Source organism: Sturnus vulgaris, chromosome 9, assembly GCF_052056855.1.
Source record: "Sturnus vulgaris isolate bStuVul1 chromosome 9, bStuVul1.hap1, whole genome shotgun sequence".
Lineage (NCBI taxonomy): Eukaryota > Metazoa > Chordata > Aves > Passeriformes > Sturnidae > Sturnus > Sturnus vulgaris.
Window position 1 is genome coordinate 27,103,544 of NC_142251.1, and position 126,294 is coordinate 27,229,837.

A 126,294-nucleotide genomic window follows, 5' to 3' on the forward strand; every position below is an offset into this window, starting at 1 on the left:
ATGTAAATATAAGAGAAAATAAAAAAAATATCTCAGGAAAACCAGCAGGCCCTCACTCCGTGGCCACCAAACCCACCCCCAGATCAGCAAGGAGTACACATTGATCTAATTATGAGCATCCTGTAGGAGCAAATCGCTAATGAAATCAAGGTGAGGGAAAAAAGAGCTTGTGTAAAATGGAGCTGACCGGGCTTTATACAAATGACATCCTTCCCAACAGCAGTGTCACTCCCTGAGCTCATGGGGATGTTGTGTCCCTTCTGGGTGGCCAGGGACCTGAGCATGAGGGACCTCAGCCCCCTGGTGCTCACAGGGCAGCACCAGTTAGCCCCACATGCCAGTGATGCTGTTTTGGTTTGACCCTTTCTTCCTTTTATTTGTTCTCTGTACCCTTCACACACAAACCTGTAGCTTTATAGCCTCATATTGCAGCCTAGTTTCAACACTTTCCTAGGCAGGAAGACAAACCCAAATTCCAGAATCCCTGTGCTCTCCTGGTTCTCCTTAGACACCAAGGCTGGAACCAGCTTTCTGAGCCAGGCTTTTGTGAACAGGGCCTGGATCTCATCCTAAGAGGGGAGAATCTAGAAGGGCAGAGAAAAAGGCATCAGCAGAGGTGATGTCTGGAGGGCACAGCCCTTGCCAAGGCTGAGTGCCCCAGCCCCTAAAAGCCACGAGCAGGGACAGAAGGGGGGTCTGTCCTGGCACTCAGCCCCCAGGCATCACCCAGGGGTGCCAGCATCTCCCCTGGGGTGGGCTGTGCTGGCCCAACTCATTAAACTCTGATTTCTCTGGGTATTTCAGGTCTCTCTGCAGCCCCAAGCCACACCTCAGTGAGGATTAGCAGAGCCACTGCTGTGCCACTTTCCCTGCAGGATCAGTTCTCTGCATCCCCCACAGACCCCAGCAAATGAGAGGCACTGTCCACAGGGAAAGGGAGAGCAAAGCCTTTCCCAGGGAGCTGGCCTTAACTGCACACTAAATTTGGGTTAATTATGAACGCACGCTCCAAGATAAAACTTGAAGGAAGAGCTGAGCATCAAATACACAATGAATCCAATTAACGTGAACACAGCTAATTAGATTTGAATTAGATTTGTTCTCGGTATTGCATGTGTGCTCCAAAATGCTGGTTTTATGGGAGTAATTAAAAAAAGTTAAGTAGGGTTGGATTCACAAATTCAGCAGCCCCAGCGATTTCTTTTCAGGCATGTGGTTTTCCCATATATTGTTGTTTTGTTTTATTTCTTGAAGAAACTGTTGCCTGTGGATCATTTGTTCTCTTAGAATTTGACAGATTTGGGTTCCCAGAGGTTCTGCTTGGGTGTGGGGATCTGCAGGATGTGATCCTGCACATGCACTGAGGGGGGGAAAAGCCCCTCAGTGGAGCCCCTCTGGGCTGAGCCCCCAGGGGAGGATGCTCCTGGAGAAGGGCTGTGTGGGACAGCCAGTAAATTCCACTAGTCCAGCCCAAAGGCCAGCACATCTCCTGGGGTCCCTGGCATTGTGCTGCTGGTGATGGAGAGGGTCTCAGGATGTCATGGAAGTGCAGGTGTTTAATGAGATGTACCACAGGTCTCAGAAAGGCTTAGCCCCAGAGTGAAATGAGTCCTTACAGCTGTTTCTTTCACAGTTTTTTTTCTGTTTTTTTTACATAGGTTCTAAAGGTGAGACTTATTTAAAGGAATTGTGCTTTTGGTCTGTGTTTTATGCTTCTAACTCCTGCTGCTGCTTTTCACTGTCACATAAAGACTGCTGTGGTTAAGGCTCCACTGAGTCTCTTTATAGCTGGAAATCCAGTTCTGCTGATGCTGTGGGTTAAAGGCTGCCCCTGTGAGCTCGTCCTCTGATCAGTGGATCCAGCCTAGACCAAAGCCCTGCACAAACTCTGCACAGCCCCTGATCTGCAGTTCATGGCCCATTCCTGCTGCCTCAGGACCTCCTGCCTGCTGCTGGGGCCGGGTTTTGTTGTGTCGTACCTGAGAGAAAAATCGGATTTTTGTTCAAGCTCAGTGTTTACAAAGCGGAGGAAATGAACAGGGAGGGGGAGAATCAATGGAAACTTGCCTGGGAATTTTGGGCACTGGCACATGCAGCAGAGGCAGTTGGCTTCACTTAATTCAAATGATGGTTGTGCTGAGATACCTAATTAGATTCAGGCACCTGTAGCCAGACAAGCACAGCACTGTGCCTTGGCTCTGGTGGCAGTGCTGCTGCTGCTCTCCCTCCTGGCACCGTGTCAGATGGAAATTCTGCTTCACTGGGCTCCTGCACGTGCTGGGCCCTTCTCGGGGACAGCCCTGCAGAGCAATTTTCCAGCACGGAAATAAAAAATTAACTTGACCTTTTTTGTTCACCTTTCAGCCAGAATGCTCAAGAGTTGAGTTGGTCAGGAAAGATCTTCAGTGACCACCCTGGTAACAAACACTCAGTGGCCACTGAGACAGTCCCATGGCTTTCAGGGTGATCCTAAAGAGGCTCCCTGGAACAGAGACTGGACAGAGTTAAAGGAATAAAGCAGGAATTTATTAAAAAACCCTTCAAAGGATTCACCTTGGGCAGTACAAGAGCCTGGCTGTGGTTACACCCAAGATGGACTCCATCCCATTTCCATCTTGGGGTTCATTGTCCAATCCCAGCTCCAGGTTCTGCAGTCCCATCCTCCCAGATTCTCTCCTCAATTCGCTGTTGTTTGCACTTTTTGGGGCTGAAGCTGCAGCGGTGTCCTTGGTTGTGGGGCTGGCAAAGGATTGTTTTGTGTGCCTGAGCTGTGAGGAGAACTTGTAACACTTTGTATGAAGTGCAGAGTCACACCCCAATGCGGTGCAGAATCTGGAAAAGATGAAAGCTAAAACTTCAGGCATCAAGGGAAGTTAGGGTTTTAAAACCCCTAGCCCTGAGGTCAGAGGTTGAAATGTTGGATTCATGGGATATGTGGCTTGTTGGGAATACTCAGCTCATACAAACATCTCCAGGGCTGCAAGGAGCTGGGGCAGGCAGGGTGTGTGATTTGGGACAGTCATTCCTGGTCCTGGGGATGGACACACCCTGGGGTTTGTGTCCCTGGTGCAGAGCATCCTTCTGCTTTTGGTAGCAGATCCCAGCACCTGTGAGCTGCCTGTGCAGCCTGGCATTGCACACAGACCCCGAGAGCCCCTGCACACCCTGCACACCCCTCCCAGGCTGGGACAGGCTCTCAGCCAGCTCTGTCAGGCCATGTGTGTGGGAGCTGGCTGGGCTCAGGACCAGGAGATTGCCAGGTGCTGACGTGCAGCTTTATCTTAGGATTGATCCGGGGGCAGAGGGAGCTGGGAGTTAATGGAGCTGGCTGTGGGTTCAGACAGGTGAGGATTGCTTGTGTTCCCTTGATGAGCATGAATCACCAGTGATGGCTTCCCAGATCCTTGCTGCTGCAATGCAAAGGTGCTGCAAGGAATGCAATGCTGCTCCTGCAGCCCCACCAGCCCCCATGAATTGGTCACAACGCAGCTTTTGGGCCAGGCAGCTGCTGCAAGGGGGACACCCCACAATTTTTTTGGGTGCTGGGATGGGGAGTGGCACCCTTGAGCTGCTGGAACAATTCCTTGAGTCAGCACATCCTGAGCTTCTCCCCAGCCCACCCACCTGCCGTGGCTTGGCTGCAAGGCAGAGCCGTGAATGAGAGCTCTTCCCACACAGAGCAGAGCAGAGAACAGAGCAGGAACAGACAGGCATCCGCCTTCCCTGCCTTCCCAAAGTGGAGGTTTTGATTACCACGGAGCACAGTGACTGACAGGCTCCTTGTGGGGTAATTATTGTTGTGAAAGTCAAACCTTGGCACGCGCTGCGAGCGCTGCTCTGGCAGCACCAGGAGCACTCCCAAGGGGGAGGGATGGATGGATGGAGGGATGGATGGATGGATGGATGGATGGATGGATGATGGATGGATGGATGGATGATGGATGGATGGATGGATGGATGATGGATGGATGATGGATGATGGATGGATGATGGATGGATGGATGATGGATGGATGGATGATGGATGGATGATGGATGGATGGATGATGGATGATGGATGGATGGATGGATGGATGGATGGATGATGGATGATGGATGGATGGATGGATGGATGGATGGATGGATGGATGATGGATGATGGATGATGGATGATGGATGGATGGATGGATGGATGGATGGATGGATGGATGGATGGATGATGGATGGATGATGGATGATGGATGGATGGATGGATGGATGGATGGATGGATGGATGATGGATGGATGATGGATGATGGATGGATGATGGATGATGGATGATGGATGATGGATGATGGATGGATGATGGATGATGGATGGATGATGGATGGATGGATGGATGATGGATGGAGGATGGATGGATGATGGATGGATGGATGATGGATGATGGATGATGGATGATGGATGGATGATGGATGATGGATGGATGATGGATGGATGGATGATGGATGGATGGAGGATGGATGGATGATGGATGGATGGATGATGGATGATGGATGGATGGATGGATGGATGGATGGATGGATGGATGGATGGATGATGGATGGATGATGGATGGATGATGGATGGATGATGGATGATGGATGGATGGATGGATGATGGATGGATGGATGGATGGATGGATGGATGGATGGATGGATGATGGATGGATGGATGGATGGATGGATGGATGGATGATGGATGATGGATGGATGATGGATGGATGGATGGATGGATGATGGATGATGGATGGATGGAGGGATGGATGGATGGATGATGGATGGATGGATGGATGGATGATGGATGGATGATGGATGGATGGATGGATGGATGGATGGATGGATGGATGGATGATGGATGATGGATGATGGATGATGGATGGATGATGGATGGATGGATGGATGGATGGATGGATGATGGATGGATGGATGATGGATGATGGATGGATGGATGGATGGATGGATGGATGGATGGATGGATGTCTGCACACAACAGTGCCTTTGGGGAGCTAAGAGCAGCACCCCAATTCAGTGGCATTAGTGGCTGTCTTCTTTTTTCTCCTGCCTTCACTCAGAGTCAGGATAGAAGCACAAGAGATGGATTTTCTTGTTCCGACTCAGTTGTTTATTAATTCTTACCTATGGTACAGAAATTTCTGCAGCACTTCCAGCCACCAAGCTAAAAGTGAGCAAAATGTCCATGTATCCAGATAGTTACAAGGTCTTTTAAAGCCTAACTATCCAATTAAAAGGTAACACCTGTATTATTTATACTTTTGACCCAATGATCAAACACCTGTGACCTGCTGTGCAGCACCAACTATCCAACCAAAAATTACTGCCTGAAATCATGAAGAAGGAAGAAGAGTCACCACCCAAGAATCTTCATCTTGTCCCATACCTATTACTATATTCTAAAAACCCCAAATTCCAAACCCTTCACTATGTGATATTATACACTTCTATTCAAACTTCACACCAGTGATTCTAACTCTATCACTCAAATTTGGAAGCTGTTGGAATCCTGAAACCTGGGAGTTTTGAGCTTTCTGTGCTTTCTGGCACTGACCCCCAGGAGAACACTGCTTTTGACCTGAGGCCTTGGAGAAAGCTTCCAAAATTGAGTGATGGAGTTAACATCACTCGTGTGCAGTTAAAACAAAAGTGTGTGATTTCACATGGTGAAGGGTTTTGAATTTGGGGTTTTTATAATATAGTAATAGGTATGGGACAAGATGAAGGATTTGGGTGTTGTCTCTTTTCTGTCTTCTTCTTCTACATGGTTTCAGGCAGTAGATTCTGGTTAGACAGTTACTGCTGCACCGTGGGTCACAGGAGTTTGGTTATTGGGTCAGAAGTATAAATAATATAGGTGTTAGTTCTTTATTGGACTGTTTAGCTTTAAAAGACCTTGTAACCAGCTGGATTCAGCTCCATTTTGCTCACTTTTAGCTGGTAGCTAGAAGTGTTACAGAACTCTCTGTATTTTAGATAAGATTTAATAAACAGCCAGGCCCAAACACGAGAAAATTCATCTCCTTTGTGTTTTTAATCCTGACTCTGAGTAAAGAGAAAAGAAAAAGAAAACAAGTCACCAATTAAGTAATACAGTTACCACCTTTACCCCCTTCACCATGTGAAAACACACACTTCTATTCAAGAGAGAGTCTCTCCCCAATGCACAGATTCTTATACCCAAATTACCCAATAAGCTAAAAACACAAACCAAACCATTTCTTCTTAGCTTATTAAGATTCTAGTTTTTTAGCACGCCAGCTTACATGTAAACTACTCATATGGTCTGTCTTGTTCTGTTTAAAAAATGTAAGCAATATTCTTACTATAATTTTATTGTATCTAAAACTATGTTCTTGGAGCCTTCACAGAAACTTGTTTTCTGCTCTGGTATTTAGGACTATGTTTTTCAGCCTTCACTAGAACTTGTTCTTCTACACTGGTATCTAAGACCTTTCTCTTTAAAGCACTTAAAACATATTCTTACTTGCTTAAACTTACTTACTAAAACTTAAACTTACACCTCTACTTCATGTATGAGTGGCTTGATAAACTTCAATCCACCCAAAGGTTTTGATTCAATCCCTGCACTCTGATTTCTCTCTGAAAAATTCAGATTTAGAGCCTCCAACACCACCTCCCTGCTGGAATCCCTGTGCCAGCCCTGGCACCAGGAGGCTGCAGGAGATGGGAGTGTGGTTTGCTCCTCGTGCCCAGCCCTCTCCCTCCTGTCAGAGGCACAAATTGGAATTATTGCCACGGTGTTTCCCAGTCTTCTCGGAGCCAGAAGCACATCACTACTTATTTTGTTTAATTTGCACTTCGGAGCTTCTCGCAGTTCTATCCCCAAAAATACATTCAGAGGAAAAGGTCAGCTCTTCAGGGCCCAGCACTCTATAAAGCCCACAGTCAGGGAATATAATAGAGCAGATAGAGCAAAATTGGTTTCTCTGTTACTGAAAGCCCCTCAGGTCACTGGCTTGTTTGCCAGGCTCTGAGTAAATCATTTCTCTCCGTTTCCCAAAGTGCTTCCCCAGGGTGCCCAGCACCTCCACTGCCCAGCTCGGAGCTGCAGGGTGCAGAAGCCTTGCTCCCAAGCCTGGCAGGAGGACAGAACTGCCTTTGGAAATTGCATTTGACCCTCCTTGCTCACAAAGGCTTTGCTAGTGGCAAAGTGATGTTTCTGTGGGGGAGAACACCCTCCTCATTACTTGGTGAGCAGCTCACTCACTCACTGCTACTGCCTGGGTTCTACCAGGCAATTTTGGAGCCAGTTCTTGTCCAAAGTCCATTGCATTTCAGAGCAAATCAAACTCCTGCTGTTTTCTACCAATTGTGTTTCTGGCATGTGAGGAGCAGAGGCATTTCCAAACAGAGATTTTTTCCCCTTCAATTCTTATGAATACTGGGTTTTACAGAGACCTTCCCAGAAGCTTCAACATACTGGGACTTCTTAAAAGGGGTGGGGGACAGATTATTCTTTTCCTCTCCTAGTTTAGGCATCCTTTTGCAACCAGCAGTGGGGAGGATGGCTCCCAACTCCCTGATTCTGCACATCCTTCTGGGACACCCAAGGGAACCTTGCCTTTCCCAGGAAAAAGATGCTGGTCCCTCCTCCAGTGGCTGCCAGGCTGGGGAGGGAGGTGCAGGGAAGCTGACAGGAGCCTGGGTTCTTGGGGGAAAAGCTGCTTGTCAGGCTGAGTTCTGTCTCCTGAGAGTCTGGGAAAAACCTTGAACTTGTATGCAGGAAGCATCCAAACACGGATGTGTTATCAGCCAGCCTCCCTCCCTAAACTCATTTGCAGAAATTAATTTCAAGAAGCAGTCTGGGAAAAAAAAAAAATAAAAAAGAAATTCTTACTGTTTCAGTGACCAGAGATGTGTTTAAAAAAATCAAATCCTTATTTCACATTGAATGGAGCACTTGATTCAACTCATAAGCAAACAACGTTGGTAAGTGCTGCAGAACAAACCCATTCTCATTTAAATTTAGCTTCATTTCTAAATGAAACATTTCTAATAGATCACTGGAGCCTTTCAGGATTGTTTCTATTTAACATTATGACTTAGCAACTACTACATTTGCTGAAAGGAAAAACACTTTGCCAAATGTACAGTCATTTAGGGGAGCCTGAAATGGTGATCAGCTCTGAACAGATGGCCCTGTTTTCTGAGCCTTGTTTGGGCCCCACTGACACTGAGGCTGAGCTGCTGTCCTGGATGTTTCTCCCAAGCATGGAGAAAGCCCCAGGTCTTTCTCTCCATCCATGAGAGGCTGCCTGATGTTTGGCAGGCAGGGGATCAGCATGGGGAGGGCTTTGAAACCTCTTCCCCATTTCTCCCCCTGCCTCCCACACCCATAAATTATTCACTCCGTTGCAGGGATCTCATGAATTATTGATCTCAAATTTGGTGTCTCCTAGCAACATGTTTGCTTATTCCATTGGCATCCTTGGCCATCTCCTGGACACGGGGGGTGCCTCTGGCCCCTCTCCCAGGTGTCACAGCGTGACTGAGCCCCTCTCCTGCCTCTGGGGGGGACATTGGGAGGGTTTGCTCAAAGATCTGAAGTTAAACTCTCTTGTAAGGGCAAAACCCATGGGCTTTGTGCCATCCCAGGGAGGGTCAGAGCTCCACAGGGGATGCTCCTGCCTGTCTTGATCTGGATCTGCTGCTCCAAAGCTGCTCCCAGAGCCCAGGAGTGTTCCAGTCTGGAAGCTGCCTCTAGGGGTTTCCTGCCTCTTGAAAAACAGGGAAAACAGGATCATGGAAAACAAACCAGCAGGGCTAAAGCTTTTCAAATAGTGTAGCTGGAAGGGAAAAAACACCCCAAAATCACCTCTGTCTTGTAGCAAACTCTTTTGTTTGGTCATTTCCCTGGGAAATGCAGATGAGAAGGAGCTTGGCAGCATCTCCCAGCCACAGACTCCCCCAGTATCCCCATCCCTGCAGCCTGCATGGCCACTGATGCCTGGAGAGGCTCCCTGCAACAGAGACTGGACAGAGTTTAAGGAATAAAGCAGGGATTTATTAAAAGCCCTTCAAAGGATTCACCTTGGGCACTACAAGAGCCTGGCTGTGGCTACACCCAAGATGGACTCAGAGTCCCAAGTTCTCACACTTTTATAAGTTTTGGTCCATTTCCATCTTGGGGTTCATTGTCCAATCCCAGCTCCAGGTTCTGCAGTCCCATCCTCCCAGATTCTCTCCTCAATTCGCTGTTGTTTGCACTTTTTGGGGCTGAAGCTGCAGCGGTGTCCTTGGTTGTGGGGCTGGCAAAGGATTGTTTTGTGTGCCTGAGCTGTGAGGAGAACTTGTAACACTTTATATGAAGTTCAGAGTCACACCCCAATGCAGTGCAGAATCCGGAAAAGATAAAAACTAAAATTTCAGGCATCAGCCCTGCTGAGAACCTGCCTGCAGCTGGGTGGGTGTGCAGGTGGGCAGCAGCTGGACCCACCCCTGGCAGCTCCTGGGAGCTGAGCTCTCCTGACCCAGCTGTGGATCCCCCAAGGATGCAGGATGGTGCCAGGCTTCCCTGCTGAGTGCTGCTTCCAGCCATGCCTGGTTAGGCAGCTCCTCGGCATAGTTTTCTGCCTGCATGCTCAGGTGAGTGGGATCCGAGTTTGTTGGGACTGTCCCTGTGCCCGCTGAGCAAAGGGAGCCTTCCATCCCCATCCACTGATCCTTTCTAGCTGCCCTCTGAGCTCCCCTGTGCTGGAAGCTGAGCTTGTTTTTGGGGCTGGCATGGTTCTGGAGGGTGGACTTGCAGCAAACCTTTCCTTCCCCCTCTGCAGGTACCTGCCTGCTCCCCATGCCTGTGCCAGGAAGGGGCTGATGCAGCCCCATGCTCCAGCCTCCTCTAAAATGTCACCTTCTCCCATGCATAATTCAGAGGTTCCTCTAAAAATAAAGTTCCTCAGGCAGGCTCTGAAGCCTGGGTGATTTGTGTCCCTGCTCAGGGGCGAGGGGCAGAGCTCTGCTGTCCCTTGGGGCTGCTTTGCTCCAGGTCTGGCCGAGCTCCCAGCCCTGCACTGGCTGTGGAGCAGAGCCCTGGCACAGGGCAGGATCACAGAGCCATTGCTGAGCTCTGCAGGGACAGAACAGCATCCACTGACCCTTTTTATTGCTTCCCTTGCTGTGCCCTGCAGTGACAGGGACACAGGGCACCGTGTCATGCAGAGCAGGAGCAGCACAGGCTGTTTGCTAACAAGACAACAATGACTGTATTGACCTGCTCCTTGTCCACTTACACACACAAATGCCTGCTGCCAAGGTAGAACACAGGACACCTGCCCCTGGGAAAGTGTTTGGAGTGTGCCACATCACCCCATCACAATGTTCTGAGTGTGCCACATCACCCATCACATCATTAAACACAAGGTTTAATGGCCCTGGATCAGTTTGGATAAAAAAGGAAATCCCAGCCTTCCTCCAATGCCTCCAGCTCCTCTGAGATATTTTGATGGTGCTCTACTTTACTAACCCAGCTATGTACCTAGGTCCTAATATAATATCCTAATATGCAACTAGTGGTCACCATTATTCATATTTAGTGACACTCAGTATAACATTTGAAAGACCAAACATATCTTTATAACATTTAAAAGACAATTTAAAAGCTCCCTCTTGTTTAGTTGGGTTTTTTGGTTTTTTTTAATCATGCTGGAAACCCAGAGGTTACTGCTAGAAATCCTTTTCTGATCAATGGGCTGATAAAGACTTTCCTTATGCTGTCAGCTATGCCAATTCTGTTTTGCTCTGCCTAGGAAGAGATCCCTGCCAGTTTTTTCCTGCAAATCTGCAGCAGTGGCAGGTATTTCTGTGAGTGGGAGTGAGAGGTGGGCAGCAGAGAGGATGCCAGCTCTTCCTTTGGTTCATGGCATGGCCAGGAAAGCAGAGCATGACCAAAGCAGCCCAGCAGTGCTGCTCCTTGGCCCTGGCTTGTAAAGTGCCTGGTCTGTAGGGGTTTTTTTTGTCTTTACTCAGAGTCAGGATTAAAAACACAAAGGAGATGAATTTTCTCCTGTTTGGGCTTGGCTGTTTATTAAATCTTATTTAAAGTACAGAGAGTTCTGTAACACTTCTAGCTACCAGCTAAAAGCGAGCAAAATAGAGCTGAATCTAACTAGTTACAAGGTCTTTTAAAGTTAAACAGTCCAATAGAGAATTAACACCTATATTATTTATACTCCTGACCCAATAACCAAACTCCTGTGAGTCACAGCACAGCACTAACTGTCCAACCAGAATCTACTACCTGAAATCATGGAGAAGAAGACAGAAAGGAGACAACACCCAAAAGCTTCCATTTTGTCCCATACCTATTACTGTATTATAAAAACCCCAAATTCAAAACCCTTCACTGTGTGAAATCACACACTTTTGTTTTAACTACACACCAGTGATTTTAACTCCATCACTCAAATTTGGAAGTTTTCTCCAAGGCCTCAGGTCAAAAGCAGTGTTCTCCTGGGGGTCAGTGCCAGAAAGCACAGAAAGCTCAAAAATCCCAGGTTTCTGGCATCCAGCATGGCTCTTTGCACCCTGAGCAGCCAAGAATGGGTGGATTCAGGGTGGGTTTCAGGAACAGGAAAATGATGGGCAGCAGACACGAGCCCCTTTGCATTTTCTGCTGTTAGTCACTTCCTGATTTCCCAAAATAGAAAGAGCCCTTTTGCACTGGTATGACAATAATAGATAGGTGTGATAATAATAAATCTGGAGTGACTCTGTGCTCTGCTCAGGCAGAGCTTTATCCTCCGGATAAAACATTCTACTGCATGTCCCAGTGTGGTCCCAAGGGCCAGCCCAGGGCTCTGTGCTGGGGAGGGAGGGAAGGGCAGGACAAATCCCTGCCTGTTGGACATTCTGACCCTTTCCCCATGGCAAGGACTGCAGCAGTGGAGCCAGCAGCACAGGGTGCACTGAGTGCTGAGCATCTGCATGGGCTGGAAATGTTCCTGAGCAGGTAATTGAACAGAACCCTGTCCCAGACACTCACACAGCCCCTCTGGATCCTCCATCTGCAGGACCCCGGGACAGGCAGGGTGTAGGGGATGGCTCTTGCAGACCAACAGAGCAGGGGACTGCAGATGTGGATGAGAAAGCAGCTGGGGACTATGTGGACAATGACTCTTAATTTAAAATATCGTTTCCAGACTGTGGTTGTTGGTGTGGGACTTCTCCTCCTGACACTTTTGAAGCTGACCTCATCTCATTTTTCCTGTTTGGCTCTGATCTAACTCCCTGGGAGACAGTGGGGTGAGCCAGGGGTCTCCTTGCTCAGCCTGAGCAGGGGTCACAGCCCCAGAGTGTGGCTTCAGGGAGCCTGGGAAGTGGCTGAGATATATCTCACTGGACAGGAAATCAATACCTGGTTTTAAGATACTTTTCTATTGCTGTTGATTGCTTTATATTATATTAAGAGCCCTTCAGGGCTCTGTCTTGGAAGCAGAGCTCTTTAATGTCTTTATCAATGGCAGAGACAGTGAGATGGGGGCACCTCAGTGAGTTTGCAGATGACACAAAGCCAAGCAGTTCATGACTCAACAAAAGGAAGGAATGCCATCCAGAGGTGATGTCTTAAGTTTCAGCTTTCATCTTTTCCAGATTCTGCACTGCATTGGGGTGTGACTCTGCACTTCATACAAAGTGTTACAAGTTCTCCTCACAGCTCAGGCACACAAAACAATCCTTTGCCAGCCCCACAACCAAGGACACCGCTGCAGCTTCAGCCCCAAAAAGTGCAAACAACAGGGAATTGAGGAGAGAATCTGGGAGGATGGGACTGCAGAACCTGGAGCTGGGATTGGACAATGAACCCCAAGATGGAAATGCACCAAAACTTATAAAAGTGTGAAAATTTGTGACTCTGAGTTCATCTTGGGTGTAGCCATGGCCGGGTTCTTGTACTGCCCAAGGTGAATCCTTTGAAGGGTTTTTTAATAAATCCCTGCTTTAGTCCTTTATTCCTTTCCTGCCTGGGTAGCCTCTTTAGGCTTTGGACAATCTTGAGAAGAGGGACAGGAGACAGTGAGAGTGCCCAGCAAATGGCAATAAGTCTGGGGAAGGGTCTGGAACATAACTCTGAGGAGAAACTCTGAGGTGTTTTTTGGCCTGGAGAAAAGGAGGCTCAGGGGGAAACTTACCACTCTACAAATCCTTGAAAGGAGGTTGTAGGCAGGTGAGGGTCAGGCTATTCTCTCAGGTAATAAGTGACAGGACAAAAGGAAGTGGCCTCAAGTTGTGCCACAGGAGGCTGAGGCTGGACACGACGAAAAATTTCTTCCCTAGTTGTCAGGCATTGAAAACAGGAATTCTTCCTCATCCCCTGACCTTCTCTGCTAGCCAAAATAATGCTTCTTGCTTTGCAGCAGCTGGTTCCAGCATGGAAAACATGTGTAATGGAATTGGAGACAGCTGCTGGGATTTGCAGAGAGCCTGGAAGAGTCACTGCAGGATACCCACAGCTGGCAGCACCCCCATCACTTCCATTGGGATGTCCACAGAAGAAGAGATGAGACAGCAGAGCTGTATCACAGGAAAAGGAAGGGGGTGAGGAGATGTGCAAGTTCAGCTGCACCATCTGGGAGATGAAGATATTGAAGAAATATCCCTGGGTCCTTGGATGGTGCCAGCGTGAGCAGTTCTCCAACTTCTCTCTCCCCAGAGCCACAAAGCACAAACCTTGTGCATGGATTGAAGGGGCTGAAAACCAGAGAAGTTCCCAGCGTTTCCTACACCAGATAAGGAGGCAAACCCCTTGGCTGCAGGGTGAAGAGACAAAATCCCCGGTGCTTGGAGTGCTGGGACACGAGGAGCTGTTTTTCCCTTTTTAACCTGAGCTAAGCAGGCACCTGATGGGGATGGCAGAGCTCGAGTGCCTGGCTCAGGTACCAGGGGGCTGTGCAAGCAGGAACATGCAGGACCCTTGAGGACTCTTTTATCCCAGGAACAGCAGGATTTTTGCTGTATCTTTCCACAGAATGGCTGAGCCCTGTCAGGATCCCTCCCACAGGCAGCAGGGAGGGCAGCAGCTCTGTCTGCACCTTTGGTGGATGGGCAGCAAGGGTTAAATGTGAGAGCCCTGGGCCGAGGGAGGAAACAGCAGGATCAGGGAAACAGGGGAAGGCAAATTGTGGCTCACACAAGCCCTGGGCTGCACCTCTGCCCTCCTCCAGCACGGCACACCATGGGCAGCACCTGACAGGGTTTATTCACAGGTTTTATTTCCTGTCAAAGAGATGGAAAACAGGAAATTCTGGGGGCACAGACAGCCCCTCCCCATCTCTGTGCTGGGTGAGAAGGAGGTGGCACCTGCACTCCTGGGGGGCTGGGTCAGACCCCAGCTGGCTGGCAACTCAACACAGTTGTTTGGCCACCACTGAGGGTCTCTGGGAGCATGTCCTGCCTTGCCAGTGACAGAGATGCTGCAGCATTCCCAGATCTGTCCCTTTGCAGCACTTTCATAAATTCACCTTGGGAATCTCTGTTTTAACAGCATGACCCATTTAGCACGTTCTAATGCCTCCTGCTGAAGTGACAGGTTTAACATTTCCCTTTAGCCAGTACAGATTGTGCCACCTCTGGGTAATGTGTGAACAAATCACATTGTTAGCACGCTGCAATAAACCACTTTTATCTCGTGCTGGGACAAGCCACCGAGGTCTCACTGACACCACAGTGGCTTTGAGAGCTGGGGGGGCAGAGCTGAACCCAAATATTAGCACTGTGCACAGAGGCTGAGCCCCCAGGAGAGAGGTGATGCTGCCTGAAAGGTGTCGCAGCTCCCAGGGGTGCTCTGAGTGACACAGAAATCACCTTGGCATCACCTGAGAGGGGTTGGTGGCCCAGCCCTAGGCAGGTTGGTGGCCCAGCAGGCACAGGTTGGTGGCCCAGCCGCCTGGACTGTGCTGTCCCTGCCAGACCCCTCCAAGGGCACTCTGGCCCCTGTCCCTGCAGAGCCTGGAGCTCCTGGCTTGGCTGGGGGCTCTGGGGAGCTCAGGGCTGTTCTGTTCTCAGCCCAGCAAGGGCTCAGCTGTGTCCCTGCCCACAAGGACAGGACACTGCTTCCAGCTCTGCTGCCTGAGTGATCTTTTGCTCATTAATAAAAGAGAGGAGGGACTGGTGCACTGTAATGATTTTCCTCTCCTGACGTTTGGCTGCTCACTGACACTGGCTCAAACACAAGGAGCACACCAATAAGGAGCAGCAGGCTCTCAGGAAAGCTTTTCATCTCCAAACCAGGCCTGCAGGGCTCAGAGAGAAGCAGTTCTGTCCTGGACACACAGGGAAAAGGAGCAGAACAAGGTGGATGTGGACATACTGGAGCCAGCAAGATTTTGAGCACGGGTGAGGAGAGGCCAAGACCACCAGAAGGTTTGGGGGATGCTGCTGCTGGCTGCAACTACAAAATGGGAGGGTTATTGAGGGAACAGATGAATGCCACACTGAGAAATTCAGAGTAAAGCTTCCCCAGGAACAGACCCAAAGGAAATGCTTCCATCACCTCCACATCTCTGTGCTCCCTCCCTCCTGCCCCTCCTGAGCTGGCAGAGCATCCCACAGGGTTTTTTTTGTTTCTATCCCTCCTGGTGCCATCTCTTTGTCTTTAAACAGCACTGCCAGCAGCCAGCAGTGGGAAGGTGAGTTATGTTATACCATCAGTCTTGTGCCTGACCCCTCTCCCAGCCATGGCTTGGCTACAACTTCTCTACTGCAAAAAAACCTTCAAAAGGTAGAGGCAGCTCTTTGTCCTGGTCAGGAACAAGAAGCTCACAGCTTCCAGCTGCTGCTTGGGTGTTGGACCTCTGGAAACTGAGAATTTTAGACTTTCTGTGCTGACAGGTGAGCACAGGTTAGCCCCAAGCCCCTCTTAGAGGCTTATCCCTCTAAAAACACCCCACTCATGATCCAACAGAGCACTGATCATGCAGGATTTTATTAATGATGGAGGGCTGTGCTGATGAGCCAGCAGGTAGCAAATGCAGTGTAATTCTTCTAAAGTGCTGTGAGGCTGTGGGTGAAGGCACTGTCAGGGCACCCAGGAATTATGAGTGCTCGTGAGGAGTTTAATGCTGTGCACAAATGGACTGCTGAGACCTTTGGATGAATAAAAAGGAAAAAGCTGAGGGGAGATGTGGCTGCTATTGGCATTTACTGATCTGCCTACACATCTAAAAACACTTGTAGGAAAACCCAGAGAGCTCAAGGAAGGGTCATTTCTAAAAGCCACTTTACAGGGAGAAACCTAAATGGTATCAGCCCATTTAGTTTGTCCTGAAGATTGAGATGGTTTGAACAGAGTTTTGTACAAATCTGTGTGAGGAGATTATGCTTCCAAGTCTATTTATTTAAAGGCTTGTTTATATACAGGGCTTTTAAAGCAGGCAAAGCCATAAAAAAGATTAAGGACAGGATGCCCTAATGTTTTTTATGCAGTGAGTGTAATTGACCCTCAGATGTTCCACCACAACTCCAATCAGGCTGTTTCATCATGTGCCATTTCAAAGACACATTTTGATGACTCTCCAAAGAGCCGGAGTGGAACAAAATGTCTGGAACAAGCTGGAGATGATGCTCCGGGGTCCTGGGGGGTCTCTTGGGGCATTGCTCTGTGCACAGGACCAGGTGGGTGGCAAGGGAATGTCCCCACACCCTGCTCAGGATGGCACAGCAGCCTCCAGGGGAGGACAGGGGGTTGTTGGGAAGGATAAGGATTTGACAGGAAGGTCTCAGACATGTGTCTGTATAACAGAAAGGTCTTTAAATGTAGAATCTGAAGAAGGAATAGAAATGATAGCAAGTTTTGATATAGAAGAAAAGAATTGCTGAGCCAGTCTTACTGGATAACTAAGAAGCCAAAGAGTAAAATGAGTTAGAAGAAGTTTTTATGACTCTGAGCAAAGGATAAACCCACCTCAAACAAAAGATGTTTTTACCAAGCAAAAAGATTTTCACAGGCAAACAAGAAAGCCAATGTTGCAAGTAGAAAGAAAGATCTCAAAATTTTCCACTGCAAGAAAACTGGAAAACAACTTCAGGCTTCAACTGGAACACACTAACTTTTTGTGATTGGGAAATAGTGCCATGAATATGGTGCTGTTAGTAGTTATGATAGGATATAGGTAATAGTAAAGGTGTGGATTGGTTGGCATGTTTTCTCTGCAATGAATTTATAGAATGCATTGTAACCAGAACTAGAGGGGCTTCACACAAACCCACAGCTGAGGCTGACACCTGTGGGCTTGGCTTTTGTCACCCATGACCTGTGAATTGCTGTATCAGCTGGATACAATAAACAGCATTTTAAATAATAAATAAATTGCTGTATCACTTAAATACAATAAACAGCACTTAAAGAGCCTCCTAAAGCCCCTCATCTCTCGTTTTGGCTCTTACAGGTGGTGCTGGTGGCCCAGGAGAGGCAGCAGCTCAGGACACCCCCCTGGCACCTGAGCCCAGAAGGGACATGGGGACAGCAGAGGGGAGGACAGAACACAGGCTCTGCTGCTGTCCCCTCCCCTCCTGCTCCCTCTGCTTTTGTTGCTGGGTAACTCTGTTTGCCCAGCATGGAAGGACTCTGTTTTCAGAAGAATCCAAAGCCTTTCTTCTTCAAACATCAGAAATGATTAATCAGAAACTTTGCTTGGTTTTTAGGTTGAGATTTTTTTTTTTTTAATGCAACTACAGGCAGCAGGAAAAAAAAAAAACCACTAAACCAAAGAAGGAATCAGCTTTAAAACTTCTCAGTGCAAGCCTGAACAGATCTGTTTGCTGCTCTTGGCTAACCTCATCTTAAAATTAAACCCAGCTTTGAGGTTTCAAGGCTGTCACTGGTGTGGTAGCACTTGAGACAAGCAGAGAGTGAACCCCTGGTGTGGCACACAAGGGGAGAGCCCTGGGCAAGCAGGGGCTCTTGCCTTGTTTTCAGACCATGGGCTGATTTTTAGTTCTTCTGCTGCTCCTCCTGCATCATTTGCAACCTCCCAGAGGTTGTCTCTGTTCAGTGAAGAAGTCCCACACAAAGTGAGGAAGTTATGAAGTCCTACAGAAAAGCTTCCATTTCTCTCTCCTTCTACAGCCTGCTCGTGGGTCTTAGAGCAGGCTAAAAGTCAGCTTGAAAATTGTCCATCAAGTCAGACCTGCCAGTGCTTTCTGAGGGACCAGGGCTGCCCCTGGAAGGTTTTTCTTTCCCCAGTGCAGATCAGATGAAACTGTAATCTCCATTTAAAACGCCAGGATTTCTCTTCTGCCTGCCACAGCCCCCTCTGTCAGATGCAGATCTCACAACACAGCCTGTGAAACTCTAATCAGACACCTGATGGGAAATGTTTGTAACAATGAGCTGAGAAAAGCCATGACACTCATTCCCTGAAGGATAGAAAGCTGGAGGGAGGAGACTTTGGAGTTAACTGTGGTCAGGAAAGTGTATTTCTCAAAAAGAGAGATGGGAAGCAACCCATAGCCCATCTTCTGTTGCTTAGCAGGCACTAAATCAGATAAAAGAGCAAATATTAACATGAATGATACATGTATAATGCTGGAAAAGTCTGCTGTATGAATATATCTTCTTTTAGTTCTGCTATTAACAATACTTAGAAATAGTAGTGTGATAAATACATATTTTTCTTGGACTGTAACATGGTGATATAAAAAGCTTTTGTTCGTGTAGCTAACTCAGAGAATGGTAAAAAAGATAATCAGGAAACTTTTCATATTCTTGGATTATCCTGTCTGGATGAAGATCAGGTTGACAATTAACAGAACTCCAGGGAAAGAATTTATTGATCTCTGTTATGAAGAATGAGCCACAGGGAAAAAAATTTAAAAAATAAAAAAATGTTGATTTACAGGTTGGGGGGGATGATTTTGGATAATGCATGAAGGTCTATGGATATGCAACAGGTTGATGCATTTAAAGAAGTGTTTTCTGAGTTAAGGTGTGCTCTTGGCCATTGTAACCTTTTGCTTTATTGCCTCTTATTGTCTTCTATTAAACTTTTTTAAACCTACCAGGAAACTGAACCTCGTTTTTCCCAATCCCGATGTCCAGGTGGCCTCCCTGAGCTTTGGGGCACACCCTGCTCCTCATGCTGTGTCCCCGAGGAGGAGCTGCTTCCTGGCAGCCCCAGCAGCAGGCAGGATGCTCATCCAAGAGCCAGCCCCTGCTGAGGGATGCAGCGCCTTCATCTCCTGCACACAGGTGAGGAAAACATCATGCATGGCTCTAGGCAGAGCTGCTTCTCCCCCAGGACCTTTCAAAGCCTCTCTGTGGCTGGCTGGGGCCTTGGGCTGCCTCAGGCATGGCTGGGTAAGTGTTATTTTCCTTGATTTTCATAGGAGTCCTTGCTTTTTCCCACCCACTTGATGCTCAGGCTTCGTCTTCTGCCTCCAAGGCCAAGCAGAGCAGGACTGCTTGTGGAAATGTGTGTGATTTATTGCACCTCCCTGCAGGGAGGGAAGCACCACCGGGAAGTGTGATTGACACTGGTGTACAGAGCTCACAAAATCTTTTCATCTTGGTGCTAGATGCCAAATGCATGGCCAACACCTGGCTAAAAGGAGAGGCAGCTCTTTTCTCAGAATGCTTCAGGGGGCTGGGTTTGATCCCAGCCAGAGGGGAAGGACAGGGCCCAGGTGAGCCAGCATTCCCCCTCCATCCTCCCTGCTCTCCTGGCCACACAGGGATTTCAACCCCTCCTTCCCTTGGGATCTCTGCTCCTCTGAGCAGCTGCCCTGGCTTTTTGCTGCTGCACAATCATGCCTGATTAGTTCCTGGAAATACAGAGCATTATTTCCATTGCAATTGATTACAGCCACTGGGACGTGAACTCAGGAGGGAGAATACTTCAGGCGAAGGTTTCCAGAAAAAAAAAGGCAGGAAAATGAAACCCTGGCCATCTAATAGCTCAGAAAAGCTCATTGTGAGGGAGTGCTGTGGAGGAGCCCTGCAAGGACACTGCTGGGATGGGATGGGATGGGATGGGATGGGATGGGATGGGATGGGATGGGATGGGATGGGATGGGATGGGATGGGATGGGATGGGATGGGATGGGATGGGATGGGATGGGATGGCAGAAAGGGGGGTCAGAACCAGCAGGGCACAGCAGTGGGGCCGAAGGGCTGGCAGGAGGAGAGGAGCTGACTGCACCTGGCCTGGGTTCAGCTGCTGCCTCAGCTCCCGTGGGATGCTCTGCCCTTTGGAGAGAGGAAATGTACTGCTGAATAGAGAAAAATCAATGCTGGTGTTTAGGGAATTCCTGCCAGGTGCCAGGTGCCAGCTGTGTGTGACAAAATGGAGCAAAGTGTGGAAAATAAAAGAGTGGCAGCTTGCTGTGGCAGCCCCAGGGTGCCCCTCTGGGACCCTGTGCCTGTCCCACCTTGGCAGCATCGTTTTTGTCACTGCAGGGATGCCTGCTGGAGCTGCAGGAGCAATCCTTCAGTGGGAGGAGGAGGCACTTCACTGGCACTTGGTAAAATCCAAACTGAAACCAGCCTGTGGGTGGTGGCTTGAATCCTTGCCAGTGGGAAAGAAGGTGGAAAAAAAATAAAATTATTGCTTTGCAAATGACCTTTTCCTCTTGGGTTTGTCTAGATTCTCAATGCTGCTCTTGATCAGCCAGAAAAAGACAAAATGAAGGGAAAATTCGTTTAATTAAAACAAGTCTGAAAAGAAAATGTAATGATAGTGCAAATGTCCAACACAAGGCATTTTGCAAAGCCAGGAGGTGAATGGTCTCTCTGTGAAAACTCCAGAAATGGAGAGACACCTGAATGAGGGAATCCCAGGAACAGATTGAGCCTGTTTTGGCGTGCTCTGAGAGTGAGTCATGTCTGTGTGAGAGAGAAAAGCTGCTCAGGACACCATGGGAACCTTGTGGCTGTGCATTTGGGGGCCAGACAAGCATTTCCCTGCTCCAAACCCATTTTCTCCACAGGGTCCAGCCAGGCAGGACAAGGGCTGGAGAGTGTTGATTGCTTCGTGCCAACAGATTTATGCAGCAAGAAAACCACAGGGGTTTTGCTCAATAATGAGCACACAGGGGGAAGGAAAAAAAAAATAAAAAAAAGCTATGAATTGGAAATTATTTGTTATTGAAGCACTGAGCTCCTTCTGGCATGCTGGATCTTTGGGCAGGCACGGTGCCTTGCTCCTTCAGCAGCAGCAGAGGCCAGGATGGATGAGGAGTCCTGCAGCAGGGATGTGTTTGTGAGCAGCTCCCAACCCCAGGGCACAACCTCAGCCCATCAGGTTTAAGCACAGAGCTCTGTGCTGAGAACTCCCAGCCACAAAATGCAGGAAAGGGCAGAGGAATGGGAGGGTGAGCACTGCAAGCAGCAAGAACAGCTCTGCAGGGCTGCCACAGGTCCTGGAAGGGTTGGGGTCAAAGATGGGGTGGGAGATGCTGAGGGCTGGCTGGGAATGAGCCACGTGGCAACCAAGCAGCCTGGGGGATGTGAGAGTCCTGGAACATCACACTTCCCGTGCCACAGAGAGCTGTGGGGAAAAATGACCAAGGAAACAGAGCCAGGGAGGAGGGAGAGGGAAGGAGCCAGAAAGTGCTCCCAATATTCCCCAAATTTGGCTCAGCTAGAAGTGAAGCAGGAAATGTGATGAGGATGGAGATGCCTCGCTCAGGTGGCCACCAAGGTGTGTCAGTGACACATCTTCAGTGTCTCTGTGGCCTGACCCAGCCCTGGGTGCCAGGAGCCTGGACCAGAGGCTCAGCCTGCACAGAAAGGCTGAGAAAAAAAGGGAGAAAATTCAGGTGGGGCCAGGGCTGTGTGCCCTGCTGCTGGGCACAGTGCCCCCTGCAAGGGAACTCAGTCAGGGCTGGGAGGGGGGAATTACCCATGGCCTGGGGCTCAGGGCTCTTTGTGGAGGCAGAAATCTCCTGAGCCATCTCTCTGAAGGGTGAGGGCAGAGGATTTGGGCAGCCAGAGCCTGCCATGACAGCAGGGTTGGCATTTTGGGGTGGGTGGTGAATTTAACTGTGCTCCAGCCCCAGGGGAGAAGCTGCTCTGCCTCAAGAAGATGAGCCTTGGCACGGGGCAGGCAAAACAGCACAGCCAGAAATGCAACCAGAAATGCAACCAGAGCTGGTGCTGCTGCTCTCAGGGGCTCAGCAAGCCCAGGGGAAGGTGGCCAAGGCCAGGCTGTGGGCAGGGTGGTGGCTGGCACCATCACCCACCAGCCCCCAGCACGATGCTGCCCTGGTTTGGAGCCTGGCAGGACAGATGGCTCCGTGGCCACGGCCAAAACTCATTTATTGTGGAAGCTGAGCTCAGAGCCGCTGTGCACAGCCCAGGCTGCAGATAACATCTCCAGCCCTGCAAAGGGCCCAGGCTGATTTACATGCTCCCTTATAAATTTAGTAACTTGGAGTTAACAAGAGCAAACAGGCTCCAACCATAAACACCAGCATTCAGATGACAGCTCCCTCCTCCCTCTGCAGAAGCAGAAGCCTCCTGTGGTTGAAATACTGCCTGAAATGAGATTTTCTGTGGCTGAAGGGATTTGCATTTGGGGAAGCAGCTCAGAGCTGCCCAGGCTGCCCCTCTGGCCCTTGGGGAGCTGATGGGGAGGGGGTTTTGCTGCCAGGGGATGCCCCATGGGGGCTCAGAGGTGCTCTCTGCCAAGTAACGGGGCCCTGGAGTTAAGAACACGCCAAATAATTCATAGGAAGAAATGAATTATTAAATAACTTCTCATTATTGCCATCCTAATTAGAGGTCGTTAATTTCGTACCTAAAAGGTGCTGCAGTGCTCCTGCTGAATCATACCTCGATGGTCTCACATCTCAGGGTTTCAGAATTGTTGGAAGGTAAAAGCAAACCTGGGGGAGCCAGGGCAGGAACCTCGGGGGCAATCTCACCACTCACTCTGCAGTAAAACAAAGGATTTAGAAAATGCCTTTTCCCCAAACCCCAATTGGAATTGTTGGGCAATTTCCAACACCTCAAATCACCTTGCTGTACACAATATATCGTACCAGAAGGAGCAGTTTGGAAGCCAGGGGGTCAGTCTGCAGGACATGGGAAGCCAAAGTTTGTCCAGAGGCTCTTGGGTAGCCCTGGGAGCATCCAGGCTGCCTCCCCATCCCTGGGGGATGTGTGTGCCAGCCGTGCTGACACTCTGGGACCTGTCCCGTGGTGGGCTGTGTGCTTTGGCAGCTCCCCCAGCATCTCCTAGGAGTGCTGCTAATGGGCTCCACGTGGGTCCCTGCTGCTGAGAGTAAAAAAAAAAAAAAAAGGAATTATTCTGGAGAAATGGCAGCTTGGCCTGATTTGTGTGAGTTTCCCTGTGCTTTTATGGCAGCCCATAAAATGGATCATCTGTCTTTAAGGAGATGGGCAGGTAACCAGCAGCTCAGCTGAGCTCTGCCTGGCCCCTGGGGCAGCTCTGGGAGCCTGGCAGCGCCCAGGGGATGCTCCACATCCTGGGCTCCACCTGGGCCATGTCACTGCTGTGTTTGTCACCAGCAGGCTGAGCGATCTGGGGGATTTTTGGGGAAAAACTCCTTTCTCCTTAGCAGAGCAGGAGACAGCCACAACTCTATTTTCAGCAGAGGTTTCCAAGGCACTTGTTTACCAGCACTGCCAAGGGAAGCTGTTATCACATTGGCACTGCTGACAGCTCTGTCTGCAGCTGATTTTCCAGGGGAAGCACCTCAAAAGCACTGGAGGCAGCTGCACTTGAAACCCGTGTGTCAGCACCTGAGCCAAGGGACACTGCTCTCCTTATCCTTGCTGGACAAAACTTGTCCCTGCTGAGCAGTGCCAGGGGCTCAGGGGGTCCAAAGGGTCTGGGGTACCCTTGGGAGCATCCTGCCAGCTCTGGGAGCAGTGCCTGGCAGCTGGATCCTCCCAGCCATCAGCAGCGGGAGGTGTCAGTGCCACCATGGTCCCCACTGAGCATCACCTGTCACGTCAGTAGATCCTGCACCCTGGAAAGGCTGAGCTGGAACAGAGACCAGGCAGAGCAAAAGGGATAAAATAGGAATTTATTGAAAGGATTCACCTTGGGCAGTGCAAGAGCCTGGCTGGCGTTACACCCAAATCAAATCCAAGATGGATCCTGGTCACGAGTTTTTACACTTTTATAAGTTTTGGTTTATTTACATATTGCTCTGGTGGAGCAGACAGCAGCAGCCACCTTCTCTGTGCCCTTTTGCAGGGTAGTGCTGTGGAGGAGCACTGTCCTTCCTTGCCCTGTCCTGTCCTTCCCTGTCCTGTCCTGTCCTGTCCTGTCCTTCTCTGTCCTGTCCTGTCCTTCTCTGTCCTGTCCTTCCCTGTCTTGTCCTGTCCTGTCCTGTCCTGTCCTGCCCTGTCCTGTCCTGTCTTTCCCTGTCCTGTCCTTCTCTGTCCTGTCCTGCCCTGTCCTGTCCTGTCCATCCCTGTCCTGTCCTGTCCTGTCCTGTCCTCTCCTGTCCTGTCCTGCCCTGTCCTGTCCTCTTCTGCTGCCAGCTCCCCATCCTGTGCCTGCTGCCACATCAGGACACGAAGGGGAGCTGGTGTGGGGCACCCAGCCCTGCTCTGGCGGGGTCCCCAACCCTGCACAGCACCCTTGGGCACCCAGGGGAGCAAGGGGATGCTGTCCTGCAGAAAGGGACGTGCAGTGCAGGGATCCCAGGCCATACCTGGGCTCTGCAGTCCCACCCAGCCTTGTTCCAGCAGCCCAGGGAGCATCCTGTGAAGATTCCAGCCTTATGTCAGTCTCCCATCAATTTCCTGGGGTAATGAAGAGGTAATTAAATCTTGCAGTGGAAGGGAAGCTTCTCCAGTGGCGAGAGCATATTGTAGCTGCCGAGCTCATCAGGGGAAATGCTGGGCTCCAAATTAAATGCATTTACTATTTCATGTACCCTCACTTACAATCCTTGTAATGAATCTGGGAATTAATTGTTTGCCCATTTAAAACAAGTCCCCTCTTGCACTGCGCCGCTCTCCCCTCCTCCCAGCTCCCCGTAATTTGATATTTCAGTTAGAAAACAAATTGACATTCATTGGAAAATCAATCTTCTCATTGTTTAACTCTCATTTCTCCGGGGAACGTGTGGGAGTGGAATTGCATCCTCTGCCAGGAGCCCTTCCTGAATGCCTGATTGGGGCTGGGGGGAGCAGGGAGGCTGCTCCTGTGTCCCCAGGAGCCAGCAGGACCCGGCTCTGGCAGCATCCCTGCTCCAGAACACGAGCAGGTTGCCTGGGTAATGAGGCCAATAATAGAGCCTGTCATTTATTAGCTGGGATGAAATGGGAAGGGCTCCTTGTGCTGGGGGAGACAGCAACGAAGAGTGTGAAGAACAGCCCGGGGACACACTGCCTTGTATTTCTGCGGGCTGGGGAGGGCAGGGACAAACAGAATATGGAATTTTGGGTGCCCAGGGGTGGCAGGACAGAGCCGTGCCCCCTTTTCCTCCCTTTCTGAGCCCCCCCATGCAGCTGGCCTGGCAGGGATCCCTCTGCTTCCCTCGCTGCTGGAATGAACTGCTATTTTTATGGGTAACATTGGTCGTCTTTTACAACTCACTGCCGGAAAATGAATAGCCACTTTTATGCAAAAAAGGTTTTACTGTGGTATCACAAAGTGCTAATGAATACACAGAACCAAATTATGTGGTTACCCCGTGAGCCAAAACGCCCGGACAGAGATTTACAGCAAAACGAGTGGCAGGCAAAGATAAAAGCCTGCAACCAAAGTGGGTCATATAATTAATGTTGGGGACAATAAATTCCTGAAAAACTGAGCTGTCAGCCCCTTCCACCCCGACTCCCAGCTCCATTTCAAAGCTCAATAAGTTGTAGTCCCAAGGAGTTAATGCAGCAGATAAAGCCCCACAGCTAAAGCAGTGTAGTGGTTTTGGTTTACTAATTTGAATTTTTTTTGTTGTGAGATAGGATTAGGAGGGAGGTAAAGCAGCTTTAACTTGAAATGGTACAAAGAGAATCTTTATTATTAGGAATTATAAGAAAAAAAAATAGAATAAAACTTTAGATTACTTTTTTTTTTCGTAGTGTTCTGTGTTTATAAGTGATGAGGTTTCCCTTCTCAGAGCTTCATGTCCTGCAGGGCACAGGCAGCAAAAGGGGTCCCTGACCTGCCAGAGCCTGGAGGGGACTGCAGCACCACAAATGCCACAATTTGTGACAAGAAGCCAAAGAGGGGCTCCCCACCAGGCTCTGTAGCTGTGGGATGAGCAGTAAAGGGTTGAAAACCAGGGAAAATTTAGGTGAAATATAAGGAAAAACTTCTTGTCTGTGGGGGTGGTGAGGCACTGGAAAAGGTTGCCCTGAGAAGTTGTGGATGTCCCATCCCTGCAAGTGCTCAGGAGCAGCCTGGGATGGGGGAAGGTGTCCCTGCCACGGCAGGGGGGCTGGAATGAGGCTGGAATGAGATCCTTCCCAACCCACATTTTGCCATGAGTCTGTTCCTATTGCCTGGGAGCCACCCCAGGGCACCCAGTGGGGGCTCAGGGTGGGACCAGCCCATACCCAGCTCCTCCTAAAGGTCCTGGCAGGACAAGAGGGAAACCCAAATGTTGGAACTCCGAATTCTGAGGATTTTTGAGCTTTCTGTGCTTTCTGGCACTGACCCCCAGGAGAACACTGCTTTTGATATGAGGCCTTGGAGAAGCTTCCAAATTTGAGTGATGGAGTTAAAATCACTGGTGTGTAGTTAAAAGTGTGTGATTTCACACGGTGAAGGGTTTGGAATTCGAAAGTTTTATAATATATTAATAGGCATGGGACAAGATGAAAAATTTTTATTGTAGTCTCTTTCTGTCTTCTTCTTCTTCCCTCTTCTTCATGATTTTGGGTAGTACTTTTTGGTTGGGTAGTTAGACTTGCACTACAAGTCACAAAAGCTTGATTATTAAGTCAAAAGTATAAATAATATAGGTATTATTTCTCCATTAGACAGTTTAGCTTTAAAAGACCTTGTAACTAGCTAGGTCCACCTCCATTTTGCTCACTTTTAGCTGGTAGCTAGAAGTGTTACAAAAGTCTCTGTACTTTAAATAAGCATTTATTTAAATAAATAAATAGGAATAGGAATGGGAATAGGAATAGGAATGGGAATGGGAATGGGAATGGGAATGGGAATAGAAATAGGAATAGGAATGGGAATGGGAATGGGAATGGGAATGGGAATGGGAATAGGAATAGGAATAGGAATAGGAATAGGAATAGGAATAGGAATAGGAATGGGAATGGGAATGGGAATAGGAATAGGAATAGGAATAGGAATAGGAATAGGAATGGGAATGGGAATGGGAATAGGAATAGGAATAGGAATAGGAATAGGAATAGGAATAGGAATGGGAATAGGAATAGGAATGGGAATGGGAATGGGAATAGGAATAGGAATAGGAATAGTAGTAGTAGTAATAATAATAATAAATATATAATAAACAACCAAGCCCAAACATGAGAAAATTCATCTAATTCATGTTTTTAATCCTAAGTCTTAGTAAAAAAAAAAAAATTAAATTAAATTAAATTAAATTACATTAAAACTAACCAGTACTTAAGGTGCCCATGTTTCAGGTGCAGTCCTGCTGCTGTCCCCGTGCTGTGGCAGGCTCAGTGTCACTCTGCAGCCCCATCCTCACCTCCCCTCCCTTTTCTCCCATTCTCACTTAGCAGCACCACATGAGCATCTTTGGCAGCTGCATGTGAGGAACCATTCGTCATAAAAAATTAAGGGCTGTGAAAATCAAGTGACCTCTCCAGGGCTTCAATTACCCTGCAAGGTAATTGTGTCTTCCCCAGGCTCCATCAGGCTCTTTGGGAGTTTTCAGCAACAATTTATGTATTTATTACAGTTTAAGCACCCTTAGCCCTCAGCTCTCCCCAGTAATGAAAATATATAGTGCAGAAGGCAGCAAATACAGGCTGAGGCATGTGGAAAATGTGATGGCAATGGCCTTGGGGAGAAGTGGCTGAAAGGAACAGCAGCCAAAATAACCCCACAGGCAGCAGGACAGGAGCAGCCACAGCAATGGGGCAGGGCTGAAACCAGCCCGGGACTGGAACCAGGGTGAGGCACAAAGCCATTCCCAGGGAAAAAAATACAGATTTATTATTGCTCCTGGCACTAAAGGTAGCTTGGAATTGCGGCAAAAAGGCAAAGCAGGCTTTATTTTATTTTATATTATTTTATTTTATTTTATATTATTTTATTTTATTTTATTTTATTTTATTTTATTTTATTTTATTTTATTTTATTTTATTTTATTTTATATTATTTTATTTTATTTTATTTTATTTTATTATATTATATTATACTTTTATTTTTTATTTTCATATTTTATTATTTTCTAGTTAATTTTATTTTTATTTTATCTTTTGTATTTTTTATTTTTTATCTTTTTAAAATTTTTGTTATATTATATTATATTATATTATATCATATTATATTATATTATATTATATTATATTATATTATATTATATTATATTATATTATATTATATTATATTATATTATATTATATTATATTATATTATATTATATTATATTATATTATATTATATTATATTTTTATTCTTTCTTTTTATATTGTATTATATTTTATTTTATATTATATATTTTTTGTTTTATTTTATTTAAATGTCTTTTAGGTTTTAATTTTTATTTTTAATTTTATAGGGTTTTTTATTTTATATTCTATTATATTTTATTTTTCTTATATTACATTATATCATACTGTATAATATCATATCATATCATATATCTTTTTATTTTATGTTTTATTTTCTTTTATTTCCTTTTATTTCATATTTTATTTTCATTAGGTTTCTTTCAGCAAAGCCTTTTTTGGCAGGGAAGGAGCAGGGAGCAGCTGCAGAGTCAGGTTCCCACGTGTGAAAAACGAGATTCAGTTTCCTGGTAGATTTTTAAAAGTTTAATAAAAGACAATAAGAGGCAATAAAGCAAAAGGTTACAATGGCCAAGAGCACACCTTAACTCAGAAAACACTTCTTTAAATGTATCAACCTGTTGCATATTCATAGATCTTCATGCATTATCCAAAATCATCCCCCCAACCTGTAAATCAACATTTTTAAACTTTTTTTATTTATTTCCTTCTTGATAACAGAGCTCAATAAATTCTTTCCCTGGGGTTCTGGTGTTGTCACCTCGATCTTCATCCAGACAGGATAATCCAAGAATGTGAAAAATTTTCTAATTATCTTTTTACCATTCTCTGAGTTAGCCACATGAACAAAAGCTTTTTACATCACCATGCTATAGTCTGAGAAAAAAAAAATATATTTATCACACTGCTATTTCTAAGTTTTGTTAATGCAGAACTAAAATAAGTTATATTCATACAGCAGAGTTTTCCAGCTTTATACATACAGCATTCATTTTAATATTTGTGAATAGCCCATGATAATAATAATAATAATAATAATAATAATAATAATAATAATAATATTAATAAATACTTAGGATGCTGCTGGGTCTGGCCACCACTGCTCCCTCCCTACCTGGCACAGACACTATGGAAGGAGAGGAGATGCTGTGAAAAATAAAATTATTTAGGTCCTCCCCTGCCAATTGCCAGCCCTGGAGGGATCTGAGGATGCTGGCAGCAAAAGGACACGAATTTTCTTTCCCCTTCGCTCTGAGGAGCAGCTCTCCCTGGACCTGCACAGCCAAAATCTGTGCTGAAGATACTACAGAAAAAATAAATAAATAAATTTTAAAAGCCTTCTAAGACATCACTAGAAAAAGCAAGACAAAAAAGCGAATTTTTTTTTTTTTTTTTTGTCACAAAGACACCGAGTCCTACACCTTGGGTGAGAAAGAGATGATTTAACAAGAAAACGATGTCACAAAATCCCCGGGCTATAAATCACTCTTCTTACAGCCTTGCAACCAAAAAAAAAACCAAAAAAAAAAAAAAAACCAACCACTTAACAGGGTTTCTGTGCAGCAGGGGCACAGGAGCCGTGTGGGGATTGTATCTGATCCAGGATAAACGGGCCCAGCCACTTGTTTTATGCTTGTAGCAGAATTACACAGCACCTGGGAAATATGGAATATTTCCTGCTCCTGCCGAGCTGCAGGCTAATGGCACCGAGACGATGCAATGGATGTGCCTGGAAAATCCTGTGGAATGGGGGCACTGGGAGGAGGGGGCTGCAATAAAAAAAAAAAACCTTTCTGATCATTCAGGCAGGTGGCTTCATCCGGCAGTTCTCAATTTATTTGATTTTTTAAAATTTTTTTTTTTTTTTTTTTTTTTTTTTTTTTTTTTTTTTTTTTTGGCAAGTGAAAAAGAAAGAAGGGAGGGAAAATCTGCTGCGTTAAAGGAGAAAATTGGTGCCAGCAGCCTCCCACCCGCAGGGGTGGGATGATGTGGGGAAAGCTCCAGTGGGGATGTGTGGGACCAGGGTGAATTTCCAGATGGACAAAACCTGCTACAGAAAGCATTAATCCAGAGGATGCTGCATCGATTTAATTGCTAAAGAAGAGGTAATTGCTTGGGGAGTAGTGCCTGTGATCTGCTTATAGTCAGTAGGAGCACAGGGCAGCCCCAGCCAGCAACAGAGCCTCTCACTGCTCCAAAAATGCTGAAATAAATCAGGGGAAATTACCAGCGAAACTGACTGGCTGGAAAAAAAGCCAATAACTAAATGGCTGTGAATGGGAAGGGAAAGAGCTCTTTAGGAAGTGCTGTAGAAACAGCGAAGGGAACAATTTAGCCAGAAGTTAGCCTGGCAGCTGTTAGAAATCAGAAAACAATCGCTGGGGAACGAGAAAAGGGAAAGGTGTCTGAAGAAGATGCCATGAGAAGCACAGGAAATTGGGATGAGAAGCAAAAAAAATTCTCCTCCTGTTCCAAGGAGGAGAATTTAAACCGAGTGAGGAAGGAGGCAGAGGATGCTCTTGTGGGCAGGAAAGGCTGGCACTGTGGAAGAGGCAGGCAGGTGTGACTGAAAGAAGGAGGGCATGCATTTGTACCAGTGAAGGTGATGGATGCTCTCTCTGCTGTTCTCACCAAAGAAGCAGGTTTCCAACCGGCTGGCATAATGTAAAAATAGCTATAATAGATATAAAATACATATTATATAATAATATGAAATAGCTAGCTGCCTCTCTGGAGCCTGCAGCGCTGCCCAGGTCACTCCTGCCCGACGTTTCTTTCCTAAATTCGGCTGGAGCTGCCTTCCCCTGCCTGGAGCACAGGGAAAGGGATGGAAACTGAGGGGTTGGAGGGGATGGCAGTGAGTTCTGTGCCCAAACCATGGTGATGCCACCCTGCTGAGGATGACACTGACTACTGTGCCCAAGCCTTGGTGATCCCTCTGCCCTGATTTTCAGGTTCCTGTTGATGCCCTAAGTTTTATCTTTCATCTTTTCCAGATTCTGCACTGCATTGAGGTGTGACTCTGCACTTCATACAAAGTGTTACAAGTTCTCCTCACAGCTCAGGCACACAAAACAATCCTTTGCCAGCCCCACAACCAAGGACACCGCTGCAGCTTCAGCCCCAAAAAGTGCAAACAACAGCGAATTGAGGAGAGAATCTGGGAGGATGGGACTGCAGAACCTGGAGCTGGGATTGGACAATGAACCCCAAGATGGAAATGCACCAAAACTTATAAAAGTGTGAAAATTTGTGACTCTGAGTTCATCTTGGGTGTAGCCACAGCCAGGCTCTTGTACTGCCCAAGGTGAATCCTTTGAAGGGCTTTTAATAAATCCCTGCTTTATTCCTTTAACACAGCAGTGAAGGTGGAATTATTGAGAGCTGGACATTAACCTCCATATGAGCCTGGTCTCGCTGCTTTTCACTCCTTTGGTTTTATTGATCCTTTTTTCTTACCTCGTTCTTGCTTCCTCTTTTTTATAAAGACTTAGAAATGAATGGGCAGCTCAGAGGGAGCAGTGCTGCTGTAATGAAAAAAGAGAGCAGTTCAGTGCTGTGACTTTTTGGCTGTTCTCTGGGGCCCTCGTTTCGTTTGTTTCCACCCCAACACCATTTCTGTACAACAGCTCCAAACAATATTGTGTTAGCCTCAATTCTGACCTGGCTACAATTTCTACCCAAAAGTTGTTTCAGCTCGGAAATGGGCAGATTTTGCTCTTCAGGCCAATGAAAACAAGTCTGCAAGGTTGAAAAGAAGATGTCAAAATCAGGCACTAAAGATGACTTAAAATGATAACAGTTGTACTCGAGGCCAAAAATTACATTCAGAGCTTTCATCCTGCAATTTTCACCCTCAGACAGCAAAGTGCTTTACAACAGAGTTCACTGCCAGCAGCCCTGTTTGTAAAGGTGAGCAGAAATGTGACTTTTGCTTGCTTTGCTCTGTTCCTCTACCCCAAACCAGCTTGTCAAGCAAATCCAAGGGCTGTCCTGCTCCTCAGTGCCCACCTGAGCAAAGATATTCCCATTGCACCACAGGGTCTGGCACTGGGGCCAAGGAATGGTCTGTTCCTGCCTGCATGGCTGAATCCTCCTTTTTTCCTTTGGTCTTCCCACTGAACAGAGAGAGTTGGCTTTCTATACATATTTCTTTATATATTTCACTATATATATTTATATACATATTTCTATATATATATTTCTATATTTATTTCCATATATGTTTCTATATATATTACTATATATTATATATTTATATATTGCTATCTATTTCTATATATACTGCTATATACATTTCTATATATATTTCTATGTATATTTCTATATATATTTCTCTAGATATTGTTATATATATTTCTATATATGTTTCTATATCTAGTTCTATATATGTTTCTATATATATTCTATGTATATTTCTATGTATATTGCTATATATTGTTATATATATTTCTATAAATATTTCTATACATGTTTCTATATATATTTCTATGTATATTTCTATATATATCTATATATATTTCTCTCTATATTTCTATATATATTTTTATATTGCTATATATAGTTCTATATATTTTTCTATGTATATTTCTATACATGTTTCTATATATATTTCTATGTATATTTCTATATATATCTATATATTCTATATATATTTCTATACATATTTCTATATATATTTCTTTCTGTAGGGAGAGCTGAGAGGGGGTAATGCAGCTGCTTGGTTTCTGTGCCCTTGGCTCATCCTCGTGCTGCAGAGGTGGCAGAGGAGCCACCAGAAGGTCCTGCATGCCCAGGTGCTCAGCTGTGTGGCCACCAGGCCCTTTTCCCCTGAAAAGGGGAAAGTTTCTGAGCTGAACCTCGTGCTCATTTCGATGGAGAGGGATTCCTCAGCTGCTGGAAGTGGGTGGATTCTTCCCCCTGGCAGCTGCCCACTGGTTTTCCTCATCCCTCCTTGCTCCTGCAGAGCATCTGGTGCCCCAGGAATGCTGCTGGAATAGCTGCAGAGGGAGTTTTGTTTAACCCTGAGAGGCTGCACCTTGGGCTGGGCTCACCCTCTTCCCCTCCTGTGTGCTGGAGTAAAGCTCAGCAAGGAAAGCACTCCTGCAGGAAGTTTAATTGCAGCCATTAAGGCTTTAATGCAGCTGTGGTGTGCATCTCTAAATGGTGACAGCAGCCCTGAAGTGCAGGCACACAGCCACACTCCTGCTCAGTGCTTCCTCTGCCCCCTGCTCACAGCTATTTTTAGTGACCCAGAAGCAGGTAGCTCCACACTTGGCTGGAAAATTAAATTTTAAAAGATAAATAAATCACACACAGAGAGAGACACAGGAGCAAACCTACCTGTCCTTGGAAAATCTCCCTGCCCTGTCCCAGCTGTTGGCAGCTGGCAGTGCCTGGGGGTTTCTGCTGCTGAGCCCCCCACCCTGCAGGCTCAGCCCCCTCCCCTGGTGCCCCCAGCACACCCAGGGCTGCTCCCACTCATCCCAGAGCTCAGGATGGAAACGTGCCCCAGACCCTCATGGCAAAGTGATGTGCTAAAAGAGGAGGAGAAACCTGGGGTGCAAGAGCTAAAATGAGGGATGAGGGCTCCAGGTGGCTCTTTAAGATGCTGTTTATTTTATCCAGAGGATACAGCAATTTATTTATTATTTAAAATGCTCTTTATTGTATTTAAATGATACAATTCACAGGTCGTGGGTGACAAAAGCCAAGCCCACAGTATTTTCAGCCTCAGCTGTGGGTTTGTCTGAAGCCAACTCTAGTTCTGGTTACAATTCATTATATAAATTCATTTCAGAGCATCTTAAAACATGGCACCAATCCATACCTTTACTATTACCTATATCCTATCATAACTACTAACAGCACCATATTCATGGCACTATTTCCCAATTACAAAAAGTTAGTGTGTTCCAGTTTAAACCTGAAGTTGTTTTTCAGTTTTCTTGCAGTGGAAAATTTCGAGATCTTTCTTTCTACTTCCAACATTGGCTTTCTTGTTCGTCTGTGAAAATCTTTTTGCTTGGTAAAAACATCTTTTGTTTGAGGTGGGTTTATCCTTTGCTCAGAGTCATAAAAACTTCTTCTAACTCATTTTACTCTTTGGCTTCTTAGTTATCCACTAAGACTGGCTCAGCAATTCTTTTCTTCTATATCAAAACTTGCTATCATTTCTATTCCTTCTTCAGATTCTACATTTAAAGATTTAAACATTCTGTTATACAGGACCCTCCTCTGGGAGGTGAAAAACTCTGATTTCTGTCCAGCCACACCTCAGTGAGCTGCCCTGTGAGAAAACAGGCACTCCAAACTTTTAGACAAACACAAAGTGGGATATCCCCCAAAAGGCTGCTTGAAATGAAACAGAGATTTCATTTCGTCTGGATGTCTTATTGCAGTAAAATCTCATCTGCAAGTTTCAGGGCTGCCTGGGAAATCTTGCTGCCTCACCAGGGAAAAGGATATTTAAAAAGGATTAAATCTGACAGTCTTACACTAAAAGCGGATTTTTAAGACATAAGCAAAGACTCGAGATGGAAAGGTTAGTGGGCTGTTGAAAATGCATCTGCATTTAAGCTAATAAAACTTAATTTCTGGTTGGTTATGAACAGACTGGGTGTGATGGGCTGTGCTGGGTGCTGGAGCACAGGCAGGTGCTGGGGCAGTGATGGGAAGAGAAGGGATCAGAGCTCCCCCTTGTCAGGAAAAATAATCCACAAACAGCAGAGGTTTATGTCCAAAAATGAGACAGAGGAGTCCTGTAACTTTATTGGAATAAAGGGAGAGGCCATGGAGCATTCCCCTGGGATGTCTCAGATTTTTGGAGAATGCAGCCTCCTTTTTTATCCCAAGTTTCCTGGCTGCATTTCCCTCTCTCTTTCCCTGAGAAAGAGAGGCTGAGGTACTTGAGAGGTCCGGACTTGCCAGAACCCCTGATACCTGAGCACATTACAGCAGCAGGCTGGTGAAGGCAGCCCCTGAGGAAGTGTTGGTTGGAAAGTTTTGACCCAAATCAAAAGCATATTACATCCACTTCCCCTCCCAGATGGGAGATCCCATCACCCTTCCCCTCACCCCACAGCAGAAACAACATCAATTAGTGCTTGGCTCACCCTACAGCTGTGAAGCAATTCAAATCAATCAAACACATCCTCTCCTTGGCCATTAAGCCTTGCTCCAATTAGCTCCAGCTTTAAAACACAGCAAGTGGGATATAAATTCTGTTTCACAAAGCTCCCACCTACATTTCTCTCCAAATGTTGAAATGACATTTCTGCCCACTGGAAAAAAAAAAAGACCTTGGAAAAGACTCTCTGGATAGTTCATTTGCTGGAAAATAGAATTGACAGCCCAATTAATCTCACAGCCTGTGACTTTTAAGCCAGGGCTGTCAGTGTAGGTGCTCTGGGATGAGAGCAGGAGAGGCTGGATAAATATCACACGATGTTGCTGTCCCAGAGGTCTCCAGCCTCTCCCTGTGATGTCTTAAGTTTTATCTTTCATATTTTCTGGATTCTGCACTGCATTGGGGTGTGGCTCTGCACTTCATACAAAGTGTTACAAGTTCTCCTCACAGCTCAGGCACACAAAACAATCCTTTGCCAGCCCCACAACCAAGGACACCGCTGCAGCTTCAGCCCCAAAAAGTGCAAACAACAGGAAATTGAGGAGAGAATCTGGGAGGATGGGACTGCAGAACCTGGAGCTGGGATTGGACAATGAACCCCAAGATGGAAATGCACCAAAACTTATAAAAGTGTGAAAACTTGGGACTCTGAGTCCATCTTGGGTGTAGCCACAGCCGGGCTCTTGTACTGCCCAAGGTGAATCCTTTGAAGGGTTTTAGAGTTTTAATAAACCCCAACTTTGTTCTGGCTGCTGTCTCCTGATACACCACACTGCCCCCTCCCAGCCCTGATCCCGAGACAGGATCAGTGGGATTCAATTCCAGATTTCCTCATAACCTTTCTTCCAAGAGCTGACTGCAAGAACACACTGTGATGTCCCCAAGCATCCCTGCTGCCCCCTGGCAGCAGATTCCAGGCTGGAAGTTGTCTCAGGAGGGCAGGATGGTCCAAAACCCGACAGCACCAAGGCTGCTGAGGTGTGGCTGTTGTGACCCAGGCTGTGACAAATGCCACTGAGAGCCTGGAAATTGCTGGGAGCTGCCTCTTGTCCCCTGTCCCTGTTTCTAAACTCAACGGGAAAGGAAGCAGCTCATTCCAATTCCAAAAATTCCCATTTTCAGCAGGCTGAAAATTCCCAGTGTGGCCCCCAAACGAGTGAGCCCTCTGCTCTGCCCCCAGCACACAGAAAAATTGCATCTCTAACAAAAAAAATTAAAAAAAAATAAAATAAAAATTCCCAGCTCTAACAAAGATCAGCCATGCATCACTCACACTTGTTTTGTGTTGGAACCATTGAAATTGGGTTTTAAAAATCAGGTTTATGAAATTGGGTTTCCAGAACCAAAACTGAGGGTTTTGGGCTTTCTGTGCTAACAGACACAGACCCCCTGAAAGAAAACACCACTTTTGACCTGAGGCCTTAGAAAAGGCTTCCAAAATTGAGTGATGGAACTGGAATCACTGGTATGTAACCAGTGGATACTGGATCCATTTAGTTTATTTATTTTTTCATATATTAGTGGATATATTTAGTTTATTTAGATTTCCCATAGTGGAAAAACTGGAATTTGGAGTTTTAGAATATAGCACTATATGGAAGGCAAAGTGGAGGTTTTAGGGCTTTTATTTTCACCTTCTTCTTCTTAGGTTTAAGTAGTGCTTTTGTAATTAGATAAAAAAATCTGCATTGCAAGTCACAAGTGATTAGTTATTAGGTTAAAAGTGAAAATAATTTAAGTAGCTTTTCTTAATTGGAGAAACCGGCTCTCCCAGGTTTCCCAAAGTGCTGATGCAGGCTGGAGGGGAGGGCCAGGAGCCACCCAGGATGGACAGAGATCCTCACCCAGCCTCACCAAGGGTTAATTTGGGGAAGAGAGAGACCAGGCATGTTGGAACCCAGAAACCTTGGGAGTTTTGAGCTTTCTGTGCTTTCTGGCACTGACCCCCAGGAGAACACTGCTTTTGACCTGAGGCCTTGGAGAAGGCTCCAAATTTGAGTGATGGAGTTAAAATCACTGGTTTGTAGTGAAATAGAAGTGTGTGCTTTCACATGGTGAAGGGTTTGGAATTTGGGGTTTTTAGAATATAGTAATAGGTATGGGACAAGATGGAGGAGTTTGGGTGGTGTCTCTCCTTTTTGTTCCTTCTTCTTAATGATTTCAGGTTGTAATTTTTGGTTGGACAGTTAGTGCTGCACTGCAGGTCACAGGGGTTTGGTTATTGGATCAAAAGTATAAATAATATAGGTGTTAGTTCTTTATTGGACTGTTTAGCTTTAAAAGACCTTGTAACTAGCTAGATCCATCTCCATTTTATCACTTTTGGCTTGATAGCTAGAAGTGCTCTGCTCTTTAGATAAGATTTAATAAACAACCAAATCCAAACGAGAAATCCTTCTCTTGAGCATTCTATCCTGACTCTAATGAAGGCAGAAGAAAAAGAAAAAGCCACTAATTAATTAGGTGGTGCAGCTAACCCCTGTCACAGGCAGACTTCCTCTGCCAAGCAGGGGTGCAGCCACACTCCTTTCCTCAATCTCAGCTCCTCTCCAGGGCTTTGGGTGCTGCTCCTGTGTCCTGAGCTCAGCCTGGGATGCTCCTGATGTCCTGAAGCTCTGGGGTGCTCAACCCATCCCTGAGGTTTCCCAGGGCACACCTGGAGGCAGACACCAGGGTGGCACTTTGGTGCTGCAGCATTTGGGGGAAAGAGCAGGGTAAATGTTCTTACAGAGCTGAAATATGACACAAGGCAGGCCATAACTCACCTGGCCTTGCTTTCCACATAATTTCAGGTGGCATTTGTCATTAATAAGTAGGCTGTCACTTCCCTGGGCTCTGGGGCTGCTGCTGCAGGTATTTACCTTGGGGAGATGTTCCCTCCTGCCGTCATTTTTCTATTCCATTCCCAAGGGACTGGAACCCCTCTGCTTTGGGATGGGCTGGGAAAGGTCTGGGCTGTTCCCTGCACACCCAGGGATCACACCCAGGGATCACACCCAGCTCCCTGTGCACACTCACACACTCACACACTCCTGTCTGCTCGGGAATCTGCCCATTGCCATGGAAACCGTGCTGACATCAGCCTCTGCTAACGTTATTCCAATGACTAATTGCTTTAGGAGCGCTGAGCCAAATTACTGAGACAATTCCCAGGCCCCAGAGATTCGTATTGAACAGCCAGGCACATGCCAAAAAAGTGTCCCTCACCTGCAGGGATGCTGTGGGAGGACAGCTGGGGACTCCTGCCCAGGCTTGGATGCGTGGCAGAGAGGGGCTGTTAAATTCTAATTTTCTGTGCTTCTTGAGAGCTGTTTTGTACCTATTTAAGCTGCCAAGACTCCAGTTCAGGGGTACTCCTGTTTTTCCAGCTCACAGGGGCCTGTGGTACCTGCTGCTGCTGACAGCAGTCTGTTTCCTCTCTTGTTTTCCTCCTTCCATGCCTTCTTCCTTCTCTGTGGCTCTTTGGAGTTGAAGGCTCACGGGATGAGGATCCCCCCATCCCAGAAAGTGCAGCTTTCCAGCACTGCTGCCCCTGTGGCCATTTCTGCACCGCTGGAAGCTGCACACACGGCAAGTGCCTCCTTGTCCCTGTCCTTCACTGGAGCTGCTCCTCATCCTCCTGCTCCAGAGCCCTTCCCTGCTGTGCCCAGCACCCCTCCAGGCAGGGCAGCTGTGGCTCTGCAGCTCAGAGAGGGAACAACAACCCCTCAGTGCACTCCAGGGCTTGCACCCATAAGCCCCAAAGAGGAAGAAGAGACAGCTCAGTTCCAACAGAAAGCTGATGCATCGCTTGCCTGCCCACTCGTGATGCTCAAGGATGGTGCCAGAACCAATCCTGCCTCTGGCAGAATCAGAGAATGATGGCAGGGACACCTCCCACTGTCCCAGGCTGCTCCAAGCCCAGTGTCCAACCTGGCCTGGGACACTTCCAGGGATCCAGGGGCAGCCACAGCTTCTCTGGGTACCTGTGCCAGGGCCTCCCTGCCACCCTCCCAGGGAACAATTCCTTCCTAACATCCAGTCTAAACCCGCTCTCTTGCAGTTTGAAGCCACTCCCTCATCAAATGTCCCTCTCCCTCTTTTTTATAAGCACTGGAAGGATGCTGTAAATTCAGGTACTGGAAGGATGCTGCCAGCCAGTGTCTGGGATGTGTTATCCCAGCAGTACAGGATTCCAGAGCATCCATCAGACTTCAGAACAAGGCAGAACTCCAGGGAGAAGGTGCTTTGCCACCAGAGCTGACCTGAGAGGCATTCAGGGTTGGCCTTTCAATTACTTAGTTTTGAAATAACAAACACCATAAAAAATCCCCAGTCAGAGGTAACTCACAGGTCAGGACAGTGGAGCTCCTGCTCTTGGCAGCCAGCTGTGGGTGCAGGGCTCACAGCTGGTGGGCTGCTTTTCTCTGAATCTGCTGCATTCAGAGCCAACCTGAGGAAAAAAAACACCAAAAAAAACCAAAAACCCCCCTCTAAAAAACCACCAAAACCCAACTAGGCGAGCTCTGTATGTTTATTCACTGAAATATTTCAAACCCCTTCCTTAAGGATGCGTGATAGCTCATTGCATCAGCAATTTATAACTCCTGCCTCCCGCCAGCATCCTAAGTGTTTATGGCTCTGTGTTATTTACTGCCTGACACCCAAACAAGGAACACTGGGAACATTTGTCCAGGAGTTATTTGGGAGCCCCAGAGGTGCCCAGCCTGCAGCAGCCATGCATCCCTCCCTGCATCCCAGCATCTCTGCGTCCCTCCCTGCATCCCTGCATCCCTTCCTGCATCTCTGCATCCCTCCCTGTATCCCTTCCTGCATCTCTGCATCCCTCCCTGCATCCCTTCCTGCATCCCTTCCTGCATCCTCCTCCAAGCCCTCAGGATGCTGGAGCGGGCTGAGCACTGATGCCTTGGGTTTTAGCTTTTTAAAATATTTTCTATTCTAAAATATAAAATAAAATTTTATATATATATCTATTTAGAATCTCTGCTGCCTGGTGTGCAACTCTGAAACTTTATGTTAGTAAGTTCTCTTCACAGGGGAGTTGGACAAAACAATTCCTGGAGTCTGGGTCTGTGTGACATGGTGGGACAGTGAAATCCAACAAACCAAGTGAAGAAAACCATTCCAAGTCCTGCTGACCACCCTCCCTGCAGTCCAAGTTACTGACAAAGGACCCTCAATCCACTACTCCAAAATTCAGAAAGCTTCTGCTCCTGAAAAAACTGAAAAACCAGAGACTGATGCAGCCAAAAACATGCTTTAAATAATTCCTCTTCTGTGCCTAAAGAACTATTCATGATAATAATTATTTTCTTTGCATAATACCCGACTGTACAAGACACTACTACTGTTATTTATTCCTGTTCATGATTGTATATTGTTAGTTAATTACTGTTAGATATTTATCTATTATTAGACATTTACTGTTAGATATGTGCTGTCATTACTTATCCAGCGTTAGATATTTATTGACTATCAGATATTACATGTTGTTAGTTACTTACAATTGTTAGATACTTATCTGTTATTAAATACCTATTATTAAATACCCATTATTAGTAGATATTGAGAATAGAGACTTGACAAGGTAAAGGCCTGAAAAAGAGGGAAATGATGCCTTGGGTTTCAGCTTTTCTATTTTTCAGAATCTCTGCTGCTCAGTGTGTAATTCTGAAATTTCATTATTAAGTTTTAGTAATTTCTCTTCACAGGGTAATTAGACAAAACAATTCCTTTCTGGCTGGAGAATCAAGACAACTGGTACCCAAAAAACATGGGAGATGGTATTTTTTTATTTGGACTAAGGTATTTATTAATTTTTATTTTGATTGCAGTGAGTTTTAGACTACTTTAAGTTAAAAACTTTAAAATGGAGACATATTTTATTTTTATAAGTTTTTTTTAAGGCTAAACTTGTCTAATTAATAATGGACACAAGTTATTTTTACTTTTAGCTTAATAATTAATTATTTGTGGTTTGCGATGGGGATTTTTAAATTTAATTATATAAAATTATTTAAACTCCTGAAGAAGGAGGTGAAGAAGAAAGACAAAACTTTTATTTTAAAACTTCCATTTTGTCTTTTATATATTACTATATTCTAAAACTAAAAAAAAATTAAGTTTTCCACTATGTGATATAGCACACTTCTATTTAAACTACACACTCGAGATCCCAGTTTTATATTGTTTAATTTTGGAAGCTTTCTCTATGGCCTTGGGTTAAAAGCCGTGTTTTTCTGGGGGTCAGTGCCTGTCAGGACAGAAATCCCAAAGCCCTCATTTTTAAGGGTTCCAACAGACTGGCCTTTTTCTTTTTCACTCTCAGACAAAATATTATATCATATATATTATATATATATATATATATATACACACTGATATATAAATATATATAATTATACATATATATTTAAATATCAATTTATTAAAATCAAAATTATTTCATTATTAAAAATTCGAAATAATTAACTAATTATTAATTCTATATTAGATATTAAATATATTATTGTATCTAATATAATATAATATATATTATACATATCATATGTTATTATTATTATTTATATTATGTTATATAAAAATAATAAATATATATTTATAAATATATATATAAATAATAATAAATATATATTTATTAAAATTAAGTAACTATTAAAATTTAATGTTACTATATAAGTAAATATATATTAAATTAATTCTCTATTATATATTAAATATATTATATTTAATAATATCCAGTAATATATGATAATCCATAATAATATATCAGATTATATAGAATTATATCTTATATCTTATATATTATATAATAATACAATATATAACATAATCTATAATCTGTCATCTATAATCTATAATAATGTATAATAATATATTATATATAATATATAATATATATTATATAATATATGATGTAATATATGATGTAATATATGATATATGATGTAATATATATGATTCATGATATATATTATATTATTATTGTTATATAACAGATAAAATACTATTTTAAAAAATATTTCTCCTTTTTTTCCCCTCCTAGACACTGCAGTGCAGCGTCCCGTGCTGGACGGACACACGGCTTTCCCCGCCGGGGGCTCTGCCTCATCCCTCGCTCATTAAGGGCTCATTAATGGCTCATTAAGGGTTTATTAGGGGCTCATTAAGGGGCGTCCCATTCCCACACCCGCGGGTTGCCGGAGGTGAGGCTGTGCCATGAAAATCCTGCTCCATTTCAGCCGCCCGTGCCGTCGGACACTCGGAGGTGCTGGCCAGCGCACAAAGAATCCTTTTTATTGCAGCCACAATTCCCCTTTATCCTCTCTGGGATTGTTTCGGGAGCTGAGGGGCGCCAGGGATGTGCGGCTCCAGGGATTTTCCCGCATTGGGAACGTGTCAGCACACACACTGTAAGGATGGGAGGGATCAGGGCCGCAGCAATATCCAAAAATAAAGGAAAAAAAACCTTCAACCAACTAAAAACCAGGCTACCTGATTGATTGATTACATATTACCAGACTGTATTTTGGGCATGGTATCTAGATGACCCTCCACCGAATATTTTGGAGACTGAAACGATTAAAAACTTCAGGTCCGTCTGAAATAATTCCGAATTTCTCTCTCGATTTGAATGTCAGGGAGGCAGGATGAGGAGTGAAACACGGATTATCCAGGAGGCTGGAGGAGCAGAGAGCTGAACCTGTGTCAGGCAGAGAGGCACAGTTCCCAAATCTCTGCACAGACCCCAAAACAAAGGAACATGAACGTGATGCTGCCTGGGAGCTCTGCACGACCGCGGGGGTTTTGTGTGTCAGGAAAGGTCCTGAGTTATCAGATCAGCAGCTCTTGGTTATCGAATAACCATCCCTAAATGTATGTACCTCCCACACAGAAACACACTTGGAACTGCGTTAAAACTTTGTACTATTAAAGAAATATTTCATGAAACAATAACTTTGTGGATGTGATGTTCATGTCGAGGAGTGGATTGTGGAGCTCTCCAGAATCACTGGAATGTCCCCGGGGAGCATGGCTGGAATGTCCCAAGTGCAGGATAAGCAGCTCCTACTGAGAGCAGCCCTCTGCCTGCACCTCCAGGCATGCACTGGCACCAAAACCAGGCTGGTGCCACCCAGGCTGGCTGCCAGCTCCTCTCTGGCTGGGCACAAAGCAGGTTAATGCACCCTGGGGGTCCCTGTGCCATCCTCCCCAGCAGGACACACCTCAGTCCCATCCCCAAGGATATGGGAGGGGACAGGAGGAGCCTGGTGACATCCCCTGGCTTGTTTCATCTTGAGATGGGAGAGCAGGGACAGATCCCTTTCCATCCTGAGATGGATGAAAGGGACAGATCCCTTTCCATCCTGAGATGGGAGAGCAGGGACAGACGCCATCCCCACAGCCAGAGGTGACAATGGAAGGGTTGAGTGGCAGCCACAGCATCTTTCACAGCAGGACTCTTAGGGGGACGCAGCCCCTTTGGATCATTTCTTAGCACGCAGAGTCCCTGCAGCCAAAACAGCAAAATCCCCGTGCCTTGCTCTGTTCTAACCCACTTTTTAAAGAAAATTTCTGAGTAATTGATGGGGGGGAAAAAACAACTTTAAAAAGCATCTTTACTCTTAGAAATGCAAAGCCATCTGCTCCCTGAGCATTGCCCAGGGCATTCACCTCCCCCTGAGCAGCCAGGGGATGGAAGCTGGCTCCCACCCGTGCCCACCCCCGGCCTGCCACAGGCACTGCCGTGCTCTGCAGGGTCCCTGGCACAAAAACAGAGCTCAGAGCCTGCTGCCACATTCCTGGGCTTGAGAAAATGGTGCTGAGAGAGAGGAGAATGCACAGCACTGCTGGTGAGCAGGGAGCTGCTCCAGACCCAGCAGTGCTGCCCTTGGCCAGTGCAGATCAGCCAGGGCTCCCATGGGATGCAGGCAGCAGTGCTGAGTGCAGCTGGCACAGGGGGAATGTCCCCACGAGCTCCCCAGGGCAGGTTCAGTATTTAATGCTCACATTATGTACTCACAGCTTCTGTCAGCACCGGGAAACTTCAGGGTTCTCTCCTGAAGTGGATGGGAGAGAGCTGGGTTTAACAAAGCACCATCAAATCCACACCAAATGGGGCACAGGTGAGCGAGAAATCCCTGCTCTGGGACTCCAAATCTCTGCCACCCCATCCCTGCTGTGGGACACCAAATCAGTGCCACCAGGGGCTGGAGCATGGCCGTGGCTGGTGGGCAGCCGAGTGTTCCTGCACAAAACATGTTCTCCAACCCCCTTGGGGTGGGATCTCCTCCCTGGGAAGCTCCCCAGCCTGGGTAGAGCCTGTCCCTGTCCCCATGGCAGGTCCCAGGGGAGCAGCAGGGCAGCACATCCCTGGCTGGTTCACAGGGATTGCACCTTGGGGTGACACTGTCCCTCCCCATCCTGCACCCCCCTTTCCCCACAGCCCTTACAGCCCAAACCGTGGCGTTTGCCTTCCCAGCAGGACACAATCTGTGTCCATCCCCTGCCATCCCCATTCCCAGCCTGGGAGCTGGAGACCCCAAGCATGTCAATGAAAAGCTCTTCTTGACTCAGCAATATGAATTACAGCATGATAAAAAGGCCTATTAGAGGCTGATTTCTAGAACAAATGCTGCCCCCGTGGCTAATCAGCAGAATATTTCCTTCATTGAGAGACAAAATTAATACTGCTGTTTGGCAGATGCAATGATGCCAAGCAAATAACTTACAGAGGAGCTTTATTGCTATGATGCCTTTGGTAGCTGGCCTTGGCCTCGAGAGGGTAGCAGCAAAAATGGGGGAATACAAATGGAAATCTCTACAATAAATAAATGCATGCCCTGAGAGTGCAGAGAGCCAGGCTTTAATAGGAGACGGCATCATGCACAGCACAGGCTGTGGTGGCACCCAGCAGGCAAGAGGACAGGCACACAACCTTGGCCAGGACATCTGCCCCATAAAACCTCTCACTGGGGGCTTTATTTTCATTTTTAAAAGAGGTTTGGAAGGCAAGGAGGCACTGTGTCAACACCATGAGTGCTGGCATTAATCAAGGACGAGAGCGCCGTCTCCTTGCCAGTGGTTAGCATCAAAAAACACATATTAGCATTTTTAATATTAATCAGTGTAAACAAGAAAGATACTTCTATAAAAATTAATTAGGAGGCTCCTTTGCTTAGAGGACACTAATGAATTAATATCACATCTTGGGGCTGTGAAGAATTCCTACAGAGTGAAACCCCTCAGGCTCGTGGCTCACCCACACATCACACCATGAGCCAAGGCTCCTTCACTTGGGTCAGGGACAGATGGGGGTTTGAGAGGTGTATGTATAACAGAAAGATCTTTGAATGTAGAATCTGAAGAAGGAATAGAAATGATAGCAAGTTTTGATTTAGAAAAAAAAAAGAATTGCTGAGCCAGTCTGACTGGATAACCAGAAAGCAAAGGGTAAGTGAGTTGGAAGGGGTTTATATGACTCTGAGCAAAGGATAAACCCACCTCAAACAAAAGATGTTTTTACCAAGCAAAAAGATTTTTCACAGACAGACAAACAAGAAAGCCAATGTTGGAAGTAGAAAGAAAGATCTCAAAATTTTCCACTGCAAGAAAACTGAAAAACAACTTCAGGCTTCAACTGTACCACACTAACCTTTTGTGATTGGGAAATAGTGCCATGGATATGGTGCTGTTAGTAGTTATGATAGGATATAGGTAATAGTAAAGGTATGGATTGGTTGCCATGTTTTAAGATGCTCTGCAATGAAAAGTATATAATGAATTGTAACCAGAACTAGAATTGGTTTCAGACAAACCCACAGCTGAGGTTGACACCTGTGGGCTCTTGTCACCCATGACCTCCGAATTGCTGTATCATTTAAATACAATAAAGATCATTTTAAATAATAAATAAATTGCTGTATCCTCTGGATACAATAAACAGCATCTTAAGAGCCAGCTGAAGTCCTGCATCCCTCCTTTCAGCTCTTACAGCTGCTCCTGACATCCTTGTGCCAGCCACAGGATGAGCTGTGCTCAGAGCCCATGGTCAGCCTAAGGTTTCTTCCTTCCCTGTGTCCTCCTGGGACCCTCCTGGTGCCCTGGCACCCACTGCCCCACATCCCAGGAAAGCACGAGAGGCTGGTAGGATGTGGCAAAATCCTCTGCTTAGCCCCACCAGGTGCTGGAGATTTTACCCACTGAGCAGTTGGAATGGCAGAAAACACCAGCTTTGTGCCTTGGATTGTTGTTTTTAACACCAAGGGTGTTTGGTGGCTCCTGCAGGACCAGCCCCAGGGCCAGCTCATCCCCACAGCCCTGCACTGCTCCACTGAGCCATGTGCTCTTCCCAGAGGATTCACAGCTCTGCTCCCTCCAAGGCAAAGCAGGCGCCTGGGGAACAAGCAGGCTGATTTAATGGGGTCAGATGGGAGAAGAAGAGCATTAGCAGGGCCTGAGAGCCTGCTCTGACTCCACCCCAGTAAATCCCTTGTTTGCTGTCTCTGATTGATGCAGGCAGCCACGCTGGAGCGTTTCTTAGCTGTGCTTGATGCTAAATGAAAGCAAGAGCCACAGAGAGAGCTCAGCTCCTTCCCAGCCCCGGCTGGTTTTGGGGCTGAGCCTGTCCCCTCCTCCTGCTGACCCTCCCAGTGCCCAGGGAGCCACAGGGCTGGTGATGCATCCCCTTTGTGCAGGTTCAGTGTCTAGCTGTAGGTAGGGGTATTTCTGGGTGAGTAAAGGGCTCTGCAGCCCTTCGGAAGGAAGCAAACCAGCAGGACAGGATGCAGACCCTAAGATCCACGCTGGGATATTAGCTGCCAGTGAAGGTGACAGCTCCTTGGCTGAGTGGGACACGGTCACCTCATGGCTGGGGGATAATGGTGGGGCCGGCAGAGCCGTTTGGAAGCACAAATCCCATTGGAGACAGGAGCTCAGACATGCCCAGCCTGGGCCAGGAGCTCTCATGGGAGGCTGTATGCTCACAGGAGGGTGCACACCTTTGTTCTTCCTGCCTCCCATGCCAGAGCAGCGGGGGAACAGAATTCTTTAGGGCTAGGAACAGGGATCTGGCCATGGCCTGGGGGCTGGGATGGAGGGGCTGAAAGGACAAGGATGCTCCCAGCCCAGCGAGCAGGGTTTGGGCTGGGAGCTGAGGAGCAGCAGCACTGTCAGACTGCTCCATACGAGCTGCTGGCTCCAGGAGGCGAAGTGAGAGGGTAAAAGAGCCCAGGCTCTCACTGGAAGAGGCTGAGGGTCAGAGGAGAGGGAGCTGAACCATCAGGGATGTGTGAAATCCCACGGAGATGCACCACACATGCACACACTCACACCAACTGCTAGCAGGAGCTGGTGCAGGAATCCCACAGGGAGCCCAGAACACTCCAGGCTGGAAATCACTGTTCTCAGCAGCAGCTCTTATTTCTGGAGATGGGTTGCAGCCCTTATTTAGCAGCAGGCAGGGCACCACGCTCGCCCCTCTCCAGGGGAACTCCTGTTCTGACTGCAAGACAAGTGATGCTCAGATATTTGGGGAGGAACACTTCCAGCTACACAGTGTGAGCCACAGTTATCAGCCAATTAAGTATTTATGGCCAATTCCATTTTCCTAGCCAGGTGCTTGGAAAGCAAGCACCAGTTACAGCAGAGCCACGGGTTAACCTGTGCTCTCCTACTAACACCCACCTGACCCTGCACACACACAGGTCCTCTAAAAACTTCTCTGAAAGCTCTGCTGGGAAGCAATCCATCACAGAGTGTGGTTTAAAGACTGAAGCAGGATCTCAGCCTGCCTGCAGGGAAGCATCAGCAGAGCATGAAGCCAAAAGCCAGGAGGGTTGGCTGTGGTGGGGGCTTCACGTGGCCAGGCTGTGCTGTCACCTGTCACCAGGTGAACATCTGGGAGAGCTCTTCCCTGCCTCACTCTGCCAGGGTGTCTTGGTTTGAAAGGCTGGTGTCTGCTAAGGAAGGCAGGAGCCTTCCTTGAAATGGAAAAATGTAAACCCCTCCCTACAAATTATTATAATTTTGAAATTAAGGAGCTCTCCCACCCCTTAGATAAGGGGAATATGGGAAGATATGGGAATAGGAATAACAGTTCTTTACTAGGAAAATTAAAATAGAAATGCAGTAATTAAAAAAAAAAAAACAAACAGTGCCAGAGTCAGAATCCAAGCTGACCCCCGTCAGTCAGTCAGGGGTTGGTGCAGTCCCATTCAATGGTGGCTGCATCCTCCTGCAGTGACAGATGTGGTTCAGTTGGAGCAGTGCTCCTGGAGAAGGTGCAGTTTTCCTCCAAAGCTCCAGTGATGATGTGGAAGGCTCTGGTTTTCCTCTGGAATGCAGTGGGAAAAGGCTGCTCTGATGTTCCAAATCTCAGTTTTTATCTGGGTAGGAAAGGCTTGGCTCCTCCCCCTGGGTGGAGCATCTCCCAATGGGATGATGGAATTTTATCAGCCATGCCCTGGGACTCCATGGCCATTAACAGGAGAGATCTCCTGGAGGGAGGATGGGCTGTGGGAAAGATAAAGAACACTGCCCCAGCTGGATTAACAGATGGGATAGAACACACACTGCTGGGCACATCCTGCTTTGCAAGCCAAGGCACTGGGGTATCTGACAAGCACCTGCAGCATCTCTGCCAGGTGCTGATTTAGCCCTGCTCTCCTGCTTTCCCAGCACAGGCTCCTCTCTTTCCCAGCATCACTTAGCTCCCAGCTGCATCCAAACCCAAATCACACCCCTCAGCATGCACCAACAAGGAGAACTGCTTCAAACAAAGCAGCAAGCACACCAAACCCTGCTGCCCAGCCCAGCTGTTTGGACAGCATCACCACCAGCCCCCCCCTCACCACCAGAATTCAACAACCACGTGCACACAGTGTGACACTCACACTGCTCCCCCAGCCCTTACCCACCTGCTCTGCTCAGCTCCATCAACACTTTGAGGGCAGATTCCTGCTCTCACAAGGAAATGTACATCCAGCATGGTGGTGTGGCAAAGGGCAAACCCCGTGACAGCTTCTGCCTGTGTTTTCAGCCTGTAGTTGGTTGTTTACAACACTCTCCAATTGCTGTGAAGTGTCAGGAAAATTAATCCACAAACACCAGAGGTTTATGTCCAGAAAGGAGACAGAGGAGTCCTGTAACGTTATTGGAATAAAGGGAGAGGCCATGGGGCATTCCCCTGGGGTTTCTCCGTTTTTTGGAGGATGCAGCCTCCCTTTTATCCCAATTTCCCAGTGCCATTTCCCTCTCTCTTTCCCCATGGGCTGAGGTACTTGAGAGGCACCGACTTCCCAGAACCCCTGATACCTGAGCTTCCCCTCTAATGTACAACCCTCCCTTTTAATTTTTAGTTCTTATGGAATTCATGGTTTTCCCCCATTGCTTCTTTCATCTTTCACTACCCAATTCCATTTACCAGCAAACCTACAGTTTATTTGTAAAGGCAAATATCTTTTTTCCATTCATCAATCAGTGGAATCCTTCCCAGTGTTTATTTTATCTTTCAGTGCTGCTTTTACCTACCAGCAGACCCACAGCTTGTTTGTAAAGACAAATCCAACCTTCCTCTCAGAAGTAATGCTTAACATTTCAGGAGCATGCAGGAGCCCGTGGATGGCAGGTACTGCTTGTGTCACCCTCCTCCTGTCACAGCATCTGCCAGGGTCTAACCAGGCTCGTGGATGCTGGCTGTCACACTGTCCCAGGGCAGCCATTCCCCCTTCTGCAGCATCCTCAGAGTGACACAGGGCCAGGCCCCAGCGAGGAAATGAAAACACCACAAATGCCATGGAAACGCTGTGAGGTGACAAACATCTCTTTGTTCCTAGGTTTTGCCACAGCCAGTGTCACTGTGGTCACTCAGCTCACTCTCCCGCCCTCACTGCAGCTGGTGTTAATCCAGGGATATTTTCTTAGGCTTTTAAGGGGTGTTTATCATTCATCACCTCCCAGCAGTAGTGGACAGCTGATGGCTCACCCAGCTCATGAGGACTGCAGAGCTCTATTCCAGATATGCCCCCAAAATTGTGACCAGTCACCACGACATGAGCAGAGCTCAGCCCCCGTGTTTCCAGCTCCTGGGGAGCTGCTATGATTTTTAAAAGCAAAAATAATCCTCCAAAACTCGGTGTGGGAGAGCACCAAGCCCTTATAGCATCTCCCGCTTCGTGCACTCTGTGCTCAGAACAGAGTCGAAGGAAAGAGGAGGCTGCAATATTTTATTTAAAACCACTGCCAGCTCAGAACAGACTGCTGACCTTCAGCACAGTAGCTGTTCTGGTTTAAGCTAATTGGTACCTGGAACAAAAGGCAGCGCAAAATCGGTGCCAGCAGATAAAGGCGGCGCTCGCCCGTGCTCTCAGCACGGGGTGTGCAGGTGTGACCCAGTGCCAGCACAGCAGCCCAGGTGCAAAGCTGAGCCCCCCAGCTGCCTCCTCGTGATGGACACTCCAGGAAAAGCAGCTCCAGCCCCAGCTCCAGCCCTCGGGCTCTCCTGACAGCTCCACGTGGCCACTCCAGCACAGCGGCTTGTGCCACGCCGATTCCTGCCAGCCACCGTGGGCACTCCTGTACATCACACACACATTGCACGGGCACACCGAGCACTGCTGCTCTTGGCATTCCACCTGCGGGAAAAAAAAACACTTCTTCAGGGGCAAGGTGCTGCCAGCTGCAGGGGGCTGCACACTGAAGGTGACAGTGTGTGTGGTGACAAAGGGCTGATCCCAGCACATCAGTCACCCCAAAGTGACTCCTGCCAGCAGGATATTAAATCCTGGCATCCAGCACGGAGCCAGCCCTGAGAAGCCCCAGCAGGGCAGAGCTAGACCTGCACTTGAATCTGAGACTCCATTCTCAGAATATTTGCCTGCTCTTCTCTGCCCAATATCCCAGGAGAAGAAAAGATCTTTTGAGGGCAACATTTTAAACCTAAATGTGATGCAGTATGAAAATTTCCTGTATAACAGCTAAAGGAGGATATAAAATGCTCAAAGAAAGAGAGACTGGTGCTGCCACTCTTGTTAGTTCTGGGATATACTGCTCTGCTCCCATTCATGAATAATTTTCTGTGAAAGCTGTGTCTGAATGAGTCCTCTCGTGCATTAAATGCCAGCAGTCCTGGAGCCAGCACCTGTACCAGCCTGGCACAGGTACCCTGCACCTACAGAGATGGTTTGAAAAGCAGAGGGGTGTGGATTGGCTTTTGAAAGCCGTGGAGATTCTTCCCGGGGCCACCTGCCCCAGCCAGGGATCCTGCCAGCCCCACAGGGTTTTTCTGCTGCAGGACTGGGTGTCACTCCCAGTGCCAGCTGCCAGCAGGAGCTCTGGCTGTGACTGACAGCCTTGCACACACACACAAACACCCTGCTCCCAGGGGCTGCTTCCCCAGACAAGAGAAATCCCACTGCTCACAGCAACTCACAGATGAAAGGCAGACCAGCTTATTTAAATATTATTTATTTCAAAGCGTACAACTAGAATATAAAAATATTTCTTGGTGAAAGCAAACCAGAAAAGGAAATTAAGGCCAAAGGAAAAGCATTTCACTGTTCCAAGGGAAGAAGCCTTCAGAGACAGAGCTTGGAGACTCCTCAGGCTTGGAAGTTAAGGCTGAATTTCTGTATCAAACAAACTTCCTACAGCAGATCCATAAGGTATCCATCTCATTGTGGCTCATAACCTGATGGAATGGGTTTCTAGTTTGTTCTCTTTGAGAACCCAATTACTCCAAGTGCATCACACCAGTAAATGAAATCAGTGCAGTGCTTTATTTATTATAGGGCATTTGTTTTTCTTTATTGTGACTACATTATAGCTGCCACAAATACTGCAAGCAGCTGAATTAAAACAACACACTTTCTTGAACATTTCCAATCTCTCTAAGCCTCGGTATTTTTCATGTTCTCCAATACTTGGATTTTTCTGACTAATGAACTCTTCCAATTGCTGGGAAATATTGAATGCAATTAGTACTTCAATGCACGGCCTGAATGTACGCCGTGCCTCGCAGCTGAGCTCTGTAAAGGAGCCCAGTGCTTGGCACCAGAACTAGAAATCCAGAAGATAAAAGGGAGATTTATGCACACTCCCACCAAGGCCTGATGCAGAGTTTAATTGGCAAGGTTAGCAATGAAGGGGCTGCAGAGAGAGCACCGAGGTTGTGGCCCCGGTACAAGCAGTAACGAGTTACGGCTCCCACGCTAAAGAACGAGAAATTAAAAATTGGTCACAACGTGACCAAGCCACTCCATTGCTTTGCTTCTCCCTGCCCAGGTTCCTCTCTTCAAGGGGAGACACGAATCGCTCCCTCCAAGCCTCCTGCTTGGTTTCTGTCTTCAAGGGGAGACACAAATCACTCCCTGCCAGCCCTGAGCAATTCCCTGCAGGCGCTGCCGGCACTGCTCCCGCAGCTGCTGCAGCTCTCTCTGCAGGCTGGCCTGCCTCCCCTGCAGCTCCCTGATCAGCCCTGCAGCACTCAGAGCTGGCACAGCCTCCCTGGGCACACTCCCAGCAGTGCCAGGGGCTTTGCTCCTCAGCACCAGCCTGCATGAACCGTGCCTTTGGTTCTTCCTTGGAGCACCAAGGCGTTGGAGAGCTCTCAGCTTTAGTTCAACGCTTTCCTGGATCTTTCTGGCACTGGTAGAGAACTTCTCCTTCTGTAGTTCTTCTCCTGCTGCCACCTGTAGAGGGAAGAAAAAGAACAGGAAGGGAAGAGTGCATCTCTGTGAAAGAAATCCTCCCACAACACCACCAAAAAAAAAAAGTCACGTTTGGACTAGGACATCCCAAAAAGAAGAGCCAGCTGTGAGTGTGAACTAAAGAGTGTGGCAGTGCAAACTGAATGAAGATAAGCTGTGCTTTCAGCCAGGCAGCACCTCAGTCCCCAGAGAGCTGCCTGGAGTCATTGGTTTGCACATTCCCGGTCCAGCATTCCCTCCAGGATGATTTACACACAAGGCTGTGCACACTGGGGACGGGTGGGTTGGCTTCAGAGCAAAACACAGGCAGCAAAAAGGGAGACCCAGCAGAGTGACCTTCTCTTCAAGCCACCAGGGTGTCATAACAGATTAATTGCCTCGTGAATAAGAGCATTATTTCTGTTTGCAAATGCTTTCTGCACTTGGCAGTGCTGAAAAGTAGGGGTGACAACTGCAAGAGAGAGATTCCTTCATTCTCAGTGCTCATTATGGGGTAACAATTAGGAAAAGGAAAATAATGGAGCAGAGTCAAACAGAGGCCAAGACCAAAATGAGTACCAGGCATCACACTTTCACTGAAGACAGGCCCCAATAAAATAAAAGCTTTTCTTCTAACAGCATCACAGTCTGGATTATAAAAGCAATTGTATATACTGGGATTTTTCCAAAGCATTTGATTTAATGTTCTCTAACAATTTGATTTGAAGAACTTGCAAGATGGTAACTGCCTTGCCAATTTTACTAGTGGATTAAATATGAATTCAGTGACTCATCTCAAAATGCACTTGTCAGTGGGGAAACATCTGTAAAAGAGGCACCCTGCTAAGGCCTTCAGGGAAATGGTTCTTGGCCCAGTGGGATTTTCTGTCTCTGCTACGGCAAAAAGCTGCCAAATCCACTCAGTCAAAAAGCAGCAAAGCTCCCCAAAAGCGATGCTGCCTCTGCAACCTGCACAAATCCCAGAGCTCTCCTGAGACTTGTGTGCAGTTCTGGAGTTTGTGCCTGAGAAAAACACAGGGAAACAGAGAGGAGGATTCACAGGCAGGTCATCCAGTGACCCACAGCCCAGAAAACAAACCTCAGAGTATAGAGCTTAGAGAGTGCCAAATATTCCATTCGTGGAGACAGACACACGGTTTGTTTTACTTCCTGAAAGGAAAAAAAGGTGGCAAAGATCAGGCTTTGCTGACAAAGCCATGAGAAGATCAAATGGATGAAAATTCCAGTTAAGATATTCAGCTACAGAGTAAGACATTGCTTCCTGCTGTGAGGATAATGAACCATGAAATGCTTCACTGCAGCTCCAGGGATGAATCCTTTGGCCAAAGCTCAGCTCAGGTCAAGCTCAGTGCTAATGATACCCCTCCCTTCCCTGCCTGTGGGTGAAGCTCAGCAGCTCCTTGGGGTTTCAAATCTGCAGATCTGCATTAAGATATCGGTACCTCACACTTTGACAAGCTCCCTGTAAAGTCAGGGATATTCTGGCAGCTCTCTGAAGCACCAGACATCAGGCAGAGCTCAAAGCAGCCCCAGCTGCAAGGACAAGAGTTCTGAGGTAGCAAAGCACCTGCAGCATCTCCCACTGCCAAGCTACAGCTGCTGTCTGGGAGGAAGAAGGGGTTTTTATCCCCCAGATCGGGGGGGAAGGTTTTATTTCGGCAGGCTATGACAGGCAGGGGATCAGTGGCAGTGAAGCACTGCAGGTGTGATGGCTGCAGTCACATGAAATTCCTCCTCTGACACCAACTTCACCAGGGCTCTGCTCACCCATCCCACATCTTCCTGCAGAATATCTTCATGAGTCTTGCAGCCAAGTAATTAATCCTCTCCATACTCTTCTGATGAGTTCTTCTCACCCCTCAGCCTCCGCTTAAAGGAGATTAAAAAAATCAATCAAATCAGAAAAGGAGTAAATTTCTCTGAATTTTTTCTAACACATTAAAGGTTTTATCGATGCAGAACCATCTGTTAAAGGAGACCTCAGCTGATTAAGGCATTTGAAGAGAGAATTGAAGCTGAGAGAAGTCTATCTTTGTCCTTGTCCAAGAACCAGGGGTCCCTCTTTATCATAATCCCCAAGGAATCCCAGGGACATCTCCTGCTGTTGGCTGTAAGAAGAACTGAGGTGTGATTCTCTAACACCACTTCAGAAGGAGCAAAACTGAAAAAATAAATCCAATGTTATCTGGTCTCCCCACAGCCAATGAATAAATGGAAAAATGATGTTTGCACAAAGTGGATTTAACACTGGAATCCAGGATGGGAAAAATTTCCCATCAGTTACAAACAACAACATCACTCAGCAAACAGAGCCCACAAGATGTTATTTATTTTTCACATTAAACTCCAGCAGAAGCACAGTAAGGCTGTATAAAAGCATTCTTAATGAAACATAGGTTTTCATACCCTGCACTAGTCAAAACTGGAGAATTTTATTATCCATTAAGCAAGGCACATGATGGAGGAGCAGCATGCTCCTCTCAGCACTGAGTGCATCCAGTTCTAACCCACAGCAACAGCAGGGGCAGGATTTGGGAAGCAGGAACAGCTGCAAGGACAAGGACAGCAGCCCTAGAGCCAGGAAAACAGAAGTGGCACAGAACCTACCCCCAAGCATCAGAAGGATACTGCACATGCCATCCTCTATAAAGAGGACCAGTATTTCCTGGGGTAACACTAGAAAAACTTAGGAAGGGAAACTTTAAAAAATTATTAATATTAAATAAGATAACAAGTTCAGCAAAGCACTGTTTATTTCCTATCAGCACAATCTGGATTTGGAAAGCTAACTCCAGTTCTGTTCTTCTTGGAAGGCTCTGCAAACATATGTATGGCCACAAATACTCCTTTTGCTGTTTATAGATCTCAACTGCTACAAATCTCCAAGGGTTACCTTCAAGCAATATCCTTTGCTCCTCACATCCTGAATGCTTGTGAAAATACTCAATAATCTCCTCCTGTATGGCTAATTGATGCTCTTTAACAGCTTGCTGTCTCCCATTAGTCAGCACACAACGATTATTCTACTCTGCAAAACAATCTCAATAGACCACTTTGTATTAAACAAACATATTGTAAAAGATTAGGAGCCTCAGCATTTTGTGCCTGCCCGTTTCTATCCCACAGCTCAGCCTTTCAGCCTCAATCTACCAGCTGGAATTTGAATTCCCAATTAGGTGCACAGAGCTGTCTGAAAGCTGCTGCACATCCTCTCCAAATAAATACAACAACATGATCATCATCTTTTCCACTTGCACAGAACCATCCTCATCCCCAAGGGACCTGGAGCACTTTGAGAAATTCCACTCCAAGCACAGAGGGGATGAGCTGATGAAGAATCAGAATCTCCAAGCTGACACACATCCTGCTCTGCCCTGGGTCAGCTTCTCCCTTCCCAGCTCCTCATCCCACGGCTGCTCTTTGGGACAGGACAGTGCCCAGGCTGCTCTGAGTGTGCCCAGATGTTTTCCTTTGGGTAACTTCAGCCTTCAGAAGGCATTAGGAGCTAAGGGGAAAACTGTAATGACTCCCACGTTCTAAGAAGAAGTCAGTGGAGTTGCAGGGAGCAGAACTGCATCTGGATCAGGCTGAAAAGGGACCAAAGGGCACAGATCCTGCTGGCAAATCCACAGGCAGGCATGTGCAAAGGAATAAGCACTAAAATAAAAGAGATCTCTTCAGCATTGGCTGCAGGGTGGGCAGAGATGGGTGCCTCTAGTCCCTGGCATGGTGGGACCAAGGCAGGCAGGACAGCCATCAGGTATGGAAAGGATTTACCATCTCCCTGCCTTCACAAAACCATCCAGGCTGGCATCTGATTGAAGGAAAATGGCCAAGCCAAAGCAGAAAAGGACGGGCCCAGTACAGAGCTGGGAAGGGGAACATCCAAAGGGGAGGCACATCCAAACACCAGGCTGAGCAGGCAGCTTGGTTAATCCAGCCTGGTGGATTAACTCTTGCACCAGTGCACACAAGAGGCTTTGAGCCTGCAAACAACATGATTAACTCCCCCAGCACCTCCTGAGCCCAGCCTTCTCTGAAGTGTCTTCCAACCAAAGGTAGCTGTCCAAATGAAAAGAACAGCCAGTACTAGCCCAGCTATTTTCAGTCCTGGGAACCCTCTGGCTTGGAATAAATCTGGTAACAGTGACTTCAGTGGGCAAATCGTGGTAACATTGCATATTTCCAGTATATATAAACTGCCTTCCAGTTTCTCTGCACGTTCCACAGCTTTGAGGCCAGAATGGTGTTACCCAAATTCACCTCCCTGACCCTGTGACAATTTTCCACAGTCTTTCTGTTGCCCATCTAGTGAAGCTCAGCTTCCAGCAATCTTTAGATGCCCCACACACTCAGCTCACTTGGTCCCTCCTCGAAAGGAGACTTTCCTCAGCTCCCTCACACTTCCCTGCACCTTTCTGGCAGTGAGCTTCCCAGAGCCCTGTGTTTCATTCCATAGGGATCATGCCAGACACGCTGATCTCTCTCCCCTTTTTCATAACTCACTAATAAAAAGTGCAGTAAAAATGACAAACTAATTCTTTTTCTGCTGAAAAGCAAGCTGAACATGAATTTATTCTGAGAGACTGCAAGCAGCACACAAGACATCCCAAAGAGATGCTAAGAGATCCAGATAACCCCATCATGTTCCTTAAATCATTCCCAGTAATGGCCTAGCTGAAGTGACAATCTCCCAAACGCTGGAAGTCAACATTTCAGCTTGTTAAAACTTCACATGGCAGCCTTGGAGGAAGCCACTAGCTAGAGATGAAGGTTTAAAAAAGGAAAAGGAAAGGTCCAGGAAAGGTTCAAACACCCACTTCCAGGAAGAGGAGGGGGAATCACAGGAGCATTTCCATTTTATGATTGTATTCCTGCCAGCTTCAAAGAGGGAATAGCAAACAAATGGTTGGAATTTCTTTGGGAGTGGATGATAAAGACCAGAATCGTGTCATTACTTTTAAATCACAATCTCCTCATATTATTCCAGGAGTTTTGCAGGAACAGCTAGAACAGCATTGTTCAGAAAAACACACTGCACAAGCCAAGAAATGGCACATTTTCTGTCTCCAGTCCTATCTGTCCACTCCTCCTCTCATATTTCCCTTAGGAACGGGGAGAGGATCCCATAAGCACAGAGGATGAAATACAAATTACCCTTGCCAAGCTGCACAGATACTACAAACTGTGATGACTGCCTCTGCCAGAAAACACAATGAGCCTGGGAGCTTCCTTTGTGCTCCCAGACACAAGGAACAAACAGAAAAAAAAAAATCTCAGATCTTGTCTTTTGGGGCTGGGGAGTGAAAGGAAATTAGGAAATATAAACAGACACAATATCCAAGGCACCAAGCCATGCTCCTTTGCCATCAGGGCATAATAACCCAACATATTTCATAAACTCTGGGAACACCAAACAGCATCTGACTTGCAGAATGTTGTACTCCTAAAGGACGCTCATTTCCGAGTTTTATTTTAAACCCATCGTGTCTGAGAAGGCCTGGGGAGTGGAAAAGGATGAAGTGAAATATTACATGCCTGGCAATGGAAGGTTAATGAAGGCCACTCAGTGCACTCACCACCCTGGCTCCCAACAGCTCCCCCGGCACATCACAACATCCCCAGGGCTCTGGGGAGCTGCCCAGAGCTCTCAGCCTCCATGAAAACTGAGCAGACTCCAGTCAAACAGACAAGCATCAATTCTGGATAAAGATCTGCAAGTGAAAAATGGAAGTGGGATATCGCTGGGATGGATGCTGTGCAGAAATCCTGACAGCTGGCCACTGGAAAGCAGGAAATTCATGGCAAATTAACACTGCTTTAGGAGCCCTCTGTTCCCAAATCAGTCCAGGGGCTGAACCTCACAAGCACTTGTCTTTAATCAGTACAAAACACTTTATAAAGGATCATTATTTACACCTTGTGCTGCCTCACAGTTTAGTGATTTTCCTACTGCCACCCCCCAAGAAATGCCTTGCAGAGCTGCAATCCCAGCTGACAGTCTACCTGGGATACAGAAAACAGAAAAAGGGATAAACAAGGAATTGCAGACCACTTTTCAGAAAGTCCTCCTTGTCAGCACTGAAAAAACAGCACCAAGTACAAAAGAAATGAGCAAAAGGAAGTAATAAGCAGAAGTATTAATAACAGGGCAAGGGGAAGAGCAGAGTCCACTCTAAGTACAGCAGAAATACCTGTAACTATGAAAAGAAAGCAGGATACAACCAAAAGAGCCAGAGGGATCCCAGGATTCCCACCCAGAAGCCCTTTGTGTTCCTGCACAAGGATCTCCTCACTCATTCTGGACCTTGCTGCCCACAGAGCAGCCAGGAAAAGCAGCACCCCAAGAGGTGCAAACCAAGCACAGTTTGTCTCAAATATCATCAGAGACAGCAGGAACTGAACATGCCAGCACTGCTTCTCCTGGTACAGAACAAAAATCAGCCACCCAAGAGGCCAAAGACCTCTTTGTGTGACCCCAAAGACATAAAACCAAAGCTTTTTTCACACATAAAAATAGGGTGAGGGCTTTGGCCTCCTTTAACAATGAACAATAATTTGGCTGGGGCAGCAGTTTCTTTTAACAAAAATGTTTGCTTTCTTTTGGTTTTGGGTTTTTTTTGGTTTTTTTTTGAACAATGATGGCTGAGGGTATGACAAATGCTTTCCTTCCTTAGCTGTAGACAGTGACCCCATTCAGCCCCAGAGGAGCAGAGAAAGGCACTGTTCCAAGGGGTGCTGTGAATGCATAATTGACAGAAAATCAAATCCTGCAGCTCCTACTGCTGGGAAAAATTACAGAGCAGGGGGGACAGGACCCTGCAGAGCCCATGAAGTTCAAACATTTGCTGAGAAGGAAAATCAGGCCCCCAACGTTCAGAAAATAATCTAAAGGCATTTGCTGCTTAAATACAAAAGCCCACGAGTTAAAGCAAAAGCAATATCTGAAATCAGCTGTTCTGGGAACACCACAGCTCTGAGTAAGCAGGTGTTTTACTATAAAAAAAACACCTTATCCTAATTTCAAATTCATGTCTTATAGTAACTTGCCCAAATGTAATTTCAAGCCTGTAAGAAAGTTCCAGAGTTAGTCCTGCAGCTCTGTAAGCCTTGTCTCATTGAATCAAACTTCTCTGCTGTCAGCTTTCAAGGGTTTTAATTTTCTGCTGCAATTTCTACACACTCAAGACTAACCAGTTTAAAGAGCTAGAAACCATCACTTTCTATTTTAATAGCTGAAGACTTCCCACACTGTCCTGCCTAAATGAGGTTTCTTTCTTCTCGTGAGAGCATTGATTGTACACAAAGAGACTTGAAATAGCCCATTTAATGCCACTTTTCATACATTTGAGGATTAAAGTCATAATAAACTGTTGGAATAGTCTAACCCATCACAAAGCACGGGCTGCAGTCTCTCACCTGGTAATTTTTGCAATGTTCTGCTACATTTTGGCAAACTAGAAACATATAGTTTTGGATTTCTAAACACAGACTCCAGCAGATCAAAATATTACCCTATCACTGAACTAGCCCAGCAGTGAAATGCAATTTTGGTTTAAAACACACCCCTTTTCAGCAAGTTCCACCTCAGCCCCTGGGTGTGCTCACACCACCCTTCATCTAAAGTCTAATACCCTCAAAATTCCACCTCTGCCTAGCTATGGTCCAGCTATGAACCTTGCCTTGGTTAAATCACACTTTTCTCACTTCCCAAAAAGCCAGGCCAAATTAATTCCTTTACTACCCTTCCCTTAATCCTTTCCAACCTTTTTTTTTTTCCAAGCATTTCCCACCTGTGATGGTGGTGTAAGTGGTGCCAACACATTTCATTACACTCTGAATTGTGACCTGTGTTTTATCTCCCCTCCAGTGACCAGTGGCAGACAGCAACACTTAGTTTCCAATAACCTAACAACTTCTCCATGACCCATTACCCTCTATTTCCAAAGGCCATAAAATGGAAAGGTTTTATCAAAACCTTTATCAGAACCAAGCTGACCTGAGGCACGGGAGCTGGTGCTTCTTACCAAACCCAACCCCAGCGACAGGAAGAAACTTAAATGATGTCTTTGGGCTTAGCAATAATTACAGCAGCTAAAGCAAAATGTCACCTTAATATAAGCACTAATTTGTACTTGTTATTAGCTCAGCAGGAGGAAGAATCTCAGTCCTTTGGAACTGCTGGTGAAAAAATGAAAGGGGTGATCCCAAAGTAACATTCACAGGGGCATTATTTGTCCCATAAACTATGCAGATATTTTGGAAGGGCTGTAAAGCTGAGCTATAGCAACTGACAGAAGATGTAATTATACAAGCAGCTGCATTCCAAATTTTGCAGGGATCTGCAATTTCCTGCAATTAGGGAGGAATGTATGCATCTCCAATCTTATGCATTTTAAAGCAAGACATTCACCATCAGAACGCTGGCTCCTGGTGCACCTACTGCCATTCCAAACCAATCTGACAGGGGAGGCAGGGAGAAGCTGCTTACCTGTCTTACCTAGGAACAGGACCTGATAACTAAAAATACAGTTTTAATACCCACAACACCCCGAGCTGCATCTGAGGAGAAGAGCTGGCAGTGCTGCTACAATTAAACATCAGATACTGCAGAGCCTTCAGATCAGCATCCACACTGCTCTGATGGAGAGATGGTGAGGAAGCACAGCAATGGAAAGCTAGATGCTAATTAAAGCATTTGAATCAGATAATTTCATAACGAGGAGTGACCTGATCTTGTCTGGATGGATAACACATTTTCTTGGGGTTTGCTTAGTTTTTTTTTGGGAGCTTTTCACTTTGGTTTTCCTTTAAAATAATCCAATGGTCTTGCACTCGAAACTCGTGTCTCTAAATTCATCAACAGGAGTCAATGAAAGAACTGAAGAAAAGTCAATTCAGCTTAAGACAAAAGGATACAGGGCTAAGAAAAGAGGACAACATTAATATTTTTCAGGGTCTCCACCAAAAGAATACAAACCCCCTTCCAAATAGCAATACAGGGGCACCCAACTGATTAAAGCAGAGTCACCATCCTGGGCTGAGTCACCATCCCCAAGGGACTTAAAAGACATGTAGAGTGACATAGTTTAGTGCTGGATTTGTCAGTAACTCCATGATCTTGGCAGGTTTTTCCCAATCTAAATGATTCTGTGATTCCATGATTCAGTTCCATAGTATTTTCTGTGCTCTCTCTTTCTGATTTTTTTGGCATATGTAACTTGCTTCCCCAGTGGTTAACTTCTGAGGAGAATAACTGAAACCAAAGGAAAACCCTATTTTCTTCTCCAAATTAGAAATCTTGAGCATTTTACAGTAATTTCAAAAGTTCCATTCTACCATTCCAGCCTTTCATAATGCATTTCTTTTTAACTACAATTTTATCTCTGGACTTTCCCAATTCCTTGAATTCAATTAGAAGATCACAGAAATTAAAGCAGGAATAGGCACACACTGAAAATACACGATATGAAAACCAGAATATGTCAGTGTAAGTAATTCAGACACTTGCAAAAAGGCTGCAGAGCTACTCTGAAAAAGACCCTGACAACTACAAATTACAAAGGAAGGCAACAGACAAGTATTGCTTTGGATAATAAATTGCTCACTTACTTTTCAATTTGTTCTACCAAACTTTTATCTTGGGCAGCAGAGACAAACACTGATGATAGATCATCTCAGATCTAAGTGGCCTGCAGAGGCTTGGAGGGTCCCACTTTGCTTTTAGAACACTTTCATCACTGCACAACATCAAAGTAGGCACTTCAGAAGGAGTGCTGCTTGTGCCCTGCACTTGGCTCATCCTGCTTGGAGAGAACAGGATGTGAAACTTGAAATTCAAGCAATGGGGTCCTTACATGGACAGCCAACAAAAGCAGTGTTGGTACAAACCACTCCTAAAACACAGAGATGACACGAAGCTATTACCACTAACCACACAAATTTTCAGACAAGGGTTTTTTCTTCCCCAAGAATTACAAAGAAAAAGAAAGCCCAGAGAGTTTCTTCACCCCCAAAACTGGTTTTGTTCCCAATTAGAAAATGCTGCCTTGTCCCTTCCAGGGGTTTTGCATGACCACCCCAGCAGCCAGCCCTGCAGCTCCCATCCTAGCCCAGCTTTTGGGGAAGGCAGGACCCTGCACCCAGAGCAGCAAAGGTCAATCCAGCAACACAGCTCTGGCACCAGGAAAAGGAACCTGAACTCCCAGGGGGAGATTTTCTACAGAAAACACTTCCAGGGGTTCAGTGCAGGTATTTTCTGTGCTCTGCACAGCCCCTGTGACTGTGACAGCAGCTAAAGGCCAGAGCCAGCCTGCAAAGGGAGACAATCAAACAGCTCTCAGGGCTCAGAGAGAGCCAGGAAAATGAAGGAAAAACGGTGAATTTTGAATGGTGAGCTCAGAAGAATACTAAGGCTTTATTTAGATGCATTTCTGGCTGGAGAGAAGACATGTGACAACACTAAATTACAGATGTACTTTTATGTCAGCTCTTCCACAAGCACAGGGGACAAAGGCAGGAACAAGGTGGATACTTTCTTCTCCTGTGATCAAGTACCCTTGATTTCAGGCAGGCAACTGAGAGAACAAGGCCAAGGCTTCAAGAAAAAAAGGAAACAAAGCTGAGCTTTGAGCGCCTGGATGCAAAGAATCCTTCTAAAAGCACCTCTGTCAACTCACCAAGAACAAAAACCAAAAAACAAAAACCCAAAGCAGTGCTGCAAAGCGTTCAGGGAGCCCAGTTCCTGCTGGAAAAAGGGGGAAATCCATCCCCACAGGCTGCAAAGCCAACCTGGCACCTCATGCAAGCTCCTGATCCCAAAATCCACTCTGCAAGGTGCAGTACAGCACACTAACAGTGCTTCAGGTAAAGTTATCCAAAATACAGCCTCTGCCAGCCAGAACGAGCTGGGACCCTGCTGGATCCCAGAAATCTGGGATTTTTGAGCTTTCTGTGCTTTCTGGCACTGACCCCCAGGAGAACACTGCTTTTGACCTGAGACCATGGAGAAGGCTCCAAATTTGAGTGATGGAGTTAAAATCACTGGTGTGTAGTTGAATAGAAGTGTGTGATTTCACACAGTGAAGGGTTTTAGATTTGAGGTTTTTATAATATAGTAACAGGTATGGGACAAGACAGAGGATTTTGAGTGTTGTCTCTTTTCTATGTTCATCTCCCTTCTTCATGATTTCAGGTAGCAGCTCCTGGTTGGACAGTTAGCATTGCACTAAAGGTGATGGAAGTTGGGTCAAAAGTATAAATAATTTAAGTGTTAATTCTCTATTGAACTGTTTAGTTTTAAAAGACCTTGAAGCAGTTGGATCTCTCTCCATTCTTCTCTGTTCTCCACTTTGCTCACTCTTAGCTGGTAGCTAGAGATGCTGCTGAACTTTCTGTACTTTAGATAAGATTTAATAAACAACCGAGCCCAAACGAAAGAAAATTCATCTCCTGTGTTTTAAATCCTGACTCTGAGTGAAAACAGAAGAACCTTCAAACAAATCACTAATTAAGTGGTGCAAACATAACCTAGTTACAAAAAAATTACAACCACTCAACAAGATCCCAGGGTGCTGCCCCTGTGGAGGATGGTGCTGCTGTGCCTCACCCCTTGCAAGGCAAAATCCAGCAGCTCTGTGGTCCCTGGTACCTCAAATCCCACCCATCAGCCTCAAAACATTCCAAAAAATGGTGGTGCTGGGTCCTGTGCTTCCATATCTTGTGTATCTGAGCCCTGCAGACATTCCCAGTCTTCATCCCTGTTTTATTGTGTGCTTTAACTGTGAGAGCCTAAGTGCCACACTTATTTCTTAAAAATGCACTAAAACATTTACAGTGGCTACAAAACACATTCTCTCATTGCAATGGGGTTTTTTTTTACACTTTCTCGTTAAATAAAGCTCATCTGAAATTTATTGGAGTATAATTCTCCAGCTGCATTTATTACATGTTTCATTGCCTTGGTCAGTATCCAGCACCTTCGTAAATAATGCAAGTAAAATATTAACATTATGGTTATTTATGGCACTTGAAGTGATCCTGTCACCTGAGCAAACATTCTGCATTTTGGCAAAGGGAGGGAAAGCAGCATCTTCTTGGGAAAGAAGAAAAACTTTCACCCACGCTCCCTTCAAACCCCAGAGCTCTGCAAAGCACAGAGCAGGAGACAGCACTCGAGTTTTTAATGTTCCTCCCCTCCCTAAGGAGCTGCAATCTTTTAGCCTACATAAGCCCCATGAAAAATGTCAGGCTGGGTGATTTATTTCCAGTTATGGTTTTGGTGTGTGTTTGAAATCAGTTTGCTGATTTAGCCACTGCTACACAGAGAGCCTCTGTGTCTCACACAGCTCTTTCAGCAATCTGCACACAAAGTTGCATCTGCAAATGAAGAATAAACACTTATCTTTCAACCCTTTGCATGCTGCAAGCTTCACGTTGACTGTTCAAGCCTGGCCAGCCCACACTGAGTTCTCAGAAGAGAACCAAAAGTGTTTCAAACAATCTTCCAGAATGTTCAGTAACTTTCACATGCACAGCAGCCCTAAAGCAGGCTGACTCAGGACTTCAGATTTGAGATGCTGCTGCCAAAAGCAGACCCAGGTGCACAAGTGTGGTTCCTTTTCTCCTTCCATCACAAGAAGGAATTCATCAACAATCACCTGGATCTCCACAGGCACTCATCAGGAACGAGCAGAGCCTCAGATCTCCTGCTAGGAATATTGATGACTGCAAACAAACCAATGCAAGAAAATCCAAGAGCAAAGAGTGACAGTAAAGATCAGTATTTACTTCCTGCTGTTTACAGCAGCTTCACATTTTCTAACAGCTTAAATCTGCAATTCCACCAGCAGCAGATTTAATCCCACACTTAACTAAGCAGGAACTGCCCATAAGAGGCAGCACACTTGTCCCTCCTTGCCATCCTCCCTTTGATGGATGCTTTGGTTGATCTCTCTGGGTCCTCCCCCATCCCAGGCATCTGGGCCCAGCCAACCATGAACTTCCAAAAGCTGCTCTTGTGGTCCTGCAACTTCTTCAATTCCTTTTCGCTTGAGGAGCTCCACTGACAGCTGCTCAGGGCTCCAGATGGAGGCTTGCAAATACAAAGTGGAACACAGAAATGTGCTGGGACCAGGAAAGGGATTATGCTGACTGAGGGAATGCACCAGCACTGAACCATTCCCCAGCACTCCTGCACTTCCTCCAGCCCAGACTGCCCAGGTAATTAACTGCTGGCTACACTAACATCTTCATATTAGCAAAGAGCCCAGGGAACCAGAATGAGCAGCAGCCACAGCAAAGATGGAATGGGAACAGCCTGCTCACAAAAAACAAGATAGGGGAAAAAAAAAGGGGGGGTTTGACAAGCCTCAAGGGAGTTTTTCAGGGAGAGCTCAGCTGCAGCTTTGCACAAATCCCTGGTTTAAGGCAGAGGAAACACAGCCCAGCCCAGCAGGAGCCAGCCCCACACCATTCCCAAGCTGCAGAAAGCAACAAGACTTTGTCTTTTCCTAGAGGTGGCAACAAGACTTTATCTTTTCCTAGCCATGGCTACTAGGGAGCCACAGCTCCTCACCCCCCTCACCAATCATTATGAGGCATGAAGAAAAACTTTGGAAGTGCAGTTTTCTGAGTAGATAAAATTCAACTCAATCTTGGGAAGAGAAACAAAAAAAAAAAACCAACAACAAACCCAACCACAAACAGGAGGATGTAGGACCATGTTCCAGCATCAGCTTCTGGAGCTGCTTCCCTACTCCATATATTGAAGCCTTAAATCAAAATGAATCAAAAACCATTTAGTCTTTTATAAAAGTGAGAACCTTAGAGGAAAGATCTCTCTTTGTAGACTCTCTGAGGTCTCTGGCAGTGTGCTGTGATGAGCTGGCAACAGCAGAATGTTCTGTGAACCACAAAACTCTGGGGATGGAGGGGAAGTGCCTCTGTGCTTCAGTCCCCACCACCTTCACCTGCATCCCAGCAAGAGAAAACAAAGCATCCCTGTCCTCCCCAGCACACTGTGAGTTCAGAGGGCATCTCTCCTGGGCAGCCCTGCATCCTCCCAGCCCTACCCAGGAGACAGCTGCAAGGGTTTGGCATTACTGAATGGAGGGGAGGACACAGATCAGGAGTAAAATACAGGAAGAAAGATAAAATTAGGTTTCAGTGCTCTCCCACTGTGATTAGGGAGGTCTGGTCCATCAGCAGGGTCAGGGACTGCAGTCTCACCTGGGTGCTCAGACACATCAGCAGCCAAGCTAGCACAGCCACCAGGATTTCTGGGTGGAATTCTGCTGTGGAAAGAGCCTGTTCTAGCTCAGATTAATGGCTCTGGTGTGTGCCTCAGAGATGTATGCATGAGCAAGCTCCGTGCCAACCGTGCTGCCATCTCAAAGCTGTCTGCCTTGCTTGGAAATGCAAGAGAGCACAGAGGGTCCCAGGATACAACATCCCAAGTCTCAACAAAAGCTGGGAATTGTGCAAGCATTTAGGTGATGAAAAATGAAACAATTACCATTTGTTACCCTGCAGTCCAGCTTGTGGATGCCAAATGTTTCAACACAGACTGAAATCAAATCCTCCCCTCTAATAGAGGAGCACGTAACAGAATATTCAGAAAGGAAAAAGCAAAAAAAAAAAAATTCTCTTCTGGGATTAGGAGATTTCATTTTTTACAGTTAAGTTTGTTTCTGAGAGGAGAAATGTTCTTAAAGCTTAACCATTTTCCTCCCCTTTTTGATCATTCCTAGATCCCCAAAATGTCACCAAAGAAATGATTATTTGCCCAGTACTGCACAGAAAAGAGCAAAGCTAACAGAAAGCAAGCCCCATATTCAGATCACACCTCTGCCTTTTCTCCCCCAAGATCCTGCACACATTGCTGCCCAGAGATGGGTATCAGTTAAAATGTCCTATAAATCAGAGTTTCACAAATCACCCAAATCCCATGGCAGCATTCAAATGTCTTCTAGTGAATGTCCCTGAAAGATTAAATCATTTCAGGGTCATTCCAAGCACATAAGCAAAGAAACAGCTGGGGGTAGGCAGAAACAAACAAAAGAAAACAAGGAAATGAAAAATGAAACAAAAGAAAAGAAGCAAAATAATTTCCTTAATTTTAAGAGACTTGAGATGGACAGTTTTAACAACCAGAATCACAGTGTGCAAATGATCAAACTTGCAACAAATGGATTCATTGCCCCTGAAACCACATCCTGAACCATAAGAAATGATGTTTAGTGCTGCAAACCAGGCATCATAGCATGGCAATGACTTTAACACATCTGAAATACCTCTACACAGCCCAAAATAAAGAGATGGATCAACTGCAGGCTCTCCTAAATCAAAGACATTCCAACACGTTTTCAATCCACAGTCTTAGAGCAGTAATTTCCTGTAGCTTCACCCCATCATGAAAACCAGGGAGAATCAGAAGAACAGAAAAAATTCTTCCTGCTGCTCCAGTGTGACACCTCCTCCATTCTCTCCTCATGCAGGGAGCCCAGTAAGGTTCCTCAGAAAAAAAGAAACTTACTTTTCTTTCACATCTTGGGCCATCACTGCATCCCCTCCCTGTTCCTTTCCTGTTGGAATCCTGAAGCCTGGGAGTTTTGAGCTTTCTGTGCTTTCTGGCACTGACCTCCAGGAGAACACTGCTTTTGACTTGAGGCCTTGGAGAAGGCTCCAAATTTGAGTGATGGAGTTAAAATCACTGGTGTGCAGTTAAACAGAACTGTGGGATTTCACATGGTTTGTGAATTTGGGGTTTTTAGAATATAGCAACAAGATATGGGACAAGATGGAGGTTCTTGGGTGTTGTCTCTTTTTCCTTCTTTTTCCTTCTTCATAATTTCAGGCAGTAATTTTTGGTTGGATAGAAAATCCCGCAGTGTGGGTCACAGGGGTTTGGTCATTGGGTCAAAAGTATAAATAACAGAGATGTTAGTTTTTAATTGGATAGTTAGGCCTTAAAAGACCTTGTAATGAGCAAGATACAGCTCCATTTTCTCCCTTTTAGCTTGTTAGCTAAAAGTGCTGTAAAACTCACAGTACTACAGATGAGAATTAATAAACAACTGAGTGAACACAAAACTTTTGTCTCTTGTGCTTCAATCCTGATTCTGAGTGAAGGCAGAAGAAATAAGAAGACAGCCACTGATATGGGGTGCCACTGATATGGGGTGCCACTGATACTTTCCAGCTCAAACACCTTTTTATTAAATTTATGAATGGGACCAGCAGCGTACATCACGTTCCAGAAACAGGTGGGAATATTTTCATTTTTCCTTTTTTCTGCTTCCCTAACAGCTTCAGAATGCAGTTTCCTATTTCTGACCACAGAGCTCACTCAAATCCAAAGACCTTATGATGCTCCCTTCAGCTGTGCTAGCCTGGGTTTATCTCCATGCACTTTTCCTGATGTTTTACCACTTCCCTACTGCCCTGTGCTGGTTTTTGGCTCCACCAATGCCCACTTCCACAAACCCACCCCAGCCACCTCCTCCAGGCTTCCTGCTGCTGTTTGCTCCGGGGGGAGAGGGAAGACAAACTGAACAGTTTATTTTTGCTGAAAATCTTTTCAGGGCCCTCTTCAAATGCCATTTGCAAACCAATGCAGCCACCCCTGGCCCCAGGTTCACTGGTCCCTGCAGTGTTAGAGGGTATAAAATAAAAGCCTGAGTCCCTCAGAGAGAAAAAAGAATACACAGATTGAAATAAAGCTTTTAAAAAAATTAAAGTATATTAAGCCACACAGACATAAAGTGTAAGAAGTGTAAGTCTTAGTTTTAAATAAGCAGGAATATGCTTGAAGTGCATTAAGAGAGTAAAAAGCACTAAAGCCCAGTTGAAAGTTCAGTAGCCTAAAGCCTAGTTTGAAGTTCAGTAACCTAGCTCCAGACATAACAAAAATAGAGCAGAACATTGCTTGCATTTCTAGATAGAACAGATAGAAACCATTTATGTGAACAGACAGAACTATATGGTAAATTACATGTAAAAACTGACACTAGTTTTGTGTTTTAAAGTTAGGTTCTGATAAGTGTAGAAAGAATGTTTTAGAAGTGTTTTTAGCTCATTGGATGATTTTGGGGCCACAGAACACACACACACACACTTAGAAGAAGAGAAAAGAGACGGAAGGAGGAGGAGGAGGAGGAGGAGGAGGAGGAGTAGGAGAAGGAGAAGGAGAAGGAGAGGAATAAGAGGAACAGGAGGAAGAAGAGACAGAAGAAGAGACAGAAGAAGAAGGAGACAGAAAAAGAAGAGACAGAAGAAAGAGACAGAAAAAGAAGAAGAGACAGAAAAAGAAGTGCCAGGGAGCTGCTGCTGCTGCTTCTCCTTGGGACTCGATGCCAGAAAGCTTTAGCGTGGACTTTAACACTCTGAACTCTTTACCTTTGAAATGGATGCATTCATGCAATAAACAGCTTTTCAGCAGCCAACTACTGCTCTGGTCTCTCTGAAGACCCAGATCCCCAGCCAGGATTTCTCCCTGCAGGAGCAGTGCTGTCCATCGGGTGCCCTCAGTGCTGCTGTCCTGAGCAGTCCCTCCCCAGCTGCCTGGCACAGACACGAGCACTCTGTGCATTATCAGGTTCTCTGTCAAGTACGAGGCAGTGGACATAAGAGCTGTAATAAACTGTGCTGTCTGTCCCTCAGCTGGGCATGCCTGTAAGAGCCAAGATCATTTCCAGATGTCTCAGAATTGCAAGATACAAATTCAGAGATAATGGCTTCAGCTACTGCTGTATCTCCTCTTTGCTTGATTAAAAAAATAATATAGAAGGAAAGATTTGATAAGCTTATTTCTCCAGGGAAAAGAAGGGGTCAGAAATATACAATTGATAGAGGAGCCTGCATTCAGCAAGAATCCTGGCTGTGGGGGAAAGGGACAGACTACAGGAAGAAGGCATCACACAAGCAGCAATACTATGCAAAGCAAGGCTGGGTATAAAGAGGATTGATGGAGAGTCATCTGACCCCAAGAATTCCAAAAAATGCTGTCATGCAGCATTACAAAGCAATTCTGTTTCAGGACACATGTAGAAGAGAAGGCATCTGTGGTAAACCTTTTAACAACACACTGAAGATGCACCCCATTTCTCACAGTCACAAACTCATATGACATCCAGAGAACCTCAGAAACTGGAACATGACCAACCATTATTCAAATCCAATAAAATAAGAAATCATCAGTTAAATCTCTCTGGACTTAAACCTCGAATTTTAGTATTTAAAAAAAAAAGTGTGATATTATATAACACCTAACATCATATTTAACAGCATATATATTGTTACATATAAGAGAAGTCAGAGCATATCTCGCTTTAGAAATCATGCACTGGAAATTTTATTTTTAGAATTCGAGGAATGAGTTGTCCCACAACAGTCATGTCCATTTTGCCCAGGAATAACCAAATCTGATGATTCTGGAGATCTGCCTAGTCCAGAACTCCATCACTGACAGTGAGTGACAGTAAATGCCCAGAGAAGACTCTAAGACAAATGGAAATACATGGATATACTTCCTCAGAATATTCCCCCAGCCTGCAATGATTTGTTCTCATAAGGTTGCAATTTCTATCTGCATATTTTATAGTCTTTGATGGATTTCAGCTTCCAAGAATGTGTACAGCAGATTTTAAATCCATGTACACTGCTTATACCCACAGTGCCCTGTGGGGAGAAGTTTTGTACTCTGTGTGAAGCAGCAGCTCCTTGTGCCTTCCCTGGCCAACTGATCCTAATTAGTTCCTTGTGCTTAAGGTGGAAGAGAGCAATTAGCTCTCCACACACTTTTGCCATGCCAGATGCCTTTTGAACTCTTGGGCAAATACTTTTTGATCTGACAACCTGCCAGCTCCCATTTTGTCAGCTGATCTGCAATCCTGTCTACCAACACCTCCATCTAAAACCACTGAAAAGAAAAAAAATCAAACACTCTGGGGTAAAAAGCCTCTCCTGAGTTAAGACAGACACAAAGTGGTGATACAGCAATTTTATTGCTGCTCTGTCTGTCCCAGCTGTTTCTTTCACTTTTTCTCCATCCACAGGTTTTGTAGATTCTCTGGGAGCCTTTTCTCCACTTGCTGCCTGCAGAGAATCACTGGTTTTTATGCCTGCACCTTCATTGTTCTCCTTGTGCCAGACACTCAGATTCACCTTCCACATCTGCATGACCATCTCCTTTATTTATGCCCCACCACAGCTCCCAGTGTCCCCACTGGGTGCTCCCCAGTGTCTCCCCATCCTCACCCAGCAAATAGCAGCACACTCCCTTCAGATCACCTGCTTTCCTCCACAGCCAGCCTCCCACTGCCAGGCTGTTCTGCCATCAAATCTTGTGCTCAGTCTCTTCCCTCGCTTCACAGGTTTCAAATTCCTCTTATTCCTTCCCCCATCAGACATTTCAAAGCCTCCTAATTCAATGAAAGATGACAAGCTCTGGCCTCTTTCCCTGTAAATACTTTATTTTCTCACTCTAACCATTACTGCTGCATCCATCCCCTCTGGGGGCTGCCATGATTTCCTCCTCCTCTTCTCTTTTCTCCTCTCCTCTGCAGTGCCTATCCTTTGAAGCCTGCCCTTCCAAGAGAACACATGTTTTTGTTCCAGCACACAGATTTGTATTTGAAAGAGCACTGGGCATGCTGTGGGCATCAACACAGCTCTGGCACTGTGACTGCAGCAAGGGTGGCACAGGGAACCTGCCCTAGGGCAAAGAAAGATGAAAAAAGCCTGAAAAATTCTCCTAAAGATGCCCAGTGACCATGAGCAGCACCCAGAGCCTCTCCTTACCTTCTCCCACCAGGCAGCCCTTCTCTGAGCCACGAGCTGCTGCAGCTGCTCCTGGAGAGCCAGCAGGTCTCTGGATACTCTGTCCATCTGTCCAGCCAGCCTGTCAGCCCAGGGGCAGCAGGAGCTCACCTCTGGCTGCCTTCTCTTCTCCCCATGAGCATCCTGGGGCTCACACATGCCCCCCTCTTCAGCCACATCATCCAACACAGTTTCCTAAACAAAAAGCAATAAAAGTTACTTTCCAGCAGGAGGCTAAATGGTTTCCCCCATCCTCTTGGTAATTCAGAGCTAGGAATTCACTGCTGCCATCTCAATATACAGTTGCTCCACAATTCCAGAGTTATTTTAAGAGAGAACCCCCTCAGTTCACTATAACATATTTCCAAGTTAACAGAAAACTTATGTTGCTAACCCAGCTTATTTTAGAAAGCACTGCACAGTCAGCTACTCTCCACTGCACTAAAGCATAAAGTAACACTCCTGAGATGGAGGTGATCAGCACTGCAGCAGCTCCAGAGATGCCCTTCCTCCCAAATTCTGAGCTTGGATGCACTTCTAGGGCTCTTTGTAACAAAGGGATGCTGACACTGCTCCAACACCCACAGGATCACCTGTGGCCATGGGAAACTCCACAAGTTGAGGAACATCCAGAGATCCCTGCTCCAGGCTGGTCAGGAGCTGGCAGCTCTGCATGACCATGACCATCTACAGGTTTGACAATTAACTGTGCAACTGCCTTCCAAGGTAGCAACTGCTTTTTCAAATACTCAAGGAAAAAAAAAAACCTAAAAAACCAAAAATCAGACCCCATCTATACACTCTGGTGCACAGACTGTGCAGAAACACACATTTTTCAAGCCAGAATAGCACAGCATAACTAAAGGACATAGGCCTCACTCACAGAGTATTAAACATTTATTTTCATACTGTTATCAAGAAGGCATTCAATAGGAGAGGTCATAATCTCTTTTAAGGACATCATTAGCATTCAAAATTATCTTTAGCAATTGAAGAAGCAATTTAGGAATGCTGGCAGGAAATTCAGCAGCTGAGCAGCGTGGTCTGTACCCCAGCAAGGAAAAACCAAGTGCATAATTAGTGGCACAGCAGCAGCACTGCTGGAGGAGACACCAGAGAGCCCGAAGTCACCAATGTCACACTGCTAAAGTCACAAAGTCTCAGGGACAGAAGAGGGCTGACTGTCATGCTGACACCCAGGTGAGGCACTTGAAGTTAAACACACACAGAGAGGAGGGAAAGTCTCAGATGAGAGCAGCAGCAAACACCAAAAGCTCCAACGAATGGCACACACAGACATCAAAACTTGTGCTCAGCCTAGAGACAGGGGCTGGGGAGGCAGTGACATGCTACCAGCCTTCACTTATATAAAGGATTGCTATAAAAAGGAGGGGAAATTTTACTTTTTCTCCTCTCTCTCCCTTTTCTCAGAAGGCAGGTTAAAAACTCTTAATTCACAGCAAGAGATTCTTACGCTCCTGCAAGAAAAAGCTTCCTAAAACAGCAAAGAATGGCACAGGACACCCTGCAAAAGCTCCTGCTGAGCCATGGCCCAGCTCACAGAACACACACATGGCAGGGACAGGGACAGGATGATAATGTCAGGGAAATAAAGCCAAGAGCTTTTTGGGGTTTGGGGGCTCTTCTGTTTATGCCTTATTCTAAAATTGATTAAATGACAGAACTGTAAAGTAACATTAGCATTCAGTGCTCTCAGGCTCCTGGTGGGATTTTGGGGCTGTTCTGTGCAGGGCCAGGAGTTGGACTCGATGATCCTGGTGGATCCCTTCCAGAATATTCTGGATATTCTGTGATTACTGCAGCCACTCCAGTTCCTGCAGGGATGTCTTGCTGTGCTCTGCTCCTGCCCACCACCAGCAGGAAGAGCTGGCAGCAGCTATGCAAGAACCACCCCATCCATCAGATCAGCAATGCAAAACACAACTTTGGCAGAAAGAGAAAAACACTACTATTCTTTTTGAAGCACATCTCATTCCCATACATCCTACTGCATCCAGGAACAGCCACCAGCATCAGTGAAACAAAAGAAAAAAGGATATACACCATCCAGCACATTCAATAGTTTAGAAAGGATGTTGCTGGTCAGTTTTCAAGTATTTATTTAGAATTTAACTCCAGAAAGCAGGCTAACACTCCTCAGCATGCCACAGGCAAACGTTTTGGCAGATACACAGAAATAATTGCAGTTATATTTTATCTATTGGGAGCCAGGCCTGTGCTAATGCTGATGCTTTCCAAAAAACCATAAGATGGTAAACATGTAAAGCAAAAACCATTAGGGAGCTAATGGAAATTGGAAACATCCTTCAGGAAAGGTGAGGTAATTTCACAGTGCCCTTTGCCTTGTTTTTAGTGTAGAAAAAGGCACATAGGCAATTAGCAGTCAGCTCACCGATTCCCCAAATTCTGTAAGCTCATACAGCTAATGTGGTGTGCTAAAGAATTATTTCAGCAACACTGAACGGGCAAAAGTCGTGGAGAGAAGTGAGATGGATGGCATCGTTTGCACTCACTTGAGAAACCCTAAGATGCACAGAGAAAGGGTTATTGATTTTCTTATGATCATTCAACACAGTTCAAGGGGAAATCAGCAATGTCAACACACTATTTGGCTGGGAAAAAATGAAGTTGTTTTCAATATCAGCTGCCTGCAAATTTAGTTGTTCTCAAGACTGCAATAAAGCTTAGAGGCCCTCTTCTGAAAAGCCATTTAATTTTACAAAAATGTGCAACTGCTATGTTTAAAAACTATTAAAAAAGATGAAGATCAGACCTTTTCATTTGTGTTAACTATATGAAATTCTGCCATTCTGCCCTGCAATTCCTCAGCTTGGCTGGGTGAGTCCTACTGAAGAAAACAGGAATGAGAGAAAACTGTGAAAACATCTTATTTTACTGAGACTGGTTTTTTTTTCCTTTTTCTCATGTGCTGTTGAACAGATGGTTTGTAATATTTAATTTTGTGGGACTTAAGGACCTTTGGAAGTAGGCAGCTTTGTTAAAGTCAAGAAAGATGCAGCCCTCAAGATCAGTTTGGTTCATTACCATCCAATGCCAGTACACTGGTTCCAGCTGCTTCCACTCCAGAAAGGCTTCCAGCTGCATGGTCTCACACTCCAGGAGCTGCAACAGCTACAGGAAAGGAGACAAAGGAAAGGAAATCAGCTCACCTTGGTCACCTGAGAGCTCCATGAATGGTGGGCTTGGCCTGAGGCACACAAAGAGAGTGAGTGGCACCTGGGACAACGATTTACAGGAATATTTTTAAAAAGAGATGGGGAAAGATGAGGTAAAACACTTCTCCCAGTATCACTGATTTATCCCTCACCCCAAATGTACCAACTCCATCAGCCTTTCCACACATAAATGTGAATTTCCACATTGTTTTGAGGGATCAGAGACACAGCTCTGATATACATGCTTACTGAATGACCAGCTTCAAACCTCCTGTGCTTCCTGACCACAAAAAAAACCTGTTTCTCCAAAAGTATTTTTCCTCATCTATCCCTTCACTCTGAAACAGCATGGAACAACTCCCTCGAAAATGTTATGTATTTCATAAACTGTGTGATCTGCTGCATGAGGAATCCCTCCCTTTGCCTGAGAGCACTCAGAGGAGAGATGCTGCATTATAGCCACACAAATTATATTTTTTTCACAAATAATATGCATGATACACATGTATGCACACACATATATGGTGAAGGAGACATTTAAAGACTAAATACTTATGTATCAGTAAAAAAAAAAAACTCTTGTAAAGAATGATAAGACAAATAAATTTGCTGTAAATCTGGTGAGCTTTAACAATTTTCGTTCTGACCATGCCTTTGAAATGAACAATTTTAACACCAATCTGATACCAAAGGGAACTTTTTGAGATAACCACAAAGAGTGCAGGGCCTTGAGAAGAATGACAAGGACCAGACCAGTACCAGCTAAATCCATTTTATACAGACAACTATCTTCTGCTAGCTTAGCTTGCTTTAGTTACTTAGTATAAAACATAATTTAAATAAGTGCAAAGCATGAGTTGACTTTGCAGTTTTATTATGCAGATATTACTTGAAGACAAAGGAACCAAAGAAAGGAAACCACTTTGTAAGAGTAACTGCTGGAAATTATATGCAGTTTGCTCTAAAACACTGCTGGATCCAAAATACAATTATTACACATTTGCTCACACACCAGACACTTGGCACTACACTTAATGACTCTGCTAGTTTCAAGCTCAGCTGGGATATAAAAGGTGGAAGAATGGCTTTCTGCCTCCTTTTTCCTTTTTTCTCTTTTTTTTTTTTTTTTTGCCATAGGTACATCTACAGCACAAATGGCTTACATTATGGAATCTGAGGCTTGCAATAAAACCCAGCCAAAAAGTTGATTAAATATTCAGGCAACAGCCAAGTTACTTGACTTTAAAGTAGCTTTGTGATGTGGTCGTGAGCTGTGACTGCAGTATGAGCACGTCTCACTACAGCTAAAGAGGGTTGGGATGGGGAGCTGCTCATTCTGAGCCTTCAAAAGAAGAGTGATCCTAATAAAAGCACACTCATCATCACCTTTATTCTCACTGGAATGGCAGAAGCTCCATATGCCACTGGCTTGCACAGCACAACTGAGAGGGAATGGTTCTGTAATTCACCAAACCTCTGCAGGACCTGCTGCAGTTAACTCACCTTAACAACAAAGCTTCCTGAGCAGTCTCCTCTTTTCAAACCCTTTGGGATTTTTGGGTGCTTTTGTTGCCTTTTTTTTTTTTTTTTTAACTACTTCATCAGTTCCACAAAACTGGAACAGCTTGTGTGAAAGAATTCATCTGATTCAGCCACAGCATCCTCACCTTTCCCTGAGGTATTAGCACCTCAGGCAGGTCTGCAATAGCCAACATTTGGGTTTCCACCTGAGGGACTTCAGGCACTGCTCCTGAATGCCAAAATCCTCTGCCATCCTTTGCACAGGCCTTGCAAGGCTTTGATGCTGTTGCAGCACGGAGAATAAAGCAGAACACAATAAAAAAAAAAAAGTACTACAAATATCCTTGAGATACCTTAGCAAAAATCATAAAAACAAATGGATGATCAGGGTTGGGAAGGCACAATGGATTGTAGGTCCATGTGCCTTGAACTGGGTCACAAGGACAGTGTCCACCTGCCCCAGGGGTGACAGGTTTTCACTCAGACATGCCAATGCTTAGGAATGAACATTTCTGTCAGGCTGTTTCTTCCCCCAGCCTCATCCTGTGCACGAGCTTCTCAGGAGAATTTCTCTTGTGTTTTTTACCAAACTCTGCTTTTTGGGATTTGGAGGCCACAGTGATGCCTGGAGAGGCTCCCTGGAACAGAGGCTGGGCAGAGTTAAAGGAATAAAGCAGGAATTTATTAAAAACCCTTCAAAGGATTCACCTTGGGCAGTACCAGAGCCTGGCTGTGGCTATACCCAAGATGGACCCTGAATCACAAATTTTCACACTTTTATAAGTTTTGGTCCATTTCCATCTTGGGGTTCATTGTCCAATCCCAGCTCCAGGTTCTGCAGTCCCATCCTCCCAGATTCTCTCCTCAATTCGCTGTTGTTTGCACTTTTTGGGGCTGAAGCTGCAGCGGTGTCCTTGGTTGTGGGGCTGGCAAAGGATTGTTTTGTGTGCCTGAGCTGTGAGGAGAACTTGTAACACTTTGTATGAAGTGCAGAGTCACACCCCAATGCAGTGCAGAATCTGGAAAAGATGAAAGCTAAAACTTCAGGCATCACTCTGGTGTGTGTTCTCTTAGGTCTCACATCACAGAGCTGAAATTTCAGAAACCAAAGCCCAAATTGTACCTCTGCATCCCCCCAAACTCAGCTCCATTTCTTGTTCATTTACTACCAACAGGAGATCACACATGTGCCACGAGCTGCTCCACCTCTGATGCTACATGAACCTCTCAAAATGTAAAACAAAATTCCCAAGCTGTAACTAAAGCTGCCTGCCCATTTTCAAGGACCAGATGTCACACCTCCTAAAGACTGAAGTCTGTAGAAGAGCATCAATTCTGTTTCATGAAAAAAGTGAAGCAGCAAGTCAAAAAAGTGCCTCACGTGGGTATCTAAGTGATGCTTAAGGATAATGCCTGAAAATTGTATTTCCCTCTACACAAAATTAAGACAAACATATCTATTTCCTTCATTCTTCTGGAGGAAGTCATTGCTCTAAAATATTTACACTGGCTGAAAAAGCAACGACAAATTCAAATTGCCAGTCTCTGTGGAGAGGCAATTCCAGAATGAATGCTGAGAGCAAACGCTTTGCAGGAACAACTTCTTTAAGCCATTGTAAAAATCCACCCGTGGTGCAGGCAGCAGCTTTGGCACAGAGGGTGAGCTGTGCCCAGCTGAGCAGGCTGCCAGCACAGCCCAGTGTGATGCAGAAGCTCTGTAAAGAGCTTGCCTTGCTTCTGCAGCACATGGCTGGGACCTCCAAAGGCAGAACTCAGACCTCAGGGAACAGAGGGAGCTTCAGCAGCAGAAGTCTAAGGTGACAAGATGAGCTAGGTGGTTCTGGAAACTTCCCTGGAGATGTTCAGGAGCCCTCTGGACACTGCCTGAGTAACCTGCTCCCTCCTTGAGCAGGGAGCTGAGACCATGTGGCCTCCAGTGATCCTCTCCAATCCTGCCCATCCTGATACTGTCTTGGCTTGCAATGCAGGATGTGCCCAGCAGTGTGTGTTCTATCCCATCTGTTAATCCAGCTGGGGCAGTGTTCTTTATCTTTCCCACAGCCCATCCTCCCTCCAGGAGATATCTCCTGTTAATGGCCATGGAGTCCCAGGGCATGGCTGATAAAATTCCATCATCCCATTGGGAGATGCTCCACCCAGGGGGAGGAGCCAAGCATTTCCTACCCAGATCAAAGCTGAGATTTGGAACATCAGAGCAGCCTTTTCCCACTGCATTCCAGAGGAAAACCAGACCCTTCCACATCATCACTGGAGCTTTGGAGGAAAACTGCACCTTCTCCAGGAGCACTGCTCCAGCAGAACCACATCTGTCACTGCAGGAGGATGCAGCCACCATTGAATGGGACTGCACCAACCCCTGACTGACTGACGGGGGTCAGCTTGGATTCTGACTCTGGCAGTGGTTTGGGTTTGTTCTCTGTAATACTGCATTTCTATTTTAATTTTCCTAGTAAAGAACTGTTATTCCTATTCCCATATCTTTGCCTGAGAGCGCCTTAATTTCAAAATTATAATAATTTGGAGGGAGGGGTTTACATTTTTCCATTCCAAGGAAGGCTCCTGCCTTCCTTAGCAGACACCAGCCTTTCAAACCAAGACAGACACTCAACAGGAGACCAAAGCTGGATATTTCTCAGCATCCACAAGTGTAACTCACATGTTGTTTAAACATATTTGCAATTACTCCTTCTGTAGAGATATTAATCTCTTTCGTATTATTTACCACCATATTAGAAAAATCATTAGCGCCTGTAGACGGTTACGGAAATCAATATTTAATAAATTTGCAGCATAATGCACCCTTTCCACAGGCTCAGTTCCAGAGATCTCCCTGCAACAAGTGTTTAATCTCCGATGCCCACAGCTCATAATTCAACTACCACAGCACTGGCAAAACTATTTTTAATCAAAACTTGCTCTGCCTAAATGTTCAGAAAATCATTTTATTGTTAGACAGAGAAAAAAAAAAAAAAAGGTCCTTCAGCAATAAATTCAGTTTCTTGGCTCGGAGACAAAACACTGCTAATTCATCACTGTTCACATGTGTGAAGACAGAAAAGTTGCACTGGGCTCCTGAGCCCTGCACACCTCACCCAAATGCCAACATCTCTGGGGAATTACTCATGGCTTGAGACAGGCCTGGCCTGTCAGGAAAGCTTATGTGGGGAAACTAGACTATTCAATAATTGTTTAATAAAACAATTGCTTTAATTAAATAAACTTTTAAAATTAAATTATTGAATTAAATAAATTTAAATAAAACTGAAATAACTGTTGAATAAAGAATGGCTTTATTCAATGTGTATCTGGGTAATCTGAATTCTAGTTCTGAATATCCCACAAGCACAGGAGAGAAGCAAAGTGGAGAAGAAGAAAAGGGATAAACATTCATGGAAGTTATACCATTTATGGTACCACAAGTAAACCATAACTGGCATTAAGGCTTTAGAGACCTAACCAAGCATCAGATGAAACAAAAAAAAAATTCAACACATCTTCACCTCTACCAATACAAAACTCCCTTAACTGACAAAAAAAAACCTGCAGACCTTGGCTAATGAGAGCTTCTCAGCAGGCAGGTTTTTAGGTTTAAATTTGGTTTAAAATGGCACACACAACCCAAACTGAACTTTGGAAAGTCTACGTTTTGAAATCCCCTTCACCAAAAAAAAACCCAGAAAATCTCAGTATCAAAAGCATCTCAGGCTTGGACAAAAACAACACTGTATGTGGACACACTCAGTGCTCCAAGTTTCAGTTCCACATTGAGATTTTTCCAGCAGCAAAGCTGGTTTAAGACATTGCCATGTATCCCTTGAAGGCTAAAACAAAAATAAACAGGGTTGAAAAGCAGAAAGTCATGCTAGGGTTGTGTGAAATACAAACCTACAGAACAATAAGCAGCCTCCAGGCACAAGGCAAAGAAAGACCTTCTCTAATTTCTCTGCCTGTGAAACATCCCCTGAGAGCCAAGACAGAGCAGGGGGAGCACTGCAGTGGGTCTGAAAGGCTCTTGGAGGACACAAGTGGATGAGAATTTCTTCCAGCACCAGTTACTGATCCCATAGGGACCTTGACCAGCACCCCTGCAGGGACAGGAAAAGACCTCTGGCTCCACAAAATGGTATTTCTGTGCCTGCTGAGCATCACCTCTTTGGGAATTCAATGTTGGGGGGCTGAGAAAGGCTTGTGCTGCAAGGGAAAGCAGGACTTGAATCTTTTGCAAAAGACACAACACATAAAATACAAAACACAGCAGTTTTGGGTGCAGGGGTATCATTCCAGGTGCCTTGACACGTGCAAAATCTCCAACATCTAAACCAAAATATGTGACTTTTCCATCCACCAACACCAGCTTTATCCCACCACAGCTCCAACTCCAAGTGAGCTATCTCAGTTTTACACTGCTGAGAGCAGGAAAGCAAACCACTAGTTTACAACTTCAGTGACAAAGATCATCGTTATAAAACTTAACTGCTATTTGTGGAGGGATTCAGAAAACAACTGCTTAAAATGCAACTAGGAGAAAATGATATTTCAGACAAACAGAATTTTGGCAGATAAAAATTGCATTACAGCTCTCACATTGATAGGCAGTGAACTGGGATGTATTAATGGCATTCATTTGCAGAGGAACGGGTCAATGAAGGGACAGCTTGGCATTTTCCCCGTGGAAATGTATTAAAACATGAAAAAAAAAAAAATACCAGGAAAAAGAAGCCTGAAGTTTTATACTTCATCAGCCAAGATCAATATATGTAAGACTGAAAAAGGCACACATTTTCATCCCCAATGATTTTGGGTGCCTAACCTGGCATCCCTGAAGAGCCAAATTATTTTCACACAGTACCGAGTACCTCTAGCTCAGTGAAAGCACTTCCAGTAGATACCAAGAATCACAATCTACTTGAGAGAAATCTCAGCTAGAGGATTTCAAAGAAAAGCATCAAATTGTATCACAGTACTGCCTGACAGCTGTTATTATTGCACTGCCAACCAAAACCCCCATGCAGCTGATGTCAAAAAAAAGACCATTATTATTCTGCTTTTATTCAGACTGTTTCTGTACACAGAACAAAGCATTATCCATACTCATTTTTTTCCTTTCCTCCCCCCTATATATACTTGCCCATTTCCCTGTATTTTCAACAGGCTACAGACAATTAATTTAAAAATTGATTCAATATGTGGATTAGCCTAAGATTGCAAATTGATATGAGTACAGTTTCTCCCAGCCTAGCTCTTTGACAAGCCATCACAGACTATTTGTGCATGCAGGTATTTTCACACATTTTAAAATGTGCTACTGACTAGACAAACTACTAATTTAAAGTCTGCTGTAGTTCCTCATGTCAATTAATTTCTCTTGCTAGTCTCTTTCACACTCCTTTAAATTAAGCAACAAACTTTAAAAAGAACCACAAATCCAAAATCTCTTGCAAAACATGAGTAACAGCTGATTTTATAACTCTATTTCCTCATCTATTTAAAACAACAAAAATACCTGCCAGTAGAGCTGAGTTAACATTATGGGCCAATTGCAAACAAAGTTTAATTTTACAAGGCTATAAAAACAGTTCTGCCAGTGTCTCCTCAGGATCTGAGCTGTGTTCTCACATCCAGAAGAGCAGTGCAGGTCAGTTCAGCTCTCCAGCAGCAGCCCAGCTGTGGCTAAAGCCACTGCAATATCTGAATTTAACTGTGCTCTGCTGCTTCCATGAGCAGTGAGGCTGGAGAATGCAGTGCTCCTGTCCTGCCTGCCTGACTTTCTGCATGGGTGAAGTGAATTTTTGATTCAGAGGTGGGTGCAGGACAACACAAGGGCCCAGTTAGGGATCACAAGATCATCACAGTTCTGGGGCACCTCAGGATCAGCCTTCACCAACTTTGTACTTTGGCCCAAAGGAAGAGTGAGGAGCCTCTTTTCTGTCAGAGGCTCATAACTCATTTCTCTTTGCCATGAAAACAACATCAGTGTACACTGCACAAGCAGCTCTGCACTTTCTAGTGGTTACTGTCAGCTTCGAGGCACAATTCAAGAGATGAGTCAGAAGTTTTAAAGCTCCTCACCCAAACCTTTTTCTTCCCTGATATTTTATTTGTTCCTTCAGGGTCCAACAGCCCAGCTGAGATCAACTAGGCTGCACCAGCAAGACCCTTTCTGACTCCATCACCAAAAATTATCAGCAAGTAAGGCACTCTCACTCTGAGGTGCCCTCAAAGTTAGGAGGCAGCCCAGCATCACCAGGGGGTTTGGAGGTGGATACAAGAACCTCTCACCACCCCAGCCTCAGCTGGTCAGTGGCAATTCCATCTCCAGCTTACAGGCATCAGGTATGATGCTGGTCCAGCTGGATGGGACCCCAGTGCCTGCCTGGGCTCACCCAGAGCATCCCCTGAGCTGCACAGGGGATGCTCCCCACAGTGGGTTCATAGCACTTCCACCAGGAAAAGAAAAAAAAAAAATAAAATCAAATGCCAACTGATGACAAAACACCTCAGCCTTGTCTCTCCAGCTTATTAATTCCAGCTGCATTGTCTCAGGAGGAATTATATTATAGTATATCACTGTCACTGTCACAGCATTCAAATGATGTTAAGTATGGCATAAAACAAGCAGAAGCACGAAGCAGCAGTGAGGCTCAGTGTCATTCCATCACTTCTGCTGCTGGCAACCACAGCCACGTGCTCACATCAGTGCAGAAATGTAGATACTGTGTTCCAGAGACACCTTCCTTCCCACAGTGGAGGAGTCTAACATATTGCTGCTACACAGTCCAACAATTTATGGAGTCCATGATAAACCACTGCATCATTTTTCAAGGTCCAAGAACTCTATAAGCTTGGTCAGTAAAATGTACTAAGCAATAAGTCATCCCCAAAAAAATGGTGATGGCAACTACAGAACTGCAGCTCTATTCACTCTTTTTTTTTTGTATGGATAAGTTTAGCTGAAAGCAATATTAGTGACAAATTGCAGCCTGGGGAAATTTTCAGATCAAGGTAATAATGCTATGAGGTAGAATGATTTGCTTTAGTGTTGCTATATAATGCTGCCAGTTCCCTCCAACTGGACACTAACTGCAGCCAGAGGCCACCTTGCTTAAAAAAATATCTAAAGAAATATATTAGCACTAAACCTGTCTGAAGTAATAAAAGAAAAAAAACCCAGAGCATCCTTCCCAAGAAGGGGCACAGGGAAAGTGAAATTGGGTAAAAAGTTCAACAGCTAAATGATTCATGGCTGATGACAAGCTAAAGGAGCTGCTCTCATGCTAAAACTGCTGAACCACACAGGTGGGAAGGAACTTCTGGAAGCTCTAAACCAATCTCCTGCCCAAAGCAAGGTGCTCAGGGCTCTGCCCAACACCACAGATGTCACCTCTTCTCTGGGATCTGCTTCCAGAGTTGGATCAATTCTCCAGCTCTGACCACCTCAGTGTCTCACTGGGTTTGTTCCTGTCCTTGTGCTGGGACAGGGACACCGAGCACTGGGGCTTGGCAGAGGGGCAGGTTCAGCCTTTGCTGCCTGGGCACACTGCTGGCTCCTGGGCACCCTCTGCCCACCCGAGCCCCCAGGTCCTGCTAAAGGCTGACCCCAGAGTGGCCACTAAGAGCCACACACCCATTTGTGTGCCACTGCTCCCTTCTGCAATTTGGCCACAAGGCTGCCAGGACTGTCCTTCAGTGATGCACAAATCCTCTGTGCCCACCTGCCTTTCCCAAAGCTCCTTAATGACAATCCCTGCCTGCCCCTGGCATGGGATAGCCCAGACTGCTGTGAAAGAGAAGCAGCAGCAGGATGTGAGGGACTGAAGTGCCTGTCCCAGAGCAGGAGGAACTGAACAAGCTGGGAAGAGCAGGCATCAGAGCAGCTGAAAACATCTGATGCCACAGCCAGCTGCAGGGAAGGAGAATTGTTTTGATCATATTCACCTTTTGAGATTTAAGGCAGTTTAGCTCCTGCAGAGGCTTCTTTCTTTCTACAGCATGAGGATGAATCATTCAAACATTTCTAGCCTCTCCAGTCTCCCTCAGTGAATTCTCCTTTCTCCTGTCAAGCCTAAATTTCCACTCTGACCTGCACCTATTCATGGCTCTGGACAGTGCTTGTCCATCTCCCAGACAGGATGTGGAAGCCAAGCTGCTGCTTCTGGATGGTGAGTAAAAAATAAAACCTCCAGCAGCAGCAGCACAGGGATGAGAAGGGGGGGTAGGAGAGGAATTCCTCACCCAAGATAACTGGCCCACAAAGAGACCACACAAAGTATTCAAAGTCATCTGTATTAAATTCTTTTTCAGCCTTCCCTTCTAAAATCGACTTGAGCCAACCTTAGAAATTCCCAATATACATTACCTCACACAATTTGATTGCTCTTGCTTCCACAGTGCACAGCAGGCCAGACATTTCCAAGATTTTCCTTTCTTCAGCAGGATCAGGAACTTGGCTACAAGCAGACACTGTCTAAAAGCAGCTTTGAAGCCATTTGACCTCTATAATTCTTCCTGATTTTACTCAGATGACAAGGGTTGAATCTGTTCTGCCTCATTTTTGCAAATGAGTACCTGGATCCACGTTTCCAAGAGGTTTTAATAACTCCTACAGCAAACCATGTTTTATGTGTGAGAAATGTCAGGGAACGAAGTGAAAACCATTTGCCTGCAGCATTTCGGAAGGAAAATGACATGGCAGCCTACCCTCTCCTCCTGCAAAGGGAATCATTAAAAAAGGCAGCAATAATATTCTTTGTTCCTGCCACTTAGCACAGGGTGGGCAGCACAGGCTCTCACTGACAGCTCCTTTGCTTTCTTAGCACTTACTCCTGCCTTGCCATGAAATGTGAGGAAGAAAAATCGTATCTGAATTGCCCAGCCTTCTTTGGATTTCTGCTTTGAATCGTTTTCTTGTAGCCACTCTCCTGTCCTACAGGAAATTCATGACAACCCCTTTTGTAAGGCAGTAGCCACTGCTGCTCCAGGGAGTGTGGGGAGGGGTTCCATGCACACAGGCAGAAGGAACAAAACCCACCAGAGCTTTTTCCAAGCCCAACAGCCTGCAGTGTGCCAAGCTCCAAACCAACAGAGCCCTCTCACAGAAAAGCAAGGAGCTGTAACTATTCTGAATTTTAAAGGTGATCAAGGCAGTCCCACTAAGAAAACACAACTTAAAGGGACTGTGTTGAGCATCTTCACACACATGTAAATGTGGATTTCCAGCGGAGTTTATCCTCCCTGGGAGCTCTGGAACCCCACCCATCCCAATTCTGCAGTGCACAGCAGCACAGCAGCCACTCTGCTCCTGACATTACACCACCAAAACACCACAGCCAGCCAGAGGGAAAGAATAAACCTTTCAACCAACACAACCCAGGGAGGTTTAAAGCCATTTCTTGCTCCACCATTCATCTGAGTGATGCCAAGGAGAAAGGGATGCCTACACTCCTGATCACAGAGCAGCACCAAGGGTCTGTTTCCTTCTAGCCTGCAGGTGACCTTCACATTAAACCCACCCTTCCAACCTCCTCTGAAGAGCCACCATCACAATTCCAGCTCTCTGGGCCCTTCAGCTCCCTCAAGCTTTCTTGTGTCAGCCTCCAGGCCTCCTGCATTTAGGTGCTGGAGCCCCATCTATAATGCAGCACATCATCAGATCTGCTCTCCTCTGCAATATTAATGCCAGCTCCCATGTTCTTTCTCACCAAGCTGACTACCAGGCATGTAAAATGTCTAAAGTAACTGTGGCTGGAAGAGCAACACCAAACATTAAGTCATTTAACAGGGGGGAAAGGAGCATTGTCTTTCAGTGGCACTGAGCGTGGTTTACACCTCTAATGCACGGCCCAGCAGGATCAATGCTAAAGTTGGAAACTGCAGCATTCAAAGTTAAGAAGTGCCAGAATTCAAGCTGCCTGAACAATGCTAATTTGACCCTCCCATGTGTATAAGGGCTAGGATTATGCAACCAAAATGTTTCCCCTCGTAATTTGTCTCACCAAGGGCACAGATTGGCTGGTGCTCACTCCACATGTTATCCCTCTTCCTTTCAAAGGGCATATTATTCTGTTTGCTCTTCTGAGGGAAGCCACAGCCTTATTTGTCACACATCATTCAGATCCCATTCTACAGGCAGAATTTTTATCTTGAAGATAAACAAGTTATCTTCCCTAATGACCCATGTGAGACAAGATAATGGCATTGCTGCCGTGCTGCAAATGGGAAATGAAAACAAGGAGATGTAAGTAAAATGCTTCCATTGCCTTTGGATGCCTTAAGTGAGGCTTCCAAGATATGATTTTCAGGAAATTTAGAAGTTACTAAAGCACTTCATGGATACATCAACCCAGCACAGCTCAACAACTTGCAGCCCTGTGCAGAGCCCACCATGGGAAGTTCAGTTTAAGCAACTTATTGAGGGTAACTTGAGAATCCAAAGGCACAGGAGTGTGGCAGCAAGTGCAACTGCCTCAGCTGCTAAGGCTTCCTTCCTCTCCCAATTTTTGATGTGAATTCTTTCACATCACAGCTACCCTGCTTCCACAATGCCCTCATTCAGGCCACTTGTCCATGAGCCTCTCCCAGCTCCTGACCTCACTGGACAAAGAGCCAGAGCAAAAAGGTTCCTCTCTATCCATCCTATCCCTTCCACATTCCCTGTGCTATTCAATGAATAATGCTGGAATGGTTTAGTAAAAGCAAGTTAAAGACAGCAGGAGAGGAAAACACTTTAAAAGGACAAAGCATTTGCTATTTTTATCCCAAGTGCCACGGTGAGCGTAATTATGCAAATTCAAAAAACTTGTCATAATTGACCTTTTCAAAACATGTGTGTCCATGGGCCTAACATACAATTTTTTTGTGAACCTTGAAATTTATTAAAGGTCAGCAGCTCTAACACTTAATTTCATTTAATCACTGAAGAACTTATTTAGCATGCAACCATCACCAATCATCAAGGAAAAACAAACTCGCTTAGAAACAGGTAAAAATTGTGATGCATTGGACTAGCAAAACAAAAGAAATAGTTTTAAAAAGCTGTAAAAGAAAATTTTTTAAAATGTTCTTGCTACAGAACCTAGCAGTTTAGCTGTTGTTCTGAAAATGTAATAACAGTGCCAAAATCCAAGGGTTCAGGTCCATCTGAAGCCCTAGAAGCAGATCTGGTAAATGGTCAGAAGTCACAACACAAACCCCAGTGCAGCTACTTTATGCTATATTATTTTTTTATGCAGGAGCCATTTGAGAAATTTCAAGGTTTTTTGTTTTTTTTTTCTTCCAGGAAAGTAAAGCACAGTGACAAACAGGCAAAGCTGCCCTTAATTAGAACAGGAGGTACAACACAAAGTACTGATCCCATTCCAGGACAGAAATGACAGAACTATGGCTTTTACCAAGGGAATGAAACAATAAACACATAAAAAGCTGAGGGCCAGACCAAACAGAATTAGTTGCCAGAGCAGCACAGAAGATCATGAATCTATGACAATTTATACCAATGAAGGCAGTTTGTCCTTGAAGCTCAAGGTCATTTTTTCACTAAACACCACATCTTTTTTCTGGAATTTACATGCAGCACAAGCCTTTGTTTCCTGACTTAAATCTTCTGCCCAGCAGCATCACAGTCTATAGGATGAATGTCATTTTTTTCCATTGGTGTCTACACTCTGAGAAATGTGTTGCTTGAACTGCTTCTTGTACACCAGATGGAAGGACATTATAAAATATCAGATGGCTCTCTAACAGGCTCTTTGAAATTCAAATAAGGTCACATATCCTTCACCTCACCATACAAGACCACACCAGGGTTGATTACAGAAATACTAGCACAGGTCTGTGTCAAATCAATAACGTGACACGGTGTCAAGCTTATCACAGGGGTTTCACTGTTTATTTTCATTTAGTGCCTTGTCACCACCAGGAACATTCCAGGAAGTCCCCAACACAAGGACACCAAATATAGCCTGGGACACAGCAGCTGGGACTGTCCTGCACAGATATTCCACTAGAGAGTGAACAACCTGGGGTGCATTTCTGGAGATAACAGAATAGCACAGGGATTATTTGGGAGCCAGACAAATAACCTGGGTTAGATGGCAGAGCTGGATTCTGCAGCTCTGCCCCCACATATGTTCCAGTGCTGCCTGGAAAGGCTGAGCTGGAACAGAGACCAGGCAGAGCAAAATGAATAAAACAGGAATTTATTGAAAGGATTCACCTTGGGCAGTGCAAGAGCCTGGCTGGGGTTACACCCAAATCAAATCCAAGATGGATCCTGGTCACGAGTTTTTACACTTTTATAAGTTTTGGTTTATTCATATATTTGGGTTAATTATTTAACCACAGCCCAGGCTATGAAGTCTCAGCCCCCCTGGCTTGCCCCCTTTCCTTCTCTGCTGTTTCTGCTTTTTGGGTACCAGGTGTCCTTGATTCTCCAGCTAGAAAGGACTTATTTTGTCAAACTCCCCTGTGAAGAGAAGTTACTACCACCTGACATGAAGTTTCAGAGTTACACACTGAGCAGCAGAGATTCTGAAAAACACAAAAGCTAAACCCCAAGGCATGACCAGGAGGTGGTGCTGTCCCTTGCATGCCCTGAAATCACTGGTTTGTCCCTGCAGAGAAAAACTTCAGCAGATCCAGGGCACTTTATGCAAGTGCACGAGCCCCTGAACTCAACTTTCATGAAAAAGGAACTGTTAAATGCACGTTCAGCATTTCTGAGAATTCCATGCCGATCGGCTCCGAATGCTTCCAGTGTGAACGCATTTGTCCTGGGAAGAACAGCAGCTCTTCAGTGCTCTGCATGAATTCAAAGCACGGGCTGTTACTCACAGAGAATAAACCTGCTGTGCCACCCATCTGTGGCAGCCATCTGGGACAGATGTTAGAAATGGAAGCTGCCACGAGATTTAGGGTTCACTATCACCCCACCTCCCACCTCGATCAATTACCCCTCAAATGACCCAATAAGAAATTTATGGATCCCACCTGACTGAAGGAAGCAACACAGATACTTCCCATTTCCTGATAAACCAACGTTTATCCTTTCCTGATAAACCAACAGTCCAGAGAGCAGATCAGGGCTCTGCCTGCCCCATCCTATCCCATCCCACCCAACCTCTGCTGCTTGGAGAGCTGGAGCTCACTTGAATCTTTTATGGGCATAGAATTGACCATGTATTACATATGCAAAGTCAGACAGATTATCTGTTTGCTCCCATTTACTTGTTACCAAGAACCTCAGTTTCTTAAGCCAAATAAATCACCTTTAAAACATGTTAATGATCAACAAACATAAACATTCCTCACAAAATTCTGAAACAAAATTATTGGTTATTCACGTCCAAGTTCTATAAATTTCACTGCATGTCCATCTGGCAGACAGCTGCATTATTTATTTGCTGTCACACTCAGTAAATTGATTTACTGGCATTTAAAGGTGTCATCTTTACTCATTACCATTTCAGTGATCACTCCAGCACTGCCAACGTTGCACCAATGACCTGAGTTTCAACTTTTAATCTCTCCTAAGACTGAATTCCACATGCAAAGCAGTACATGAAGAGACAGAGCAAACTGAAGGACTAAGGTGCTTTGATTTCAAGTTCACTGATCTCCGTACAGTAACAATTTGATAAGAAAATTAATTTAATGACTCAAGTGCAACATACACTTTTTTGAGCCCGAGGTAAACTTCAGAACTGGCAGCAGTGCTGTGCAGAATTAAGATAAGGGGACTTGATAGACAAGAAAAAGGAAAGGGGCCACATCCAGCAGCACCCATCAGCTTGAAAATGCATCAGAACACAAGAGACTCGAGGTGTCTGGACTGTATTCTAGGACACTCAGTGATAAGTGCAAGAGATTTTCAAGAAAAGCTGCAATGACCCCCCCAAGCTCCCTGATCTGTGTGCTCCAGCACAGCCTCAGGCAAACAGCTCCAGAACCATCCCCACTGAGCCAGGCACTTCTGGAAACTGAATTCCAGCTGAAATAACACCACTGACAGCCCCAGGCAGCACAGGAACCAAGCAGAGCAGTGAGCTGCAGCTCACAGCCACACACATATAAATATAACCAAACTGCAGGAAAAGTTGGGGTTCTGATCATGCCTCACTAGAGAAAAACATAATTAAAACCATTAGGTTTGGAAAACTTCCAGCCCTATGAATCTGCCAAAGACATTTATGATGATAGAAGAATAATAATGTCCAGTAAAATCCCTGGACATAAAAGCACTAAAAGTGTTTTACAGTCAAAAATCTGAAGACAGAACATTCTAAATCAGTTAATATGCATCTTCTATAGAAAAGGAGCAAGCGTGACTTTTACATCTCATAAAGTGGAGCTTGACTTCACAGCTATCTGTATCCTATCACACTTTCCCTGTCAGACTAAACATCTCTTGTTTGGATGCAAACAGAGCAACTCCTCTCACAGGGTATTTTTGATGAAAATGAAGTCGAGGCTTTAAAAAAAGCAGAGCCCAAGTCCCTTCTGTGACAGCAAATTTCTGCTGCTGCCATGCACTGTGCATGGCGAGGCTTTGAAGGGTGCCCAGGATGAGAAGGAATTCATAACACCATCCACCAAGAGGGGTGCATGACAGTAAAGCATATTGACATGCTTTGCTCTTTTTATTGATCCATGCAGCAGGCTCTTACTTGAGGTAGCATTCAGAGAAATGCCTCATTTAGTTGAAAAGAAAAAAAAAAAAAAAACTATTTCACAGTTTTTGGAGAAAACATTTGGCAGAGTGCTGCCATCTGCACCAATATTTGAAAACCAAGCCATTCAAATGCTCATAATTTACTTAATCTTAGCAAGATATTTGGAAATTAGAGGCTTTTTATTACATTTTTCCAAAGCAGCGCCACTTTGCATATTGAGTATTTAGATCCATCTGGAAAAGTGACACTCAAAACAACAAAGCCTTTTCAAGCCCACACCACCTTGTTGTACCAGGCTCTTCATACAGACTGAGCACATGACTTCCAGAAGCTGCTTTTGGGAAATCAGGGTAAGGGCAGACAAAATCTACAAAGAATGTTCAGATGGTGTCCACAACAATTATAAAGCTCTCAGAAGCATCTACACTCAAGTGTGTTGTGATGACTTCCTGCAATTTCCCCTGTTTATTTTAGAATCAGGCACAAGAGAGCAGCTCAGAACTCCTTTCTTGAATAGGTTTGAGAACTTTAAGAGGTTTAAGAATTTCCCAGCTGGTTGTACTGACAAATAATTCCAGTTTTGGATCAGTCCGAGCAGTAAGTGACATAAGAAAGGAATTTCCAACACACAGGCACTGGAGCTGGAGCCTGGTTGGGATTGCACCTGTCAGAGACAGAAACTGGAGACAGACTGTGGCCACTTGCAGTTTATTTAAAGAAAACATCTTCTGTCACCCTGCTTTCAGTCACCACCCTGGTTTTGTTTCATGTTTGCTGTTCAAGCCTGGGAAAGGTGGAATGAAGACTTTGTTGATTTTAACTAAGCCACAAAGCTGCCCACTAAACCTTGACTACAGCACTCTGCCTAACACAGAAAAACTCCTTCCATTTTACCCTGAGCCTCCTCTGAACACAACACCTGGAGCAGGCATCCAGGAAAGGGAGCAGAAAAAAACCTCCTGGAATGATTCATTACCAAAGCAAGTCAAAACCAAATGCCAAGAGCATCATTAAGCTTTACTGCAACAGATCAGTGACACACTCAGGGTAAGGCTTTGGGAAAAAAGGTCATTGCAAAGTCCCCCTGCACAGCCTGGAAGTTTCTAAGAGCAGCCTGCCAGACCTTTCCAGGCATTTGCTAAAATCTGGAGGACTTCAGACTTCAGAGCAAGGTGCTGCTGTGAAGCACAGGTGAAAAAAAAAAGGCCATTTGCTGCAGAAAAACAATAATTTTCCAGGAAAATGTTCTAAAGAGATGAATCTTACCCAGAGTTTGGATATGAACCATTCATCCAAGAAATGCCCAGCAATGAAAGATTAACGTGCACTTTACTTTAGGGGCTTTGAACATAAAACTATCCTCCCACCTTCAAATCTACTTTCCTGAATTTCTTTGTGCAGAATATTTACAATGCCTGCTTTCATTCTTAAGCAAACAGCAGAAGGAATATCTTCTTTGAGCAAACAGGTCTGGACAGACTGCAGAAATTTGCCAAATATTGATTTTGTTAGGGACGAGCTTGAAATTTCCATCTTGTTTCAGTTTCACTCTGAATGAACTTTTAGAAAGTGATTTTTTTTTTTTAAACAAATGTATTATGCTGCATTAAAAGAAGTGAATTAAACTTCTTCAGATAATGAACTGAAACACCTATGATAAGTGAGTAATTAAGAGCAGCAGGAATTTATCCTTCAGGGTTAAACAGAACACTGGGGAAATGATGTTGTCCTGAGAGGTTGTGTCAGTCAGGCACTGTGCCTGACTGGCCCAGATGTGGCTACTGGCAGGACACAACAGCAAATCAGCCAACTTCTCTGAAGTGTTTTATTCTCCAAGCCTTTTCCCCAGGGACACTTTCAGTTGGGTCTCTTCCCACTCCTTGTCTATCAGGTTCTATAAAACTTAGCCTGATACCTTTGGGCTTGTGTTCTATCAAACCAGATTTGGTGAATGCAAATAAGTGAAGAAACTGGAAATTCCATCTACAAGCCCTTATTTCTGCTGGAAACTGAGTTTAAAAGATGTTACAAGGAAAGCAGTCTTCACAATGTTTGTGTAAAGCATCCTGAGCATCCACGAGTCACAGGAGAAGCATTACCTGCTTGTAGCTCTCTGGGTGTCTAATGAGATCTGTTTCTGTGACAGAAAAATGTCCGAGGTTCTGGTCCATGTGGGAGCCACTTGTGAATAAATGGATCTGGAACAGATTGATTTCAAAGGTATTTGTTAGTGCAAGGAGCAGCTTATTAACATCATTAACATCATTAACTGCCACCCAACAGCTGCATGGTGATGTGGGTACAAACCCTTTCCCAAGGGACGTGGGCAAATGTGAGTACTGCCACCAACACTGCAGCCAGAATGGACAGGATGAACATGCACACAACCACCTCCCAAAATGGTCCAGCCTTGCCAGAACTTGCAGGGATTGCAACCACTGCTGCCACAGTAAAACTGAAGGGTTTTTTTTCTTCATCCTGTCTTGAAGTCTTTTTTCCTTCCAGTACACATGGCCTGCATGGTGCATGGCATGAAAGGAGAAACCATTTACCCAGACAGCAGCAGTCTTAACTGAGCTGAAGTATACTCTCAGAATAATTTTTATTTCTTCCTTTTAAGTAGAAAATGCTACCAAGTTACAGTAAGGTTCTCTTTTGCTGCTCTACACTCTTGGCTTTTGCTTACCAAGACCTTGTCCCAGCTGCACTGGTGATAGTATCATCAATTACTTGATGAAGAAGCTTCCCAAGTTAGTCAAGGGAACAATAAAAAGCAATTCCTCCTATTCAGAGCTGATCCCTTTGTTACTGTAATAACTGCAGCTGCCAAACAAGATAGCAGTGCACATTTGTCAGACAATCACTCATATTTCATTAATATTTCTGCCAGAAGACAGAGAATGTTTCCTGCTTTTCTTCCTTTATTCTAATACCAACTTTATCACACACTTGGGTATTGACAACTATTTTAAAGTTGACAGGCACTGGGTAATTATCAACCCTTCCGTGAAACTTTGGAATATTTTAGCGTTCCTTTCCCCAAACTCGCTGCTGGTGACAACCATCTGTCACATGTGCAGAGCTCTGCGAGTTTAAAAATAAAAGAGCACCTCCCCACACAATGTTCTTCCTTTCCTCTTGCCACTCCTCTCTCTCCCTGCTGCATTCTTGCATAATTCTGGCTGCCAGACCTTGGGAGTAACCAGCCGGGAATGTCAGCCCCTTCTCCAGGCCAGGTGGCAGCAGCATCCCTGGGTAAAGCCCAAAACAAACACAGCAAAGCTGGAAGAGCAGAGGAATGAGGTGTCCCCCTGAGACCAGGCTGGATGGAAACTGAAATCATCCACTGTTTGGATTTTTGCTATCTCTGATAACTGCTAGAAGCCAAACAAGGCTCAAAGAGGGGAAGCAGGTGAGAGGGTGAGAGGCAGAACACGCTCACCTGGCACTGGAATCCCCAGGTGAGGTGGAGGCAGGTCAGATTTAACCTCACACCAACCTTTCTGCACAGCCCTCCACACCCAGCACCAATTCCTAAATTGCCCTTGAGCTCGGGCAAGCTGCTCTCCCTGCAGGGTGCCTAATTCACCTAGAGAAGATGGGAAGGGGGCTTGCTCGTGGTTCACACACATTTTGCATGAGAGGAAAAAAATTCTGCTGCATTAAAGAATGTGCTTTGGAGATCTAACAAATTCACCTTGGGGAAAAAAAGCAAAGATTTTCAAACCAAACAGACAAAATAGAAACAAACAAGGTAGCAATTCCCAGAGTAACATGGTAAATTTTTCATGTCAAGATACAGATGCATCTAACAATTGCAGTTTGGCTCACTCATAAATTACTGACAATGAGGTAATTACCCAGCACCAGTCCCTGCCCTCTATTATTCTGAGATCAAGACTTTGTCCTTGTCCCTTTGCTCTTACTACCTCAGATATATGGATACAACCCCTCCAATCCACTGCACTACATCTTATTTTATGCTGTTGATCTTAGAGGGGGCACAAGAAACCATTCCACTCACAGGTGGTAATTCCCATCTGCATTCTTACTGACAATACAGCTCTTGCTTTTAGTTTCCAAGCACATTGAAACCATTATCATTGCTTTACCATGATCTGATAATTCCAATTATGTTAAACTCTTCTTCTATCATTGAGAATTCCATTAATGAGAATTCCATTGAATATCATTTTATTCTTACTTGCCCCTGCGCACAGCCCATAATCAGATATTCACCTGCTTAAAAAAAACCCCAAAAACATCTCTGAACCTGATCTAACCCTCCACTACTTCAGGATGGAAGACAGCTGAAAATACCCCCAGGAAATCCATCAGTTTTGCAGAAAATCACCTGCTCCTCTGGTTTTCATAACATGCCAATTATGGCACAGTGCAGTTAAAAGAACCCCCCAAAAAATGAAAGTTTCAAACTCTCCAGGTTCCTGTTTTGCTGAAACTATGCAAGGCCTCTCACTCACATCTTTTAAGGCAAAGACTAAATAAAAACAACTGCTCTCTCCTACGGATTCAAGAGGGATCAAAACCTGGGCAGACAGATATTCTTCTGGCATTTGACAGAACAAAAAAAAAAAAAAAGAGAATAGAAGGAAGCAAGAGACGTGCCTTACACAGTAATTTATTCTCCACGTTCCCCTGTATTTGAAGGCACACCAGGTAAATATGTACCACTGAGAATTTCGAGGGAATTAGAATGCTATTACTACATTATACTTTCAAAGCCAGCCAACCTGTCCGTGTTGAGAAGCCATTAAAATGTTATCCAACAGCTCATAGCCTCGGGCTGCAAAATTCCTCAGGAACAGAGAGGTTAAAGATTCCCCTCAGGAATCTTCCTCCTACAGCAGGACATGTGTGCTTCTGTAAGCTTCAACATCCCTTCTGGGAGCTGAAGGCACTGCAAAGCTGCTCATCAGAGCAAAGAGAACAGGCAGGCAGGGCCAGCCAACCAGCAATTGCCAGCACAGGACCAGCTGTAGCCCATGGGTGGCTTCCTTCCCGCTCTTGGGGACTGCAGAACCTCATCCCACCCACCTCAAGTGGCTGCAGGCAGGACAGAGGAGACAGAGGACACAGAGATATTCATACTGAAAAACGGAGTGGAAGGAAGAGCAGTTATCTTCTGAGTGAGAACATATTTCCCAACTGTGCTGTGCTCTTCTCAGAAAGGCCCAAATAGAGAAAATGGCATTTTAGAGCCCGTGTGAGTCACAGAATGAAATCTGCAGAAGTGTCACCACTAGTTGACAAAAATTACAGCTCCTGATCAGCAGTAAATAAGATTGTTCCAGAGCTGAGACACATAACCTGGTACGTTATAAACAGAGCGAGTAAAAGCTGTAATTATCATTTTGTAGAGAAAGCCCTCTGTAAATCTGTCAGCATAATTAAAAAACCTAACACTCATTAGCCTCTTGCATACTGTGTTTGTGGTTTATTAGAGGAAAGCAGCAGCTCATATAGAGGTCACACTGGGGCAGCTTAGTCTTCTAGCACATAGAATAGTTTAAAAGTTGGGAAATTAATGCAGCAGTAAAAGCAATTTCTCTAGAAAGAGTCAGGAAATATCAATTATTGTTTATACAGCTGTTAAATTGTGGAAGTATGACATATTTTGTGCTACTGTAAATGCTAACATTAAGGGGGCACAGTAATGAAGTCCTTCCAAAGCCACACTTACCTTTCTATTCTCCTGCTTTTAATTCAGACTAACACATAAATCAGAGCACTGCACTTTATTACAGCTCTGGACAGAACTCCCACAGCTGCACACACAATATCAGTGTGGGCTCAGTTTGTGCACCCCATGGTGGCAGCCCTGGCTGTGACAATCACCACCAGCACCAGCTCAGCCCAGCAGTGGCTGCTGGAGAAGGCAGTAATGACAGCTTTGGGGAACTGCATGAACACACACACACAATTCTCCCTCCTGCTTATTCCTCCACATTCTGGAAACCATGGACCAGGGACCTGCAGCATAAGTACTGGATCCCAGAAATCTGGGATTTTTGAGCTTTCTGTGCTTTCTGGAAGTGACCCCCAGGAGAACACTGCTTTTGACCTGAGGCCTCCAAGGCCTTTCCAAGAAGGCTCCAAATTTGAGTGATGGAGTTAAAATCATGGGTGTGTAGTTAAAACAAAAGTGTGTGATTTCACATGGTGAAGGGTTTTGAATTTGAGGTTTTTATAATATAGTAATAGGTGTGGGACGAGGAATTTGGGTGTTGTCTCCTTTCTGTCTTCTTCCTTCTTCTTTATGATTTCAGGCAATAGTTTCTGTTTGGACAGTTAGTGCTGCACTGAGGGTCACAGGGGTTTGGTTAGTGGGTCAGAAGTATAAATAATACAGGTGTCAGTTCTCTATTGGACAGTTTGGCTTTAAAAAACCCTTGTAACTAGCTAGACTCAGCTCAATTTTGCTCACTTTTAGCTGGTAGCTAGAAGTGTTACAGAACTCTCTGTACTTTAGATAAGATTTAATAAACAGCCAGGCCCGAACACGAGAAAATTCATCTCCTTTTTGTTTTTAATCCTGGCTCTGAATGAAGACAGAAGAAACTGCAGACAAGGCACTAATTAAGTGGTGCAGATACCACCTTTACAACTAACCTGTCTCTTGTAGTTGTCTGACCTTTCTAACTTTAGCACACATTTTGCCTTAGATAACCACAATGGGGGAAAAAAGTCCAAGTTTATCTCAAAGTACAACTTCCACAGGAGGGTCACCATCTCTCATCTCCCCTATCAACAAGTTTAGCCTGCTGCCCCATCTCTTCATTACCTCAGTGCCTCATTTGGACTGCTGAGAATCTGTTTGTGCTCCAGCTCCCAGGTTTGACCTGCTCTTAATTCTTCCTCAGCCTCATTAACTGCACGCTGAGGCACTGGAGCTGCCTAATGATTTGTTACTGTCAAGCCTCACATAAATCAGAGCACTGATGATGAGTTATGGAGGCATTTCTAGCCTCACCTGCTAGAAAAAGCAGCACACCTTCAACAGAGGTGGTGCATCAGGGGGAGAAGTGCCAATCATTTCATTTGAGATTCACCTCTCCCAACCCCATCACAGTCTGTCATCGCAGTGCCAAGAGCCAAGGACTGCCCTGGCACTCAGAGGGAACTGCCACCTTTGCTCCCAGAGCAGGGAAGCACATCAGCAGTGGTCAGTGAGAAGCAAAAGGTTATTTTAGATGCTGCACACACAGCACCTGATCCCTCTTCCCCACGGCTGTCAATCAGTCTGCCTTAGCCAGTTCATGGAAAGAAAATATAACCTCATTATAGCTTTTAGCACTGCTCTGCCAGACACGGGATCAAAACCAAGAAGGAATCTTCATTCAAAGGTGAAGATGATTCTGACAACTTTTTGATGTGTATTTTGGGAAGAAATGTCCCCAAACCGTTTTGAGTCTCAAAAAAAGGATTTCTCTGAAGGTTTTGAGTACAGTAATAGCTGGCTCCATTTAAGTTATCTAAAGATATATAAATGGAGAAGGGGCACCTAGGGAAAGCAATTCTTAGTAACTTTTAGGATTGTCTAAAGAACTGTAAATTTTTGTTTCTGGAGTCACCATTGCTGTTGACTTTGGGACTGAAGGCTGGTTCCATCCTAACCCGACAGAATGCTCCCAAATGTCTGTGATTAGACAGGCATCTGCACACTCATAAATGGGAAGAGAACTGGAGCCTTAGCAGTGCAGGCACCATTACTGATTCCTGATTTAAAAGCAGGTAAATATGGGGTTCTGCTGAGATGTCCCCTAGCACTTTGGAAAGAGATTTTTGCATTTTATTTTGCTATTACTTTGAATATTTATGCTTAACATTCTGAATGCACATTTCCAGTGAACTTATAGTTCTGCATCACTACTTCTTGTCTGGAGAACCAGAATGTTCTGTCTTGTTTCTACCAGGCATTTTCTGAGAAAAAACAGCAGCAGCTTGTGGTTGCAGAAGTGACTAATGTGCCAACCTGCAAAAGAGACTTTTATACAATTACAACCTAACAAACACTGAACACACAACATTTTCTCATGGTTCTGCCACACTGGGGAAAGACAGAGGTGCTTAGAGTGCTTCACTCTTATCTACAGAAAATGCAGAACTAGCAAACGAGAATAATCTGTACATTTAGCTCTTGCTGACAAGGCTTTTAAATAATAAACTATGCCATAGTGAGTTAGAGGAATCATTTACCTTGTGCAGAAGTTTGCACTGCTCCTGGTACTGAGCGTGCAAAGCTCCCCACTGCAACCTCAGCCTCCCATGTAAGCACTGCAGGTAGCGAACATCCACCCTGTCCTCAGCTCCTGCTTCACCTGGACCTTCCTGGCTGCTGGCCACGTCCTCTTCACACTGAAAGCAGGAAACAGCAGCACACGGGTTTTAATTCGTTTCAACTTTTTCAAGTCGTTCAGGAGTGAACATACAAGGTATGTGGGCCAAATCGCCCTAAAATGAAGTCAATTCCAGCAGTACAGAGAAATCAGAGTACAGGACTGGGAACAGCCTAAACAAGCAGAGAAGTGTGGAATAAATATCAGCTTCTCAGCTGTGACGTGCTGAGCTGTCTCCTCTCCCATCTTTCATTTTCCCTACCCAGGAGGACACAGTGTTCCTGAGACAGCAAGCATGTTCTTTGCCCAGATGGGAAAAATTGTATTTTTACTGGGTTCTAATATGTCAAAGAACATAAAAAACAGATTTAGCTCCTGCAGTGTCTTCCTGAGACCCTATTTTGTAAATCAATAACTTATATAGGGACAAAATCATTGGCCTGTTCTTGCCCAGCTATTTTCTTTTCTCCATCCAGCATTTCCCGTCTGGCAGGATTGAGGAAAAGGAGAAATCATGCAGCTGGCAATGGCCAGGACTGCACAGCTCCAGCTGTATCATCTGGCTTGCTTGTTTTGCCTTTTTCTAGAGTAATTTGGAAGGAAGAAGAGAGAGGGAAGGAGTTTCCATTTGTTTATCTTGTCCCACTTTTCTTCTGCTGCAGATAAAAAAGCCAACAGCAGCCAACACCTTCATCCTCTGATGAAATTCCTGCTGCACATTTCTGTCATCCCTCCTTCCTGAGGAATACAGGGAATTCCACCTCCCCCAGCCCCATCACAAAGAGATCATTCACATGTACAGACAGATCTCTCCCTTTTCAGCTAAAACTCCTGCAGATTGCAAATTAAAAGGGGAAGAAGCCATGGGTAGTTTTACTTCTGATGCCAGTAATACCATTTAAAGTGAAGCTCCCCATTTCATGCAGTCTATAGGAATGGCACACAATAAACACAACCCATCATTCCAAATATTTCTACTACAACATGTCACAAGAAATAGGAATAACACACAACTGCAAAGGCCTGGTTATTCAGAATGGATGTTTGCCATTCTGAAAGGAAATGTCTCAAGACATTTCTTTAAAGTAGAAATTTAAAAAGCCTTCTTGAAACATGACTGTTTTCAAGAAAACACTTCAGCAGATATTTGGACCCACAGACCTTGATGGTATTTAAACATATGTGCTTCCCTGCTTCACAGATTTCCACGTTCAGTAAAATCTTCAAAGGATCCAGTTGGCAGGCAAAGCTGGAATGTAGTTCCAATTTGGATCCTAAACTAACAATGCAAACTGTAAAATGAAGAGATTTAATCTTGCCTTAGATTTCAACAGAAGTTTGTCTACAACCATGATCAAATAACCCCCTAACTCTTGTTTTAACCTAAATATCTCCAGCTGACAGGGCCTGTATCACAATGAGTGTTCCTATAATTTATAAGCACAGAAATGCTGTTCTGGTCACATAGCAAACTGTATCAATATTACAGGTTTGTTCCATGGCTCAGATAAACACGTGCTATAAATCACAGAGGTACAGGGCTGGTAAAGGGCTTCTGCTTTGAAAGGCACAGATTCATCTCTAACCAAGGGAAAAAAGAAAAAGGAGGAAAGAAGGAGAGAAGGGAAAGAAGAGAGGAAAGGAAGAGAGGAAAGAAGGGAAGAAGAAGGAAAGAAGGAGGAAAGAGGGAAAGAGAAGGAAGAAAGAAGAAGGAAAGAAAGAAGGAGGAAAGAAGAAAAGTTTGTGCCAATTCCAATGTCCCTCTTCCTCCTCTTTTCCTTTGTCTCCAGGCTCCTAATCTCCACAGTTTTTTTGGGGAAATACCCTGTTTTGCCCCAGACAGGATGGTTTCATGCAGGTATGATTACCAAGGTGTCCATTAGCATGATAAGCCAAGCAGTTGGATATCAGACCTGGCAGCAGAGAAAACCCATGTGTAAAGAATATTAAAACACCTCACATAAGCAGCTAGAAAGCCACAAGGCCGAAGACAGGCTTGGGAATCCCAGATTAAAATCTGCATTGTCCATAATTTACAGTTCTACTCCAGCTTCCCTGGTTAGAGGTTTCAGAACAGCACAAATACTGCTCTCCTGGGGATTTATTTCAGGAAGGAATGGCATTAGACTCGATTGCTTTGGCAGTACAGTGACAAACACCATGCAGAGCTAATTTTATTGTAGCAACCTGCCTTATTAATATTAAAATAAGGAAGCCAGCCAATGCATTTTTAACAGGACCTCTCCATTATTTATTTCACAAACTGCACAAAAAATTTACTTTTGCTATGAAATACTTAGCCTGGCACAAAGTAAACAAGGTTAAAAAAAAAAAGGTCTTGCATATTATACTGTGACCTCAATTTCCAGTCCCATCTTTACAATCTAAGGCTATTTACTGCTCTCTCAGTGGGTGAAAAATCACTAAAACACCAGCCCAAGCTCCAGTCTTTGCTTCAAATACCACTGTGAATTTATCTAATCGATGCAGCAAGCCAGGTACACACCTACATTCACTCTGAGATACAGAAGTGCAGATTTTTCAGTCCAGTTCACAAAGAGAGCACCCAGAGACCTCAGCAGCCTTCCCACCCTTGGAATGCTCCAGGCCACTTTTGGAAGAGATCATTCCACAGCCACTTCCCAGAGAAGCATTATCTGCCATTAATTGTTTGCTGCAATTAATGCTTCTCTTTGATTCCATCTCAGAGAAGGGATGTGCCTGGATCAGCTGCAGGAATTGGTAGCAAACATCAATGCCCTCATCACCATGCTGGGAATATTTTCCCATTACTGGTGGTGGTCTGGTCAAACTGGGTGATGTGGACTGCCAGAGCACCCCTGAGCAGTGTAACTTTGGATTAAGCAGAAGATTAAATAAATAATTAAAATAATAAATCATAAAAATAAATTGATTAAGCAGAAGGTAGAATGATAGCTCCTCATTTCTACTCTCACCACACCTCACCCCAAAGGAGATTTCCATCCTAAAAGCTCCAAGTTTTAACTTTTCAGTATCCATCCTTGGCAAGACTTAGAAAAGCAAGCACAAGCCTGATCACAGTGACAAACATACATTGACATGAGCTCTCTCCAAGCCAGTTTCTGAACCATCAGCCTGCCCACACTTGAGCAGAACCAGCTCTCCTGTGGTAAAAGATCCAGGAGAAATGAAGAGCTAAGCCCCAGAACAAATACACATTCCAAGACATCACCCATCACCATCCCAGTTAAGGTGGCTCACAAACTACAAAACTTGCCCCAGGCTCACAAATACACCTCTGGTTTAGTCAGACCTGAACATGGTTTATGTCCCAAAAACATAGATTTAACCATTTTTGCAAGGCAGCCTAAAATTCAGTCTTTAACACACAAATTTTGCCCTTAACATTCCATCCCAAGCTATTTCAAGTCAAATCATAAAAAAAAAAAAGGTGTCATATCATTCCCAAGAAGTGTGAATAGGCTTGTGGTTAGACAGTGCAGCAAGTGCATAAAAAACTCCCAACACTGTCCAAGTCCTCCTGGCAGAATTGTTCTGAGCAGACAAGTCAGAGTCATGAAATACAGTGAACTAAAAAAGCCTTTAGATATGAAAGTACTCCGAGGAAAAGAATAAGGGGTGGGAGAAAGGAGGGTGTGAAAAAGACATGGTGCTGTATCAATCTTCAGTCACATTCCATGCATCTGAGGAAACAACTTGCATGCAACGTGCTCAGAGAAAAATTAAAGATTAAGAAGTTCCAACTTCAACAGCAGAAATGAAGCTTTTCTTTTTGGTTTGAAATATAAAGCAATCCCACATTATCAGGAATCAGAGAGCAGGTGTACCAACGGTGGATGGAAATAAATTAAACAAGTACTTCATCATATAAATACTTCATCAAAGAACAACACTGGCACCAGTGTGTTTGTAGACACGTGAGAAGGGAGCATTTCTTCCACTGCCTGCTCCATTTGAGGATTTTAGTGACTTGGTACAGAGTAGATCTTGCTCTGTTCATACACTAAATTACACAAACTCCAAAAACTGATTTAATGCAGAATTCCTTGCAGATCTGGCAATATGCCACAAGCATGACTGCAGAGGAAACACTCTGCTGTGTAACTTCATCTAGACTTTCTGCACTATTCCTACTGATATAGGAATCTTTGAGGCTTATAAATCCTTACCTTAATAAATTCATGTGCCCTGTGCAGGCAATGGGAGAGAAAAAGCTGTGCTGCCTGCAGTGCTGTAAAACACAGAACGGCAGGGCTGGCTCCCCCAGGGATGCTCTTTCCTGACTGTGAGCTGCCACCTGTCGGCCCAGGACAGAGCCCAGCTCATCCCCACCGAGCTGAGCCTTTCCCAGGCATCCTCCAAACCCCCCCAAGCACCGGCTCTCTGCCTCCACATCTGGACAGACAGCAAGCAATCTGCTGCTCATGCTACCCATGGAGAAACCAGCCTGCTGGAACGTGGATAAGGTGATTAACCCATGGATACATTCACGAGGTCAAATCCTTGAGCAGAGCAACACAAAGCAGCTGCCAGCTGAACCCTCCAGTGCTCACCTGCACTGGGTTTACCCTGGCTGCAGACAGAAAATATTTCTGAGTTACCACTCAGATCTTAACCACACACAGCACACAGCCTGGTGTCACAAAGGTGGGTAGGAGCATATTTAGATCCTCACTGCAGGGCTCAGGAATGGCAAAGGCAATCCCATAAATCAAGCCAATAAAGGGCTCCTGCAGCTTTTACTGAGAGCTCGTTCCGAACCGCTCGTAATTCACACGGTGGTTTTGATGTGACATAACATATGTTAACTTCTGTAATTACACATCTTTAAACAGAACATCTCTTTTTTTCTTTAAATTAAACACCATAGCCAGAAATAACAGTATCAGACATGCCTTCTTAATTAATACAGCCATATATCTATCTGCAGGAGGGAAAATGTGAAAAGGAACAATGTGAACAGATGAATGCAAAAGGGACAGCACTATTTTCATTAATAGCATCATAAACAACACTAAATGGATTTTCTCCTAGACAAGGCAGGATCCAGATTGGATTTATGCAGGGAAAGATAGATGGTGTAAAAACCCATTCCCACATGGTGCACACACCAATTAAATCTCCAGATATTTGCATAGGAGAGTGAGTTTTCCACAAACCTAAGTGCTCACAACATCCAAGTTCTGCTCATATCGCATCCAGCAATTAAAATAAAAAAAAGTAAAGTCCTGTGTTTCCACAAGGCCTTTTAGCTTTTAAATTTCTGTGCCTTTTGTAAGAATTACTCCTCACAACAGCACTCCCAAGAGCTTACTCTTGGCAAAGAGTGAAAAAGAGAAGGTGCTGAGGGAAGAGAGAAAATGTGAACACAGCTCTTACCTATGCCTGCCTTGTTCAAACAAGCCTCTCTGGCAGTAGCCACGGGCCTGAGGCACTGGAGCAGTGAGTCCTTTATCCCATCCATCCCTCCCCACTCATTTGGGAGGTTATTTTAGAGCTCTGCAGTACAGCAAAAGCACGATGCCTTTCAAAGAGCCCGGCAGCACTGCCTCATCTTTGGAGCTGCAAGGTTTTAAAAGAACGTTAAAATCCCAATGCTCACTGCATTACATATTCAGACAGAACATGGGAACTAAATATCCTAAGACCAAGATAAAGTAGACCTTAGGTAAGACAGGGTAGACCTTAACTGGGAGAGAGTTCTGCAGAGCCCATGAAATGCTGTGTATACCTGTGTATAACAGATATATACAGATAACACCTTCACTGCTTTTTCCCCCTGCCTGCAGCTGTAGCTCCCCTTGCCCATGGCCATTTGCTCCCCCGTGGCAGGAGGGGCAGTCCCTGGAGGCAGAAGGATGGAGATCCCTGCAGACACAGCACACCTGGAGCTGGAGGAGCACAGGGGAACAGCACCTGCCCTGCAGGAGGGAGGAGGCAGAGCTCTGTCATGCCCCTCTCCACAAGTTCCTGGGGGAAAAGTGCTTTATTCCAAGGGATCCTCTCCAGTGAGTTAAACCCAGGCTGCTTGCAGTGGGACACCAAAACCTGATGTTCACACTGAACTCCAAAGATGATCAGAACAAACCAAGGGCACTGGCTGCTCCCTGGCACTGGAGGGCAGGAGAGGCACTGGAACATCTCAGAATCCCTCCTGTTTCCCCAGCAGCCAAGGAAGGAGCTCCCCGTGCTGGATTTCAGCAGAGTATGACCATGGTAAACCTTCCTGCTAGCACACCAGTCCCCACCATCTTCTCCTCCCACAGCTCCAGTGCCTGCTGCTGAACCCCATCCAGAACTGTAATGTCAAGTTCAAGAAATTCTGCAACTCAGACATTACCAGATTCAATAAATTACAAGCCTTCCTGATCAGTTCAGACTTGTCTTTTAGAGTGTTTCACTTTGACATGCTGTCTGGAGAAAAAAAAAAAAAAAAACAAACTCACTTCTTAATTTTGCATTCACTGTGTCAAGCAAAGACAAATGTTGGTAACTGCAAATCTTCCAGTGTAGCACAGGAAGGAGGTACCATGACAAATTCAAAATATGCCACAACAGACTTGTCAGCCACACTGAGGTGAGGAAAATCCTGCAGGAGAAACTTCAGGGATCCTGCTCAGGTTTCACAGATGGATTTTAAAAAAAGAATGTTCCTTAGCAGCTAAAGAATCCAGCAACAGTAATAGCAGGAAAAGGGCAAAAACATAAATGGTGACAGTTACTAGGAAGACAGGAGGACAAAGAGAACAGACGTGTAAGCTGAGGGAATAAGGGAGGAAAAGCAAAAAATGAAAGCTGACAGACTAATACAGCCCATAAAGATCTGGAAAGTAATTACGCTTCTGAGTCAGAATCAATAAAGTTAATAAAATTCCCTCCTCTGTCCTTGCTGGAATTGATGAAGACGTGGGAAAAAAAGGCAGAAAACTACTTTTCCCTGAAACTAGTGCCTAAGGTTTTCTGCTGGGGGGAACATGGAGCTTGGCTGCTACTTTAACTTTCCTCTAATAACATGGTTTATGGAACAGCAGTGATTGTCAAGTTCTCTGTAAAAGAAAGGCATTTCAACAACAAGATTAGACCAAGCTAAGCCTTACACCACACTGGAAATAGCCAGTGAGCCAAACTAGACCATGACAAACCCAAGATTAATCAAACTGCAAACCTAAGGGACAGAAGGAATGTTTACCTTCTTTTTTTGCTCACCAGAAGTAATTAAACTGAGTTCACTTTGGCATGCTAGAGACACATGCACGAATTCCAAGCACAAGAGACATAATAGCTCTATTTGTTGATTACTGCAAATTCACAAAAGAGGAGGGGCATCCAATTTCACTGAGAGGGCCAGAAGCAGACACAGGGAATTAGTGGAAACAAGAACCAGTGTTTGTACAACATCTCCTGATGATCATGAGGGATATAACATCACTACACCCTTTTTAAAAGCTCAGCAGCCTCCACACATAATTAAATTACAGGGCACACAGATTAATTTCAGCTGTAGAAATAAAAGCAGTACAGGCAGCATTCCTCTCTGGAAACACAAAGAATATGAGCTCACAGAGCTCTGCTGTTACCTGCTCAAACCATCCCAGATTTGGAGAAAGATCACTGAAATGTAAAAAGCGAGGTAAATACGAATTAGTCAAATATTGCATGTGCTAAAAAGGCAAGTTTATATCAATTATATGCTTCTCAGAGAGAATGAGAACTCCCCAGGTGTGCCTTGCAAGTTCAGTGGAGGAGACAGTTTCAGTACAGGATTTTTTTCAGCTGTGTCTTGTACATTAGGATTTGTTATGTGTGAATAGGAATCAATAAATGGCACTTGAGAATAATCTGCCTGTACATGATCACCAAAGCAACAGAAGGCATTGAGACAGACATCACAACAGTGCACAGCTGAGATGGAAACCCACAAGGGGTGTCAAAAGCCTTTGAAAACCATGTCCATCAATGACTGGCCCAGTGCTTTAATGCAATTAGCAGGGAGAATTCCCAAGCAGACACTTCAGTGCATCGATGTGAGCCTCCAATTCAGATTGGATTTTAGTCTTTATAGATCTAACAGAGTTAGTGATTACTTCTCCTAAAGAGCTGGCCCATGCAGGCTCTGAACTTTCACTTACTGCCTCTGGAGTCACCAATCTGCTGACAGATGAGCACAGTAAATTCAGAGAACCTGAACTGCTGCAGCCCAGCTCGAAAGTTCATCATGGATTATGGATCCCCTCTTCCTGCACAACACAGTTTGCTCCTTTAGCTGTTTCCCTTCCCAGTTTGTAAACTCCACATGCCAGAAGGGGCTGAGGAAGGGCTGAAGGATCCTTCCCCAGCCCTGCTCACTGGGACAACCTGCCCCAGGCACCACGATCCTGGCTCAGGAGACACTGCAGCACTGCCCTGCCAAAAAAACCCCAGCTGGAGGTGCCCTGAAGGAAGGAAAGAATCTCTTACCACCACCCCAGGCTAACCATGCCTGTCCTTACCACAGCCACCTCACAGTGAGTTCTGACTCCAGCACTACCTCCCACCACCTTTCATCATCTTGGAGTTTGTGATTTCACTGAACTTTTGATTCTGAAGATGTAAGTGCATGTAAAAGACAGCTTGTGGAAGCTTTCCCCAGCCCAGGATCTAAAGATTAAGAATTCCAGGCAGAGCTTGAGCTCCTTGTCCATCATGTGTCATGAACACCCTTGTACCTCTGAAAATCCTTTAGAGCTGATGGAAGTGTTCAATTTGCAGGGAAGGAAAACTGGGTTGCTAAGGAACTGCAAAGGAAAAAAAAGGCTAGAGTGTGGTAGTCTGAAATGAAATTATTTAAATTAATTGGCCCTTGATATGTTGGGTATTTGGCACATTATCAGCAATTCAGCAGGCTTTGTTTTAAACTTAGGCTGAAAGAACAGTCAGAACATGATTGCACACTTAATTTGGGGATTAGCTCCATTCTCTTTTCTCACACAACAGACCCCTGTTCATCTTTGTGGATTTCACACAAAATTTTAAAAGCAAAGGACATGAATATCAGTTTGAACTAGAGCTATGCCTACAGTTATTGAGACTCCTTTCCTTTAAATGAAGACAAAGGGTAAGGATTCTCTCTGAATTTATTCTCACTGATAGCCCAACAGATGCACTTTTCCAGCAAGTATTGGCTTTCACACTTTGCTCATTTTGGCAGAGATCTCAGCCATGCACAGCACCAAATGTATTGCATGGATTTTTGTATTACAGCATTTTCACTTCAGGAAAATATTTTCAATTGTTTGTAATCATTAAAGATCCCATTCAGTGGAAGATTTTTCAAGTTCTCAACTGAGAATTTCATTTCAGTTGTTTTAAAGAGCATTTCCTTTTCTTACTTCTATTTTTTTGAGACAGATTTTTCCTGAGTGAAGGTTTTCTCCTCTTCTTTTACCTGTTTATTTCACTTTACTGCAATAGAAGAGAGTTAAGACTGCAGAGACTACACCTCTGGTGTGCTAACTTACAAGATGTCAAGTAGCAAAGTGACAACCTCACCTTCCACCTCTCTTACTGAGATTTTGGGGTTTTATTGCTGATGAGCAGGCTTTGTCACATGGTTACCTCACAAAATAACAACAGCCAGCAAATAACAGTATCTAACAACAAAACTTCACACTTTTATGAACCAAACAACAGGTTTTCTTGAGTGGTTTACAAGGAGCACATTCACTGACCAAAATGAGGTGTGACCCACCCATCACTGCCTCCCTGCATCCCTCCCTGCCTGTGCACTCCTAGATTTTCATTTGGTTGGCTCCTAAAGGCTGAATGTATTGATTTTGCAATGCCTAGTTGATCAAATAAAAGTTAAGACCTCTCCCTTAAAATTCCATTTGTTTTAACTTTCTTGTGATGGAGAATCACAAAACCCACTAGTCATGCTGTAACTACCTTCTCTTTTTTTCCTTGCAAATATCTATTTTTATTGGAGCACGAACACTGCTGGATGAACAGCATACAAGAAATGTTTTCTTTCATACAATGAGCTTTACATACACAAGATAACTCCAGCTTCCAGTCTATACAATTTTTGTTTGGTCTATTGAAAGAAAAAAATAAATTTTAGATTCTTAAGCCTTTCCAAACACTGTTTTGGACAGTTATTGAGTAAAAACATTTAATATGCATTCCATGCTCTTTGAGAAACACAAGTACAGCAGGTGAGAACTGACACACCAGTATGTGTGGCCATAAGAGATAACATTTTATTACCACAGTTCTTTCATCCCTTTTTTGGAAATGTAAAACTTAAAGCCTTCAGAGAAAATAACACAGGTGCTGCCCCATTCCCTGAATTCATGTCACACTTACTTGTCACTCTTTCATAACAGAAATTAAAGATACAAAAAAAAAAAAAAAAACCAAAACCTGCTACCACAGATGAAAAACAAGAAAAAGGTAAAAGAGAAGTTTTTACTTTAAAGTTCTCCAGCAGTGTTTTTTCTGAAATCTCAAGGCAGCCTTCACATAAATGGATGGCACTGCCACTCAACTCAGCCTCTTGTGCTCCCTCTTCTGTGCAGCAAATAATTGTAGTGCAGCAGAGTGGTCCCTTTCCTCAAAATACTTCTTGTAATGTTGTTACAAAGAGGATTCTTTCCTGTTTTCCATTTGTACAAGTGTTTTCTTTCTGAAGACACTATTTTTACATAATAGCTTTCCAAACTTTGGCTTTCCTGCTTTGCTGTCCCCTAAAAAGGCTCTAGAAAACCAGGGAAAAAACATACATGGGTTCATGAAAGACCACAAACCTTAGATATCATAAGATTATCAGCAGGTAGAATTTCCAACCTTCAGTGTCCTTTGCCAAAAAGCTGAAATTCTGTGACCCTGTCACTTTGAAGCAGACTGAGCAGTAATTAAGTGTCTGACTAGATGATGGTTACTTCAGAACAGACTTTCTATGTGCTAACAGCTTTTATTAATGGAGAAAACAGCACACTCCAGTGTGTTCTCAAAGAGGTCACAAGGTCATTAGTTACCCCAAGAGCAGGAGCTGCCATTTCAGACCTTGCTGTTTGCAAAAAAAAGTGTTGTTTGCCTTACCCAACGGTGCCAACACACCCAGCACTCACTGCTGTCCTGTTTGCCTGCCCTGCACAGCCACTCACAGCTCAGTCTGGGAACCCAAAACCCAGCAGCTGAAACCAAAGACATTCACTTACCTGCACTCCACAGTGCACAGAAATCAGGGAATTCAGGCAGGGCTGGGAGTTTGATAAAGAACCCAGATGACCTGCACACAGAAAGCTTAGAGAAGGGAGTGAAAAGAGCTGCTGGCCTTTTTTAGAGCTGAAATCACTCATCTGCCAACCCATCACACACTGCTGGTAACACAGCTGCTGTTACAGGTGACCTGGGGACAGGTGGAATAGAGACAGTGCTGAAGGCAATCTCATCCCAAGCAGCCTTGCCCTTTCCAGGGCCCAGCTATGTCCAGTGAGGATGGGTGTTACAGAACAGTGGCTTAGCCAGCTGAAGTTTGCTGGTGCTGCCAGGAGGAAGGGTTAGGGTGTTCTGAGAGGGACAGGAAAGAGTTGGCTGTCAGAGAAAGAGTCAGTGCTGTGTGGAGCTGCCTGTGGGAAGTTTACAGGGAGAAGGCACAAAGGTTTTAGTGTAGGACAAAAAGGGACTGATGCTTGCATCAGTTATGAGACCACCATCAATCAGTGCCCTGTGTGAGGATACCAATGACAGGACAGGGTGCAAGGACACATGCTCACCGTGCACACAGAGGTCTCATCCCCAGTCTGGAGCCTGTTCTGAGCCAGCAGCAGCTCCAGGAGGTGCAGGCTGTGCAGCAGCCAGGAAAAGGCCAGCAGTAACTCCCGGCTGCCCCTGGAGCCATCAGCAGGGAGCTGCTGGAGCTGGGGCCGCCTGTAGCCGTGGTACCACAGTGCCCACTTCACAAAGCTCACCTGGTCACCTGCAAGGACAAAACAGCCCAGAGTGACACCCTGCTCCTCCAAGGGCACATGCTGGAACCCTGAAGTTCCAACCTGGGAATTTTGAGCTTTCTGTGCTGTCAGGCACCGACCCCCAGGAGAACACTGCTTTTGACTTGAGGCCATGGAGAAGGCTTCCAAATTTAAGTAACAGAGTTAAAATCACTGTAGTTAGAATAGAAATGTGTCATTTTACATAGTGAAGTTTTGAATTTAGAGTTTTAGAATATAGAACAAAACGGAAGTTCTCAGACATTATCCCTTTCTTCCTTCTTGTTCCTTCTTCATCTTAGTTTCAAATAATAGTTTTTAGTTTGATAGAAAGTACTGCAGTACGAGGCACACGTGTTTGGTTATTAAGTCAAAAGCATAAATAATATAAATGCTAACCTTTCATTAGATAATTAGCCTTTAAAAAAACTTTATAACTAACTAAATTCACCTCCATTTTCTCACTAATAGCTAAAAGTACTAAAGAACTCTCCGTACTTTGAATAAAATTTAATAAACAACCAAGTCCAAACAAAAAATCCATCTCTTAAACATTCAATCCTGAGTAAAAGCAAAAGAAAAAAGCACTTTCAGGCAGAGTTTTTAATCCAGCCTCAGGAAGACTGGGGACTTAATTCTTTATCAACTGTTGCTGTAGCCTTGCCTTGGAGACAGAAATGAGATGGATGACATAGTTTTTTTAATAAAAATTTTATTTTTATTGTACAATTGTAAAATTTTTTTTATATGGTATTAGAAGGTACTGTGTTTGAATTTAATAGGTTAGCAAATTATTGAAACTCTATTGGTTGGTGATGGCTAGAGTACATGTTCATCAGATTTTTTCTTTCTTTCTAGTTTTATTTTTTCTTCATGGATTCTCATGGGATAGACTTTTTATTTTTGTAGGTGTGAACCGTTTTCTCATAAGAATAGACTGATTTTTATTTTTACAATTTTTTTCTCATGGGAACTTCACAGGTTAGCTTAGCCAGAATAGTAAGGTTTAAACCATGCTTTATAAGGCCTTTCTTTTCTAAGGTTTTATCTATATGCAACAATCAACAACTGGTGAAGGACAGGAGGGAAAGTGTAAAAAAAGCCTTCTTTAAACAGCCCCATTCTGATTACAGGAACTGCTGCTCAGGGGAAAGAAGAAATTCAAAGTTGGGATCAAGATCGGTAATGGCCTCTGAGAAATTAACAGAGGCAACAAAGGTAATTAGCCACCCCCACTAGAACAGGACTCCAACTCACCTATTCATTTTTTATGAGTCACCAAGCACGCTATGAATTAGTAAACACTCTGAAATCACTTTACTCCTGAACTGCACTGGAATTCAGAGATAGGAGTTTCACAGCCTGCTGCAAATCTCTGAGCACCAGAGAGCAGAGATAATGCAGCACAGCACACGGGCTGCTAAATTCTCAGGAAGCCTCTCATCCATATTCCTTCACACCAGCAAATGGGACCTGACAGCTACAAGACAGGCACTGCACGACTGTAAAATACTGAGGAAACACAGAGAAAGTCATTATTATAAAAGGTTCTGCCCAGTAAGCCTTGGCTCTGTACTAAGTCAAAAACAGAATAAAGAACATAATTAGGGGGACAGTGAAAACAACACCGACTGGCTAAGAGCCAACAGTGGTAAAAGGAAGACCTGCTCCAAAAGTTTCTGGAGCTCTCTGAGGGCGACAAGAAGCAAGTGATTAAGGAAGATTCAACCAAATCAAGCCATTTAGACTTCCCACTGGGATTCAGCTTGCACTAAGAAACCAAAGCACTGCAGTGGAGGGAGAGGAAAAGCCCTTGAATCAATGACAAGTGCCCAGCAGACAAGAACCAGAGGGCAGGAACAAAGAGTGGTTTCACATGAGGGCTCTGTGCTAAACAGCTGCTGTTCAAACAGCTCAAAATGACACTTGGAGAATGTGACAATGACAGAAAACTTGGTGCTGATGTGATAATAGTAGTAAAGAATGCAGGCAGATCATGAAGGACTGCAGAACCTTGAGCCCAAGCTTTAAAGAGACAGATAAAAGTATTTTTAGAAAAAAATGAAAAATTATGTGCACCAAGAAAGAAATGTTCCTAACTTTACTGACTTACAACATTAGACTGGACCTGGAACTGCTCAGTGGGCTCAGGAACACAGTCTCAGATGATGATAAGGTTTTTAATGACAGTATCACAATTGGTTCTGACAGGCATCCAAAGGCAAAGTCAGTGTGAGAAACGTAGCCAGGACACTGAACAGAACACAATTACCCACTGTGACCCCTATTTCTTCACTCCCATTAAGTCTACAGACAATTTGGAACGAAAGAAAGAGAAAGGACAAGTACAATCACAGTACAGAACAGCTGCATTGTAAGAAGCAATGAAGCAGGCCAAGAAGATGAGCAAGAATGGATATGACAAAACTCTTCAAAATCCTGAGTGCTGTGCAGTGGGTGAAGAGTGGATGATTTGTTTGCACAACACTCAGCACAAGAACTGTGAGCCACCAAAGTCAGCAAGCACGTGAGTCAAAACAAGATAAAAGAGATGCTCTTCACACACGTAGCAAAATTCTGAAATTCTTCACTGTGGGACACTGTGGACTCTTTAAATCACTCAGGCTCAAGGAGGAACTGGAATTACAGAGCAGCAGCTCATGGAAACTTATGGATGGGAAAGTCTGAGATGTGAACTGCTGGAGGCTAAAGGAATATTCCCCCATGCTGTGGAAAGCATCCTGCTAGATTTGCTCTTTTCTTTCCCTTGGGCATTCATTCTGACAGCTGTCACAGCTGGGTGGAGCCAGAGGAATCTACAGTTTCATGCACTTCAGGCATTCTTACAAAGCAAAAGACCTAAATCACTCCATTTGCTCTTTCCACAGACCCTGTGAATGAAACAAGCAGCTTCCCTTCCCCATGTCAGGGTGGCAGAAATGCCTGTGCCTTGCTAAGAATCCTGCTGTAGATGTGCACTCCAATCCCTCAAGCACAAGAGGAGCATGGAGATATTTCAGATTTTATTTTGATCACTCGTGAACATTCTTACATGAGCAGGGTTTTCATGTCATCCTTTCCTTTTTTTGTGTGCATTTGTCAAGAAAGGAACTGCCATAACAGGTAAAGGCAGAAATACTCCAAAAGGAAGGATGATCAAGCCATGCTTTCCTCCTTTTTCAAAGCAAATAAGCATCACATGCTGCCATCTGCAGTTCAAGGAGCTCCTCAAAAAACCACATATCAGAGTGGAGTAAAGGAGAGCAAGTCAGGGTTCTTTTTTCTTCTTTTATCACCATTTCCTTGCTCTGATATATCACTCAGGCCAGACCCACCAAAGAAATTCACCACCTGAATTTCTGTGTTGTTCTGATCCTTTATCTCCCCCTCTTTTACTGCAACACTCTGCTCTCACAGGAGAGGTGTACCAGGCAGGAAAATTGGGAGTGAGCAGTCAAGGCATGGATCTGGAGCTGGGCTCAAAGAACCTTCCTGTGACCTTAGAGAAGTCCCTTTGTTTTCCTCACCTCACGTTAAAAGGAGTAAAGGTCATGTGAGTACCCAGGACTAAGATGGATTCTTCTGTAATGTGCAGCCAAGAGAGAGGAAAGAACACCACTCAGATGGAAGATAACACCAGACATCTCTCTGACATCTTCTTATGGCATTAGGATTAGGAAATTTATACAGAAAGACCTTCCTAAGGCTTCCAACTAAGCCCCTTCTCCACAGGTATTATTCATAAAAGTATATTCAGCAAGTAAGACCAAGCTGGGGATGAACCTCAGGGTTCAGCTCACTTCAAGCTGTACTCAAGCTGTGCTCTTCTACTGTGAGTCCTGACAAATATTTCCAGTGATTTACAAGATGATATTCAAATAAGGGCTATGCACTAGCCTGGCAGGCTGAAATGGAAAGGAACTAAAAACCAAGCACAAGCACAGACACAGATCCATTACTTCACACACTCAGATAAGAAACACCTGCATAGGCAGTGGTATTATGAGAAACCACTGCTTCAGAAGAACATTTTCTGCTACACTTGTCAAACAAACAAAAATCTATTGCAGCTCCAGACCTCTTTCACATGCTACAAGAAGTGAACAGCAATTCCAGGAAAGAAATATTTCCTCCAACTATCCAAATGCATATTGCACTGCTACCTGGTGTGCTTGTCAGGTTGTTGTCACCCAAGTTCATCAGCCTCTGTGAAGAAGAAGCAGCATGGAACCCTCAGTCATTATTTCATCAGCAACGTTATGCCCAGAGTATTCACACAGCTTACTCTGACTGTCCACTCTCCACTAAACTGCTGTGACATGCCAGATTTCACAGTAAGTTTCCACCAGAGTTTACATTTAAGGGCTTTTCACTGTGTGAAAAAGAAATTCTCACAGAATGAGAAACCAGGAGCCAGCTGCAGAATTTTATAACCACTGACTGGCAGGCTTCAGTGGCATTCCTGAACTGGCCAAAGATCAGTGTTTCCTTTTGAAAAATAAAGGCTACAAGATCACTGGAGAATGGCTTCTCTTTTCCAGAAAGCTGTTTCTATGCACACAGTAACCCCTACACCAAAGGAGTCTTCACAGCCCTCCTCTGGGATCTGGCAACTGCTGCTCTCCCTGTTTTAACCAAGGTAATTAAGAGGTTGTACAAAAAGAGCAAAGGAAAGGAAAGCTTGATCTCTGGACTAAGGCACTAGACTTGGATTAGAGGAATCTGTTTCAATTCTCTGTTGTGCATCAGGATCCTACACAAACCTGAGAAAGTTATTTAGTGCCTATGCCCAAGGCTTAATTCATTTGCATTAAATACACAAGAGACCAAAGCTGAGGCAGAGAAGAAAAGCAGTGAAATATTGATTGTGTTCACAGCAGACAACTCATTCACTTGCCAAGCAAAAGTAATTAGTGTCATTTGAAAAACAGTACAGCTCTCCAGCCCGAATTTCAGCTTTAATCACCAAGTTGAGACTAAGAAGGTTTCTCAGAAATCAGCTGGGCAGTTCTCAGCAGAACCACACATTGCTCCCTCACAATATACCAGTGCAGGTTGTGCTTGCTCTCTCTAGAGCCAGGAACCTGCCACGTGCACTTGGAAATCCTGTCCCCAAATGCTACAGGCAATTAGTACGGGAGCAGCCAGGATCCAGTGAGGCTGCACATGTGCAGCACCACATCCACAATGCTGTGGGAGACAGGCAATAAATAGACTTGCCATACACCCAGCACACTGTGGATGAGTGGAGAAACAAAACCAAAAATAAAAACGGCCAAATGAAAAATCCTGTGAGTAACAGGACTTCCTGCTGAGCTACCAGCAAAACTATGCTGGTTCTGCTCTGCATTCCACAGTGCTTAACCTTCCTTAATTCCATTTACAGAGCCACCAGCCTCACAGCTATTCAGGGGCTTATACAACGTTGTTTAGGCTGTTCTGCTTTCAAGGGCAAAAGTGAATATTAAGTGGATTTGGTATGAGGAGACCTTGATTCATCACAATACAATTCTCACACAATGAAAAGGCCCTAGATAGACATGTCTCAAGGGAGAAGATGAGGAGTAGTGCTGTACTTGGAATAACATACATTTAAGAAGTAAACAATCTTCTGCTATTTTGAGAAGCCAATCTGCATTCAGCTCCTCTCTGGAGCAGTGGCCCTGTTCATAAAGCCATTATTCACAGTCCCCCTAAAACAACCACACACAGTCTGCTTCTTGTTTTGTGTACAACTTCAATCCAAACCACTGCCTTTATGGTTCTCACGTTGCAATTCCTGGCTCTGACACAGGACTGGACAGAAAAGCACCGACAGAACCAAGAGAATGGGAAAAGAAGGAACCAAAGGAAAACCAAACCTACTTCTGTCTTTGCAGATACTGAGAATGCAGAGATTTACCTGCAATAAAATGTCACAGGGATTCAAGAGCCTGTGCAAACATCCCAGTTTCCAGGACAAAGCACATCAAAGAGCAGCAAGCCTGCCTCACAGCACATTTACTCATCAGTAAACCTGACACCCAGTATGTTGGTGGCACAGGTGTTCAAAACAGAGCACTCAGGACAGGGAGCAGGGAGCCAAAGGCCAACAAATCCAACAAAACCAGTGCCAATCCCTTCCCAGAACAGATGGAAACTGCAGTCAGCAGAATGATGTTACCTATGGCATCAGACTCTGCCCACTTGCCCCTGTGGATCTGCTTCAGAAGAACATACAGCAGCCTCCAGAAGTCCAGGCTCTGCAAAAGAGAGGGGTGGAAGGGAGATCAGCAGGAATAATATCTGCCATATTATTTAGGCTCAATTAGGCAATTAAGCCCGTATCTGAAGATCACACATGGAACAGCACACCTGCTGACCCAGCCAACACCATCTGATCAGGCAGGTTCATGTATTACCTGCTCATGAATCTACAGAAAGGAGCACCCAGAAAGAAAAGGGCTAATGCTGGCTGCACACCCAGCACTTCTACTGTCAGACCCATATGTAGAGGAGCGTTCTAAAATCTGACACAACCACACGTGTCACAGCTCACCCACAGTCAAACAAGAACACACTGGTAAGATCTGACCAGGACAGTGTCAGAAACTCATAAACAAGAGGCATCACAGAATGAGCTGGAACTGGGAATCATTTCTTGGCCACACAAGGACAGCATGCTGACAAACTCAAATAATGATTCTTACAGCTGGAATTTCAGTCAACACTCATAAAATCCTTAAAATAGCCGAGGCAGGGAGGTACCCTGTGTGTGAGCTGGAAGCCTCGGAGGCAGAGCAGCAAGACCCAAGCTGGAGTATGGTAAGGGACAACAAAGCCCAGGTGACACTGAGAAGGGTGAAACACCAAGGCTTGACTTAAAACCACAGCAGGACACAGAGCAGGACACATCCCAGAGCAGTGAGTCTGAGACACTAACCCCTAACACGGGTCTGCTGGGACTGCACAGAGCACACAGAACACACAGAACACACAGAGCAGGGACTGCACCAAACAGGGACTGCACAGAACACACAGAACACACAGAGCAGGGACTGCACCAAACAGGGACTGCACAGAACACACAGAGCAGAGACTGCACCAAAACCAGAAAACAGGGACTGCACAGAGCAGGGACTGCACAGGACACACCGAACGGGGCTCGCACAGAACCGGGCCCGCACCGCAGCAGGGCTCAGCGGCCTGTCCCGGGACCAGCTGCCCTATGCCACTGCCCGGTGCCGGTGCCACTGCCCGGTGCCGGTGCCCGCAGCTCTCTCTCCTCTCTCCGGGGTCACGCACCGCCTGCGGCCGGTCGAACCTGGCGCGGCGCAGGGTGTCGGGGGCGGGCCGGCCGCGGGGCGGCAGGGCCCGGCACAGCGCCCCGACGGCGGCGGGCAGCGCCGGGCCGCGCTGCCGGGGCCGCTCCCGGGGCTGCATCCCGCTGTTCCCGCCGTTCCCGCCTCTGATCCCACTGCTGCCGCCGATCCCGGCACCGGCAGGAGCGCCCTTTCCGGGCTGCCCGCCCGAGCCAGCGCCCCCTGCCCGCGGGGAGGGAGAACTGCGGGCGCGCCAGCCCTGCCTGTCGCCCTGCATGTGCCTGGGTGTCCCTGGATATACCTGGATATGTCTGGATGTATCTGGGTGTCCCTGGATGTCCCTGGGTGTACCTGGGCCCACCTGGATGTCCCTGGAGGTCCCTGGATGTCCCTGGATATACCTGGGTGTCCCTGGATATGTCTGGATGTATCTGGGTGTCCCTGGATGTCCCTGGGTGTACCTGGGCCCACCTGGAGGTCCCTGGATGTCCCTGGATATACCTGGGTGTCCCTGGATATGTCTGGATGTATCTGGGTGTCCCTGGATGTGCCTGGGTGTGCCTGGGTGTACCTGCATCTGGGTGTCCTTGCATCTCCTTGGATGTCCCTGGTGTACTTGGATGTACCTGGGTGTCCCTGGATGTCCCTGCAGCTCCCTTCATCTCCCTGGATGTCCCTGCATCTCCCTTCATCTCCCTGGATGTACCTGGGTATCTCTGGATGTCCCCGGATGTATCTGGGTGTCCCTGGATCTCCCTGGATGTCTCTGGATCACCCTGCATCTCCCTGCATGTCCCTGCATCTCTCTGGATGTCCCCACATCTCCCAGACCACCGATGGACCCGACGCTGATTCCACCTGCTCTGGTGGCTCAGGGCACAGAGGGCTCCTGGTCCCCCTGGGCATTACCCCACACATGTCACCTCCCTGAGCCATGGACGTGCCTCCTGCCCTGCCAAAAACCCTGGGGAAGCCCTGTGAGCCTCCTCCACCCTTCCTGGTGGACAGAGCTGTTGCAAAACCCAGCTTTGGCTCATGGAAAGACACAGGTCTGCTGCAGTCAGAAAGCTCCTGGGATGATGGGAGAGCAGGGTTTGGCACAGCAGCTCTGTGGATATTCCTGCCTGCCTCTTGCTCTGTGGGTGTGATGCAGCCAGCTCGGGTCCCTGGGAATATAAACCCAGAAAGAAACAATCCCAGGGATTAATCCTCGGTGGGGAGAAATGGAGTGCTGTTCGGGAGAAGCCTAAATCCATCCATGATCAGGATTTACAAAAATCTGGCGCAGAGCTGGATTCCTGCAGTGGCTTTGCAGAGGGAGCACAGCTGCTCTGTGCCAGGGACACGGCTCTGCTCTGCCAGCACCACGGGGATCCTGCCTGTGCCTGGACATGAGACCTGCTGGAAGCCCCCCCGATGGCTGCTTGGCCACTTCCCCAGTTCACAGCCCATTTAATGTGCTCGCTGTGGCTCTGGTGTGATGCCTTTGCTTCTTTTTCCACCACTATCTGAACAACGTGAAGCAACACGTGAAATTCCTTCCCGCTACAGAACGGGCTCCTGCAGCCAAATGGCTGCTCACAATGAGGAGAGAAATCCCAGTGGTCCAAAGAGACCTCCAGCCAGCATGAACTGTGGCTGCACTCTCTCCCTCCTTGCTCCCCTCCTGCCTCCCAGCCCTTCCCAGTGCTGAGCGCTGCTTTAGAGCTCTCCCAGTCCTGTGGATCCTGGCTCCTGCTCCAGCCAGCCCTGAAAGGACCCCTGGGTGTGAGTTATCCAGGCTTAAGGATTTTTAAAATATCTTCTCTAGCAGCTGTTGTCTCACATCCTCCTTTCCTAATGGCCTGGAAAGCATTTTCCTTATCCCTCGTCCAGTTCTAGCTCAGCAATCTGTATCCACTTCTTTGCTCTCCTGCCTAACAGGCTTGGCATTCCCACATGGTTCCTTGCCTTGGGTTTCCAGCAGCCCATAAAGTCCATTTTTTATTGACCAGAGCCTTATCAAACTGGGACAACCCTCTGCTGTCTTTGGCATCCTCCTTGGCTTTCCATGCCTTGCTGCTATCGGGTGCTGTCTGCTCCCTCCATGACACATCTCTTGTCTATTTTCCCGTCCCTGCTGCAGTCTCCAGGCAGGAGGACCTTCAGCTGCAGCCAATTTCCTGTGTTTTCTTGACCACTCCATAAACCCAGCTCAAAGTTATCCCTGTCCCCACACACATTCCTCTGTCTGGGCTTTTCCTCCCCAGGGCAGCTGCCGAGACAAGGGCTCTCCTGCACGGCCCAGTGCACGCACAGTGAGTGGTTCTGTCCATCCCCCTCCTCTGGGCTCCTGTCCTGCAGCCAACACCCCCAGGCCAGTGAAATCACCACTCAGCAGCTGGGACTCACACCATCCCAGCACACTCTCCATTCTGCTGGCCAAACCATCCCCATGGCATCTCAGCACAGAGCTGGCCGCCCTGCTGGCCAGCATCCCCTGGTCCCTTGCCCCATGGGCTCAGCCAGCACAGGACTCCTGGCACTGTGCAGGGCTGGCACTTGCCCACAGGCAAGCTGGAGGCCAGGCAGACCATCCCAGGCTCTCTGGCACAGCACAGCACTCAGTGCCAGCTGCCAGACCCCACTTATCTGCTCTGCTGGCTGTTCCCAGGCTGGAGAAGCCCAGGGGAAGGTGATGTTTTCCTGCTGCAGAGCTGGATTGTGTTCTAGGGACAGACAGAGGAGGTGACATTGTGACAGCCCCCAGCGTGCTGTGCCAGCAGGGATGGCCATGGGACCACACTGGCAGCAGAGCCCTGCTCACCCTGGCCACTGTCACCTCCACTCTCCCAGGCAATAGCATCCTGGCAGATGGAAAGCAGCAATGGCTGGCTGGCACCAGCACACAGCCCTGATGTCATTGTGGAGATTGGAAGCCTCTCTATAAAAAGGAAGCAGGACAGAGCTGGTTTATCAGCTGTCCCCTGGCTCCCGGGCACTGAGGCACATTCAGGGCCAGCATGGCAGCGGGAACCACGATGGGAAGGGAAAATCCAGGCATGTTCTGAGGGGCCAGGGATGCTTTAGCAGGGAGAGGCCACTGGACTTTGCCCTCTGGGGTTCCTGGGCCCACGTGGTGCCACATGGCCACACTGACACTGTTTTGTGCCAGCTGAAGTAATTTCCACGCTGGGTGACTCATGGATGCCTGTTTGCCCCCGTGCCATGGCAGCTGGCCACCCCACACACCCTGCTGTGTGCCAGGGGTGGTGACAGCAGCGCTGTCCCATTGCCTCATGCCGATTGTATGTGATAGCAGCCACCCCAGCACAGCTCCTGCTGTCACCTCTCTGCCAAGGGGACGGTGTGAGCTCTCCTCCTTGATCACAAACAGCTCCTTTGGTCTTTTGGGGGTTTTTCCTTGGTGCTTTTATCCCCGTGAAGGCGTGGGTGGGAGCCAGCCTGTCTCCTGGCTGGGAATCATCACTTCCCACGCTCCACCACCGCCAGCTGGGGTGGCCAGAGCTCCTCACCTCTCTCCTTGCCCTCTCCTTTCCCCCTCCTCCCTGCAGAGCAGAGCACAGCTTCCCTCCCTGCCCCTGCCTGCTCCAGGGAGGCTTGAGCAGCTCAGGCAGGCTGCACCATCTTCCAAATATTTCCAGCTCCTTCCCAGCCCTTTTATACTCTCCCCTCACTGGGATATCAGGTTAAGCAGAGTGGGGAAAGCAGAGTGGGAAAAGCATCACCTGGCATGGCCGTGATGCTGGCAGAAAGGAGCCAAGCAAGCACAGGGCAGTGAGCAGGGATTGCCTGCACACATGGGCTCCACAAATGCTCCAGTGCAGGTTTCCCTGGACACACACGGTTAGTCAGCAGCAGCCCCGTGTGTGGGCTGTAGCACCAAAATTCAAGGTCAGCTCCCAGCAGCTGGATTCTAAAGAGAGGTGTTGGTGTTTCAGGCCCTCTGATGCAAGGCTTTCAGTATGATAAGTGAGTTATGAAGGATTAGAAATGAGAATTAGAAATGAATCTGAAGTCTCAGCAACTCTTTTCAGGAGTTTCACCCTTTTTACTTTAATAGCCAAGTTCCTCTGCATAGAGGGAAACTCCCTCTGACCTCCTCCCCCAGGGCCTTTTAACACAACGCTCACCAAAAGAAGACAGAGGCTTCAGTGGAAAGTCCTTGCACCCTTCCCTCTTGGAAACTCTCCCTGTTTCGTTGAAAATAACATAAGAGGTGTGAAAGTAAAATTCAGCTCTGGGTGCCTGATGCCAGCTTTTCTGCTTCCGCTCCTTGCTTGGGCAAGGACCTGGCAAACACCCCCAGGGCTTTTCTCCAGCACTGCATCCAGCAGCAGGAATGGGTGAGAGCAGAGCCCTGCTCTCCCTGCTCCCTAGCTAGAGCTCATTTCCCAGTGCCTCAGTCCATGGTCCCATTCACTTCTCCTTACACCCAGGCTGTCACACCGAGTCACTCTGCCTTCAGTATCTTCAGTGTTTGCTGGGGGTGTTGCTCCCCACCAGAATCAAGGTTTGACCCCCCGTTTTTCACCTCTGCAGAGCTGTTTCCGTTGCTGACATGGGGGTTCCCCAAACCACAGCTTTGTGGAGCTGCACGGGAAGTCCCATCTCACCCCGCGATCTGGCACAGCTCCTGTGCCTGACATCAGCTGCACCTCCCTCCTGCCACACTGCCTGCACAGCAAGGCAGAGCTCTGAGGCCTGAGGAGATGGGCTGACACTTTTTTGACCTAAAAAGAGCTTCTTGAGCTTAACACAAAGCAGCCCTAAAAGTCCTTGATACCACCCAGCCACAGCCTGGTTTTTCATCCCTATGAGCTCTGCACAGCAAAGAGCAGGAAGCCCTTGCAGCCACAGCCCCTGGGCCACCCTCCCCCAGCCAGAGGCTGCACAGATGGGACACAAAACCACCTCAGGGGAAGTGGTAGAAGTGTCACATCGGTGTCCCCATCAGTGCTGGCAGGAGAGGGTGAGTCGGGACACCACTAAACCAGCACCCAGCAGATGTTAGTCCAGATGTGACCCGAGGGCTGCAGCCACGCTGCCAGAGCACAGCCCTGTCCATCCCTAAGGATGGACCCTGAGGAGAGCCCTGCTGCAGGGCTTCCAGCCTGAGCTATCCCCTTGCCAGCTGCAGGCCCAGGGAAACATCTGTCCCCTGCTTCAGATGAAAATCTGTCAATGTGTGCTGAGAGGAGGATGTGGGCTCAGATGACCCTCACTGGCCACTGTGCCCCCAGAGCTGAAGGGACCCCCTCACCTTTGTGCTCCCCTCTCCTTTTCTCTTTTGTACACAAAGCCACAAAGCCAGGATGGGGAGCAGCAGCAGTTAACTTTCTAAACCCATCCTGTTTTCTGTCTTTGCCAAAATCTCTTCTGCTTCCCTACCCAGGGCTCGCCCACACCCAGCTGCCAGAGGAACTGTGATGTTGTTTGTTTTTTTGTCACAGTGATGAAGTGTTTATAGCAACTATCACTCCACAACCCACGGACTGATCTCAGCCCAAGCTTAGGAAATAACGGCAGAGGAAGCACAGCCCCTTTCTTCAGGGTCACCAACGGTGGAGTTTCAGGTCACCCAAGCAGGGAAGTTTTGTGCTGGCCATCACCACGCTGTAAATCACCCAACAATTTTGCTGTCCCAGACGGGCAGAAAGCTGGGATTTGCCCTGAGCACCTCGCTCTCCCTGCTGCAGGAGCATCACCACGCTGGGAGGGAAGGGACCATTCCTGCCTGTCCCAAGCTCCCACCAAGGCTCAGAACCAAAAGCATCACAGATGAGAGGCCCTGCAAACCACACTGTCTGTGCAGTCACACTCCAGGCCAGGAGATTTACTGTTCCAGAGGAGAAAAGGTTGTGTCTGCTGCCTGCCCACCTCCCTGGCGCTGCTGAGCCTCACTGAGCATCCAGGGGAGGCCTGGCTCAGGCGTGGATTTCCTCTCCAAATGAGATACAGCTGTTCCTGCTTCCTCCCCAAAGACCAAAGCAAGTTTTTAAAAAATCAATTTATCGTATATTTTCTTTGACCAAGGCTTCTTGTGGATGTGACCTGTGCCTGAACTGCCCAACCTCACAGCAGCAAGGCTGGATCAGTGGCTTGTACAAGCACAGCTCTTGGAGAGGAATGGAATATCCCAGAAGAAAGTCCTGGGGCTAAAAGCCATCTCAGTGGGAGCTCTTACTGTGGGGCAAGCAGAAAAACAGG

At 45.6% G+C, this 126,294-nt stretch overlaps 1 protein-coding gene and 1 long non-coding RNA gene across 3 annotated transcripts; both read right to left on the reverse strand.

The window, feature by feature from the left end:
• Window positions 1-48,657: 48,657 nt before the first annotated feature.
• LOC148222871 (uncharacterized) lies at window positions 48,658-50,255 on the reverse strand. The gene is made up of 3 exons (XR_015805272.1): window positions 50,056-50,255; window positions 49,443-49,667; window positions 48,658-49,038 (listed from the first exon to the last, which is right to left on the reverse strand). It is a non-coding gene; the product is annotated as an uncharacterized LOC148222871 (long non-coding RNA).
• A 1,719-nt stretch (window positions 50,256-51,974) lies between these two features.
• Window positions 51,975-120,231, reverse strand: TEDC1 (tubulin epsilon and delta complex 1). 2 transcript variants are annotated; one of them, XM_088170226.1, is made up of 8 exons: window positions 120,068-120,231; window positions 118,947-119,025; window positions 112,571-112,773; window positions 100,672-100,830; window positions 94,554-94,652; window positions 76,116-76,202; window positions 73,032-73,244; window positions 51,975-53,213 (listed from the first exon to the last, which is right to left on the reverse strand). In XM_088170226.1, exons 1-8 carry the CDS (start codon window positions 120,203-120,205, stop codon window positions 52,869-52,871), a joined length of 1,323 nt encoding a protein of 440 aa, XP_088026352.1. In that variant the 5' UTR covers window positions 120,206-120,231; the 3' UTR covers window positions 51,975-52,868. The 2 variants fall into 2 exon arrangements, with proteins under 2 accessions (XP_088026352.1, XP_088026353.1); XM_088170227.1 differs by lacking the exon at window positions 100,672-100,830.
• Between the last annotated feature and the right edge of the window lie 6,063 nt (window positions 120,232-126,294).

Bases quoted from the DNA above. Each gene is read 5' to 3' on its own strand.
- TEDC1 (XM_088170226.1), bottom strand. From the start codon at position 120,205: ATGCAGCCCCGGGAGCGGCCCCGGCAGCGCGGCCCGGCGCTGCCCGCC. The intron at 94,653-100,671 runs GTAAATGATTCC...AATCTGTTCCAG, and splicing joins AGTGCAAACTTCTGCACAAG to ATCCATTTATTCACAAGTGG. The intron at 76,203-94,553 runs GTAATGCTTCTC...CCTTTCCTGTAG, and splicing joins ACCCAGAGAGCTACAAGCAG to CTGTTGCAGCTCCTGGAGTG.